This window comes from Marmota monax, unplaced genomic scaffold (genome assembly GCF_021218885.2).
Source record: "Marmota monax isolate L192 unplaced genomic scaffold, Marmota_monax_Labrador192_F-V1.1 WCK01_AAM20220418_F8-fsc00087, whole genome shotgun sequence".
Classification (NCBI taxonomy): Eukaryota; Metazoa; Chordata; class Mammalia; order Rodentia; family Sciuridae; genus Marmota; species Marmota monax.
The window spans coordinates 2,406,840-2,551,018 of NW_026693476.1; the positions used below are offsets into that span (position 1 = coordinate 2,406,840).

A 144,179-nucleotide genomic window follows, 5' to 3' on the forward strand; every position below is an offset into this window, starting at 1 on the left:
AAGAGAAAGCACTCATAACCAACAGAAGAAAGTCAAAGCCTCAGATAAAATGATAGCTCCATATGTTGACTAGAGGTCACCACCCCTTTCTCCTAGCTCTTTTGAAGTTTGCTGAACTACAAGTTCTGCTCTTCTCAAATCTTCTAAGTATGATAAGATTTCTTCTCTAAATGTGTTTGTGTGGTTAATAACAATTAATTGAAGTTTTCAAACTATCTAATAGAAAAAAAGATATCTAGTAGAGGACTGGGGATGTGGCTCAGTGATAGAAAATGTGCCCGGCATGCATGAGACCCTGGGTTTGATCCAGCACTACAGAAAAACAACAAAACAAAACAAACAAGCGAACAACTCAAAATATCTAGTAAAGAAGATTTTGAATATTCCCAACACAGTGGAATGAAAAAATGTCTAAGGTGATAGATTCAACAGTTACCCCAATATGATCATGACATACTGCATATATGTGTTAAAATATTATACCACAACCTATAAATACAGACAACTACTATGTGTCAATTAAAAATAAAAATATATTTTTTAAAAACCTTTCTTCTTTAGTAGAGTATTGTAAGATTGCAAAACCTTGCTAACCATAGGTAATATTCAGAGAGGGTCTCATATTATACTCATGTATTAAAGAGAGCCTGAAATATTGATGAAAAAGTACAGAGTATGATATCTTTCTTTTAATAGATGAGGACCCCTTTTTATTACTTTTCTATAGGCAGATTTAGTAACAAACTTTTGTTTTAGTTCTGCGGCATTGATGAGTGTGCCTGCTTGTGTGCATAGGTGTGTGACATGCATTAGCATACTGGGTGCTATATGGAACACCATTATCAGTTTGGAAGCAAGATAGCACTATGGTGTAGATATTAGTTGGAATTCGCAGGCCAGGCAATAGATATTAAGATGACATCAGAAGTGACTCAGAAGACGTGACCATGCAAGAGAAACAGAACAGAAGAAGGTGGAAGAAGAGTGTATCAGTCATCTATTGCTTATGTAACAAGTCAACCCAAAATGTAGTGGCTTGAAACAACCACCATGATTATTTGAGTCAGTAATAATGGCCAGGCTTGAGTGGGGGATTCTCCTGACCTAAGGTCATTCATGTGGTTGCAGTCAGCCGACAGATCAGTTGGGGGCTGATATTTATAGGGATCTCAGTGGCACGGGCTCATCTTTGTTCCACTCTTTTACATGGTAGCAGTAAAGTCCTCAGTGGCTGGAGAGGGCCAGCCTCTGCTTTTCCTGGCATACCCTTTGATAAAGTTCCAGTGGCCAAGCCCCAGGTCCCTGTGGGAAGCGGCTATACAACGGCACCGGTACAGGAAGGAGGGATTCCTGGGGTGCTCTTAGTGGAAGAATGCTCCATAGTTTACTCTTCTGAGAACTTTTGTGTCATATCTTGAGAATGCCAGAGATACAGCTTGTAGATGAGCCAGAGATTTTACCTAAGAAAGTAGGTTCAAGAGCTAGTGAAATCTCTGTTGTTTTCATTAATATGACCCCATTTATACCCACAGGCAAGTAAGTCTTGAGAAAAATTGAATAAATTTGACCTTGAATAAATCCCTTAATCTGTGAGACTTAGATTACCACTTGTAAAACCCTCCACAGGGCGATGGTGAGGATCCCAAGAGCTCGGGGTCTTTTGCAAAAAGCATAATAAGCCACACTTGTGGCTGCTGTTCCTATCACAGCCAGAATATGCTGTCATTCTGGGGAATTTTAAACCTGGTGCACAGGAAAATGTCCAGATTTACAAGGAGAAAATGAAGAGCTCCAAATGACTGGGCTATTGAAATTTAAAAACAAACAAACAAAAATTCATGAGAGGACATTTTGATTCCAGATACATTAAATATGTGTGTGTGTATGTGTGTGTGTGTATGTGTGTGTGTGTGTGTGTGTGTGTGTGAGAGAGAGAGACCCTCTTTTCCTGAGATCAAAAGGGATTTATATTTGTTTCAGACATCTTCTTTACCTTTCATCCTAATCCTAAATCGCTCCTCTATTTTAAATGCAGCTTGTTCTCTCCTGCCTCTAATAGTGTCACTCCAGCTCGCAGGACATCTCCTCCAGAAGTGTTTGATTGATCACACCCTAAGTTGATCCCTGCTCACACATCCATCAAGTGTTCCTGAGTCCTTTTTATGTATGGATTGGTGCTAGGACTTGGTGACAAAAAAAGATGAACGAGACGGAGTTTCTATCCTCCAGGAACTCACAGACTAGCAATGAGATAGATGCTTGAGCAGGAAATTGTACTATTATTATGTGCTCTGAAAGAAGATTTGCATTTATTCCACAAACGTTTAATGATGGCTTCCTCTGGACCTGCCTTATCATGGTGGAAGAAGACACATTTTCTAATTTTAAGGTGTACCTTGGGAAGGAGACAGACCCACAGCCACAGGTCAGGAACACAGAGGCCATTACCAGGTTAACATGGGAACCCAGAGTGGGGCACCTGCCAGATAGAACTGGTTGGGAAAGTCCCCCATAGATCTTACACAAAACAAGAAAAAGACCAGGATGGATTCCGGATGGAGAGAGGAACCTGTATAAAAGGTAGAGTGGCCTAAGAGAGCACGACATTTTGGAGACACCCAAAGCAGCTCAGCCCAGCTGATCACAGAATGAGAAAGGGGGACACTAGAGAAATCCAGAGAGGCAGGCAGAGGCCAGATCACCTATGGGGAAGCAGTCATCGGATCTGCATTTTAGGAAGACCACTTTAGCCGAAGTGGGTAGACTGGCACTAAACAGGGGCAGGCCAGGGGTGGGACAATGAGGTCGATAAATTAAATAATTTTAATAAATTAAGTTTAATAACTGAATTCAATTTGGAAATGGTAAGTGTTGAGTTTAGGCATTGCTTTGGAGAAGAGAGAGAAAGGATGGATTTAGAGGCACAAGAAAGTGTTATGGGCTGAAGTATCTCTCAAAAACTCACGTTCAAGTCCTAACCCTGAGAACCTCAGAATGTGAGTGTATGTGTAGGGGGGCCTTCAGAGAGGTGATGACGTTAACATGAGGCCATTAGGTGGGTCCTCGCCCAATTCGGCTGGTCCAATATGTTTTTCTAGGAAGGGGATATCAGGACCTACACAAGCACAGAGAGAAGAGCCTGCGAGCAAAGACAGCCCCTCTACACGCCAAGGAGAGGCCCCGAGGAGAAACCAAGCCTGCCAACGCCTTTCTGTCACCTAATCGTCATCCTTTGTCACGGTGGCAGAACAAACAAGACAAGGAGCAAGAACCAGGAGATGTGGTGATCACAGAGATGTGGGGGCAAGGAGAGAGGGAATAAAGGGCAACCTTGAGGCTTCTGACTTGTACAATGTAGTGCTGGGGCCCAAAGAGTGACACCCCAAAATATCATGTTTGGCTGTGCTAAGGACTTGACCTAAGGGGGAAGCTCGCCCTGCTTCTGCCTATCCAGGCCTAAGAAGAGACTCTGGAATTCCCTTATCTTCATTAGGAACAGAGTTATCTAAAAGAAGACAGAGGAATGTAACCGCACCAGGACAGGCTTCCCCCCGTGAGATAAAGTCTTTCCCTCAGGCACATTCAAATTCCTTAGAGACTGTCTTGGGGACCATTAATTTCTCTAATCATCACTCACCAGCATTCAAAATTGTCTACACTTCCCTCCATAGAGAAAGGGGTAAACGAGTTTTTGAATGATGTTAAGTGGATAGTTGATCACACTCCCAAGATTTTTCCCTGATGCTATAGTTTTCCCCTTTTGCACATTAATGAATGTGTATTCCTTTTCTCCTATTTAATTCTTGTCAGTTTATTCCAGTGACCCTTCAGTGGAGAAGTGTCCCTTTACCTCTATGTAACAGAGGTTCGCTTGATGCTTTGACTATGTCCCTTGTTGCTTTGAAACTTACACACGTTTTCTCTTTTTTCCCAATCTTCTCCTCCCTGATCTTCTTTTCCCTGAGCTTCTCCTTCCTGATCTCTCCTCCCTAATCTCATTTTCTCTGAATCACCTCTTTAAAAGCCCCCTGCTCCTGCTGATGGGGAGAATAACAGCCTTTGGGACAGGAGTCCCCTGTGTTTCTCCTTTGCTAGCAAAGCAATAAACTATCGTTTTTCCTTTTTCTTAAAACCGTGTCCTCGTTATTGGATTGGCATGGGGATAAGGACTGAGGTTTGGCAACATCTACACTAGCATGTGATGCTTCTGTGTTCCAAGAGGTATGACCAGGAGGAATAGCAGGATTGGAGATGGTGATGCTTTCCCAGAAGGACAGCCAAGTGGAGATGTCCACTATACAGGCCCAGTCAGGAGGCATGAGCTGGGGATACGGACATTGGCACCTCCAGATACAGGGGTGGCTTCAGCAGATCAGCTTTTGAGGTTACCCAAGGGATATATATGCTAAGACAAGACAGGGCAGGAGATAGAACTGTGGAGAAGCCCATCACTTATGGGAGAGAAGGCAGGTAATCTGAGCACAAGAAAAAAAGGGGAGGCTTTGATGGAGGTTCTCAGAGAGGAATAATGTCAAGAGTATCCATAGAATCTCACCAGTGCTGGAAAAATGATGCTTTTGAGTTCTCCACGCCCGCTTGCTCTCTCTCTCTCTACACACACACACACACACACACACACACACACACAGGTTTGCTTTGCAACCACTTTACCCATTATTTTATGTGCACTACTGTTCAAGTTTTGGAGATGGGTCCAGAGTAATATCTGTTTCTCCAGAGGTGGCAGAATGCTTTTCTCTGCCAAGTTATGCCTACCCTCATGATTGGTGGGCTCCTTCAGTCATCTTTCTAACAGAAGCTGCCCCTTGGCTCTGTCCTCTCCCACTTGGGGGGCTCTGTGCTGGTTCATCTTGGCTTTTCCTCCAGGCATTCCTTGGCCCTTCCTCTAGTGATGGCTGGAGGAGTTGTTTGTGGTGGGTCTGCAGAGGAGAGTTCCTATGCCTTTGGCCAGAATGAATAGTAACTACAGAAACCATTGCTCCCACGGGCCCCAGCTTGCCCAAACCTGGAAGGATCCAGTCTGCTTCACAGTTTTCAGGGTACGGTTCTTTACTTACTCTGTGGGAAATGAAAGACAAATGGATCCCCTCTCAAACCAACCAGCCTGGGAAGAAATGTGCCAAGAGAGGTACAGTGATTTTCCTGAAGCCACATGAGATTCGGGCCTGACTCTGTTTGACTGTAAAGATCTTTCCACTATGAAACCACTCTCTTCTCTGAGGTCTTCCTACTGCTCAGTCCTCCTCCCCTCCCCAGCTTTACTCTATGGCTGGAATGATTATATGGAAGGCCTGGAGCACCTTCACTTGATACAAATTCTTTTTCTTTTTTTGTTGAGTGCTGGGGATTGAATCCAGGGTCTCATACATACTAGGCAAGGGCTCTACTACTGAGCCATCTTCCCACCCCTGGAGGACCTTTACTCTAAACAGTTACAAACAGTCATGAGCATTTCCCTTTCAAATATGGAGGAAAAATATGAAGAGAGCAAGCTTTATGCCTACATCCTGTGTAGGTGGAAACCTGAATGCTGGGTGAAATGTCAGAGATCATTTTTGCAAACTCATCTTTAACAGCAATAGTCCCACGTAATGTATATTTGGTGTCCTTTGGAATTTTAAAAAGAAAAAGAAAGAAAGTATTTTTTTTTTTTTTAAAGAGGCCCTTCTACCTTCTCACTGAAATAAAACCGGAAGAGATTTGTCCACCCTGAGCAGTCTCTGGGGCCCAAGGTGAGCTCAGTCTTGAGTGACAAATTCAGTACCCTTGTCACTTGAACTCATGATATTTCTGAGGTCCTGCAGTATGAATCACTTCCATGAGAGACCCTTTCAGCAGTGACCCAGTCTCCGTCTCAGTGCCAGCTACCCGCCAGGGATGGGGACTTCCAGCTTCCTGGTACAGCCTGACAACGAGCTGTTTCAGGTCTAATTTTGAGATTAAGTCTCCTTCTCTAGAGCTCCCTTTTACAGTGAAGAGGAGAAGACCTGTGTTAAATACAAGCCCTGAAGCAGGGGCCTGGGAAACTTTTTCTCTCATCCTCTCACCAGGTCAGGGCTTGGAAAGGCAGCTCTGGCCCTTGGCTTCCCTGGCTGGCTGCGAGCAGGCGGCCACAGGCAATTCTGCACAGCAGAGCTGTTTCCTCATACCTGAGTGCAACCCTCCCAGCTTGCACTATTTAAGGCCAGCACACTGGAACTTATTGTGAGTCACGGCACCCAGGAGGGCAGCAGCAGCTCCATTCATCCCAGCACCTGGCCCCACTCGGGGAGGAATCTTCCCTTGGCCATGGCTTCCCTGGGGCAGATCATCTTCTGGAGGTAGGGTACTCGGCTCTCTATCCTTACAGGTTAATAATAGGAGTGAGGTCTTTTGGGGGTGCTGAGAACTGTGGGTTTGTTCCATAGGGTCCCATCTTATCTTTTTCTGATCCAGTATTAGGTTTGTGGGAGCCTTGCTGGACAAGAGCCTAATTGGACTAAAAAGCTACTGAGGGCATCCGTTCAAGGTTAGGGAGGTTTCTCTAGACCGAGGAGAGTGTGCATCTGGCTGGGGGCTCCACTGAGACATTAGGGTCTGAGCACTTTGGAGGCACTGAGCAGGGTTGCATGGAGCTGCTTGGTGGGCTGGAAGGGAATCAATGACTGGTGATGGGTGGAACACAGGAGACCCTCTAAACAGCCCTAAGGATGAAGGTGAGCATGATTTGACTCTTTCCTATGGATGTAATTTCTCTGAGCAATTCACACCAACATCCCTACATCACCGCAGGTTAAGGATGAGGTTCCAAGTTTTCCTGGGAGAAAGTTTCCTTGGAGAGGAGACACAGGCAGCAATAGCAGCTGCTAACTCCTCAGAAGTGAAGAAAGAAGCAAGTTTCTCCCCTCCCCTTGATTCCAGAAGTTGTTTGAAGAAGCCTCCAATTTCTGTTTTATTTTTTCTAATGAAAAAATAATTTTTTTTCTATTTTTTATTAGAAAAATAAAACAGACTGAAGTTGGGCCCCCTCCCCCTAAAATGGAGAGTGAATTCCTCATGCTGAGAGTCAGTGCAAGGAAGAAAAAGAAGGAAGAAAAGAAGGAAGGGATGGAGGGAAGGAAGAATAAAAGGGAATCCAGATCAACTGTGGAGAGTTTGTGAAGGGACTGAGAGGACAGCATGGCTTCCCAGAGGAGCCTAGAAAAAAGTCTTTTCTTTGAAGCAGGATGCCTGCTCCATCACCCCTGTTCACCTGAAACCACCAGCCCTGCTGCAGGGGTGGCAGAGACTCGGTAGCATCCTCCGAACCTGGCAGCACTCTGCTCCAGCAGACCCTAGAGAAGCAGCAGGTAGTGATGGTGGGCTTCCATCCAGAATGTCCACAAGACTCACCTGCATCAGAAGAGCTAGTGTTGCGGGAGCTTATAGTAGGTGCCTCACAGAAGTGTCTACTTTGAGCCTCACTACCCCATTGTGAAAAGTTAAGTCCTTTGCTCAAGCCCTAGTGGCTATGTGTAAGGGCTTTTAACCCTATGGCACCCTAAAACCCTGTCCTAGGCTCGCCTCTGCTCCCACTGCCCCTGCTGCTCTGCCTCTCCCCTCCTCCATTCCTCCAGTTTTGGTCCCATGGATGGGAAACATGCAAGTGGCTTTGTTGTTTCAGGGACCTTCGTGTGGGCTTTCTAATAATACACTGCAACCAGTCCGACTGGTTTTGCTGGAGGATTAGCAAGAGGTGGGTGTTCAAAATGCAGATCCCCCACCCTTTAGAGACCCATTGGAATCCACAGAGGCTCCTCTTGTTGTCCCCAGTTGTCTCCTTAGCTATTTGTGCTCGGTGGTTGCAAAAGCAGGGACAAGCCACAAGGGTGGCAAATTCTTTGTGCAAAGGAGTCACTGGGAAAGGAACAAAGAACAACTTCAGTGGGAAGCAGGATCTAGGAAGCTTGTCCTAGGGATGCAGATGGAGTGTGTGTGTGTGGGGGGGAGAACCCAGTGTTCTCTCTCAGCCATAACAAGCCCTCTCTCTTTGCCATAATTTCATGAATGAATAACAGTATCTCTCATGGAGGGATCCTGGAACCTTCAAATGGAAACGTTCCGTGGGCAGCAGAAGGCATGAGGCTGAAACTAGAAGAATTCAGGGCCGGGGATAGAGATCTGAGCTCACAGGCAGGGAATGGTCATATGGAGTGCCTTCTAAGGAGAGCACAGAGAGGAAGAGAAGCCGGAGTGGGGAAGTGAAGAACACCAACATTTAAGGGTGAGTGAGATCAGAATAGAGAAGTCATGGGTGTCAATAGAGCAGCGTTGCATGGAGCACCTAGGACTGATTCTTCATGAAACTTCCTGGTTTCATTGGAGATCATCTGTGACAAGGGGATTGATAAATCAAAAGAAGGAAGCTACTAGGTCGGAAAAAAGAAGATATCTCTGTGCCAGACCAAAATGGGTAAAATAGAGTGGGAGGGAGACTTGAACAAAGGAGGCTCACAGAGCTGTGTTCTGGGATCTTGTTCTCTCATTTTTTCCACATTTTCAAGCTGGCACCTGGCTCAGACATCTCAGATCTCGATGGCCAGAGAAAGTAGTGGCAACACCGTGCAAATTGTCTGGAGAGCTCAACACATGTCATGTAAATTGGGCCCAACTTTCAACCTCTCTGAGCCTACAAAACCTGAGCCTTCGGGGCCTTCAGAGCCCATTTCTTAAACATGACGGCAACTTGGAAAATGGAATAAATTGTGCATTGGAATGAATTCCTAAATCGGTGGCACCTTGTTTCTGCCCCTTGGAGGGTATGTTATCTTCTGAGCGTGACGCTCTTCCCTGTCCCTACCTGTCGCCGGCCTCTCATCTCAACATTCAGCTCAAATGCCACTTCTGCTTTGCAGTCTACCTGGATATTTCTAGTTGACATTAATTGCCCCTTTTATGTTCACAGTCATGAATATCTGTTCCTGGTGCCCATAGGTGTCTCTCACTAGGGTTAGCTTCTTCAGGGTCTATACTCTGTCTTGCTCATCGTTGAAGGGAGGTGGTGTTGCCTTAGGGCTACACATCTGGGCTCTGGGATTAGGCTATCTGGTTTCATATCTCAACGAGATTCAATTTCCTATCTATAAAATTGGACAGATTATAGTACCTAACTGCTAGGGTTGTGGGAATGACCTGCGGAAATTAGGTGCCTGGTACATCCTGAAAGCTCTGTTAACTATTGCTCTCCTCATTATTTGAAAATCTCTCTACAAGTCTCAGTACTCTCCATAAAAATTTAACAATTCCATGACCCCACTGGCTTTTCTGCCCTGAAATAGATGTTCTAGTGAGGGTACACCGTAAATTAACTGCCACTGGAGTCTCTCAGAACAATTAGTACCTGCAAAATGCTGGAGAATATTCATAGAATTCTCCAGATTCTAATTTTGAAAAAAATAAAATAAAATAAAATCCATGCCCCCTCTCAGTCTATGAATCTGAGGCTCAATAATTCTCTAAATCTGAGGATGCCAGGGCTGAGACTCTATTAAATGCCTGGCTCTGCCCACATCGAGCATTAAAAAGTGGTGGTGAAGACTGTCAAGATAGGTAAGGTAGCCTGGGAGGTCCTTTTATGCATATCTTATCATCTAGATCCTCTGATGAGGTGCTGTCTGTCAAGACCTAGAGCAACAGCCTTTGGGGTACAGTTGGAGCTATGGAACTATGACCAAGCACTCAGTCGTGGTTAATTAGCTAAACTGCTTCACACTCTTAATTATCTCCATTTTGTAGATGCAAATGTTGAGGCAAGATCATTTTCTCAGTGTTTTCCCAGCAAGACAATGGCAGGAACAAACACGTTCCTACCTCTTCCTCTATACTGACTTTTATCAGAAAACGATCTTTCTGATCAGTTAGCTCTGCTTCATCTTCTGCCACTTAAAGCAGAACCCAATTCATCACGGGCAAATTCTCACTTCCTCGGAGACGAGTGACTGCCACAGCAGAAAGGTTTTTAGCTGGCTGATGAGAGAGTCATCCCCAGAATAGGCCAGAGGCTGTGGACTGTTGGTCTGTGTTGTTTCTGTGGCTAATCTAGATCAGAGAACGCAGCAGCAAGAAAAGATTAAATGCACTAAGAATTATACACTTTTAGAGTTTGAAAATTCAGAAAATCAGTACATGCCCTCATGTTGTCAATGAGACAATCAAACTAAAGTATGCAGTTTGCCCAAGGGTCATGCAGTTAAAGAATGATAGAAAAGGGGTTTTTCAATGATCCCATAAACTGTGCTGGACTCCTGCAGACCATATTTTACCCAAGCATCAAGTAACCTCAAATCTGAGATATCAAAGCTTTCATCCGTATTTACCTTTGACCCATGAAAAAGTAGAAATATGTTGATTCTAGAATTAGTTAGATATGTGCATATAGTCTATCTCCCCATTAACTGGCTGTGGGACCTCAAGTAAGTTACTTTTCTGTCTTTCTTCATCAATAAATTGCATGTTATTAATAGTACCTAGTCCTTAGGGTTGTTATGAAGACTAACTGCATTAATACATGGAAAGAGCTCAGAGCAGCCTCTGACACATAGGTAGTCCTTTCTGTGTTAATCACTCTTATGAATTATTCCCTTCAGATGTTTTTAGAGTATAACAAAGTAACTTGGAGGGAGGGAGAGGAATGACAAGTCCAACAAGAACCTTTGTGTCTGGAATGTTCTGGGGTTTCAGTAGATTTGAGATACCTTCTTTCCAGCCCTTGTCCTATGAGATATGGGCAAATCCTCTGCCCCCTGAGGTCGTGACCTAGATAAACTCAAAGGTCACCACCTGTCCCAACACTCACCTCAACATTCAATGTGGTCTTGGGACCATTGGGTCAACTGTTCGAAGTGCAAATACTCCAGGTGCAAATCCTCAGGCCTCCTCCCTCCAGACCTACGGAAACACTGGAAATAGGCCCAGTAATCTGTGGTTAGGACCCTCCAGGTGACTGATGCCCATTCAAGTTCAAGAAGCATTAAATTAGCAGTTTTTCTGGGCCCGCTTGATACCCAAGCAAAAAGTGCAAAGGTTGCATCCAGAGAGAGATAAATTTCACTTAGGATCATTTATCACTCCACATTCTTCTTTAAGAAATGTTTAAAGAGTCAATGGGTGGGTCTTGAGGAAGACAAAGGGGGGGATGGGGGACGAGAAGTTTCTACAGATAAGAAACCCAGGTTATATTTCTCTTTACATTAACTTTCCGCAATCCCAAACCATCTGCCTGGAATACTTCAGATTTACTATCACGTCACTCACAAATGTATTCCTACTACTCCCCGCACAGCAGTAATGGGAGAAAGGGCAGACCATTTTCCTTCTTTCTTTTTCTGCAGATTTAAAATGAAAAATTTCATGGAATAAAAACCATGAAAGATTTGAGAGTCAGAGAGAGCATCCATAATATTTAGGGGTATTGAATTGTCTCTTTTAACTACCTATCTTGCTTCTTTATTGTGTTTTCTTCACACTCCCCACACCCAGAATAGCCATTTCACATCTCTCTTCTCTCTTCCATCCTCTTACTAACCCCCATCCTTTCTCCCTCTCCCAGTCCCAGATAATGATCTTGCTTCATCCTTCACTGAGAAAAATAGAAGCCAGCAGACAGATACTCCTTCATCTTTTCATTTTGTACCTGCTACACTTATTGGTGCCCTTTTTCTCTGACTCCCATTCTGGGTCCAAAGGATTTACCCAGCTCCTATTAAAGGTCAGCGTCTCTGCACCTTGGGCCCGGGGAGAGCCCTGTTCATGAACACTTTCCCAATCTTGTATCATCAATCTCTCCTCCTCACTACTATTATCTCAGGCAACATGCAATCCATGTGTCCGTATTTTCTATTTTAAAAAGAAAAACCACCTCTCAGTCCTGCAATTGCTCCAGCTACCCTCCCTATCTCTTTTTACCCCTTTCTCTGAAAACTTGTTGCAAAGCTGGTCTGGAATGATGGATCTTACTGGTTTTCGGGCTTCGCAGAGCAAGTGTTGATTTGGTGATTCCTGACACAGTGTGGAGCCAGGCTCCCTGGGTCCATTCTTTTCCAGCTCTGCCACTTTCTGGCTGTGTGACCTTTCTGTGCTAAGGTTCTTCATATGTGAAATAGGGAAACTATTAGAATCTATATCTTAGGATCTACATCTTACTTAGAATCTTAGTGTCTACATCTTACTCTAGTAAGATTTTGTATTTTGTCCCCACTATACCAAAATATTACGCCTGTCAATGCCTCTGCAATGTTTACTTCTCTGTTTGTGTCTTGTCTTTACAACAGCATTCAGCACAGATGTTTCCAGGACCTATTTCTTGAAACACCTTCTTAATTTGCATTTCACTACATTCTCCTGATTTCCTGTCCTTTGCCTCACTCAGGACAAGGTCCCAGCTCTTGGAGTTGGCTGCTGCTTTTCTGCACCTGGTCTGGTGGTAGCAACTTTCCTCCTGGGTCCCACACAATTCCAAAATATCACACTCTGCAGCCAGAAAACCTGCCTCTGGTACCAGGACATATCCTTTCATTTTTTTCCTGTATTCGATAATGGCGCTTTCCGTGGCCAAAAGGCCTCAGGGTTCAGGAACAGACTGTAAGGGCACAGAGATAATCATCCTGTAAAGCGGCTGGCATAAGCTTCCTAAAGTCCTACCAGGCATGACACTCGTGAAAATAGCAAATGCTGTGTGGGAGGTAGCTTTTTCTAGACCCCAGGGAGCCCTAGACACATGCCCTTAAAGCGGGGGTGAGTTTTCAGACAGGCCCTGATGGAAAGCCCGATGGCAGGATGGAGCTAGAAAAGGATTACTCCAGCCCAGAAGGTGATCCTTGATTTCGTCTTCTACCCATCCAGGAAAACTGCTTCCTATCCTTCTCTCTCTTCTTTGAAGAGAGGTCAGATCTTGGTGATTTCCTTTGGAGTTCAGGTAGAAGAAGCCAGAGTTGATAGGAAAGTCATGGTGTCCTTGTAGTGACCTTAGCTCAGGGGATCTTTCTCTAATAACTTGAATGTAGGGGACTGGCATTTTAGCAAAAGCCAGCCAAGTTTTCTAGCCTCCTGCTGCAGTCACCTTTGTCTTGGGGTCAGCTCTGTGGCACTTTGCTGTAGAGGAGCTCTGCCTTTTGGGTCCTTATTCATGCCAGCTCCTGCAGAAGGACCGTAAACAAGGAACATTGGTCATGGATTGCAAATCGCTGCTGGTCCAGTGTCTGCCAACAAGGCTGCGTTTGGGAGTGGGACAGGGGTGGGAGAGGCAGGAGATAGGACTCTAGCATATTCCTCACACAAGGGAATTCTCCACTGAGGCTTGGGAGGAACAGGTGCTCCCAGCTACCACACCTTTGCAAGAAGGTTTGGCCAGAGGAATTCCCTTGAGTGATGACAACCTCACCCTCTACTGACAGGCTGCTGAGGGGCTTCTGGGGTGGTATCCTAAAGCAAAACCAGGAAGACATTTCCCAGGGACACAGCTTAATAAATGGGAGCTAGATCCCCCAAGGAGCTCACGAGTCTATGTACTCCACGTAGTTGTGCATTTCTGTTAGTAATGTTGGTCATGTTTCCTACTATTTCCCTTATAAGTGTACAGTATTTCTGAGACATTGAGATTTAATAGCTTTTTGAGGCCCTGCTGAGGAAGCTGGTCATCATTAATACTGTTGTCATAGGATCCAGTACAAAAAACTTCAAATAACAAACCTACTGCAAACTTCAGAAGGCAGCCATTGGGTGCTGGGGATCCCTGTAGGTTTTGGAATCTATTAAGATGGGCTTCTTCTGGTTGAGGAGAGACAGGGACTGTTCAAGAGGTCACATTTTATCCTGAGAGGAGGCCAGTGGGACATAATTTATCGGTCTTGGCAGGAGGTCGTCTTCTCCTTGACACTACTCTCCCATCTAGAAGGAACGGGAGTAGGGGCATTGGTATTTTCTCAGAAGACATTCTGGTATGGAGCTCAAACACTGAGTAATTAGTATGATTTTTATACAGCAGAATGGGATAATAACAACATTTAAAGAATTTTGAAGAGAAAACCTAAAGTCATCCATGGTTTTATCATTGTAAATTACTGTTTTCTTTTTTTCTCTTTCTCTTTTTCAAACCCAAGTGAAAATTTATTTTTACATAATTCTTATTAATAGAGAGTTCCTTGTCTTTTTTTCCCATTAAAACTTTGTGTGCTAAAACTAAGATTTAAAGCACTTTATCAGTTAAAAATCCATGCACAGTGCTGCAACAATTATAATTTTACTTGGTAATGTGTATTTCTGTACGTCTATTGGATTGGGAAATGCCATATTGGGCCACCTTTCCTGGAAACTCAGTCCAAAGACCTGGTGGGATCGCCCCATCTGCCTTTTAGAAGTGCTCCCATTCTGCTCAACCCAGTATCCAGTTGAAGAGGAGAGCATCATTGGGGTCCAAGCAACATGCAAGACTCAATCAATTAATAGTCTTTTATGTAACTACCTAAGACAGTGTTTCCTCAAGAGAGTTCCGAGGACAATGATATCACACCAAATCTTTCCCAGAAGAGGTCTATAGTGCAAGTTTGGAAGTTCTGAACAGTATTAGGTCTGACCGTATGAAATTATCAATGTTCAATTGTTTTTGACCTGTAAAAAAAGGTCATTTTGAATGGTTCAATCTAATGTGCATGCCTCTGCAACATTCACTATGCATACTAGCTTTGAAAATTTCTAGATAGTTGAAGAAATCTGATTGTGATTGACCCAATACAATTTGTTTCTAAAATTAATACTTATTGATATATACCAGGACTCCTTCGTTAACTAGATCCTGGGATAATTAGAAAATAATAGAAGCCTTGAGGGGAGGAAGCACATTAATGCAGTACTGTCAAGAGCCTGTCCCCACTGTCCAAATGACACAGGTTCTGACTGAGGAGGTGCCCAGCTGGTAAAGGTCAGCCTGGTATTTAACTTCTCGGGAATGCCTGCTTATCTTTCATATTCAAAGTCATCATATTTTTTAGATCGTCCCCTTCTACAGTAATTCTTTCTTGATTACCCTTGCCCTGAACTGACTTCTTGGTAACTAACCTATGTCTTTTCCTCTCTCATAAAACTGGAAGGAGAATTCATTAGGTGACATTAATGGTTCATCTGTTTTTTCCTTAACTGACAGCTACTAAAGAAACACGGGTGTTATTTTGTTATTTCATTATTATAATTAGCAATTAGTTCCTCTTTTCAGGATATTGTTGTTATCCCAGTTTATAATGGTTCATCTCATTTGCCTATAACCACAAAGTGAGTTAAGTTGTTCTGGATGCAAGGAGGAGACACAGCACTGGTTACTTGAGCCTCTACAAAGAATGAAGACACACAGCCAAAAATCAAGTTGTTTTTCTGTAGCCAAGTGTCCAAGACATGCAATGGAAATGTTGGATGGGGGGTAGATTCACAATACAGTGACACAGTGGCTTGTTTAGGACTAAATCAGTGCTTCCATTCTCTCTCTCTTCCCCTGACATTTCTTTATCCCACTGTCTGGAATTCTTTGCCTGTTCAGACATGGTCATCTGTCATTTACACAGTACCAAATGGTCACCAGTATGACCTACTCCTGCAGAATGACAATGGATTTGGATATCATTTGGCACATCTGGTATCCTAGCAGTTGTTAGAGGTAGGTAAGAATTATCATCTATTATTCCAGGTAAGTGAGAGAAGAGAGTTTAAAGATAAGATGTTACTTCCTTACGAGAGCACAGAGTTAATTTAATTAAAGTGGTTAATTACACCTGGGTGAGGTGTAAATGACGTTAAATGGGGCCCTGACAGTTTGGGGCCCTGTAGTGGAAGGCACTGCCCAGAGTGAGCCAGCCTGTGAAAGACATTCACTGACCCTCAGGGGCATTGCTAGGAACACTCAATTACCAGGAAGAATAAGAATAAGCCATTTTGATTTCTCATGAGGTAAGTGGAAATAAAGCCCTTGACTTAGACTCACTGAGAGAGCAAACCCTGGTAAACCTTGAACAAGCCCTGTCATGTGCAGATCCTCGCATCTCATTTGTTCTCTAGGTGTGGAAGTCAAATAATAAAGTACAGGGAGTACTCTGGGAGTGATGGGAAGGGGAGAGGTACAGGCCTGCTGCATGGTAGATGGAAAAACATGGGACTTTGAATCAGAGAGGCCTAATTTGGTGTCCCTTTCCAAGTTTATTGTGTGTGATCCCATGCTAGTCCATTTCTCCAAGCTTCAGTTTTTCATTTGTTAGGTAAGTACAATAAATGGACCTCCCAAAACTGCCCTGAAGATCGCAGGTATCAGGTGCAAAAGATGATTATGGCAATGACATTGATGGTAGCACACAGCTCTCTCACATTATCAGTACATCTACGTCTTTCAATAAGAAGCTGCTTTGCCCACTGGAAAAACAGAATTACCATTATTATTTATGGTACTGGGAATTGAAAGCAGGGCCTCTCATATGCTGGGCAAGCACTAGCCTATCATTGAGTTATATCCCTAGCCCTTTTTTGAGACAGGGTCTTGCTAAGTTGTTAAGGCTGGCCTTGAACTTGTGATTCTCATGCCTCAGCCTCCCCAGTGGCGGGGATTACAGATGTGCATCACTGCATCTGGCTAAAATAAGCAGAAGTCTTGAAAGCAATGATCACTCATGCCCCACTTTCATTTCATTTTGAGTTCAGCTTCCCGAGAGTCCATTTATGACAGGGATATTGCCTGACCTTTCAGATCTCTTGGTCGATAGTTTATGTCACTTCTGGAGATGGCCTTCTTATGGGACTGCCTCACCGTCCCACCTCATGATCACAACCTCTAACATTAAGCTCCTCCTATGTACCAGAACTCTCCTAGGAGTGCTGCTGCATTGTCAATTTGTTTAACAGATATTTACTGAATATCTTTCAGGAGTTGTGCATATATTATATATTTCTTTAACAAATATTCAGTGACCATGTATTTGTACTAGCACCACAGGTCCTAAGGGGGCCAATCATGAATGAGGTATGAGGCCCACCACATTTAGAGGACATACTAGACAGGGAGACACATGGATACACAATTACAATGCAGTACACTAAGTGTCACCACAGGCCAATTTTAGAATGTCTTAGAATCATTTCTTACCCCATCTTGGTGGTGTTGATCGTGTTGGGTGGATACAGAGAATTTCTGGAGGAGGTAGCTTCTAATCTGAAGGAATTAGCCAGGAAAGGAGAGGTGGGAAGAACATCCAGACCTCGGGAAAGGAATGGGAGGAGGAAGAGGAAGGCAGTGCAGGGATCAGAGGTGGTAGTTGGAGAGATCAGCATGAGACACATTCAGTCTTCTCAACAAAAGTAAGGTGGGATACTCTCCCCCCTGTCGCACAGCTGAATAAGACTTGAAATGATATGAGAAAGTGTTGGGGGACTTGGGGAGAAGAAGACGTGCAAAACCAGCCAAAGTCAAATCTTTTTTTGAGTGATTTTCAAATGAGCAAAGAGTTGATGAGGTCACGAGGCCAATGGTCATGGCAGGACTCTGCTGGGCCCATGAGGCCCTTTATTGACCATCTTCTCCCAGGAATCAGCAATTTCATTGCTCTACGTTATCAAAACTATTTAATGCACTATAAGCAGAGGGAACAGGAAATAGAGTCTACAGCTTTCTGTCTCCAAAGTCTACGTTCTTTTGTTGTTTAGAAAAAAATATTATTTTATTTTTTAAATAATAAGATTGCTTGGAGCAGCTGGGAAGCCCGTGCTTGGGCTGAAGCAAGATGGATCGTATGAGGCGAACTGTCTTCCGCCCATGGGCGTGGTAGCCACACTTTGTCGAGAGCTCAGAAGCTTCCGTGGCAAAATCCAAGATGCCAGGTTCCACTGCCTTTCTCTAAAGTACTTGAAAAGCAAAAGTCTGAAGTGTTAACAAGAGTGATGTCAGTATGAGAAAGAAGATGTTTTGATATTCAGAGTTGTCAAGATCTTGGCTCTTTAGAGGAGCCAGAAGGCCATCTTCCTTAGAGTTCTCCTAAAATGCCTGCTTAACTTATAGGATAAGACTGAGATTTTGAACAAAATATAAATCTGGCTATGTTTTCTCATGTTTCTAGGTTAATATTTCCTAATTGACTACTTAATAGACCAAGGTAATGCTTGCTTTTAAAAGACTTTAGCAAACAGACTATACCCAACTCTAATATACTTTTTTTTCCTTCTAGTTCTAGGGATCAAACCCATGACTCTGTACATGACAGGCAAACATTCTACCACCAAGTGACATCCCCCAGCCCTCTACTTGTCTTAATCAATTTTATCTGAATGATGCTGATTTTCTGAGGCAGAAATACGGCACCTACATTTAATATGGGTAGCATATCCTGTTAGCTTCACAGTTTTCTACCCTTAAGGCAAATCCACCATTGCAAGATGGTGGCTTTCAATAGCAAGCCCAAAAGGTGTCAAACTGTGAAGGAAGTGTTCAGTTCATGAAAAATTCCAGGGCTTCTAATGCTGCCCACCTGGGCTCTGGAACTGAGGCTGTTCTTTCATCATTGCCTGGGGCTGCTTGTGAACAACATATGGAGTTACGAAGACCATGTTTACTCGTTCAAATGAAGGAAAACATGTTATGTATAATTTCTAGCATACACTCACCTGGGTACTGGCTCTTATTCTGAGAGCTCTATTGAAGGTACAAACCATTGACCCAGGAAACTGTTTAACATCTTCAAGGGAGCATCCGATCGAGAGATGCCTGTTTGTCTACCGTCCAGGGAAAAGGCAAACCTAAAGAAAAGACCCACTGGGATGTAGCTCAGTAGTAGAGGGCCTTCCTAGCATGTGTGAGGCCCTGGGATCATCCCCAGTACTGCAAAAAGAAACAAACAAAAAACAACAAAGCAGTGTTTGCTCTTTAAATTTTATTTTCCTTTGTTTTACCAGAGTAATACTTGATTAGTTTGGAAAATAAGAAAAGCAAAAAGGAAAAAAAAAAACCAGAAAAACTTTTTATCAAACCTAGCTAGCCCAGAGGTAATCACCATCAGTAGATCTTTCCAGTCTTTTTTTCTCTGTATGTAATAAATAGTATCATAACATATATTAGAAACTACTTTCTACTTGCTGGTTTTATGAACATTTCTTATGTAAGAAATATTCTGTGATATGATATTTTACAAGTGCATGGTATTGTCACTAAGGATGAACCTTAATTGAATCACTCGATTTCCTATTATTAGAACTAAATATTGGCTACAATCCATTACATTAATTTAAACTAACACAACAGCTAACAACCTGGAAGATGCATCCTGTTGGTTCTTTCGTGGATTCATAGAAGTGGAATTACAGGATCAAAGTTGGCTGTGTATTGTAAACCTTCTGACAGGTGTGAACAAAGTGTCCCCTCCCTCTACCCTGAATTTTGTACCAAATCACACTCCTACCAGTATTTTAGACTCCCCAAAGTAATAATTTATACTTAAGCCTCTTCTAAGACCAACAGTTCTCCCTACCAACATTTTGAAAAAAAGAAAACAGTAAAAATTTTCATCTAATTTTCCCAACTTTTCCAATATTTGAGATTTTTCTTCTTTTTTCTTAGCCTTCTTCTACTTCCATCCCTGGCTTTATCGAGTAATGGTTTTCTAGATTCCTGTTGGTGTAGAAGAGGTCAGAGAAGCCAGTGTTGTTTAGGTGCTGGGTATTCTGCCCAGCACCTTCTGAGTTCACTAATCACCATTTAATTACAGCATCCCTCTGGGATAGATATTAATTTGTTCTCTTGCTTTTTCATGTTGTTTGTGTGTTTACCCATCTAACAGTATGGATCTGAGGCAGTGGAGTTTCTACCCTGTGGACTTAGAGTGTCCCTGAGGTTTCTACTACTTCACTGTTTAGGGGGAAACAAATAATAAGAAGATAGAAATAAAAAAATAAAGGAAGAGTGAAAGAGAGAACATAGCAATTGGTTGTTAGCGGAAGAAAAGAGAGAATTAGAGAATCAAGGGAAACAGGCAAGTGAAAAATATACATAAAGGAAAAATTTTAAAAATAAAAATAAAATAATTCAAAACAAAATGAAAATATACTAATCAAACATCCCAGTCCTCAAAAAAACTGATCCATTAAAAATAACTGGCTTCAAAAATGCTATAAATGAGAAAAAAAATATGAGTATCTATAACTGTCCATGTACCATTAAGGTCACAAACAGAGAAAAGGGGTGGGGGAAGGAAAAAAGAAAAAAGTAAAAACAAACAAACAAACAAAAACAAAAAAACAAGAGAGAGAGAAATCTCAATAAGCCAAAGAACTGTTTCCATTGGAGTTCAAAAGATTCTCAGTTTCTCTTCTGAGCAGTTTTAGGTGGGGTCATCTGGAGTGTGATACTCCACCTTCTGGATTACTGGAGTGAGAGAGGTAATCCTGTAGGTGGAATTCCTGGAGGTGGGGTTTAGCCTTAGGTGGGCTCCAGGGTCTTCACTGAATGCCAGTTGGTCTGCAGATTTTAAATTAGCACACCTCCAGGGCCCAGTTATTATTGGTCCATGCTGGAAGACTGGGTTCCATTTATGTGGTGGAGGAGCCAATTCTTAGTCCCCTATGTTACCTGTGCCTCCCCAACCCCACCCATGTTTCCTGGTCTTAGGTTTAGTCTCCAAACTCAATCTCTCTCACCCCAATCCTTCTGAATTAAATTCCCAGCAGATGTATCTCTCCCAGCCAGTCCTGCAGCCAGCAGGTTGGAGAGGGAGGTGTAGAGACCTGTGGGTTTCCATGACAAGCTGACCCTGTGTAAACCTCTCTCCATGTTTGATTTTCTCCTGGTCACTGAAGCACACTCCATGTCATGTAGTATGTGTTTACTGGGCCTGTGTTTTGGGGTAAACTCAGTTTTCCCAGGGATTGACTTCCTCAGTTACCTGCTCTGTGGCTGCAAAATGGTTCCTTCTTTTGTCTTCTGCACTCCACCTGGAAAGATGGCGGCTTCTTTCTGGCACAAGGATATTGTGCAATGTGCCTTCCCAGTTTGTTGGGCAATGTCCTTGATCTCTAAATTGTCTGGACCCAGACATGCCTCAGGCCACCTAAAAATGTGGGTTCCTTTAATTTCTTTATCCTTCCATTTTGCTCCCAGAGGGACCACTTTGGCTGGTGCTTCTGGCCTGACTTCGGCAGCAACTGCTGTGCTGGGGATTTCTCTCTTATTATATCTAACCTCCTGTGTCCTAATCTGCTTCGAATGTCCAGTTTTAAATTCCAGTAAAGTCCTCCCCCACTTTTTTTTTTCTTTTGTTCACCCACCTTCTGAGAAACTGCCTAGTCTGCTTTCTTGGTTTTAGCCCATGGAACAGTCGGGAAAGCCTGCAGTTTTTGTTACTACAGCTCTGTGGTATAATTTGAAATCAGGTATTGTGATATCTTCAGCATTGCTCTTTTAGCTTAGAATTGCTATTCTGTTTTGTTTTTGATTTTTAATTCTTCCAAATGCATTTTTAAGACTTTTTTTTCCTAGTTCTGTGAAGAATGTCTTTGGTATTTTAATGGGAATTGCATTGAATCTTTATATTGCTTTTGATAGTATGGCCATTTTAACAATACTGCCTATCCATGAACATGGGAGGTCTTTCCATCTCCCTTGTATTCTTCAATTTCTTTCTTCAAAGTTCTATAGATTTCATTTTAGAGGTGTTTTACCTCCTTGGTTAGATTTATTTCTAGGTTTTTTTTTTCCCCCATAGGGGAGACTATTGTGAATGGGGTTGTTTTCCTGGTTTATTTCTCTGCAGATTCATTATTGGTGTGTAGGAAAGCTTTAATTTTTTATGTTGATTTTGTAGCCTGCTACTTTGTTGAATTTTTTTTATTAGCTCTAGCAGTCACCTGGTGGAGTTTCTTGGGTCTTCAAAGTATAGGATCATATTATCTGCAAACAGTGATAATTTGACTTCTTCCCATCCGATTTTTATGGCTTTTATTTCCTTCTCTTGCCTAATTGCTCTGCTAAAAATTTGAGTATTATATTAAATAGGAGTGATGAGAGTGAACATTTTCATCCTGTTTGTACCTGATTTTAAAGGAAAATCTTTCAGCTTTCCCCATTCACTATGATGCTGGCTTTGGGATTTGGGTATATAGCCTTTATGATGTTGAGGTAGGTTTATTCTATTCCTGTTTTCTCCCGTGTTTTTTTAAAAATCATGAATGGGTGATTAATTTTGTCAAGGGCTAATAACTCTGCATCTATTCAAATGACTTTGTGATTTTTGTCCTTAAGTCTATTTATGTGGTAAATTACATTTATTGATTTGCATATGTTTAACTGTCCTTGCATCCCTAGGATAAAGCCTACTTGGTCATGATGTAAAATCTTCTTAATATGTTGTTGAATACAATTTGCTAGCATTTTGTTAAAAATTTTTGCATCTACATTCATCAGGGATATTGGTCTTTCCTTGATATCTGGTTTTGGTATGATGGTGTTACTGACTTCATAGAATGCATCTGGGAGTGTTCAATCCCTTTTTATTTCATGGAATAATTCAACGAGCACTGACATTAGTTCCTCTTTAAATGCCTGATAGAAGTCAGGTGAGAATCCATCTGGTCCTGGGCTTTCCTTTGTTGAAAAGCTTTTTATTACTACTTATATTTTCATTGCTAGTTATTAGTCTATTTAGGTTTTCTATGTCTTCTTGATTCAATTTTGGCCGACATATGTGTCTAAAAACAAAGCCATTTATTCTAGATTTTCCAATTTACTAGAGTATGAGTTTTCAAATTAGTCCCTAATTATCCTATGGATTTCTTTGATGTCTGGTTATTTCTCCATTTTTCACCTCTAATTTTATTAATTTGTATTTGGCTGAGAGTTTATCAATCTTGTTTATCTTTTCAAAGAAGCAACTCTTCATTCCATTTATCCTATATATTTTTTTATTTTAAATTCCATTGACTTTGGCTTTGATCTTAATTATTTCCTTTCTTCTACTGGTTTTGGAATTGGTTTGTTCTTGCTTTTCAGGTACCTAGAGATATATTCTTGGTTGTTTTTTGGAGGTCTGATTTTCTTATGCAGGCACTTGTAACTACAAACTTTCCTCTTAGATCTACCTTCTAGTGTTTCCCAGAGGTTCTGGTATGACATGTCACTATTCTCATTTGGTTCTAAGATTTTTAAAAATTTCTCCATGTTTTTCTTCTATCATCCATTCATCATTCAAAATTTATTATTTAATCTCCATGGGTTTATATAGTTTCTTTAGGTTTATTAGTGTCAATATGTAAGTTTATTTTATTATGATTAGATAAGGTGGAAAGGATTATGTTAAATTTTTGTATTTTCTAAGATTCCCATTGTGACCCAAAATATGGTCTATTTTTGATAAGGTTTCATGAGTAAATTGATCAGCTGTTGTTGGATCAAATTCTATAGATGTCTGTTAAGTCCATCTGATTTCTAATAATTTTTAGGTCCAAAGAGTATTTCCTGAGTTTAATGTCTGGGTGGCCTATCTATTGGTGAAGGGAATATGTTGAAATCACCCAATATTATTGTACTGGAGTTTATCTGAGACTTTAATTCAAGCATTGTCTCTTTTATGTAACTATGTTCAACAACATTTGGGGCCTACATATTTACTTACGTTATGTCTTCTTCTTGGACTGTTCCCTTTACCAGTATGAAGTGAACTTATTTGTCTCTTATTAATTTTGGCTTTCAGACTTTGTTGAATATGAGAGTACTCCTGCTTGTTTTAGGGCTCCATTTGCAGGGTATATCCATTTCCATTCTTTCACTGTCAGCCTGTGGCTCTTTCCCTGTAAGGTGAGTCTCTTTCAAACAACATATAGTTGGATCTTGTGTTTTAACCCATTCTGTCAGTCTGTGTCTTTTAATTGGAGAGTTGAGACCACTTATATTCAATGTTATTACAAACAGATTTTTATTAATTCCTGCCATTTATATTTATTTCTAATGTTTAATATGGTCCTGTTCCTCATTTGTTTAGCTACTCTTTAAATAATATTTGTCCATTTGTGTGCTTTGGGGTTCATTTTTGATGTCTTCTTTGCCAAGTACTTATTTTCTGTGGTGTCAGCTTAGTAGTCATGAATTAATTTGTTTTCTGCTTATCACAGAAGACTTTTATTTCTTATTTGATTCTGAAGGACAGCTTTGCTGGATATAGCAATCTTGGTTGACAGTTATTTTCTTTCACAGCTTGGAACATATCATTCTAAGCCCTCCTGAATTTTAGATTTTGTGCTGAGAAATCAGAAGTAACTGACTGGTTTGCCTCTAAATGTGACCCAAGGTTTTTCTCTTGAGCTTTCAATATTCTATCGTTGTTCTGTATGTTGGGCATTTTAATTATAATGTGTCATTTTAATTATAATGTGTTCTTTTTTTGAGGTTCCTGTCTTTTGGAGTTCTGAATGAACCCTGTATCTGGATGTCCATTTGATTTTCAAGGTTTAGAAAAATTGTGTATTATTATTGCCCTAAAAAGGGTCATGCTATTAGGACATATTACATAGTCTTCTTCAATACCAGTGGTTCTTAACCATGGTCTCTTAATGTTGTCCCAGAGTTCTTATATTCTCTGGCCATAGTTACTTCTTTTCTTTTCTTCATATTGTCTGAATGTTCAAGGCCAACCACTTTGTCTTCCAGTTCTGAGATGTTGTCTTCAGTATGCCTACTCTATTAAATAAAGACTCTCAACTATTTATTTATTTATATCTCTATCTTCTTATTGAATTTCTTATTCATATCCTGAACTGGCCTCCTTAATTTATTTAGCTATTTTTCGGTGTTCTCTTGGAACTTATTGATCATTTTTATAATCATTCTTCTGAATTCTTTATCTGATATTTCATCCACTTTAATATCTTCAGAGTTGTTGCTGGTGAATTACAAATTTTAGGAGGCATCATGTTACCTTTTTTCCCCCATATTTTTTGTATTCCTGTGATTTCCCCTCCAAAAAAAAAAAAACTATCAGCAAAATTCAGCTTTTTATTGTACATGTTATAAGAGTTTAGTCAAAAAGACCAAATCCCATGTAATCATTGGGCTCCTCAGATTCTTCCTTCTTTGCTTGCATTTTCTTCTCCTCAGCTGAGGAAGCTGTGGTGATGGGGACAGGACCTCCTGCTGTTGCCACACCAGCTGTTGGAGCAGGCCCACCAGCACCTGTGTTGCAAATGAGGCTCCCAGTGTTAACATTGGCCAAGGCCTTTGCAAAAAAATCAAGCCAAAAAGTTCATCATTTACACCAGGTTTTAAAATGAGGGCATTGATTTTATCCTCCATGATGGTCACCTTGTTGTCATGCTGGATGAGGACAGAGTATAAACAGGACAGGCCAGATACAGAGGCCATGTCATGGACTGCTTTACTGGATGAAGTGAGGGCCTCACCCCAACATGGCCTTAGCTTCCTCAGAAGGACCATGTACTTTGGTGGCAGCAGAGGAAGGAAGACTCTGTTGGGCTTTATGATCTGTTGGGATGGATTTCTCATCCACTCTTATATGTAGGACTTTTTAGGGGACTGACTTCTCTTGCAAAAGTGACCTGGAATGACCTAGATTGAGACTCCTCAGAGGTATGATGTTCATAGACTTTGTGCTAATTCTCTGTTGAATTTTGCTGTTGAAGTGAATGTCCATGAATGGGATCTGAGAGACCCCCTAATCATTCCTACTTGGGCCTGGTCTTTTTCTTTTTCTTTTTCTTTTCTTTTCTTTTTTTTTTTTTTTTGAGGTGGGGTATTAGGGATTTAACAGAGGGGTGCTTCACCACTGAGCTATATCCCCAGCCCGTTTTAAAATTTTTAATTCTGAGGCACGATGTCACTAAATTGCTTAGGACCTCACCAATTTGCTGAGACTGGCTCATACTTGCAATCCTCCTGCCACAGCTTCCCAAGTCATGGGATTACAGGCATGCACCACTGTACCTGGCTTAATTTGAGGGATTTCATCTCTTCTGTTCTTTGTATTAAAGAATCACTGAGGTTTGAGTGTGATTAATCTGTGTGAATCAAGATAAGTATTCTCTTGGCTGGATTTAGGTCAGCAGCAGAGTCTCTACCCTGTGAACTTGTGTTCCTGTAGACTCTGAGCACTGCTCAGTAAAGGGGAAACACAATAATAACAACTGGAGCAAACAATACGCAGCATTAAAATAAATATCCAGTGCCTCCTACGATATCTACAACACTAGTTACCACAAAAACAGGAAAAGCGAGGTCAACCATTGCCAATAGAAACGAAAACCATGAGTTAAAGTAAACAGTAGGTGTCAACTGTGCCATCCACAGTACTAATAAGTACTAGTAAGTGCAACAACATGAATGATGGGGGCAGGAGCTATGAAAAGCAAATCTAAAAGATGGTGAAAATACAGTTCATTAAGAGAAAGGAAAATGTGATAAGAAAGTTTAGAATGTTTACAATGTGAACCAGAAAAAATGCAGAACAGATATAGCAAGTGATGATTATAAAGAAGGAGGAGGAGAAAAAATAGAAAAGACAAAGTAAATGGGGGGAGAGAGCGAGAGCAAGAGAGTTTGACTGTCAACAGGAGAAGAAAGGATAAATTGAGAGAAACAAGAGAAAATAAACTAAAATCCCAACCCTCAAAAGACAAGGAAAAATAATCATTGTAAAAATTGCCAAAAATGAAAAAAGAGACAAATATGTATATATGTATATATGTGTGTGTGTATATTTATATATCAACAACACAATATGAACAAAAAAAGGTAAAAAAGATTCTTCATGAAATAATTTTATCTAGTGAGATGGTCAAAACCAGGGTTAAGGATGAATGGTCACTGCCTTCTTTCCATTTCTTCTTGGGTTAGAGAGAGAGAGAGAGAGAGAGAGAGAGAGAGAGAGAGAGAGAGAGAAACGCAAGAGAGCATGCTGGAGCTTGTTAACCTCTTCCTCTTCAAGGTACCAGTTGGAGTGGCCAAAACAAACTGGTTGAAATAGCTCAGATTTTCTTCTTACCTGTATAAGGTAGGATGAAATGGAAAACACTATCAATTGGAGTTTTGTCCCCAAAGACCAGACTGAGGTACTCCCAGGGTGGGGCTACTACAGAGTTCCAAAAGGGAAGTTCCAGTGTAGCTGTGGCTTAGACCTTATCAGCCTCTAGGGAATTTGTTGGGTGGTATCTGCTCTGAATAGATTAGATCAACACACCCCGTAGGGTCCAGATAGATGTTGACCTGTGCTAGGAGTCTCTATCTCAGGAGGCTCCCAAGAATTCTACTCATGGGGGAAGGGAACCACCCCTCCATAGGTCTCATACACTCTGCTGTCCAAGAATGTGGCCTTCTCAAGAATAGTCCCCAAGTGCATTCACACCTGCCTATTCAGTTTCCTGATCCTCTTCAGCTGGCCAGGTGGACGGCCAGACTCAAAGAAGTTGCACACCCCTCCATAGTTCTGACTTTAACCCCCACTGGGTACAATCTTCTCTGTGCCTGTTTCACTCACATTCTGCTAGGCACATCCTAGGCCACACAACAGGCACTTTCAGGGACAGGATGGCTATGTTTGCTATAATCTTCCGGCTCCCACAGCAGCAAGCTCCTCAAGATGGCCTATGCCCCCGCTCTCTGCCTGCCAATTGAGAAATAGCATTTTTCAAACACTAGCTTACTGTGCAGTTTCTGGATCAACTAAGTTCAGGTTGCTTTTCTAATCTATAGGTTTTTCTGTGCCAGATTTATCCATTGTGTTTCTCTCTGTTGATATTATCCCTCCCCTCTGCCATGAACCAGTGCCACTCCCACTGCCACAATCCACTTAGCTCCAATGTGTTCTTTGTTGTTCTTTGTTCAATGAACCCAACTTTCTGAATCTCTAAGAGATTCTGAGTATCTGATATTGAATATAAGTGAATTCCCTCTTTTACCAACCTCACTGAGAAGCAGTACTCTGGCAGCTTGGATCCAATTCATGGAGCAACTAGAAACACAGGCTTCCTGTATTCTACCATCTTCCCAAATCATCCATTTCAAGTCAATTTTTGCACATGGTGCAAGAAAAGTATCCAATTTCATTCTTTTACATAGCTTTCCCACCATGGTTTATTGAAGATATCCTTTTGCTATTGATATTCCCGGTGGGTGCACTTGTCAAAGTTTAGTTGGTTGTGTATGAATGGGTTTATTTCTGGGCTCCTAACTGATTCTGTTCCATTGGTCTATATGTCTTTCAATTACTATAATTTGAAATTTTAGAAAAGTAAGAGTGTATAATGCTTTCAGTTTTGTTCTTGCTCAAGATGGGCTTGGCAAGAATCACTGTGGGAACTATAGAAATATTAGCAACATAATTCTCCCAATCCATGGACACAGAATATCTTTCAATTACTTGTGTCTCCTTCCATCTCATTAATCAAAACTTTGCAAAATATATAGTGTTTAGTGTATAACTCTTTCACCTCCTTGGTTAAATTCATTCTAAGTCTTTTATTATTTTTTGATGCTATTGTAAACTGGATTGTTTTCTTAATTTCTTGTTCAGAAATTAATTCATTAATAATTATTGATCTGTTCAAATTTTCTATTTCTTTATGATTTAATCTTGTTTATTACAACTTGTTTCTTATAATTTCTCCATTTTGTCTAGGTTATTCAACTTGGTGTTTAATCATACATAGGAGTCTTTTATGATCCTTTGTATTTCTATGGTATCAGTTATAACAACTTCTTGTTCATTTATAATTTATTTAAGTCCTCTCCCTCTCTCTTATTATTGTGTAGTCTAACTAAAGTGTTGTTAATTTCATTCAAAAAAACCAACTCAGTTTCACTGATGTTTTCTAGTTTCTTTGTAGACTTTATTATTCTTACTCTAAGATTTGTTATTTCCTTTCTTTTGCTAACTTCTGACTTACTTTGTTCTTCTTTTCCAGTTCCTTAAGGTTTAAACTTAGGTTTGTTTAAGATATTTTTTTTATTCATGTAGGTGTTTACTGCTATAAACTTTGTCTATAAGAACTGCTTTTGCCAAATCCTGAGAGTAAGGTCTGGTATGCTATATTTTGTGAGAAACATGCTCACCTGTCCAAACCCAAAGAATGGACTTAGAGACATGAAGTATAGCAAAAGTGGAGCTCTTTATTGATGGTCTTGCAAGACTGGGTGTTTGGGTGAACGGACACCCAGAGCTGTTATAATCAGCATTTTATTCCCTAGTATGCACAGCCCTTCCCTTGGTTCCTCATTGACTGAGTACCATGGGGGTATATTGCCTAGGTTTTACTATGTCCTATTGGCTTATTTAAAGAAATATACCTTCAGTTGCTCCCACCTCCCTTGTGCTGGGAAGGCCTTCTTGGGTTGAGTGCATTTGGGCATACACTGCATTTTATCCTTATTGATTAAGTTGGTTCCTTCCCTCTTCCCTTCTATTCTCAAGGGGCTGTGAATTTTTCACATTCTGGTGTTACCTGCTTGTAACTTTCCACTCTGTTCTCCCCTTCTGCTGCTTTTCTTGAGTGTCAAGTAATTTTACATTTAAGGCAACATACTATACATTGAAAATGGACCAACAGACTTTCTGTTTTTCACATGTTTCTATTTTTGATTTATCTCAAAATACATTTTTTGGGGGGGGGCAGAGTACTAGGGATTGAACTAAGCTGCAATCCCAGCCCTCAAGATACATTTTATTTTGCCTTTCTACGTCTTCTTCTTTGGCCCATTTGTTGTTCAGAATTGTGTTCCTTAACTTCCACGTATTTGTGAATTTTCTAATTTTCCTCCTGTTTTCAATTCCTAGTTTCATACCATTGTGTTTGGAAAAGATACTTGATAGATTTCAATCTCTTTAAGTTTGTGAAGACTTCTTTTGTGGCCCAGTATATGATCTAGCCTGGAAAATATTCTGTGTGCACTTGGAAAGAGTGTCTATTCTACTACGATTGGATGGAATGTTCTGTATATGTCTAAAAGGTTCATTTGGTCTATAGTGTTATTCAAGTTCACTATTTCTTTGATGAGTTTCTGTCTGGATGACTTAGCCATTGTTGAAAGTGGGGCATGAAAGTATTCTACCATTATTGTATTCTCATCTCTACTCCCTTCAGTTTTGTTAACCTTTGCTCATGTGCTTAGGTGATCTGATGTTGGTGCATCATATTTACAACTGTTATATCCTCTGGATGAATTAACCCCTTTGTCATTATAGACTAACCTTCTTTGTCTATCATGATAAATTTTGAACAAAGGACAATTTTGTCTGAACTAAGTATCGCCATTCATGCTCTCTTTCAGTTAACATTTGCATGGAATATTTTCTTCTCTTTAGTCTTTGTCCTTAAGACTGTAATAAGTCTCATATGGGCAGCATATTATTGGATCTTGTTTTTAAATACATTCATCCACTCTATGTCTTTTGTTTGGAAAATATAGCCCATTTTCATTTAAAGTAAGTATTAATTAATACATAGTTAACTTCTTTTTTATGTTGAAATTGTTTTCTGACTGGTTTATAGTTGCTTTGTTACTTTATTCCTGTCTTTCTGGCTTCTTTTGTATCTTGATTTTTGTTTGTTCATTTTTTAATGCCATATTTTAATTCCTTTTGCTTTATATTTTGTGGATCTACTAGTTTGTTTTTTCCCATTGGGTTAGCATGAGTCTATATGACAACACATTTTTTCTTTCAATGCTAGGGATTGAACATAGGACCTCATACATGCTGGGAAAATGCACTACCATGGAGTTACATCCCCACCCCCTTAAAACATCTTTATAGCTATAAGAATTTATTTTAAATTAATACAACATAACTTCAATTGCATACAAAAACTGCATTTTATCACTCCTGAACTTTTTACTATTGATGTCACACTTTAGATCTTTTTACATTGTGCGACCATCAACAAATTATAATAGCTATAGTCATTATTAATACTTAGTTCTCTCAACTTTACTCTAGAGTCAGATGTGATTTATACACACTATTATAGTATTAGAATATTGTCAACTTCACGGTACAATAATTTTTACCAGTGAGTTTTGTATCTTCATTTCACATTACTACTCTGTATCCTTGCATTTCAACTTGAAGAACTCTCTTTAGCATGTCTTGTAAGGCAGGTCTAGTGGTGATGGTTCCCTTACCTTTTGTTTCTCTGAAAATGTTTTCATATATCATTCATTTCTGAATGATAGCTTTACTGCATACATTATTTTCAGTCAGCAATTTTTTTCTTTCATCATTGAATGTATCATTCCATTCTCTCCTGACCCACAATATTTCTGCTGAGAAATCTGCTGATAACCTTGTGAAGTTTCCCTTGTATGTGCCAAGTCTCTCTTTCCTGCTTTCAAGATTCTCATTGTCTCACGTTTACAATTTGATTATAATATGTCTTCTGGTAATATTCTTTGTGTCAGCCTTACTTGGGGGCTTTTGGGTTTCACTAATCTAGATATCCCTCCCAAGGTTTGGAGAGTTTGAGGCTATTACTTCTAGCTTTCTTCCCCTTTCCTTCTCTATTCTTCTAAGACTCAACTAAGGCATGCTTGTTTACTTGATAGTATTCCATAGACACCATAGACTTTCTTCACTTTTCCTCATTCTTTTTTTCTTTTTGTCTTTCAAATTTCAAATAACCTGTTTTCAAGTTCACTGCTTCTTTCTTCTGCTTGATCTTACTTGCTGTTGAAGGTATCCATTAAATGTTCACTTCTGTCGTTGTCTTCTTCAGTGAAAGGATTTGTTTGGTTCTTTTCTATTTCTTTATTAAACCTCTCATTTTTTTTTTTTTTGGTACTAGGGATTGAACTCAGGGGCACTTAACCACTGAGCCACATCTCCAGCTCTATTTTGTATTTTATTTAGAGACAGGGCCTCACTGAATAGCTTAATGCCTTGCCATTGCTGAGGCTGGCTTTGAACTCACAATCCTCCTGTTTCAGCCTCCCGAGTTGCTGGGATACAAGGCGTACACTATCACACCTGGCAAAACTCTCATTTTATTCCTGATTTTTCCATGATAGTTTTTTAATCTGTTTCTTGCATCTCATTGAGCTTCTTTGCCGCAGTCTGGCTGGGCACAAATCACGAGCCACTGAAGCAGGAATAAACTTTATTTCTGAACTCCACCAGCACTCTCCACACACGCTCCCGGGAACTCCTCCCGGACGCCACGCGGCTCCTCCAGGAACCAGCATCCGGAAATATCCTCCAGAAATCCCTCCTCCTGCACTTCCCCAACCAATGGGAACTCTCCGGGAATCCCCACGAGAACTCCAAAGTAGCGTGAGAACTGCAAAGTAGCGGCTGAGGCGGATAGTAATGCCTCGCCTGTCAATCAATACTATTGGCAAAATGCCAGGGGCCATTCCTACTCAGCCGTGGCTCTCAGCACTTCTTTAAGATTATTATTTTGAATATGTAGTCAAGCAATTAAGAGAATTTCATTTCTCTGAATTTGGTTGCTGAAGCCTTATCAGTTTCTTTCAGTGGGGTTATGTTTGCTGATTCGTCATCATGCATAGAGCCTTTGCATTGGTATCTGTACATTTGAAGAAAGACACACCTGCTTCAAGTCTTTACAGATTGGGTTTAGCAGGTATCCTTTTCCTGTCAGGTCCTTGGGTTGATGAATTGCTTTTAGTATCACATTCCAGTCGGGTTCGAGCCAGTAGTTGCTTCTAGGTCTGCTGCAGGGTCCAGTGGTTTGGGTATGTATGGGTCCTGTCTGATCCCTGAGTGAACTGGACTTTTAGCAGACCTTGGTCAGTAGGTGTGGGACTTGGACAAATGTCTGCATCAGTGTCTACAATTGGGCCAAAAGGTGGTAGAACTATTACCATGTATGCATATAGCTGTGGCTCATGCCAGGTCCCTTGGAGGGTTCCTTCCAGGTCATTAAGCAGGCAAACCTGGCTCCTTGGGATGAAAGGAGCTGGAACCAAGTCACAAGTCTTCTTCTGGATCCACAATAGAGATTAAAGTTTGCGGGCCTACCTTACAGGGTACAGATGGATGTGTCTCTCTTCGGGTTCCTTAATGGGCAGGAACCTGAAGGAATGGGCAGGTCACAGGCTGATTTAAGATACACAGCAGGGACCCAGGTCAGTGAGCCTGAGGCACCAGTGCATGACTCCTCCTAGACTTCTCTAATACATACTACCACTGATTTTCCTCAAAAATTCACCAAAGGGCATGTTGTACACTAAAAAATAAGAGACTGTGTAGCTTACAAGTGAGCTGAAACATATAGTATATTACTAGGGACATCACAGCACCAGATGATGCTGGTGGTAAGACCAAGTTCATGCAGGGTGAACCCACAGAGATGGAACTGTTTCTAGATCTGAAACTGGGACCATGGTTAGTGAGCCTGCCTCCTGGGAGTGAGCCTGTCTTTTCAAAATGACCTTCTTCAGTCTTGTCCTTTACTATGGTTTTGCAACATCCTACTTGGATCCCAAAACTTCCACAAAGTCACTTTTATCCATCAGTGGTTGCCAAATGGAGAATATGAGTGCAGGAGCTTCCTATTCCGCCATCTTGGTGATGTTATTCCCTTCAGTCTCCTCTTCCTAATTTATCATCCAACCCTACTCTCAGAGAGATAATTCTCATTCATTCAGGTATCCATGGTTAATGGGATTAAATATTATACTAAGTACTTTAAGAACAAGATCAAAGGAATAAATTTCTTCTGATAGAGTTTTGCTTTATTATCAATTTAAGGATGAAAGTTATTGCAAGGTGGAGAAAGTGAAATAGAGGCCATCGGCTTCTCTTACTCCTAATGCGGCCCTTTGCCAAGTCTCCCTTTTGTGGAGTGACAGTGGAAAACAATTAAATATTCATAGCCTCTTCTGACTTCTCAGGAAACTCCTGGCATTTTCGGCTATCCAACACACAGTTATGACAAAACCCTGAAATTGAAATATGGACCTTCACGGAGTTGGGCTAGCTCATGAGCATAGTTTGGTACAGTGGTAGAAGAATATGTACCCAAATCAGGTCATCTCAATTCAGCATTATCAAATCCCTAGGATGAGTCAGGCCCCATGTCTGACACTTAGAGAAATAAATATGACGGATACATTGAATACAGAGTGACAAGTAGTCATAATCAAAGAAAAAATTATTTTTTTCTCCTGACCTTTTAAAGTGCATTCAGTAGGGAAATACATGAAGAAAATTCTGAAGCCTCTCATGAAAATTTGGTTCTCCTTCAGCAACCTTATGTCACCTCAGACTCTGGTTTACTGAAGAGTCCACTTCACACAAGATTCTCCGTTCAAATCCCCTCTCTCAGGTGTTTCCACTGGTAAGGACTCAACATGGGAAATACATACTCGTGGCCTCTTGAAAGAGCAGTGACCACTCAAATGCAGCTTTCTCTCTCTCTCTCTCTCCCTCTCTCTCTCTCTCATCTGTTCTGTTCTAGACCATGTTGAATTTCTCAAGTATGATGTAGATTCCAATTATCCGTATCCCCCCAGCTCATTTCAGGAGGGAGCATATAATAAGATCTTCAAGTTAAGCTTTGTATTTGTGTGTTGGAGAGGGAAAGGAGGAGGTTCTCACAGCACAGAAAAGTTTTTGTCTCCAAAGAAATATCTTCACAAATCTCCCTTCCCTACTCTAAGCTCTTTTTATACCCTTCGTCTGAGTGAGGTGGCTAAGAATTATGGAAATGATTGTCAAGATTCCCTTTATAAATTCTGCATAATGATGCAGTACCTCACTTTGGCATCTATTGTATCTTGGAACCTCAGCTGAAACTTTAGATTTAACATCTTATTACACAAAAATAAAAGACAGTCCTTGCTCTTGAGAAACTCAGAGGCGACTAAAGGAGACACAAATTTGTAAACAGATCATTTCAATATAATGTGACAAGTGTCATAACAACAAACTAGGCGCAGCGTACTGAGTATAATGAGGACACAGAGATAGTTTCTGATACACATTGCCGCTGGTCTCCTCTCAAAAAATTAGCTGGGGGAAAGATCACATGCTAGAGAATGAGGAGTCTGTAGCTTACAAGTAAGCAGAAAGGATGCAGTACATTATTAAGAATCTCATGCTCCAGAATAAGCGCTACTGATGTGTCTCCTGGTTGTTTAAGTACCTTGAAAGAACAACTGAATTATAGGTTTTGGTAATACTGTTTAATTGGTTAAAGTGAATAGGAAAAAAACTCCTTTCTTAAGAGTTTGAAAAGAGGCCCAGAAATCTTAGCAGCCAAATGTAAAAATAGTAATCCTCTCTGAATCTGCCTAAGGAATTCTAGAACAGGCATAGTTCTGAAACCTGGATAATTAAGATATGCCTAGCTAAAGTGCCCTTGGCTTCAAGGGTACCAGTTGAATGGACAGAGGACATCTGGACGTGAGGTAGAGACCCCATCCACTGCACTGACCAATTTATTTCCGTATTTTATCACCTATTTAATTCTCTCTCTCTCTCTCTCTCTTTGAATAAATAGTTAATTTACTTTCCCAAACCCCAATCCCAACATGAAGCAGAGCATTATAAAACTGCAAAGAAAATGTTAAAAGTTCAACAATGAGCTCACTTCTCTAATACTAGGGAAGAAAGAAGCTTGTGACCAGTTAGAGCCTTGATTGAAGTTCATGCTTCTGAAGATCCTCAGACTCCTAGAGATGTTTCATTCCTATATTCAAAGAGGTACAATCTACTTTATGTGCTCAGAGAAAAATGCTTCCTTGAGGTTCCAACCATACCGTGGCTATATACCTCACATTTAATAAGCCTGTTCTAATTTTAGTTGTTTTACCCATTGTCCCCTTTGAGTCATTGAAATTCTTAGAAATTCAAATAGGTATGAACTCTAGCCATGCCCTGCAGACCTCTCACACCTGGAAGAAACAAAAATGTTTCTGTTCCTGAAGAATGGGAACTAACATTTTTAGAACATTTTCTTCATGCTAGGCACTGACACTACATACATCCTGAGGACAGGCACCAATGAAGAAGATGGTTCCCTTCCAGGGTCTTAAGTATTTCTCCTTCAAGCTCAGAAATAATGCCCTAGGCATTAAAAAGATGGTAGTGGTACCCACCCATGCCCAATGTGCAATTCATAAAGGATTCTGAACTATAAAATAAATAATGTATACCTAGCCTAAAATTTTAAAACTTCTGGTTTTCCTGACTTTAAATTCCTAAATAACACTGCTGTCATTTATAAATTTTTTTTAAAAAATCAATAATTTTTTAATTTCAAAAATTATTTCTACATAAGTTTACGGAACCTTTGTTTTTGTCTCTGGCCTTGATCTGTGAGTGTGTTGCTCAAGGGTGAAGGGAAGATGCCACCACCCCTGCTTGGCTGCTGGTGGAAGGACAAGCTTTGGTGTCCTAGTGGCAGCTCAGAGCTGCCTAGGCGTCAGGTTCTGTGCTAGTCAAGAAATGCTTTTTTGGTTGGTCTCTGGAAGTTTTTTGGTAACACGGATTTCCGGACAATAAAAGCTTTGTAACTTGTATCTCCCACTTATTCCATATGCCTGAAGAAGATTCTTGGGTGACCATTAAGGCTGTTTCTATCCTTTGGTGAAGGAATCAATCTTACCTCTAAGCTTTTATAGCAGCATCCAGGAGTCTTTCTAATGGACATAAAGCCTTAATGGTGGGTAGTATATTCTGTCTTTATCATATTAGTGTCCATAATACCTGCTAGATATTATAGATACACTCTCAGCACTTTAAAGATATAGAATACCATCGTGTTTCTTGTCTTCCTTTGTTCCCTTGTCAAGTAATGTTTCTTTCTAGATTATTTGTCTGCTCTCTTAATATTTTCGATGTTCTTTTGGTCTTCATTTTTTTCGATTTCACTGTCAAATGTCGTCTTCTGTTCTCTCTCTCTCTCTCTCTCTCTCTCTCTCTCTCTCTCTCTCTCTCTCTTTTCCCTACCTCAGATTCATTGAGCTTCTTGAAAATGAAGATTTGATTCTTTCGTAGATACTAGAAACAATTTGGTATTTCTCTCTCTGAAAGTTGCTTCTCTTTCCTTGTCTAGTCTCTTTTTCTGGACCTCTGATTAGATACGAATTCAAACTCATTTGGTCTTCATGTATCTCCCTTTGTATTTTTAATCGCCTGTTTCTCTGTACTGCATCCTGTGTGATTTCTTCAATATTTACTTCTGCTTAACTAATTCTTTTTTTTTCCGGATGTATCCAATCTACTTAACCTGTCCAGTGAGTTTCAAATTTCAATTATTTATTTTAATGTCCTGATTCTTTTTCAAATTCAGCTGTTCTTTTTTTCCTTTTGTTCATTATTTGGGCTCTCCATTTCCTTATTTATTTTAACACATTAAAAACACTTATTTCATATTTTGTATCTGATAGTTTCAAGAGCTGACGTCTTCTCATTTCTATATCTGCCCTTGCTTACATCCATTCCCGCTCTTGGTAACTTCTTCCTTGTGTATTTTAAGTGACTTTTTATTATGACCTCTTATTTGGGGGGATTTTATCTGACATTTGTTGAGATTTGGGCTAAAAAAAAAAAAGATACATTTCTTCAGAGAATATTTGCTTTTACTTCTAGTAGGCCGTGGAACTTCACCAATGAGAGGTCTTTAAAACTAGTTCCTGATTCAAAGTCTTTTGGGACTGGAGGCATTGTGGATACACAACTCAAACTTGCATGATGACTATCTTGTATAGACATAATTTCTGAGAATATTTTTTTCCTTTCACCCAGAACGAAGACCAAATAGGGTTGTTGTCTTTTGTGGGAAAGAGTTCTAGCTTATGTGGGTCTCCAATTAGTCCCTCCCTTGCGTGAACCCTTATTTTTGACGCTAGTATTTTGCCTGGCTCTTAAGACAGAAGATTTGGTTTGTGGGGCATGTAGATAGCCACTGTGTTCAGCAACTCCCACCAGTCTAGATTCATGTTTTTGCTTCATTTTTAGCCACTGCAAGACTTTGTTATTTTTCTTGCCAGCAAAACCAAGTATTCAGAAATGTGTTTGTGTGGTTTGCTTTGGTTTTACTCAGCATTTAAAATATTTTTAGTAAGGTCTTTATTTTTTTTAAGGATATTTAGTATGCATTATTGCTGGAAACTTAACTCTTCATTCCCTACAAAGTACCTATTTTATTTAGAGAGAGAACTCTATTTTGTTCCTTATGCATGGAGAGAAATGACCAACAGGACTCAAGTTTAACTTATCATCAAACACAACTGTTATCAATGAAGTTTAACTGTTATCAATTAATTTCTTTTCTTAACCACAGCCATCCAGGTTTCCCCTAATTTCTAACCCTCCAAATCATTTTGTTATAATCCATAGCATCAGCAAGATTTCACATGCCATAATTTTTTAAAGTCTGTTTTCCTTTAGAGAGGAAGAGAAATGGTAATTTTTCCCATAAGTGGCTTTTTAAACTTAAGAATGGGTTAGTTCCCCTTAGGAGCACAGTATGGATATTTGTTATTTCCATGTACTTCAGATGCTACGTGCAGGTACTGAGAGGAGCAGTCTGTAAGGTGGAGCATTTCTTTGACAAACATTATTAAGTCCCTGTCCTGTTCCAAGAACCTGAAAAAACTCAAGAACAAAGGCATAGAGGCAAGAAACAGCCTGGCATATTTAGAGATCCACAGTAAAAGTCTAGAATGGATGGGGCATAGAGGTAGGGAGCCAGAAGTGGAGAAAGAAATGGAACAAAATATTCACAAATTTATGTAAACTCTTCTTGAGCTTCTATGGATTCAACTTTTATAAAAATGTAAGATTAATGTGTATTTTTCACTTTCTATGTTCAAATCAATATTTTATTTTTATACTTAAACCATCCTTTTTCTAAAAACGTATCTGGATGTGCAGAGATCTTCATCAGAAAATAAAAGAGACATTTTGAATTTCGTCATAGCTCTGTAGCCTATCCCTGGATCAATGCCAGGTTCCAGGCTGGAAGGCCAAGGAAACTTTCTTTGTGTCTGTTACAGATAGACATGTCCACAGAAGACTTCAGTCAGGGATGACTATTGATTTTTAGGACAGGGACTATCTCCCCTGCTTTGGGTTTTAGTAGCATCCTAGGTATGGCCAGGCAAGGGTTGTCATAGGTGCATGTAGCCCCAGGATGTGGTCTGCTTCCGACGACTGTGGTACCAGGAGGCCAAGCCTTGAAGGGGTAGGTGTGACAGCCTGATTTCACACTGCAGTTCTCAGACCTTACACAGCCACACCTACAGCACTGTGCCTGAGTCCAACATGTGAGAACATGGTCCCTATAGGTAAGGTTGTGCAATGGACCCCCTGGCAGGACTGTTGAAAGACTGAACAGTATGCTCCCTCTCGATTTCCAGTATGCAGTTGTCTATTTTCAATGGGAAGACTTTCTAGCATTACTGAAATAAAAAGAGTGAATGATAGACGCCTTAGAGCATACAATATGACACCAGGCCCCATTTCATAACATAGAGGAATGAGACCACCTAAGATAGGTGTCAGAGAAGAGCTCTGAGGGTGACAGATGAGCTTGTTTCTAGCTTTATTGATGAATAAACAGCAAATGGATCCCAGGGCTAGGCTTTCTGAGATGCAGCCGGCCCAAGTACTTCTCTAAGTCTCCTCAGTGACAGGGTTGGGTTTCCTGAGGGCAAGAAAAAGAATGAAAAGTCAAAAGAGTCATTGTGGCTTTAGGGTGTTGCAAAGGTAATCTAGATTATAGATCACTGGCTCTGTTAGGCCATCCATCTTCCTGAGACCCAGATCACAGGGACTTACAGCCACAGGGACTGACGAGGAGGATGGGCTAAGTGGAGCCACATTCTTCCCAGAGGGAGCTTGTCCTGTCCACCTCCTCCCTCCCATTTCCAGCCCCAAATCCGTAGTGTTGGCCCTTGCCCTCCTCCCTTCTCACAGGCTCAGCCTTCTGAGGCCCACCTTCTGCCCTGCTCCCTTAAATACCTGAAGCAAAGAGATGGGAGAGAAGCTCTGGGCTGGCCTTCAGGGGGAGGCATCTGAGGCTGGTGATAAGCGAGGCCAGGATTTGAGTGGTCCCACTTTTGATAACCCAAGAGGAGGCAGAAGGGTGTTCTAGGCAGAGAGCAGTCAGAGACAATGAACAAATCAGTTTGGTGAGAACACAGGTTTCCAGAAGAGGACAAGGGTTGGCGTTTTAAGATGGTCTGAAACTCTAGTTCAGTTTGAACTTTTTTAAACTATCGGGAGTCATTTAAATTGGAAGGCAGGGAGAAGGGATAAAAATAAGAATTAACTCTATGATTTAAAAATAACAACTAATATTTAATGGCCAGGCCACCTCTGAGCAGTGGTCTTGCTCTCGTCTATGGCTGACTAGAGGAATGAGAGGTGAGGAGAACAAGGTGATGCCAGATGAGACAGAGGGAGGTTGTGAGCCCACAGAACAGCAACCAGCACAACTAGAGTCAACCATGAAAGGGAAATGTTCGTTAGCAGCCAAACCTCACCCAGTTGCAGTGGCCTCACTTGGACATCTTTCCTAAGCTCCAGTTTGGAAAACCTACAAGTAGGAGGCTGTTTCAGTTTAAACCACACAGACAGGAATTCCTGCCTTCTCTAACAGTACAAGCACTTCATGGGAGGGTCATGAAAGGTCTGAAGTGTGCTTGTTATTAAACACAATGGGACCGGTTATATTGCTGAGGGAATCTTCTGGAGATGTTTTCTTTTCTTTCTTTTTTCTTTCTCGGCAGTGAGAATAAGGAGGAACAGGGAATACAGGTCTGATTAGGAAAAGGACTAGTAATCAACCTTGTATTGACTTTTGTCTGGCTCTGCTAGTGCCGGTGGAAAACGTTGTGCACAGGATGATGAAATGCTAATGCCTGCATCATGACAATCAGGGGACAGTTATAAATAGAGCAGGCTGACTAATAAAAAAGAATGACATTGCTCCCAACTCAAATATTGTTTTTGGGAAAGGTATCTGTTTATGCATATTCTGGAATCTTCCACCTGACACTCCCAGTTTTCCTTTCAGAGTCTCAGATAAAAGACACCTCTTAGGGGATATGAATTTTTTCAATCTGTGTTAAACTGTGCATGCTGTCCTTCCATTGGTTACAATTGTTTAAAACACAAGCCTCACAACAGATTTGAACCCTTAGATTTATAAAATGTGGGATATGTAAATACGGTAAGATAACCAAGACCGATGATGATGGCAACTCAGACCTTAAATTAATCCTGCTCTGATTTCCCCAGGATGAGCCCTCAGGGAGTTACTAGCCATTAGGCCTCAGCCTCCTCATCTAGAAAACAAAGATAATAGAATCTATTTCATGGAATTATGGGGATTAAATAAGATCAATGAGGCAACACACTCGGTAAATATCAGCTATCATTGTTTTATTATTCACAAAATTTTCAGGAAGCGTATTTAGAATATGCAATGATAGCAATGGCAAGGCCAGAGAAAATACCAGGAAATGTCAGATTACAGTCATCATTTGAAAGGAGGCTTCAAAATTGTCCCAATCTTTTATCTGGTGGCAGACACTCCTTGCTACCCTAAGCAAGAGAGGGCTAAGAGGTTTCCAGCCCTTGTTTGTACATGTATATTCAATGATGGGGAACTCTGCAATCTCAGGCCAGTACCAAGAGTTGTGTTGGAAAATTCCTCTGTATATTGAATCTAAATCTAACCTCCTAGAACTTTCCACTCAGTGGCTTTGTTTCTTCCAGAGCGATGGAGAACAGGCCCATATGGCACCTTTCAAATATTGAAATGAGCATTGCTATATTTAGTCTCCTTTAAATTAAATCGCCCCAGTTCCTTCAACTGTTCTTCAAAAGACATGTCTTCTAATCACATCACCACCTTGTTCTTACTACTTTTCTAGATCAGTGGTTTTCAACCAGGGCCACATGTCTAGAAAAACTTTTTGGCTGTCACAGCAGGGGCAGGGGTGAGACCGGCATCTAGAAGGTAGAGGCCAGGGAAGTTGTAAAAACCCTACAATGCACAGGATAGCCCCCAACAACAAAGAATTATTCAGCCTGAATAGTCCACAGTGCCATAGTTAGGAAGCCCTGTCCTAACTATGCATCAGTGTTCTTAATGTGTGGGATAAAAATGTGCGCAGAGAAGCATCAGCTAGTACTGCCATTATACGGTCATTACATTTCTGCTAAATTAGCCTAAGATTCAGGCAGATTTTTAGTTTAGAATCAGTTGAAACCCCCTTTCATGTGCTGTTGCTGACCCAGAGATGATATACATGGGGCCCATATGCCCATTTAGAAAACATTAATCAGTGCTGGCACTCTTCCCTGCTTGCCCAGATATGGGGAGCCATTCTCACGCGTGACTGGGTGACTCCCGGTTTGGGTCTGAGGCTTCTGGCTGTGTCGGAATTTTCCTGGCCCTCTCCTGATGAGAGAACCCGTCCGTGTGGGGGTGTGACTGACCACTGATCCCGGGGGCTCAATCACTGACCCTGACTTTGGAGTGCAGCCCCCCTCAACCTTCATTGGATGGAATTCTCCCCTGAATTTCTTGTTCCCCAATAAAAGGCTACTCCCAGGCGTGTTCACTCTCTCTCTCTCCTGCTAGCCCTGAGTAATCCTTGCTGCCCTGCTGGGCGGTTAGAGGTTGGAGCCAGAGAGGGGAGCCGTCTCGGACCTGGCAATAGAAATAAGGTAACTGAGTCTGTGTGTTTTATTTCGATCTCTTCTAGCTAACTTTTATGCCAAGAACCTCATTAATGAAACCATTGAGCAGGCCGCATGGTGGACCCAGAGGCCACGTTGCAATCTCTTCCGGAACAATATTCTAGGCCACCACTACTAATCATTCAAATGGCAGTGAGCATGCCAGATGAAATCTATTCACCATTTCTCCCGGGTTTTGTGATACTGGGACTCAGGTCATGATGTGATCCTGGGACCTGTGCTTTGGAGGACTCTACAAGACTGTGTCACAATTCTTGGAGCAGCTGGAAAGAATAGAGGATGCTTTGATTTGGTATTCAACAACAGGCAATTCTTTTAAAATAAGCTATTCCCCCAAATCCTTTTCCCAAACCTAACTAAACAAGCTCTATACCCTGCATTATTTGGGAGAATTAAAAAAAAATTAAAACTTGAGTAAACAGCAATCTAAGCTTCTCAGAAGTCTGAAACCAATATTAATCAATATCTAGAAAATGGTTAATTTTACTTTGAAGCCTGATGCTTTATTCCATGTAGTGTTTTAAAATATATTGTTCCTCAGTATCCGAGGACAGCTTCCAAAAAAACCCTCCCACACCTCAAATATCAAAATCTGCAGAAGCTCGTCTCTTCTATAAAATGTGCAGTGTTTGCATATAACCTGCACACATCCTCCTACATACTTTATAGCATCTCTAGATCACGTATCTACCTAACACAATATAAACACTACGTAAATAGTTGTCATACTGTGTGGAGAGGGAATGATGACAAGCAAATAAGTCAGTATAGATGCAATTTTTTTTTCTGAGTATTTTCTATCATCTTCAGTTGTTTGAATTCAAGGATGTAGAATCCATGGAGATGGAGGGCTGTCTATAATTCCTTTTTCCCCTCGGTGGGGGAAGGAGAAAAAAGACACTTTTGGATACCCTGAAATAGCTGTCTTCAACTTTAGCATTCTTTATAACCCTAGTCACTTCATTAGTTATGAGCAAAGTAATATGTTTGCTATAGCCTGATTTACTCAAATACTTGATATAGTAATTTAAAAGTGGATTTATTCAGATTAATTATGTTTGCTAACTTAATCTGGTTTTCAGAGTTTTAAACACTTATCAATTGTACAAGTAGAGTTAAACCAATGACCTATAAAGGACATAGTATCTGTCAGTACTTGAGAAGGAAACAGAAACTCGAGAGCATAGAAACTGTTAATATTTGAATAAAACAAAAAACATTTTGTGTTTTCCAGATTGAGGGCTCTATATGTTATGTAGCAGATCCCCAAAGCCCTTGTTTTCAGGAATGCAGGTAAAGGAGATATGCAGGGGTGGGGATAAAGGGAGCCTTCCAAACATGTGGCTGCTTGCCACCTGGGACTTTTTCTAGACTTATGGCACATAGCTAAAGTGCAAGCTCTTATGCCAGACTCTCTGGGCTTGAAATCTAACTCAACCATAGCTGTGAGAGCTTCATCTATTACTTATCATAAGCCTCAGTTTTCTCGCACATAAAACCCAAATTATATTGTTATATTGTATGCATACACAAACAGGTAATAACATATTCCAGTATTATGTTTATTTAAAATGCACCAATAAAGAAGGAACAACAGAAATAAATAAATAATAAAGGTAATGGTAGTAGTACTTACCTACTAGGTTTTTTGAAAAGATTAAACAAGACACCATACACAGAGCATTGGTATGCAGCACATACCCAGGAAGAGTTGGCTTTTGTCTGGACCTCTGAAATTCAATCCTTACAGAGATAGGATTCTAAGTTTATTCCTTGATGTCTGCTGTAATATGTGTTCATAAAGCACCAATTAGCTCATTTGTAATTGCAAGATAGGGGAACAATGACAGTGTAACAGGGAAATTGTGCTGGTTCACATGTGGTTTTTTTCCAAGGCAAGGAGAGCTAAAATAGCAGAGATGAGTAACAACTTCAGTGGGAAAGGCTCAGCATGGCTTCCAGTTTGATTTTTTTTTCCCTTTAATTTTAAATGAATGTCTGCACTTGGGGCTCCCTCCTCAGAGAACCACATCCCAGCCTTGCATGTCCCAGGTTGCACTTACCTATGCCCATCTTCACAGCAACCCCACTGGCTCCCAGCAGCCAAAGTCTGAGTGTCCATCTTACTATTTTTTGTGCATTTTTAATATTCTCTGAAGCAGCTTCTGGTCCTACTGAGCTGCCTGCCTTGATTTCCAAGACACCAATTACTGTTTGTGTTGGTAGGCCAATTATAAAGTCACATAGGTGTTGAGTGGTCATCCTTAACCCTATTCTTTTATCCATAAATCCTCACACCTTAATTATGTGATTTTCCAGACTGGGAGCTTCCAAGAATGTATATGATGTGCATTTAACAAATGACCAATGGCTTTCAAAGTGCTGCAGAGGCAGCACCAGGTGAAACAAAAACATGTAAAGGCGCTGAACAAGGCCACATTTGGGTAGCATGGATGTGTTGGGCAGAATTCCAGGCTGCAAAGATGGCCCTTCACCTGGGAGGCTCTGAATTCTGCAGCCTCTGAAAGAACTTTCCAGCCCAGGGCACCAAAGTGTGCCTGTTAGGTCCTGACCCTGCTGCTGAGGTAGAAACACCACCTTTTCTTTGTGTTTCTGCCTCTGACAGAGAGTGTAGAGTAGCATGCATTAGCAGAATGTATTTCTGAATAAACTCTTTCTCTTCACCTTTTGTTTGTTCAAAATGCATTTTTTTTCAGGGAAATACATTTGATTCTCCCTGTTTCCCCCAGGTTTGAGTAGTTCCTACCTCGCTCTAAATCCTGTGGCAATTTGATCCTCTCTAAACTGAAGCCCTGCTTACATTTTCCTCTTATCATTAAAAAGGTGTGTGTGTGCGTGTGTGTGTGACCTCGACTTAATCAGAAGTTCCTTGAAGGCAGGGACTTTGTTTACTCCATCTCTATAGTTCCTCCACATTGCCCAGCACCCTGTCTTTCACACTGTAAGTACTTAATAAATGTTTACCAAATGAGCAAGTCCTCCCAAGAAACCATTGGTTTTTATTTGTGCCCTTCTCTAACTATCTGACCAAAGTGCACTGTGGATTCCAGGGCAGTGGTTAGAAGACAGAGTTCTGCCTTAAAAATATCCTGTATAAGGAAACTATTCTGGGAAGGTAAGGACCAAACACCAACGTCAGAACACCTCATGTGAAATATTTTATTCATATTTTTAAAAAATTAATAAGCAACAGACAGGAATTATTTCATTTGGCTGCTCTGATAGTTCCTGCTGCTCTTTCCAAGTCTCTGGAGGTTAAACTGTTTCCCAAGGGAATACAAGTTCAGAACGAACCTCAAGGTTATTCTTGCTCGGATAGAAAGCTGACTGACTGATGGCAGGGTTCTGGGTTGACAGCAGGGACACGTGGGCCTGAGGGCGATGGGGGGTGGGACAGCTGCTTGGACTGAGACTCTTGAGCTCCATTGTCCTCCTCTTCTTGGTGAGCATCTAGATAGGATCTGTCCAGTGTCCACTGTCTAGCCCCTTCCTTCAAATTTTAATAATGAATAAAACAGAATTTTAATACTAAACTTAATTGAAGTAGCTACAGGTAAAAATATTTATAGTATAAAGTAATACATGAAGAGCTCCTTATGGATTATATATTATTCAATGTTTCATCTGCTCTCAAAGCAACCCTTTTAGTGTTAGTTTGTTAGGGAAGTTATAAAGAAGCACCACAAACTGTGTGGCTTACACAGAAGGAATGTATTGTCTCTCAGCTCTGGTGGCTGGATGTCCAAAATTAACATGTCTGCAGGGTTAGCTCCCTCTGGGATCAATAAAAAACAATCTGGTCCGTCTCTGGCTTCTGGTGGTTTGCTGGTAATCTTTGGTGTTCCTTGGCTTATACATCTCTGCTTTCAACTTCACATGTTTTTCTTCCTTGGTGCATATGTATCTGTGTTCGAATTTCTCCTTTTTAATTTTAAAGTTTATTTATTTTTGAGATGGGGTCTGACTATGTGGCCCAGGTTGGCCTTGAACCCCTGAGAAAAAGGGATCCTCCTGCTTCAGACTCCTCAGTAGCTGGGACTATAGGCCCGCACCATGATGCCCAGCTAAATTTTCCCATTTTATAAGGACACCAGTCATATTGTATTAGGGGCCTACTCTACTCCTGGTTTACTTCATCTTAATTGTATCTGCAATGACCACTTTTATTTATATATATAAAAGTGGTTTTATATATATATATATATATATATATATATATATAAAACTGTAGTCATATTCTGTGGCTCTAGAGGTTAGGACTTCAACATATGAATTTGGAGGGGATCCGTGTAAACCATAACACTTTTATAGGACGTAAAGCAGGAATTTCTTCCATCTTCATTTTACAGATGAAACAGTCTCAGGGAGATGAAGTAATTCACCAAAATAAGTGAAAACCCTGTGTCACAAATGCAAAGCTGCTGTCGGCTCAGGTGTCAGGGAGAACCATACGTATTGCCTCTTGCTATGAGTTTGTCCAGCTGTTCTCACACCTGGAGCCGTGTGAGACTGAGGCTGCACTGAGGCAGAGGGAGGGGAAGCGGTCCCATGTGGTCTCCTTTTGGAAGCAGTTTAGCAGCTGTCCTATTAGTAAGAGCTCTACTTGCTGCCCGTATGGGTGCACCTCATGAGGGCTTGGCCTCCAGGGAAACTGTTTACTCAAGTTGTTTCTTGTAAGTCTCTTGTTTCTTCCTGGTGGGCCCACTCTGGAGCCAAGGGGAGCTGGGTACAATGAGCTTATTCAGGGAAGAAAGTAAAATGCCCCGTGCTTCCTTTCTCTATGGCATCATTCTTTGCCACCCTGTGTCTTCCTTTTGTCCTGCCTGTTGAGTAAGCCCAGTGTGGGTGTGGGGAGTATGCGAATCGCCAGCAGTGTGACTGGGGACAGACGCTTGAGGAAGCACACATCAGGGCAGGCAGCAATGGGCCGACTTCTCAGAAATGGCTCTGCCAACACACCCACTTTGACCTTCTGCTCTGCCTGAGTCACTCTCACCAGCTAAAGCTAGACCCTCCTGGAACATGGGTTCCCTTAGGCAGAAAGGAGGGGCACCCCTCATCTGTGAGCCCCACCTTTCGGGAACTGTGTAGGAAGCAGCTGAGTGCAGATTGGGGAGACACTCTAATCTGAGCTCTGCCCGTTGCTAAGTGTGTGGCTTTAGGGAAGATGCTTAATCTCCCCATGTCACTTCCTCATCTATAAAATGGAGATGATGAATTTGTTTACCTCGTAAGGTTATTGAATGGATGAATGATAGAAGCTAAAAATGGTGCCTGGAACGACACATCTACCATGTGATTCTAGCACACTGTGGATGTAAGCAGTACTTCCTCACTGGTCTATTTTATTTCCCAAGTGTCATTTGCTAACCTGTAAATTAAAAACTTTTAGGTATATATCAAAAAGTTAACATGGGTTGGTTGTGTCTGGATGTTGGAATTTTGGGTGATTTCATTGTCCTATTTTTGATTATTTATAAGCTTTTGATTATATAAAGCGTTCTAAGCTTTCTGTTGTAAATATGTATTACTTTTTTTTAACAAGAGAGGGCAAATACCACTGAGGACCTAAAGGGTGCAGTGAACTAGATGTGAGTGGGTACAAAGTGGAGAAGACATGACCATTGTCCTTAGTAGAGTTTAAAGTCTGCAGAAAGAAACAAGACACACAACAGACAGGAAGAAGTGGACAGTGAGATTAAGGAAGATTAATGGCTTATTTTTTAAATTATTTACATATTCTGATGGCAAATTGACTATATGCAACCAGTATGAGACCAACTCCTACCAGGTGGCACTAGACATCATAGGGAGGTTACTGTCAGTCGTACCCCAACAGTCTTAGAAGTCTGAAATAGGAAAGTAAGATGACCCTGACAAATACAAATAGAACTTCTTTAATTTATCCCATGGAGTCAGGGGGATGGGGATGGAATTGCTAAGATTCCTTTCTAAGGTATCTATCTCTGGGAAGGGGCTTGCGAGGACTAAAACCTTGGGATACCTTACGTAGCACATCTTGCACATGACAGATGTGTATCAGATCACGAAGCAGCTTGTCAAATGGAATGAAGAAGTAATTTCCTGCTTCTCTTTCTTTCCACAGCATTATTAGCATCATCATTATTCTGGCTGGAGCAATTGCACTCATCATTGGCTTTGGTATTTCAGGTACGTGATTTCTTGCATTACTATGGTCCATTCACGCTCACTATTAAACTAATTGCTCAGTGTGATAGTGTGGAAAGAACACAGGGCTTAGACACTGAAACTTGGGAGCAGAGCACTTGTTCTTCTCTTATTGTGGTTCTCTTCACCTTACTTAATTAACTCCTTGTGCCTTAGTTTCCTCATTGTTAGAAAGGAGAAATAATGCCCAGTCAGTGTTTAGATGAGAGAAATCAAACAATAAGTTTATCAGTAGTCCTCCTATCAGTCAGTGCTGAAGATGTCATTCTGGGATCATGGGAAAAGTGCTGCATCTGAGCCAGTCTATCAATGGTGGACCTGGGTAGATGATTTCCTTGCAATGCAGCTTTGGCTGCAGTGGTATAGAATACCAAGTCTTTGTATACAGGAGTCTTAGATAAAAAGAAAACTGGTCACAAGTACTATACCATGTAGGAAGTAGATGTCGCAGTGGCACGGATGGTTAGTTCCCAAAAGGAGTTAAAGGGTGTCCATTGCAGGAAGATTCCTCTTTCCTCCTCTGTGTAGGCCATCTCACTGAAATGCTGAGGGGATTAGGCCAGCAGCTGTCTTCTCTGAGGCAACTTGTTTGCTTTATTTCCCATAAACCACTTGACCTTAGCCAACACATTTATTGTAACTTTATGACCAAAGCTGTCCCTTCACAACTAGTTTGTATAGTTCCAGTGCATTTCCCCTCTGTTACTCTCCTTCAGAGATGTGTGGCCTCTAAATAGTGGTGAAAAGGCCTAAACTAAGAAAACTTGCTGTATGCGTGTTTTCCCAGAAAAGATATTAGGACCCTTCTCCAATTTCTTTATCATCAAAAAAATTTATTTTGTCTTTTTTTCACTTCAATTGAATATCACCCTTTGTTGATTTGTAGACATTCTTTACATATTCTGATTGCAAATCGACTACATATATTACCAAATCTTTTCTAATCTGACTTGCTCTCTCACTCTCTGAATAATCTTTCAACAAGTTATAAATTTTAACCCAATTTGATTTATCAGTCTTTTCCTTTATCAAACTTAAGAGTTTTTGGTCATCTGTTTAAGATATTTTTTGCTTATCCCAGGGTCATGAAAATTTTCTTCTGGGTTAAATAGTGAAAGATTTGCTGTTTTGCCTTTTACATTTATAACTAGGGACCATTTAGAATTAATTTTATGGTACAAGATTCAATTTCTCTTTCTGTCTATCTAGTGAGAAAGTATTATAAGTTGGAAAAAGGATTTAGTACACCTAACCTATTAAACGGTATAGCTTAGCAACATAGCACACTGTAGACTACCAGCTGTGGCCCTCATGTGGCCAACTGGAAGCTGTTCTCATTGCTGGTGCCCAGAATCATGACGGAATAGCATACTATTTATCACTAGCCCAGGAAAAGAGGAAAAACTCAAAATTTGGAGTACAATTTCTACTGAATGTTTATTTGAATAAAGTCTAAAAATCAAAAGTTGAATCATTCTAAGTCAGACTGTCTGTATTCCTTAGCAATTCATTTTTCTTTAATTTATGTTATTTTATCTTTTTATCTATTCCTAATTCCTAATCTTGGTCTCTTTCCCAGCTCCTCCTTAAACTAAGTTGTTGAGATTACAGGTTTAATTAGCTTATAGTGGTAAAGAACTAGTTTTGTGTTTATTCATAATTTTTTAAATTTGTTTTCCTGATTTACTAATCCTGACTTTTTATCTTTATTAATATTCTCCTTACTTTATTTTGGCTGTCTTAATTTTTTCTAATATATTGAAATAAGCACTTCATAAAAAGGCATGTTCAAAAAGCCAGTAAATAGCTCTTAGTAGATACTGCCATTCAGTTTTCCAAAGTGATTTACCAATTTACTTTTAGCCAGAAGCTTATGAGACATCCTGAGCTCATGTCCTCCCCAACACTGTGTATTGTGGAATCTTGCCGTCTTCATTTCTGTTTCCTGGTGACTAGAGAGACTGAGTACATTCTCATATAAGAAACATAATGTTGAGTGACAGAGAGCACAAAAAGACTAACTCTGCATGATTCCATGCATGTAAAATTCAAAAACAAGCAAACGAATCTCTGCTTTTAAAAGGTAGCATAATGGTCATTACCTCTGGGGAAGAGTGAATGAGTAGGGCATGGGGGGCCATGAGGGAACTGCTAATAGGGTAGCAAAATTCTGTTTCTTGGTGTTGATAGTAGTTACGTGGGATAAAGTCGTAATTCTTTAGGGTGCACAGTTATAATGTGTGGAGTTTTATATGTATGTATGATACCTATATTACATATAAACAAATTTGTATGAACATGTATATACACATAAAGATATATGTTCTTTACAAGGAAATAAAATGTTGACTCATAAAGCAAATATTTGAGAGTAACTTTTAAACATATTAATGCTAAGATACATTTTGGCACCTCCCTTGCTAAAGTTTTACTCTTCCCAAATATAATTCACCCTATCCCTGATCTTATTCATCAACTTGAATTAAAACTCTAATGTTTGTCCTTTATTCCTTACCTTGGTGACTAAACCTTCTCGAGTTAGGGCTAACTAGTTTGGCATCAGAACCCTCATAGAATTGTTTATCTTTGTTGTTGGTAGCTATGACTACCCTAGCAAGAATTTTCACAGTGTAATGGCTTTCTTGAATCAGTCAATACCTATGCTACTTATACCTTTTCCTGCTGCATAGATATATCATGCTCAAGTACTGATAACAACCTCAAATACTGAGCTCAGTTGCTTGAATGCAGAGTTGAATCCTTAAGGGTTTTTTTGAATGGATGGATGGATGGATGGATGGATGGATGTGGTAGAGTAATGAATATATAGAAATTATAGGGTATCTGGTAGTGCATTGCCAACAATATTAAAATTCTACTACCACCAATTTCACAAGGTGAAAGCTGATTATTTTGGATAATATGAGCCATTATTAGTTTAATACTACTTAGTTGGATTTTTTTTCAGTTGCCTGTATTAAAAGGGCCATAACCTTTACCAGTGATCATCATACTTTCACACTTTAAATGAATTCAATAAAATGTTAATTGGTTTAATATAAAACACATTGAAATTAAGCAAATAACATTAAGTCGATGATAATGATAATATCCTTTGAACCCTTCCTTTGTGCATCTTCCTTTGTGTACTGAGTAACTTACATGTATTATTTGATTTACTATTATTTTGTATGCACAAAAATAGGAGGTAGATGTTATTAATATGTCCAGATAATAAACCTGTGTAAAGTCATATGCAGCTAGAAAGTAGGCTGTGTTTCAGGTTTGGGTCGTTTGCTTCCAGAACTCACACTTTTACCTGCTACTGCATACCAATGATAATCTCCACACTGAGGATGGGCCCCACCCCATAAACGTAAAATGCATTCAAGGTCAATTGTTTGGAAGGGAGGTTGAGGAGCTCCCTGATTATAGGACAGTCATTGTGGATCACCCCTGGAGAAGGAAGGAGATAATAGTGGAAAGGCTCCTGGCCACATTTAGCCTAGTCCCTGTGCTATCACTCACTCACTGGTGACTTTGAGCAGCTTTGTGGAGTGGAAAAGTTTGAGAGTCAGTGATGTACCAATCTCTGGTCTGACAACTATGAGTCCTTTTGGATGTAACTTTCTAGAACCAGTTTCCTTACTGGTAAAGTAGATAAGGTTATTGGGAGAACTAAATGAGAGTGCCTATAAAGAACCTGACATGTGTATGATAAATGGTTGCCATTGTCATTTATATTGACACCATTAATGCTATTCATAAAAGTTTGCTATTATTAATACATTTATATAACAACTTCTAGGAACTGTACAATTTCCTCATCACACCAGGGCAGGCCTCCTTTGAAGCTGGGGAGGTTAAGGCAGGAAGCTACAGTGCACTTTCTCCTAAGCCAGTGTGTGCATAACACAAATTATTTGGAAACTATTTGGCCTTCCTTACATTTACTTTATGTTTTTTAATTATTATTTTTTGATTGATTGATTGTAGTTTTGGGGACTGAACCCAGAACTCGTGTAGGCTAGGCTATTATTCTACCACTGAGCTACATTCCCAGCCCTATTGATTTTATTTTTAAGTGAAATAGAAATATCTTTTTTTTTCTTTTTCATTTTATTGTAATTTGTTATATATGGCAGCAGAATGAATCATAATTTATATTACACCTACAGAGCACAAATTTTCATATCTCTGGTTGTACACAAAGTAGTACATTCGTGTCTTCATACATGTACTTAAGGTAATGAAGTCCATCTCATTCCGCAGTCTTTCCTACCCCCATGCCTTCTCCCTTCCCCTCCCTCCTGGTTGCTCTATCTAGAGTTCCTCCCCCACAACCCCATTATGAATCAGTGAAATAGGAATATATTTTGATGGGTTGGCCCTCTACATATTTCATCTTGCTCTTGTTTTCAATAATATGTGGTAGAAAGAACACAGTCTTAGTGCCACGCAAGACTGGTTTGACCTTGGCTCTACTACCTACTGCTAGATACAGGAAATTAGTCAAATCATTTAACCTCACAAAGCCTTATCCTTATTCATAAAACAGGTATAATAATCATTCTTACCCCCAATGGCTTAAAATGAGTCACAGCAAATAAAGAATTTGCTAAAACTTTCCTTTCTTAACTTTCTGGGGCTCTGATCTGTTATATTTTCAAGTGATTATAGTTAATGGCTATTGATAGCAATATATAAGGTTTAACATGGCAAATTGAGGTTCTATATTAAGTACTTTACTTGCATTTCTGTATCATTTAGTCCTCAGAGAGCATCCTTAATTTACAGATGAAAAAATTATGGAAGAAAGAGGTTAGAAAACTTGTCCAAGGTCATATATCTAATAAGTGGCAGATCTGGGACTTGAACCCAGACAGCCTGATGCCCATGTCATGCTCTCAGATACCACACTCGACTGCTTCCCTAAGATTTGAGTCAGCTTTGAGTCAGCTTTTTTTGCTGCTGTGACCAAAAGACCTGACAAGAACAATTAGAGGAGGAAAAGTTTATTTAGGGGCTCATAGTTTCAGAGGTACATAGCCAGCTCCCTTCCTCAGAACTCAAGAGGAGGCAGGCACCATGTTGGAAGAGTGTGGTGAAGGAAAGCAGGTTAGTACATGACCACCAAGAAGCAGAGAGAGAAAGAAAAGAAGAGAGGGAGTGGAGGGAAGGAGACTCAACAAGGACAAAATATAAGCCCCAAAACATGCTCCCAATGACCCACTTCCTCCAGCCACACCCTACCTGCCTTCAGTTACCACCCAGTTAAAAATCCATATCAAGGGATTGATGCACTTATTAGGTTAAACCTTTTATAACTCAATGATTTCATCTCTAAACTTTCTTGCATTGTCTCACACATGAGCTTTGGGGGGAATACCGCCTATCTAAACCATAATACCAACATTTTTCCTTTGTTGGGTCTGGTCCAGTATCCTTTCTAGTTTCTTCTAACATGAGCAACTGCTATTTCCAGTCTCAACTCTTCTTTGGCAGGAGTGGGTGCTACACCTGGAAGCACTGGTGCAGGCTTGAACCTTGTGTTTCCACCTGTAAGCCATGTACTGTGGTGCCCATCTGGATGCCTGAGTTTCAGCAGAGGCGGAGTGACCATCTGCTGGGGGCTTCTTGCGTATTCTCTATGTTATTGGAACATTGTTTGTCTTACTGAGCCTTGTTAAAGGACAGTTTATTTCCCAGGTTTTATCCTGTGTTGCAGGGTACCCCAGAATCATTGCTTCTTTACAGGAATTCTGGGTTACCTGTACTCCTGCTTTCCAAGATATTCCTGTTACCAGTGAAGGATCAATTGAATAGTACTGAACTCCTGTGAAAACCAAAATGCTCAGATTTCAGCTTGCTCCACTTTAATGGCTCCCACCCTTTCTTCACACAGACTAGAGCAGAATAATTACCCTTCATGAGCGGGATAATTCATTTTTAACAGTTAGCTGCCTTCCACTTCTTAAAGAGGTTTGATGCAATTTTAGAGGGAAATGACACACTTTAAATCTATGCTCATTTAACGGAATTTTATATCAATACTTAGCAACCTATAGCTCATCTCCATAGTACCCTTTTGTCCTTTGGCGAACCAAATCACATAAAAGCCTCTGGTGGCCCATGGGCCTGCAGAAACTTATCAGGCCAAACTGCATAAAGCTCCTTGAGCTAATTTTTGTTTTCAAGTCTGAATACAGACTTCTTTTTTGTAAGAATGTACACATGTTGCTTGCACATTGAATTTCATTTTTTTTCATTTTTAACCATCATTTATTTGTTTAACAAGAAAGTTTTTATTGATTGCTTTCTGAATCCAAAGCAGTGGCTAGGTCCTCGAGGTTTTTTAAAGTTCTTACTGGCTTTTATTCCAACTCTTTATTTGATATGGGGGAGAGATTTAATCGACATTACACTCATTCCATCTGCCACATCATTAATGCAACCTTAAATGATAGAACTTGCAGCAGGTCCCTGGGGGCACTCCACAGCTGCCTACTTTTAATCATTAATTTCTCTAGGAGATATTTCAATGGATTCCCTACCTGTGGGCTCAAGGCCAACACATTAAAATTAATTCAGCAACACAATTACCAAACTAAGATATGTCATTATCATTTCATTTTCTTCATAAACTGTGCTAATCATGTATTTTTTTTGAAAAGTAATTTTTCAATTCCACTTTAATGGCACTTTATAAACTATAATCAAATTTACTCCTGCTCTAACATAGTTACACGTGCTCCATGATTTTGAGAATTTCTATGTATTTTTATTGCCTTCTTTTACACTGATTCACATTTCCCCAGAATTTAAATGTGATAATTCTGCCAAATGTTCTTTACTCTTGCAGTGGATACATTTTCTCAAATAGTGCTTTGATTTCAACTTATTCCCATTCATTTATTCATGTATTCATACCCTCAGCAAATATTGTTTTTCTCTATAGAAACATAGCACCAGGCACTATAGGACCTATAGATAAGACTGAGATAGCTTTTGCCCTTAAGAAAACTTATAAATTAATACAAGAGATAGGCCAGAGACATGGTAAAGAAGACAGCTGTCATGATAAAGATAAACATGAGTGTTAAGAAAGAGTAATGAGAAGTAGTTACAAATTTTATCTTCACGGACTAAAAGAAGGTATTACGAAAGGACTGCCATCTGAACAGGTCTGACTATAAGCAGAATATGGATAACCAGTGATAAGGGAGAAGAAGGAACTTTGAGTTGTAGGTGCCAGATGTGCAGGGTGTGAAGGTGCATAGGGATAGTATGACCCATGGCAACCTGGGATGCCTTATCAGTCTGTTAAATAGGAATAATTAAAAAGCAAACTGAAGCTTTTAAAAGCAGTGTTCAAGCAAATGCTAAGGCAAGAGACGGATGTGTGTTGCATTCATACTACTCAGCAAAGTCTTCATATTGTTTGCTTTCATGATTCTTTCCCAAATCTGTCACATGAATGGTCACGCATGGCAGCTGTTCCCAAAATCTCTTTCTCCCATGCTCAAGCCTCCAGAACATTCTTCCAGCCTTGCCTATGCACATTTTGCTAGCTATAATTTTTCTTCTCCCTTTTACTAACTATAATTTTTCTTCTATCAGTAGCTCTGTTCTTCTTATGCAAGTCTATCTAGTTTAGCTTTTCCAGTTCTCACACCCATTATTGCCGTCTATTTTACAAAGGCCTAGAGTCAGACAATTCCAAGTCCAAGCTTCACATCCAAACCACAGAAGGAGCCTCTAAGAAGATTCAGTTAAATTAAATCACATCTGTAGGTGCCCTTACTCAACAGCCTCCAGTCCACAAAGGAGGGCTGATTGCTCTTTCCCCGACTGGGTAGGTTATAGGCTGGGCAACTGGTGAAGAGGCAATGACACTTAGCTGGCACTATAATTAGTATTTCTACTGCTGGTGTATTCCTAGAGGAGCAGGTAGCTTCTATCTTTACCAAAAATCAACTGACTTAAGTTGACTCATTATGCCATCCATAGCTAACACTATAATCTCAACCTAGTTGGGTATCTTCTCTATGCTTTAGTTTCTTCACCATTCAAATGGATATAAGTACCAGCACTTCAGAATGTAGTCTTACTAGACACATTTAGCTAATATGAGATTTCACTTTGTGCCACTTCTGGTTGACTAAAAATAATAATATCTTATATGTACAGTTATGGTTTGCAAATCAAGTTCACATCCATTTTATTTGATCCTCATAAGAACTCCTTAGGGTAGGTGAGAAAGATATAATTACCTCCATTTTTCTGAGAATCAGAGGGCCTACATGACTTATTAAGTATCAAAGCCAGACTTGATGTTCAAATGGTAGTGAGACTTGAATGAGAATCTTCAAACCCCAAATCCAATTTCCTCTTACCGCCTCTCAATGGGTTGATTGGTATTACAAAAGCTATTGGGTATGGCAGATCTGGTGTAGATATTAAAATTATTGTCTTCCTGTTCTTTATGTTCTCATCTCCCTTTTTTTAAAAAAAATGCCTTTCCCGTCCTATATTTTTCATTTATCACAGAAATCTCTGCTTGGCTTTTAGTAATAAAGGGTTTGGCTGTAGAAGTTCCCAGGCTTCCCTTGGTATTGATCCTTGCCTCCTGGATTGCAGGGAAACACTCCATCACAGTCACTACCTTCACCTCAGCTGGGAACATTGGAGAAGATGGAATCCTGAGCTGCACTTTTGAACCTGATATCAAATTGAATGGTATTGTGATACAGTGGCAGAAGGAAGGTGTCGTGGGTTTGGTCCATGAGTTCAAAGAAGGCAAAGATAATCCTTCAGACCAGGATAAAATGTTCAGAGGCCGGACAGCAGTGTTTGCTGATCAAGTGATCGTTGGCAATGCTTCCTTGAGGCTGAAAAAAGTGCAACTCACAGATGCTGGCACCTATAAGTGTCACATCACCACTTCCAAAGGCAAAGGGAATGCTAACCTGGAGTATAAAACTGGAGGTGAGTGACTTTGGTAGAGAGGGAAAGAAAGTACCAAAAAGTATTTGAGCTGAAGAGCATGAATTGCTGATGAAATACCATGTTGTCCTCACGAATGACCAATATCAGACAAATCCCTCTGAGCTCTCTTAGTAGCCATCTTGTCAAGATCCACATCAGCTCCAAAAGTAGCCCACTATCATATTAGGACTTGAAATCTTTTGTTCTTGGCTTTTTCCATTTCTGAATTTCCAGATGTATTTCCTAAGATGTTTTACCAGAATAAATACCGTCTCTTTATAGTGACCTTCACTATTCCTAATAAGACAAGTCTACAATCTTGTTGGGAATGTTACTATGCTGATTATGCCCAAGCCCACATCTGAAATGAGTCCTTCTAGAGATAGTGGAACTTTTGCAGAAGTTCAAGGGAAATAAGCAAAACAAATTTTCCTATATACTCAATAGTACTTTCCCAATGAAATCACCCTTCTTTGCCTACCCAATTTAATAAATGTTTTCTGAATTTATATACAAGGGGCTTAGATAGATAGACTAAAGTCTAGTTTTAGTTAATACCAATGTATCGGTGATGGCTTCTCACTTTTGACAAATGTGCAATGTTTACTTAAGATGATTAAATAAACATGGAGGAAACTGGGAGAGGAATATACAGGATCTCTCTTTGGACTATCTTTGCTCCTCTTGTGTAAATCTAAAATTATTTCAAAATTAAAAGTTTATTTTCACATATGGGTAATAGTAGATAGCCACAGGATTCTTCTGACAATCAAATTAAATAAGAGCTGAGATAAAGCACTAGCAGAAAGTACACTCTCAGTAAATGGTGGCTCACTGTTGTGTACACTTCAAATCCCATGTCATCCCCCAGGACCTGTTCCCTACCTGCTCCAAGAACATGAGTCTTGTTTCCCCTGCTAGATAACAAGCTCAGTGAGGACAAAATAAAGACTTTTCTTTTCATGCTTACTCAGCACTAGTCCATTCCTGGTCAAAAGAAAATGCTAAATAAAATAGTAAATTGTGTCTTGCTATTTGGGCCTAATTAAAAAGTCCAGGACCTAACACTTTTTTTCTACAAGTGTCTTTCTGCCTACATAAAAAGGAACTAGTCTTAATTTCAAAATGCAATGACTTCTTAAGTGAGGAAAAGTATTTTAGAAAAAAAAAATGCCCATTTCTATTCCCGGATACCAGGGCTATACAATCTCTAACCCAAGCAGACTCCAAGTCCTCATGATGACAAAGGTCATGAATGGAACGTCTGTGGGTGACAGGTGAATACTGTTTGTTTCTTTTCTTTCTCTCTTTCCACCCCCCCCCCACTGACCTAACTTTATCCTCTAGGAAGAACAATATATAAAATCCAGAAGGCTGGATTCCAAAGATTCCTGAAAAAATGTCCAATTGTCCTAAGAAATAAGCTTTTCTGTAATCATTGGAGCTCATCTTACTAGAGGACATCATCTGATGTAACAATAATATATTGAAAACTTAGGTCCTGGGGGTTTGTGATATTAGCCAAATGGATATCATGTATAGCATCACTATGAGCAAACCATCATTTACATCTACAGTAAAATGGGCCATGAACAGACATTGCCCTGGGGAAGTACTGAGTCACTTCAATGATAGTGATAACTTTTTGTGCTTTTGGAGACCTAGCAATTCAAGTCTGTCTTATCTGTCTGACTTTGACATTTGTCCTTTTTAACCTCTGACTCTGCAGCCTTCAGCATGCCAGAGATGAACGTGGAATATAATGCCAGTTCAGAGAACTTGCGTTGTGAGGCTCCCCGATGGTTTCCCCAGCCCACAGTGGTCTGGACATCCCAAGTTAATCAGGGAGCCAACTTCTCAGAAGTCTCCAACACTAGCTTTGAGCTGAACTCGGAGAATGTGACCATGAAGGTTGTTTCGGTGCTCTACAACGTCAACATCAACAACACATACTCCTGTATGATTGAAAACAACATTGCCAAAGCCACAGGGGATATCAAAGTGACAGGTGGGTTGATTCCATGCTTCTTCCCTCTGTGATGCTGGGGCTCAAACGTAGGGCCTCACACAATCTAGACAAGTGTGCTACACTGAGCGCCATCCCCAGCCCTCTTCATGCTTTATGTATGAGTTTATTGTGGGGAAAATAATGTCTACATTAAAATTCCATTTATTTAACAGATGTTATATGATAGGGTCCGAAAAATCTCTAGAGTCTTTCTCACTGAGACCTTGGTCACGAGATTCCAGGTTGGACTGCCTTATGTTATAGAAAGCCTAGCACAGCACGATATTTGTAGCCTATAGTTAAAGATGACAATTGGGTTTCATCTTGTATGCATTCTCATGGACTGGTTTTCTGGAGACCAGTGTTTAGAATTCTGAGGCTCTGTCTAACTTAGTAGAACTACTTTGATATGGTTGTGGGGAAGTGATGATTATTTGACATCTTTGATATATCTAGTTGATAACTACACTCTAAGTTCCCCCAAACTGGTTTGGTTCCAATCTGCCTTTGAGAATCTAAAGACTTAAGGTCTAGACTCTGACTCCATTTTATTCAGCCCCCATGGGACTGACTCATGATTTCACTAATATTAGTCCAGAATTAATCTGAAATCCCTGGACTGAGCTGGGCTCCCAGGACCCTAGACCCACATCCTCAGTACTTCCTGCAGTACTTTAATGCACACAAAACCTAGGGTTGAGCTAGTGTCAAGAAAATGCACAGACTAAATTATGATGTTTCAGAAATCCCTCCTGGAGCTAAATTGAATTCAAACTGTAGAGGAAGGAGTTTGTCAGGAGAATTGCTATCTATATCAAGCCTGGAACTAGGCAGAAAATATCTTGCTCATTTTAAGTGCTCTGTAAATGTTTGCTGAATTTAACTGACTAAATCACATTCATAACAGCTTATATTTTTATTTAAAATTATATATATGAAAAAGAAATCTATGGGATGGGTGAAAATATTTGCAAATCATATATCTAATAAGGTGTTAATATCCAAAATATGTAAAGAACTCCTACTACTCAACAACAAAAAATCAAATAGCCAGATTTTAAAATGAGCAAGGGATTTGAATAGACTTTTTTTCAAAATTTGATACTCAAATGCCCCCAAAGCACATGAAGAAGATATTTAAAATCACTAATCATCAGAGAAATGCAAACTAAAGCCACAATAAGATCACCTCATACCCATTAGGGTAGCTACTATCATACACATAAGAGTCCCAGAAAATGACAAGGGTTGGTGAGGATATTGAGAAATTGAAACTCTCATGCACTGTTGGCAAGATTGTAAAATTGTGCAACCATTATAAAAAACCATATGGAATCTATGATATAGTAATCCAACTTCTGGGTATACATCCCAAAGAATTCAAAGTCTCTCATAGAGATATTTGCTTACACGTGTTCATAATAGCATCATTCACAATAATCAAGAGGTAGAAGCAACACAAAATGTCCATCAATGACATTTAATTTTAATTAAAAATTAAATTAATTTCTTTAATTTTTCTGGATTAAAGAAAAATTCTGGTGTATACATACAATGGAATAGTATGCAGCCTTGAAAAAAAGAAAATCAGCTGGGCATGGTGGCACACACCTGTCATCCCAGCAACTTGGGAGGATCACAAAAGGCCAAGCTGGGCAACTTAATGAGATCCTGTATTAAAACAAAAATGAAAAGGGCTGGGACTGTAGCTCAGTGGTAGAATGAGGCATTTGGTTCAATCCCCAATATAAAAAAAAAAAAAGAAATCCTATCACATGGTATAACATGGATGAGCTTTCAGGAAATTATGCTAAGATAAAGAAGTTTAGCTACCAAAAAAAAAAAAGGCAAATATTATATGATTCTATTTATATGAGTCTTCTAAACTAGCTAAACTCACAAAAACCACCACAGGTGGGATGGAGGAGGTGGGGAACAAGCTGATGTCTAATGATATAGAGTTTCAGATCTGCAAGATTAAAAAGCTAGATAGATCTGTTTTACAACAATGTGCATATACTCAAAAGAACTGAACTATACATTTGAAAATAGTTAATATGGTAAATGTGATTTTTTTAACTACATTTTAAAATTATCTAATGAAAATATATGGGAGGGAGAGAGCTATTTTGAAAAAAACTGGGGATGATCTGGTTAGATCTCTTAGCTACCTTTAACAGAGAATGACTCAAATAAATAAGTCTAAGCTAAAAAGAAGGATTCATTCAGAGTCCTGGGTTGTCTCATGGAACCCAAGTTAAAAAGGGCAGTTTGCTTCAGAAACAGCTGAAACCAGGAACTGAATTGTATTGGGATTCCTCGTCTCTCTTTTCTATGTGATTCTCTCTTTGCTCCACCTTCTTTTAGTTTCCATGTGGGAAAATGTGGTTACCAAAAGCTCTAAAATTAAAAAGTCTCGGTCAACCAGGTGAGTAAACAGACCGAACCTCAGTCTATCAGTGCCATTCTACATTCCCCAAAAGGACTGACCGGGTTGATGTGGGCAAGCTGACCATCTCTAGACCAGTGTGCAGGATCTGATGGAAGGCCTGGCCAGAAAAGAAGGGGAAATGAACACTGGCTATTTACAAAATTCAGTTCAAATCTTAAAAAAAACAAAACAACTCCACAGTGTATAATTAACGCCTTTTGGCAGAAAAGGCAATGACTACACACAACCTAGACATTGAGAATACCTTGTATTCAGTGAACAGTTCCTCTTTTCCTTATATGCTTATCAGATACATCGGAACTTCCAAAATGGTTTGGGTAGAAAAATAGCCTTCAAGTCAGAAGCCTATGGCAATGATTAACTGGAGCAATAGAAATGGGAAAGAAAGAAGAATCAAAAGATACTTGAAGAAACAAAACTTGTATTTGTACTTTTTTTTTTTGTACTAGAGGTTGAACCCAGGGACACTTTTCCACTGAACTATGCCCCTAGCCCTTTTATTTCTTATTTTGAAACAGGGACTCACTAAGTTGCTTAGGGCCTCTTTAAGTTGCTGAGGCTGGCCTCAAACTTGCAATCCTCCTGCCTCAGCCTCCTGCACTACCATGCCTGGCAAGAAATACAACTTTTGATAGCTCAAGATTAAAAAAATAAACAGAATTCCTTCTTGTTATTCACAATGTAGGAACTCCATACATGCTTTGAAGCCACTGAGGGGGGTCATAGGATGTAAATCTCTTATTCTCTAACTATACTGGTAATTTAAGTCATTCATCCAAGAAGTATATATTATGTGCCAGGTGTTATGTTCACAGCATTTTTTTAAGCACCATGAGACACTGAGATTAATAGCACAAATATAATAAGAAAAGTTTATCACAGTGTAGATATGGTACCTGCAGGAAAGAATTGTTAATTATTACTGGAGTGGGTCAGTAAATAAGGCAAAGTTCAAGTTGGGTTCCGGAAGGAGAAGAAAAATAGTGTGGGTAAAATAATAAGTCTTGAAGTTAGGAGCCTATGGCAATGGTCCAAGGGAGGAAATTATGAGCATATTAACTGGAGCAGTTATATATATAATAACTGGGAAAGAAAAGAAAGGAGAATCAAGATACTTGAAGAAAGCCTTCTACCGGGCTTAGTGATGCAAATGTGAAGGTCAAGAGAAATAAATCAAAATGGATTTGATATTTGTACCCAGGCTGTTTAGGAGGTTGGTAAGGTTACCAGCAAAAAAAAAAAAAAAAAAAAAGAAGAAGAAGAATGTCCATGGTGTATACAGGAAGAGATGTTCCATGTTTGGCACATCACCCAGCATGTGATGGGTTTGGGGAGAAACTACATCCCTACTCCCTGTATTTCCTTCTATCAAAAGAGATCCTATGTATGTAAGAGATGATATTTAACGTATGTAATCTTTTTAGCCTCTTTCTTCCTCCCTCTTTCATTCCTTCCCAGAGAAGGGGGAAACAGTTTATTTGAGTGATGAGTACAGAAGGAGACACTGGACATTTGTAGCTTAGCGCCTTCTTTTCTCCTTTCTCTGTGGCTAACTCTCAGGAAGTATATATTCTGTTCTGTTCCTCCAAGCCATTGGTTTTTCAGGGGTAGAATCTACCCTAGCAGAAGGAAGCTGGCCCTGGTCTGATTTTGCCTACAAAACACCCTTTTTTATTTTCAGAATTTGGGCAATAAAGGCGATATTTTGGTCTTTCAGTTGCCTTAATCTTTTTGTCCTTCTCTGTAATTGCTTTTGAGCAAGGCTGGCAAGAGGGTGTAATTTATTGGACTGTTTGGATTCCCAACAGTAGGCGCTCAAAAATATTTACTGAACAATTATATTTTAACTGACATATTTAGTAGCAACTGTAAATCCAGATGTGGAACTCAGGACAGAATTAAGCTAAGAAAATAAATTCATACTTGATGAACATGGAAGGAAAGATTATTAGGTTTCAGTGGGGCTACTATTATTGTTGTGTCTGTAGCTAATACTTATGGAGTGGTTACTATGTGCAGGCACTATTCTAAGTACTTAATATGTACTTAACCACTCGTTAGTCCTCAACAGAACCCTGTAAAGTCGGTTACTATTATTTTAACCCTATTTTATAGAGGAAGAAATTGGAGCAAATGTATGTTGAGTAACTTGTCTAAAGCACACAGCTAGTAAGCGACAGAACTGAAACGAACTAAACGAGACTGGAGAGCAAAAGAAGAGTGATTTTATTTCTTCACTTCCACCTTTTTCTCCTTCAAAATGAAAACAATAATTCCTTGTCCCTTCATAGAGGTGTGATGAAAGCCGATGACACAGGACCTGTAAAGGTCAACGCCTGGGCAAAGAATGTGTCCAAAACCAAAGACTGGCTGTGGCTGTTCAGTTAGCCTATTCTTTATGTGGAAACCAATAACGGTTTCTTTATTGGTATAGTTTTTCATTTGGCTGAGTGTTCCCTGGAGTGAGTCTGGAATGGGACTTCTTTTGAAGAAAGGGAACACTCTGCTTCTAAGCCAGTTGCAAGAAGGTGGGGGAAGAGGTACAAGATTGCTTGTGCTAGGAACAGGTCTACAGGTACTTTTCTTTGCTAACAATCATGCGAAGAACACATTCAACTTCTCTTAGATGACCCTGAACTTTTTTCTCTCCCTTTCCAGACTCTGAGATCAAAAGGCGGAGCCACCTACAGCTGCTGAACTCAAAGGCTTCCTCTTGTGTCTCCTCTTTCTTTGCCGTCATCTGGGTACTCCTGCCACTCTCCCCTTACCTGATGCTAAAATAATATGCCTTGGCCACACAAAAGCATGCAAAGTTATTGGTACAACAGGTGAGATAAACCCCCAGTGGTGTGGGAGTTTGGTCGTGTGTGTGCCTGTGTTCCTAACAAGGGTCAAGCAGCCTGCAGCATCAGCCACAGAGAGCAACATTCAATGGTGCCAGCCCATGATGCTATTTCTTTCTACTACTTCTGTGAAAGGCAATCATTTGCTGGGTTTCAAGAGAGCAGAGATATCATTGACAGACTTGTAGAAAAACCAACTCTGCACAATTCAAATATTTGTGTAAATTCAAGCACCGTTTCATTTATGGAGTCATCCGTGAAGACAAAAATATCTTATTGAGGAAGAAGAGATGTTCAGCCCTGATTAATTCCTCTGGATGTTATTGTCATTTACAAAGCATGATGACATGCACCTACCTTAGTGACCTCTTTACCACCCCTCCACCTCAGGCCCTGAGGACGGTTGGCAGATGATTCACCAGCAAGCCCTTCTGCCAAGATTTCTCATTCTCAATTCAGATCTCTGGCTCTGATTATTGTTAGGACATTTCCTTCTGAATGTTCTACTGCATATGAAATTTGTATAAAACCAAACTCATGAGGGTTTAGTTAATACTCCCCCTTCCTGAGTGACTTCCCTACCAAGCCTCCAGACTCAGTACTAGAGCTCTTTGTCTCCCCTCTGTCCTGCATGTCCAAGTGTCGCCACCCACTAGGCCATTTCCCCCTGTGTTATCTCTCAGATGGTCCCTAATCCAGCCTTCATCATCTCACACCCAGACTAGTTCTGAAACTTTGTACTTGTTCTGTCTTCTCTCTGTAGGAAGCAAGGAAGCAGAACAAAAGTATTTGAACATTATTTGAATCACAAAGTTTCTTTGCTCTGGAGCCCAGAATGACTCTCTGGGCACTGCTGTATCAAAGTTCAAGTCCTCAGCTTACACTCATGACCCTCTCAGTTTCTCTCCCTGGACTTCCTCCTCTCAACTCTTCTCTGGTCTTGCTCTCTCATTCTGCCCTTTTCTGGAAATCTACTCTGCAGGAATCCATATCCATGAATTCCTTTATCCATTTCAGGAAAGTGCTTTCTAGTTTAAACCCCCTTTCCTGAGGGCCCTTGGCATGTATGTATAATTTATATCTCACTCTTTTTACAGCACATGTATTCCTTGCCTAGATGGTTAAGACCTTAAGACAGACAAAGATCTGTTATTCTGCTTCTTTTCATCTTGTTCTCCAAACTCTTACTACAGTACAGTGCACAAAGTAGATTCTTTATAAGAAAACCTGTCAGTTCCCAATCCTACATGGTTGTCAAGCAGAGGGAGATTCCCCCGAGGAAGCTATCCCCGGGGGTTCTCACTACTAGAAGAAGGATTCCAATCTTCTTTCCTTCAACCCCTACAACACTGTAAATGAATTTCTAATAACCTACAACTAGATAATATGACCTATAAAGTACAGCTTATTCGTCTTTACCTTGTATTCCCTTTGAGCAATAATTTGCAGCCTTTTTAGTTGAAAGTATGTAAAAGATCATGTTCACACACAGTGTAAGGGCTATATACTGTTACCCAGCAAGCTATGGCGACACAGCTCTTTCTCCCAAGAACTATAGAGGAATAACCTTGAATCAAATAGATTTTTAAAAGTGGATAGATCGTTATTTAAGACACATGGTATAACTGTTCAATTCGTGTAGTTATACACACTCTCAGACTGGGAATGAGGCAGAAGCTATTTTCCCAGGATCCTCCACCATGGAACCTACCCACACTTCAGCTCTCAGTTTCTGTTTGCTCTGAGGACCTGGCTCTTCTCTGAGACTGTCACTAAAATGAATCCCCTTTAAGACGAGATTTTAAACCATCCACCTTCCCTCAGCAACTCATGAGATCATATGGCCATGACAGAACCACATTAAAACACAGAAAAATAAGCCCATTTCTAAACAAGAGATACATTCACCCAGTGGCAGGGAGACTTTCAGTTCTCAATAAATGTTTGCTGAGAGGCTGTAATGGTATCTTATTGCTGTTATTTTCAGAATCCCAGGAATCTACAGAACTATTTTTTTATAAGATATGACCTAGTTTTATATTTCTAGGGGGAAATGAATTCATGGCTAGAAGTCTGGAGTGAACAAACAAGAACAAGAAATAAAAAGAAGACAAAAGCAACCCACAGAAGACTCCAGTATGAACAAGACACATGTTAAAAGTTGGGGAAATCATTCATCCAGACTGGAGAAGCATGTTAAGACTGCTCAATAGAATGCATGTGGAGACAAGTATATTCCCATGACTCAGGGACCTCCCCTTCTCCGTTAACTCCTGGGGAGTGAGAGGATGGGATAATTGCATCTCACTGAATCCTTAGTTATATGTGCTGAAATGTTGCTTTGAAGAAGTTCCTGGAAAGTTTCAACCACCATATATTCATATCTTATATTCTGCACACTGAGCTGTGGTATATGCTCTAAGAAATTGCAAATCAGCTTCACAACTCAGAGGTGACTGCATTTTCGTGAAGGGTCAAATGATTCACTTCTCATTACAATGCTTTCAAAAGTGCCTTGGCTGCTTCTCCCACTTGACAAATGCCAAAGATGTGGAAAATTATAATTTTGGTGTAAACAAAGAAGTTGGGTGACACTGGTTTTCTAAATAATCTTAGCACCTTCTTTTTTGAACAAATGGCATTTTATTTCTCAGATTGGCATTGACCTGTGAATGGCCCAGGGAAGGATCTCTCACCTTATTGTGTGACATTATGTCATTACAAGGTTTGAGGGTTCTACTTTCTTTCTATACCTCAGCTTTCAACAGCATCCAAAGCACTGGGACTCAATTGGAGTGATTTTACTCCCTCTTTTCTCTCAGGGACATTTGGCAATGTCTGGAGTCAACTGTGGTTGTCACCACTTGAGTAAGGCAGTGCAAGGTGCCACTGTCACCTAGTGAATGGATCCCAGGGATGCTGCCTGATATCCTACAATGTACAGGACATTTCCCCACAACAGGGATTCTCTGTCCCAAATGTCAATTGTGCCAAAGTCATGAAACCCTGATTTAGAGTAGAAAGAAAACTAGGAGAGAGGAGAGCAAACAAACCTATTTGCTTCTTAAAAACAAGCATTGGCTTCTGTCCCTTTGGCTACTGCCCCTTTGGCTACTGCTTCAGCTCAGAGAGCCAGATCTCTGTGTTGGGCAACCAGAATAACATCTTTCAGTGAACAGAGATGACAAGGCATGAGGGAAATTCCTAATGGGATTATCTTTAGCTCATTGAGCTTCTAAATTCCTTTCCCTTTATTCTACCCTATGAACTAAGCTCTGTAAGAAACCTAAATTCCATCTCAAGTTCTTTCACTCTGGATTTTAGGTCTCAGGACTCTGCCTAGCCAAAACACAAATTAAGGCAACAAATATGTACCTTTCTTGAACACATAGAGACTTTGGAAGTTTTTTTTTTTTTTTTTTTTTCATCTTTTTTCTTCCTTTAAGGTCCTGATGGGGCCTGGAGTGTGCTAGGTAAGTGTTCTACCACTGAGCTATATGCTAGCCCACACAGAGACTTCTAAAAGAAAGCAGGGAAATGACCTTTTGAGGCTTTGAGGAACAAAATCTTGATGAAAAAGAATGTTTTGTTTCCAGCCCCCTCCCCACACTTTTCGTAGGTGGACCATTGCCTCCCTGGCCCTTTGAACTCTGTGTTATATTTTGTTATAGAAAAACCTCATTTTAGAGCGCTGACCATTCAAGAGAAAGATTATTAAATATACATTTCCTATGCTGTTGTCTGCCTGATCTGTCAAAGAAAGAGAAGATGGATTTAAAAGCCATGAAACAGATTCTCAAGACTAGTACCTCGCACATAACAGGCCTTCTCTCAATGTTGGTGGAGTGAGTGGGGTGGGGTAATGACAGGGTCCTGTGAGAAGGGGCTAGTGTCAGGCCTAGTTTTTGAAGGATATTTGACTGGGTTTATACTAGCCTAGCATGTTTTCTGGAAAAATGCTGGTGACACTGAGCTTGAGGCAGATAAATGTAGGAAAATAGGTATAATTGGACAAACTAACTGCTCTCAACTTTAAAAAAAGAAAAAGAAAATCTGACTCTTACTACTGAGGAATTATCAAATTCTCAAATTTTAGAGCTAGAAAAATCTCAAAATTATCTTTTCTAATCTTCTCACTTTTCAGATAAAGACCCAGAGATCCAATACAAAGTGTGAGTCACTGGCTCATACACGGGCTCCTCAGGTTAATATAATTTTCCAAGAGCCACACTGGTAACTGGTAGAAAGATAAAACCTGTAGAAAATTTAATTTCTGACAGGCAAATACCCATGGAACTTTCAGAATAACTCTGTACCAGTGCATTCTCAGCTTGATCCCAATAAACCTGTTACAGAAAAAAAAAAAAAAAAACTGTTAGTCAAGTTTTTGCCACTGTGACTAAATACCTGAGAGAATCAACTTAAAAGAGGGAAGATTTATTTTGGCTCACAATTTCAGAGATTTTAGTCCATCGTTGCTTTGGAGCCTGTGGAGAGGCAGTACATCATGACTAATTGCACATGGTAGAATAAAGTTGCTTACTTGATGGTGGCCAGGAAGCAAAGAGAGAGGAAGGCATTGCGGTCCCAATATCCATTTCAAGAATACTCCCCCAATTACCCAGCTTCCTTCCTCCAGGCCCAACCTCCTAAAGGAGGCCTCACTTCCTTCTACTAGGCCTCTACCACCTCTCGATAGTGCTATAGGCTGACCACCAAGCCTTTAATACACGGGCCTTTGGAAAAGATTTCAGATTCAAACGGTAAGAGAGAAAGGTTAATGAAAGTACGAAAGCATAAACACGCCTAACCCCTATTACTTCTGTGGCCTGTCCATGATGCATTAGACACAGCAGATGCATTAGACAAGAGATACATACAAACAAAGCAAAATATGATATATACCACAAGCATCTGTAACTGTTCAAAACTAAATGCCCAAAGCCAAAACATTTCAGAAGTATTAACACAGCGAGAAGCAAACAAGTCAGACTTCAAGGTGAAGTCTACCTGGGTTGTAGGAAGACTTCCTTTAAGTGCACAATGACTTCAATATGTACACTTTTAATTGGAGGAGAAGGTGTGCAAGGAATTATTATTACATAATAAGGCCTCTGCCCTATGAAATATGTAGCGTGTTTTGGTTCTACTGAAGATATGTGAAATTCCCACTCTCCCTTCAGCTGGATGAATTTCCACACATCCACCTGGACATGGGATCTAACTCAAACTCTTACCATGTGCTCAATTAGTTCCAGGAATTTTCATTTGGGAGTCCTCAGTTAAAAATAAAGTCTGGAAACATAAGTATGCTCTCTCCCATCTTTCTTCAAATTTTACCCACTGTCAAGATCTAGCAAGAATCCTTTCCTGGTGACACTACCTCTGAGTGGGCCAACCCACCATGATCTCACTCTCTTTAGCCTATACGTGCAATTTAACACAAAGTCACATTTTATTTGTTTTTTACTGTTGTGCACTTAGACTCCCTCAATGATGATAATTTGATAAGTATGGGGACCCAGGCAGTCTTTGGAAGTTTGCTCTGTGAAAGAGGATGAGTAAATATTTCCCAGGAAGGCTTGTTTACTGATGGTGTCTGCTGGGTCAGAACCGTTATGTCACAGCCTGGAAAGGGAGGCCTGTAGTTATCTCTCCGGGAGGCCCAGTCCATGGGAAGACATGGCTGCTCCCGATATGTCAGTGCCCGACTCCTCTAAGTCATAACTTTCACCTTTATCTTTTCAATTCAAGTCTAATCACCTGGCCTGAAAGGTCTCTTAAGTATTTTCAATTATAAGATTCTTTACCCAAAACTCACTTCAGATGAGACTTTATGAACACTTTAGTCCTGTATGTTTTCCTTAAAACAAGTGAAGAGTGGTGCTCTGTTAATCTAGCCAGGGTTAATCTAGCTAGCTAATCATAGAAGACTAAAACCATTTCCTTTCTTTCTGGTTTCCATATTTACAGTTACCAGATTTAATTTGTAACCATCCATGTATCATAGGGAGAATTAAGTTTTGACAGATAAAATTCTAGGACTTGTGGTACTTGATTTGACTTTGATTTTGATAAGATGGCTCAGGTAGCCATATATGACTCAAGGGGTAGATCCAGTTCATAGCGTAGGTGATGCTGGATGTGCAACAAGTTGGAGCATAAAGAGAGTTTATAGTAAAAGAGAGAAGGAAAGATTCACCTGTATGGGAGAGTGAGTAATGCATTAAGCTCATGAAAAAAAGGTAGCTGGTAAACTACCTTCTCATGTGTGGCCTGGGGTCAGGGTGGAGCTTTTACAGAAAGAACAGTGGAAAGATGGAGAGTCAATCATGCTAAATAAGGCTCTATTAAAGAAATGATAATTGTGTTTAGTTCCTCTCATTTTCCTCTTTAAAAACATGTTCCCAGTAAATTCTCCTCTAAATCCTGCATACTCTCCATCTTTCCACTGTTCTTTCTGTAAAAGCTCCACCCTGACCCCAGGCCACACATGAGAAGGTAGTTTATCAACTGTTTATAACACGAGATGTATTTGAAGAGAACGTTACTAATACAAACTTTTAACTATTACTGAGTCTGAGTTCCACTGATGCAAATAACCACTGAATGCCTGCTACGTGTCAGACATCATAGTAGGTATTTCTCACATTCAATCCTAATTCTCAGCCCAACTACCATCACCATTACCATTTTACCATTTTACCTCTTCCCTGAGAGGTTAATTAAAACCGATGATGACATAACCAACAGTTAACCATAATTCAAACCCAACTCTACCATCAAACCCATATTATTTCTGAGAGAGTACATACATGTGTAAAAGTGCTGTATAAGGTTATTATTGATATGAAAGCATGAGCATTTATTGGGGGCTTTCAGTTTTGTTGCCCATGAAGATCTTCAGCTGTCACAAGGACAAAGGTTCCTCTCTGCAGTAGATGATTCCTCCATAATGCTCCGGCCTTCTCTGACTCACAAAGGGGCTGGCAGTGAAATTGCAAACCTCATTCTAACTTGTTCTAAGGACACCGCCTTGTGCTCCTCTAATATAATGAGTAAGGAGTGCACACGTAAACATCATCTGGATAAAGATACATGTGTCAGAAAAATGCCTGACTCTATTCAATTCCTCTCCCCACCTCACCCATTTATGAACCAGAATATCGTATTGACCTACTCAGGGTAAGGCATGAGCAGAGTTCCTGCCATGGGCAAAATTGATATTAGAATTCCTGACTAAATAGTACCTGCCTTGTTTAGTACCTGTGACAATTAAATGAGATAATTCATAAAGAGCAGTTATGACATTATCTAGCTGCATTCATTGGCTAAGATTTCCATAATAAAATACCCAGATTGGGTGGTTTAAATAACAGAAATTTATCTTTTTCAGTTCTGGAGACTGGAAGTTCAAGATCAAGGTGTCAACAAGTTCTCTACTTGTCTTGCAGATAGCTATCTTCTTGTTGTGTCCTTATGTAGTCTTTTTTTCTGTGTGACTGCATCCCCAACATCTCTTCTTCTTCTTGAGAACACGGGACATCCCGGATTACAGCCTACCCATATGACCTCATTTAATCTAATTATCTCTATAAAGGCCCTATTTCCAAATACAATCCCATTCTGAGGTGTACTAGGGGTTATAAATTCAACAAATAAACTCAAGGGAACAATTTAGTCCATAACACTTGCATACATAGAGCAACCAATAAAATAGCTATTATTGGGCAAGGCCCAATGTATTGGGCAAGGCCAATGAATATCAAGGAATTACAACAAGAAAGATATGAACAACTTTGCTTTTTCCTCCATTTGACCAAGAATAGATGTTTAATGTTTGAACAGTTGGGATACAACAGAAAACCTTGTCCAAATAGCTACCAATTGAAACCAGGTCAGAGGACACTCGAAGACTAGAGCACAATGGCTCAGCAGGTAGACACTGTTAAGGGAACTGAATTGGCTAATGGCCTCCCCAAACCACAGGTTACTATTTTAAATGTTACAAAAGACCATCGAGCATGAAAAGATGAAAAATAAAACCAGTGTGTGTCCAATCTTCAAAGGAGGAGAATTGAGTCATAGGGTGGCAGTTTGGCTTCATGGGACTAAACTAAATTGCCAAGTAATAGTGCTGTCTTTGAGCCAGGGGTAGATTACAATCTGTTCTGTCCTGGGGCCTTCAGGAAAGAAACTGGGTTTTTTTTGTTTGTTTGTTTTGGGTTTTTTTTTTTTTCTCTTTCCTTCTCACTAAAGCCCTTATTTTTTTTTTTCAGTCCTTAAACAGAAAATACCTCTATGCTGATCAAAGTTATACAAACGAGACATAGACACACCCATGGTGCTACATGTGATCACATAAAATAAGATTATTTGGTGAAAAGTGAATGGATTTGAGGGAGCAGAACAACCTTCTGGGCTCTTGATATATTGCTTACGCTGGGAAGAGCTGCCTTGAACTCATCAGGGCCAAGTGTTCCAACAGAACCCCAGCCTCATCACAATAGTTAGAGACCCCTCCTCACAGGAACTTCCTATATTATATTTATAAGAAAGGAGAGTAGGCAACCGTGATGCTGTGGAAGCCCTTTTAGAAACGGGGAGCTCCATCACATAAACAACAATATAAGGACTTATTTGTAGCAGCTCAATTCACAATAGCAAGACTTTGGAACCAACCCAGATGCCCTTCAATAGACGAATGGATTAAAAAAATGTGGCATTTATACACAATGGAGTATTACTCTGCATTAAAAAATGACAAAATCATAGAATTTGCAGGGAAATGGATGGCACTAGAGCAGATTATGCTAAGTGAAGCTAGCCAATCCCTAAAAAACAAATGCCAAATGTCTTCTTTGATATAAGGAGAGTAACTAAGAACAGAGTAGGGACGAAGAGCATGAGAAGAAGATTAACATTAAACAGAGATGAGAGGTGGGAGGGAAAGGGAGAGAAAAGGGAAATTGCATGGAAATGGAAGGAGACCCTCAGGGTTATACAAAAGAACATACAAGAGGAAATGAGGGGAAGGGAAAAATAATACAAGGGGGAGAAATGAAGGTCAGTAGAGGGGGTAGAGAGAGAAGAAGGGTGGGGAGGGGAGGGGAGGGGGGATAGTAGAGGATAGGAAAGGTAGCAGAACATGACAGTCACTAGTATGGCAATATGTAAATCAATGGATGTGTAACTGATGTGATTCTGCAATCTGTGTATGGGCTAAAAATGGGAGTTCATAACCCACTTGAAGCAAAGTGTGAAAGATGATATATCAAGAACTATGTAATGTTTTGAACAACCAACAATAAAAAAAAAAAAAAAGGACTTATTTGCCAGCATAATCCACAAATTTTTCAGATAGTACCCTAAAAACAATTGTATATGCCTCACTGATATTTGTTCTTAGGTTTTCCCATAATTTGATTTTATCATTGTTTACTAGTAAAAAGCAACATTGCCAAATAATCCCTAGTTTTTCACTTAAAAAATAGTGAAATGATGTTATAGCTTTTAGAAAAGTTTTAGGTTAAGCCTGTTGTTGATAGATTAATATATTTCTTGCTTCCCTTTATCTGGAATGTGGCAATAGCTTTTTTACTTTTAACCCTTTCAATCCTTATTCAATTCAATGACTTAAAGTTTGAGAGTTAAACACTGGGATTTGGGGGTAACCGACTGGCAGTTTTATTGTTTGCATAATTATATTTGGCGTGGTCCTTAGAAAGGATATGGCTACCTTTTGTTAAATCTGCACTTTCTAACTACCAAAAAAGGGAAATGAATGTAAATCGATTTTTGTATAACCTACTTGAAACATGAATTTTATTTGCTCATATTAGGATTTGGCCCCTTTTCTATAAGTCTCTTGGGATCTTATATAGAAGCTGTTCTCGTTAAACGCTAGTCAAGTCTATTCTCTGGTATTAGCTATAAATTTGGTTTCACATTCTACTTAACAAGATAAATAAACTGAAATATTAAAAAAATAATAAAAAAGGAAGAGAGAGAGACAGGGGCGGGAGTGGGGGGAGCCCCAAAGCTCATGAGCAGGAGAAGGTACGAGGTTGTTGTTCTGCCAAGGGATTCCAGGGCCTTACAGATGTGTATCTGCACAGTTAAGGGAAAGGAATAATCAGACCTCCCTACCAGCCATTGTGGAGAGGGTTAAAGGAGAAATGATTGGGTTATGAGAGCCTTACCCCAATTGGTGAATTAGCCCTGATGGGATTAACTGTGTGGTACTGGAAGGCAGGTAGGGTTTGGCTGGAGGAGGTGGGTTATTGAGAGTCTGGGTTATATATTTAGTATCTGGCGAGTGGAGTCTCTCTCTCTCTCTCTCTCTCTCTCTCTCTCTCTCTCTCTCTCTCTCTCTCCTTTCTGATCATTATGTGGGCCACTTCCCTCCGCCACACCCTTCCACCATGATGTTCTGCCTTACCTCAGGCCCTGAGGAATGGAGCTGGCTGTCTGTGGACTGTGACCCCTGAAACCATGAGCCTTTTAGTCACAGGAGCGGGAGAGCTGACAAAATACTGCATATAAATGTCCTTAGACTATTGGTCACTTGTAAAGGCAGCACAAAAGATGACCAATGTCACATGACATTGGGGTGAGGCCACACTTTCTGGGTGAGCCAGCTTCCTACCAGGACTTGGAAGAAGAGACCTGTAAGGATTCTGCTCAGATTTGCATTAGCACTCGAGTGAACATTTTCCTCAGCCTCTCAAGTTATCTTCCTGCTTGTAGTCTCATTTCGACTTTTGATTTACGAACCAAGAACCACCATTTTGAGGCATGGTGGGAATACAAGTAATTTGCCTCAGGAGGAGGAAAGCAAGAATCCATTAGGCCTAGTTCAAAATAGAGGGGTTATAAAGTTGAGAAATAGGTCAATGTAGTGTGGTGGTTGGTCTGATCCAATAATTCTGGCAAGTTTTATGCACATTTCTGAGAGGAGATGAGAAGGAGATGTTTTGACAAGTGCTGGGAAAACCGAGGGAAAATGGCTATTCAACTAGTAGACTAAATAAGCCAAGAATCTATTAGGACTCAAGACAGATGATTCTCAACTTTCCTTAGTTAATGTGCATAGGAACTTGAGTATGTACATACATTAAAAATTGTCGACAATTTTTAATTTTATAGAGAAAAAAACCCACCTCCCTAATAATTATTACCATGTCTATATATGCTCTAGTTTCATTCATTCGCACACAAATATTATATAGATGCACTCAGCCTTTGTTCTTGAATAAATATATAGAATTATGTACCTAAGGACTTACTGAGTTAGAAAAGAAATGGACTATACCACATGTTTCATTTAAGAAATTCTCAATCTGGAGTACATGATTTATTACACAATAGTTCTGCTAATTAAAGGTAAGTTGCAGTCTAGATTATACCTATATAAATTATAAAAGCAATGTGCAGAATTTGGTAAGGAACTATAGATTTAACGTTGATGGGCCCTAGATATGGGAAAAATGCCCAGCATCTAGAAAACAAAAAAGAATCTCTTACTTTCACAGCACATTCTGGCTTATAATCATCCCTAAAATGGGTATTATAATTGGGCTCTCAAGGGCTTACACGATAAGGACTTGGTTTCTAGCCTATGGTCCTTTGTGAAGTGATGAAAAGTTTACAAGGTGGGGCCTTCTGGAAGGAAGCTAGGTCATTGAGGACATGGCCTTGGCCTCTCTCTCTCTCTGCTTTCCAGCTGTCACAAAGTAAATGAACAGATGTCCTTGCCATGTGCTTTTACCATGATGTACTGTGCTCTACAGTCTCAAAGCAATGGGGACAAGTGGCCATGGCCTGAAATTTCCATAACTATGAGCCAAAATAAATATTTCCTCCTTGATAATCTCAGGTACTTTTTTTTTTTTTTTTTTTTTACAGCAATGGAAACACTAACACATGGAGCTAACAATATCTACTTCACAGGGCTTTGGTGAAGAATAAAGAATGTGAAGTTGCATTGTAAACTACAAAAAGGAAATAAATGTAAGGAAAAAATATCATTAGTATCACACATGAGTCTGAATTCTCCACTAAACTCCCAAGTCCTGAAGAACAATTCCCTTACTTTTTTTTAATCTATTTTCCACTCTTCCCTACCTCCCATCTCTCCCTATACTTAAGCCACACTTGCAGGGTGCTATAATATAAAGGCACAAACAGAGCTCTAAAAAATTACCCTAGGATTGTCGGAAACATTTCACCAAGAATTTTACAAGGATAATAATGGGGATCTGGGAGCTATTTTAAATATTTTATAGAAGTCTAATCTGAAATACTGTTATCAACAGTAAAGCTTAAAAGCCAAATATAACATCAAGGTTTTCTTTCATTTTTCTTTCTTTTTCTTGTTTTTTTTTCTTTTGAGTGGAATTATATAAAACAACTGTACATCTGATAGAAAGATATTAATTAATGCTTGATTTAATAAACATTGTGAGCTACTTCATAGTCTCTGCAGAAGACAGAGAAGAATAAATCATAATCCTTCCCTTTAAAGAACTTACAGTCCAGTGAAGACAGACAAGTGTAATGCTTAAATGTAATGCTGTGTGACAAGGGCAATAATGAGGACAATTATAGTAAAGGGAGATATTTGGGACTCTTAACCTAGACGCAAGTGGGGTTGGGTGGTCATGGAAAGCTTCCTGGAGGAAGTGGAAGTGAAAAACTTCTGGTATTTTTCCAGGCAAATGCTGTGTGTGAAAGGATGAAGGGGCGAGGGGCAGACAACATGTTCCATGCAGAGAGGCAATAAAGTCAAAAGGCGAAAAGTGAGAGAAAATGTGGCTCTATAGATCCCCAGAGTAGAACTGGAGGACAAGGGTGTGCCGAGGGATGGTGGATGGCATTTTACCCCGACTTCTATTTTGAAAAGTTCACACTTGAAAAAATATTGCAATGAATATATACTGTTCACCAAAATAATACAGAGGAGGCGGGGATTTGGCAAACTGTTAACAATTGGTGGTTAATTGGTGGTATTTTTAATACATCTCAGCTGCTCCTCTCTCCCAACCTGTAAATTTATATCTTTCTATATTTTTTCTTTATCCTATATTTCTCTACCTCCTTGAGAAACTTTGGACATGAATTGGTCTAAATTTAAAAATTCAGTTATGTGCTCACTCCACAAGGGCTAGTGTTCCTAAACCAGCATTTGTCAACTTTTCATGACCAACCCCCTAAGGAACATTTCTAGAATATTTTCACTAATCATCCCCCCTCTCCCAGGAAACTTTAATCCACAAATATACTACATATTTGAGTTTGTTTTATACATACAGATATGTATGTATACACACAGGTGTATGTCTATATACATGGCATATATGTTATAAGGCATATGTGTATACACGCATACTTTATACATTGAAAGAGTAAGATTTATTTCACATGTTAAGAACCAATTTTTGCCTATTTAAGGAGCAATTTTGCTCCCACTGAGAATGTCTGAGACAAACCAATGTAATACAAAAGAAGAATAAAGCAGATTATACTTGAATGAACCCTCCTGTTCTAATTAGTTTCTAGAAAAAGTATTAATACATTCATCACTTCTATAAATGTAAAGTAAGACAAATTCTAAGGGTTCTAACAAAAAAATTAATTTCTAATGCTGTGTTTTATCTCTTCTTAGAAAAATTTTGTGGTTCTAAGCAAGTCAGCTCAGCATATTTTATATGCTCCAGAGAACCCAGTCGAGTGAATCAGTCAATTGTCATCTAGTTCTGACAGAATGACTCCAATGACTTAAGTCTCAGCTACAGACTAGGAAATGGGAACAGGAAGAAGCATGCAATCCTAAGTAATTTTGGAGCAGCAGCAAGAGCAAACCAAGTTAGGCAAACCCCAGAGAAGAATGTCCTTTGAAGGAGGCAACAAAATCCAGGCAGATGTTGGAATGGGAAGGTCATTTTGAAGATAAAATCTACTGATAACACCATTTTACCAAGGTTTAGAACAAAGCTGCCCAGTAGAAATTCATTGAGAGCATTTCTTTAATTTTATTCTAGTAATCCCATTAAAAATATAAAAAAGAACAAGTGAAAATAATTTTAATAATGGATCTATTTAATAGAATTTTATTAAAATATCATTACTATTGGATAAACTTTAGCACATTCATACAATGAAATATCATTTAGAGCCAAAAAGAAATGAGCTATCAAGCAGTAAAATGACATGAAGGAAACATGAATGCAGACTACAACGTGAATGAAGGAAATCTGAAAAGTCAACATACTATATGATTCCAACTATACGGCATTCTGGAAGAAGGCAAATCTTCAGAGACAGTTAAAAAAAATCAGTGGTTGCCAGAGTTTGAAAGAAGGAAAATAAATAGGTGGGGCACAAGAAATTTTTAGGGCCGTGAATCTATTTTGTTTAATACTAATTTATCAAAATTCATAGAATACACTACATCAAGCATAAAACCTAATGCAACCAATGGAGTCATAATATGTCCATTTTGGTTCACTGATTATAACAAATGGTCCACCCAGGTGCAGTATGCTGATGATGGAGGAGGCTATACCTATGCAAGGAGAAGAGGTATAGAACTCTGTACTTTCTGCTTAATTTTTCTATGAATCCCAAACTGCTCTAACAAATAAAATGTATATTTAAAAATAATGACAATAGCTGGGCGTGGTGGCACATGCCTGTAATTCCAGGAGGCTGATGCAGGAGGATCATGAGTTCAAAGCCAGCCTCAGCAACTTAGCGAGACCAGTGCAACCCTAAGCAACCCAGTGAGACCTGCCTCTAATAAATTATAAAAAAAGCTGCAATGTGGGTCAGTGCTTAAGCGCCCCTGGGTTCAATCTCTGGTACCAAAAAAAAAAAAAAAAAAGACAAAAATAAATATATCATCATTTCAACATGAAATCAAAAAACATTAGTAAGATATTTTATATCCTTTTTTTCTATAGTAAATCTTTGAAAACCAGCATATTTTTCCATTTGCAGCTTTATATCAATTTGGACTGACCACATTTTAAGTGCTCAAAAGCCTCCTGTGGCTAATAGCTCCCACATTGTACAGCACAGGTCCAGAGCAGTGGCAGTGCTCACAGTGCCTTGGGGGGGGGACCTTACCTACCTTCCACACTTCCTACCTCACAATAGTAATGCTGTTAGGACAGCATCACTTTAGGTCACCCTGGAGATTTTGTTTATATAAAATTATACTTATATAAAATTTCATTTATATATGGCAATATATAGTACTATATACATACACACGCACATATATATATATATATATATATGTGTGTGTATGTATATATTACTATCTTTTGCTCCTCAATGGCAGTTTCCAATCAAGTCTCTAAACCTTATTTCCACCCAGATTGCACCCCTTGGCTCTCAAATACAGACATTCAGGAGCATCACCCCTGCACACTACCCTTCCAATTCAGTGCTCCAGACGGGTACCACTGCAAACATTTTCTTGACAAGACTCTGTCTAAATGAGGGGCATGGGATGCTGAAGAATACAAGGGCTTTATTACACCAGAATTTCCTCAAATCGCCACATGCTACTCATTAATATCAGGAGAGAACTTTCAGATTTCATGCACTGTGCAAATAAATGAAAAATTTATTAAAATGCAGTGTGGGCTTAGATGCTACTTAGAAAACAGGTACTTAAGAAAAATATAGTTGCTGTCAATATAGAAATAAATAACTAAGCTTTGTATCAGTGGTTGGGGATTATTTCTATTTCCTGGAAACTAGGAATATTATTTCTGTTTCCTACCACCAGTCCCTGAACCAATGTGTAGTCTTCCATATATGTCACGATAGGTTATAATCTACTCATGCTCTAAATAAGGCTACCAAGATGTGGATGCACTTTTGCTCAGAAAAGTTAGCCGTTATTCGAATCACAAAAGGAAGTACACTAAATCTTAGTCTACCATGTTATATTCATCATTTTCAAGTTTTAACACTCAGAGAAGCAAGAACAAGGGTATCAATTTGCTTACCATGTTCAATAGCTCTTCCAAAAGAAGGGAAATGAAAAATAGAAAGTGGTCTGACTGTAAAATAAAGAGATGAAATTTCACACATCCTGCAAAGAAAACAACATGACCTGAATAGCATTTCCTGACACTTCCATGTACATATGTACATTGTTGTAGTCAGCTTTTCTGCTGCCATGACCAAAAAGACCCCTCAGGAACAATGAAAAGGAGGAAAAGGTCATTAGGGGGGCTTACAGTTTCAGAGTTCTCAGACTATAGAGTGCAGACTCCATTCCTCAGGACCTCAGATGAGCAGAACATTGTGGCCAAAGTGTGTGGCCAAGAAGAGCAGCAAGGAACATGGCACCAGGAAGCAGAGAGAGAGCTCTACTCACAGGGACATAATACATACCCCAGAGACATGCCCCCAGTGACCAATCTCCTCCAGCCACACCCTACCTGCCTACAATTACTCTGAGTTAATCCCTACGAAGGCATTAATGCACTGATTAGGTTAAGACTCTCCTAACCCCAAATTTCACCTTTCAACTTGCAACCTATCACTTGTATCGCCTCACACATGAGCCTTTGGGGGAGAACTTAGATCTAAATCCTAACATGCATATTTATAAATTTTATTTATAGTCATAAAACTCATTTTAAATTGCCTAATTCTCATCTGAGTCCTCTTTGAAAGTAAGAAGAAAAATTTTTAAATTAAATCAAATTGGAACGTGATTTCGTAAAGTGAAGACGTTTTCGCAGAAAATAACTTTTCACAGAAAAATATTTCACAAAAATATTTTTCATCTTATTGTATTTCCAAGTAAGTATCTTAATATAATCTTAACATAATTAAATAAAATGTCATGAGAAATTTTAAAATTAAATCAAATTGGTATGTGCATTCTTAAAGTGAAGACGTTTTCACAGAAAATAATTTTTCACAGAAAAATATTTCACAAAAATATTTTTCATCTTATTTGTATTTCCAAGTAACTATCTTAATACAATCCTAACATAATTAAATAAAATTTCATGATATCTGGGATTTGCTTTAAAACTTTTTAGCAAAGAAAAAACAGTAAAAGTTGGGGAACTATATTAAATAAGAATGACAGAATACTGTTAAGTGGTAAGCTGAGGGAATAATACTTGGGAAGTCATTATGCTAGTCCCCATATAGATCAATTATCTCAAGTTTCCCAAATAAAAATGTTCAAAAGTGACTCATGATCATTTAAAATACTTGGGGTTTTTCATGTTGCTAGTAATCAAACCCAGGGCCTCACACATACTAGGCAAGTGCTCTATCACTGAATCACATCTCCAGTCCTAAATGGCCTGGTTGTCTCTGATTTAGGACCTGGCATGAGAGACTTACGATTTACTTACACTCCTTAAGTTTTTACATGTTTTTATCACTTTTTCAATAAAAAACGTGTAAACATGTGTATATGTGTGCACGTGTGTGTGTGTGTGTGTGTGTGTGTGTCCAGCTGTGTCCTTTTGTATCATGGGAGATTGGTTCCAGGACTCCCTGCAAAGACCAAAATCTGCAGATGCTCAAGTCCCTTGTATGCTGTGCCACAGGATTTGCACATAACCTATATACTTCATCCAGATATTTTAAATAATCTCTAGATTATTTATAATATTTAACACAATGTAAATGCTTCATAAATAGTTGTTATACTACATTGTTTGGAGAATAATAACAAGAAAAAAGTCTGTACATGTTTAGTACAGATGCAACTTTTTCTTTTCTTTTTAGCAGTCATGGGAATTGAGCCCAAGGATGCTTTACCACTGCACTACATTCCCAGCCCTTTCTATTTTGTTTTTTAAAAATTTTCAGGCAGGGTCTCACTAGGTTGTGCAGGCTGGCCTCAGACTTTCGATTGTCCTGACTCAGTCTCCTCAGTAGCTGGGATTACAGTCATGTATCACCATGCCTGATTCGGTACAATTTCTTAATGAAGATTTTCAATCCACAGTTGACTGAAGATTGAGCTATACATGCTGAACCCAGAGATACAGATGGCTAACCATATATCCACATATATCTACACACACAAGCACTTACTTTCTGAGGATACTGATATACATTTGGTTTATCAGTTGTGTGCTCTTCTGAACCTTTTAATGCAAGGATAACATTTAAATTAGATAATACAGTTGAAAATATCCAGCACAATATAGGTGCTCACTTTAGTGTTGGTTTAAATGACATTAAATATGTGGAGAAATTTTAGGAGAAAGGCTGCCCCTAATATTTAACAGAAGGAGCAAGAGGAGAGGAAGCGCCCATCCTACGACTTGGTCTCTTTCTTACCACCCTGCCAGGAAGCCTCATGTGTGTGGATATCTTGAAAGGTTTGATCAAGTTCCACCATCCCCAACAGCTGTCCTTTTACCACTCCTGAAGACTAGATGTGCACACACTCATCCTGCCGTCTACACCTGGGAAAGAGTCCTGCATAGGCCCTGAAAGGGGGTTTCGGGCTTTATATGAGGAAATTTGAGGTTCCCTGGTTGTTATAAACTAGTCTGAAATGTGTGGAGAAGGGAGGTCACTCTTGGAATTCCCTGGCCTAAGGGAGAGGGTGTGGCTAGAGAAGGGCCAAGATGGTTTTCATCAAAGCAAAGGGCCCAGAGCAGGGGCCATAGATAACTGGACCTAAAAGCAGTATTTATTAAAGGCAAAGTGTTATATTGAACCACTCAATGGAGTAAGGTCAAAAGGGTAGATTCTTGCCCCAATTCTGCCAGTAATTTCACATGTGATGTTGATCTGGTCTACATTACTGTGTCTTGGTTTTTTTATACATTCACTTAATAGTTACTTATTGAGCTTCAGTTATGTTCCAAAAATGCATCTAGATACTTGGAATACACAAAGAATTCAACTGACAACAGTCCTTGCCCTCAGTGACATACCATTCCAGCAGGGAGCAAGCCACGAAGACATCTGGGGCAAATGTATTCCAGACAAAAAGTCCCTTCTAAACCAAAATTTTCATGATTAATCTTGAAAGTTGGCATGTTTATTAAATACAAGTAATGAAGGAATCTTAAGAGGGAAAAAATAGTGTGTGTTAAATTATAATGCAGCATTATCAACAGCACAGAACACGTCTTTTATGACCAATTCTCTAACCTAACAGCATGAGCACTCCACAACTGCTTCTCTAATTTTAATCACAAGCATTATCGCCATATGCAGTATGAAATCCAATCTCTAAATGTGCTATTTTCTCTATATTATTGCCCATTTTAATTATGCATGTTTTCAATGGAAGATAAATTTATGTAAAAATAATATAATCCCAAAGTATTACCCATACTGCTAAAATAAAATATATCACTATAAGGCAGCAGGTGCTTTTCAAAAACATCTATTTCAAAAAAGGTTAATAATGATCTCTATTATGTGACAAGCAGAAAAGGGAGGTCACAGAAAGAGATGAATCAATTGTGCAATAAAATATAAATAGTTAACAGCAGATGGGGGAGAGAGGGAAGATGAGAGGGAAGGGGAGGGGGGATAGTAGGGGATAGGAAAGGTAGCAGAATACAACAGTCACTAATATGGCATTATGTAAAAATGTGGATATGTAACCGATGTGATTCTGCAACTTGTATTTGGGGTAAAAATGGGAGTTCATAACCCACTTGAATCAAATGCATGAAAGATGATATGTCATGAGCTTTGTAATGTTTTGAACAACCAATAAAAAAAATATAAATAGTTTAAGAACTACTTAACATTTATAAACAAACCAACAACTCTGCAGCTTCCTGACAATACCAATGATAGAATGTTTGGGGGTAATGATAGACTACTTGTCATACAACTAGGAGTCAAATAAGAAAAGTGAAAAAGTCTTAGATACGACAGTGGAGATTTTTTTCCTAAAAGGGTAAGTAATAATGAAACTGATGTCTTGTGTAGTTCCAGTCTAACCTAAAAACAGTTATCCACAGAGAGCTCTCAAGCTCACATTATTAATAAGCTATTTCATCTCCACCTTCTTGGAGGTGAAGAGTTTCCCATTTATCACAAAACATCAGTTATGAAGGACAAGAATGTAATGATAATAGTAATAGTCAGATAATAATCAGATCTCACAATTAGAATGATCTCAGGGTAAAGAGTTTCTAAAAACACAATAAAACATCCATAATGCACAGGGTCCTGGAGTCTATGCAAGCCCTTTCTTTTCTTCTCTCAGTCTCAGTTCAAAACCTAAAAAATGAAACAAGCAAACTCTGTTCAAGCTTTATTAGTATAGGGTTTTGTTTATTTTTTTAATTGCAGCTACCTCCACTAGATGGCACTAAAGATTCTGTGTTTTAGAAATGTGGTCCTTTTTTTTAAAAAGGAAGGCAAAAGTTATTTGAAATAAGCAATAATTTTTCCTGTTCATTTGTCCTGTCATTATAATCAGTTTCTTAGAAATGAAACATGAATCTTACCCATTCATTCCCTCATCAAACACTTATTAAACCGTATTGTGTTTCAGACACTGTGCCCTGTATTAAAGGATGCAGAAGTAAGACAGGATTCCATGTCATTAAAAGTTCCCAGTGTGGAAGGGAAGGGGTGTAGTGAGGGCAGAGAGAAGAATTTGGACAAACAAACAGAAGTTGAAGTGAAGAATGTCAAAGGTCGATAGAGATCATTACTGAACACCATAGGTAGCACATAAAATGGTGCCTAGTGAAGACTTGGTGAATGAAGGAGTGCTAGAGAAGTTGATGTCTGAACTAAGCTTTGAAGAAAGGGTAGGAATGAATTAGGCAAAAAAAAGAGTGGGCAGGGTGTCCTAGGCAGAGCAAGTAGCTTGCACAACGACAGCAGGCCTGAGCTCAGAGTACGTGCTGGAACTGGAATGGTGCAGTGCATGAATGAGGTTGGTGGCCTGCAGATTTAGGGTCCTGTCACTCTAAGACAGGTGGAATTTTATCCCAAAGGCAACTCTGCCCTTGCTCATGCTGCTCCTCTTCCATTCATTGGCCTAGCTGTTGCTCAAACATGCTAGGCATGCTCTTCTCTGAGTCATCACAGACTCTTATCTGCAATACTTTTTCCCCTATCATCTGCATGGGTCACTCCCTCACCTTCAAGTCTTTGCTCAAATATCACCTCATTGAAACTTAGCTTGATCACTCCATTTAAATTGCAACACCCCACTGTTGCCTACAGGATGCTCTTCACTGAGCTTCATTTTGCTCACAGCACTTCCCACCTTCTACCACACTATATAGTTTATGTAGTTGTGATATTTATTGTTTAATGGGGGCTTTACCCTAAGAGAAGATAAGTTCCCCAAGAGCGGGGATTTTTGCTTGTTCTAACAATGATGTATCTCTAGTGTCTGGCACATATCAAAAGTCCTTGCCTTCGTGGAACTTGCTATTCTAGCAGGGAGCAAACCATGAAAACATTTGGGGAAAATACATTCCAGGTGTCCACAGGATATTTGGCAAGTAAATGAAGGTACTAAAGAGCTACCAAGAAGCACGTCAAATTGAAACTTCAGAAAGATGGCTAATAGGATTGTAGAGAATGGATTAGAAATGGGGACACCAGGTAGAATTCAAAGAATAAAAACGAACCAAAGGAAGAGTAAGGATGGAAAGGAAGGGGTGAATTCAGATACTATGAAGGTAATAATGATAGTAGTAAAATGAGACTCCATGTAACAAGGAGACTAATACATCACCTCCAAACCCCACAATGATCAAGGGGAAGATAAAGAAGTTTAAAAAAGGACTAAGGACCCTGGCAAACGGTAACATTCAAGATCCAAGTGGAAGAAGTAGTATACTGCAGGAAAAAAAAAAAAAAGGAGTGGTCAGAGGGACAAGAAGGAGAAAGAAAATCGGGAATCTGTCAACCATGGAAGGAGAAAGTTTCAAGGAGAAGAAAGTTGTGTTGAAAGCTATAACAAATTCATAAGAACTGAAAAGTATCCATTGGATTTAGCAAACAGGAATCTATTGGTGACTTTGGCAAAAGCAATTTCAGAAGAATGGCACCAGCAAATGCGAGAGTGTTCTATATGCAGGAGTTAAATGCAAGGAAAAGAACTGGAGAAGCAAGTGAGGACTTTTCTTTCCAGGAGTCTTGGCGATTAAAAGGACGGAGATTAGAAACTGAAGAGCTATCCAGGGTTGAAGACTTAAGCATAGCTATGAGCTAACATAGAGCTTTACCAGAAAAGACAGGATAAACACAGAAGAGAGGAGACTGGATCCAGAGCACAGGCCTCAGAAAAAAGGATTCGACTTCCTTTGAAATAAAGGAAGAGGGATGATGACTGATAGACAGGTGTAAGGGTCAAAAATAGAATGTTTCCATTTCCAAATGTATGGTGGTTCTAATCAAGAGAAGCGTCCAATTCAGACCTGCCTGCTTTCCTGAGGAGTTGCCTTCCCTTCCTGATTTTCTTGATTTCAGTATCTTCCCTGTGTTGAGCAACAGGAGCAGGGTGAAATGCAACAGAACTTTGATGAATCTGGTCACTTTCATCAGTCCTGTTCCTCCGATAACATAACTTTTGCTTTCCTCTATTTACCATCTGGAGTCCCCAGATAGATGAAGCAACGTCTCCGCAAGGAGTAAGACACTGAACTCATTCTGGGAAGGGAATGTCTTTAATAAATTCTCTCTCATCCCATGATCTCAATCCATACCACTTACGGTCTGTACTATCTGCAAAACTATGAGTCAAATGTGATCCTGTTGGTTCCCTCATTATTTGAGATCACTATTTTCTGCCTCATAACAAGATGTCTTTATCTAATACCTACTGTGTAGACACTAGGTTACTAAGGACTTTTCTTCTTAATAGAGAGACAAGAAATACATATCTGTGTGCATAAATTATGTACATAATCTATACATACGTATGTGTATATATGCATAGACACACACACATACATATATATATATATTTATTTATATATATACTTACATAACAAACAAAAACAATTCTACAAGGAAGCACAAACTGCAAAGTGAACAATATAGGAAAAAGAACTATTAGAGCTCAAATTTGGAGCCTCAGAGTAACAGGGAAAGCTTCAGGTATTTAGTGCAAAGCAGGCCTGATATAGAAGGAAGGGTAGGCTTAAAATGCTAAAAGTGGAAAAAAAGTTAAAGATGAACTGGCAAAGATCAAGAAATGGGCTTGGCAATATTTAGAGAATACCTCAAAGCTGGTTTTGTGAATCTATAAAGAAATTCAGATGTTATCTTAAGGATACGAAGAGCTACCAAAGATTTTAAAACGAAGACTGACTTGTCCCATGTTCTAACATGATTTTACAATTAATCTGGAAAACCAAACTAGAGCAATTTTAAAAAGGAAGTCAAAGATAATTCAGAGACTACTGTGATACTTGAGATGAGGGTGAGAAAGTCCTATGCCATCTTAAAATTTTTATGCAGTAAAGTGTTGGCAATGAAGATGGAAAGAAACTGGTGTCTGCCTGGATATAGAAAAAGATAAAGGAGGCTAAGAGTACTATTAGGTTTCAAGCTGGAGGGAAGGGAGAATGATGATACTCCAAAGGGAATGAAATAGGGACATTCAAACAGCGCAGTTTAACAAGCAAAGAAGTTCAATAAAGTTTAAGATACGTGGGGGTTAAGGCAATGGAGGACACGTTTGGGAGATTTATAATAGATGGTTGTGACAAAAGTTTAGGGGAAAAATCAGTACTGGAAGTGTGGATCTGAGAGTCCACTGCATAGGAGGAAATGTTGAGAGAAAAGGTAGAGGATAAAATGGAGTAAGAGGAACTAATGAGGAAGAAGAAATGTGAGAGCAGCCCAAGAGATTAGACCAGAACAAAGCATTGCACAGGTCTTAGGAAGCAAGTTTTAAAGAGGAAGTACATAACAATGATGAGGAGAGGAGAGAAATATAGTCACTTGTTATCTGTAAGAGGAATGTTTTAACAGGAAAGAAGCAGGGAAATAAATGGGTGGTGATGGTGATAATGACAAGATGGTGATAAAAGCAGAGAGACTACTCTTGAGAAATATAGTGGCGAAGACTACCAAAGTTAATTAAGTTGAAGGAGATCTGGGTTAAGGGGGGATTTGTTTCCCCCTTCACAATTTGATCATAATTCTTGGCAGAAAAGAACGTGTTACAAAAGGACTGATTAAAAACACAGGAGAAGCAAGGTTTTGTAGAGGCAGAAGAGATTGGGATAAAGAACAAAAGTCTTGAGGGCTAATCTTGTAATAGAAGAAAGGCAATCAGGAGAGGTATGAGAGAATATTTTAAAAGGTGAAGGAGTCCTCCAGGTAATTTCATTTTCTCACTTAACCGAAGGTAGTTAGCAAGTGAGTGTCTGAGGGATTTGATGCTTAAGAGCTGAGAAAGGAAAAGAGTAGAGATGGCTGGGGTAGAATCACAGACATGACATCATATGACTGGGTTTAAGTCCCATATATGTTACCTTGGGCTGGCCACCAGCCCTCCTTGAGACTCACAAAGTTATGAGAAGATTAAATGAGATAATGCACATGTAAATGATAAAACGCTTCTTAAACAAGAGAAGCTTGGAACACCTGCCATGGGAAATGTGATACAGCATGAATAAGATATGAAACAAAGTATAACCAAGCATCAGAGCATTTAGAGCCAGAAGTTCGGAGCAACAATATATAGCAACACAAGTCCACACAGTTTTTGTGACTTAACTCCAGCAAACCCGTAGTGAAGAAAGCAGATTCTGATTTAGGGTAGGTCAAAAGACAAGAGGCTGAAGTGACCCAGGTAAGAACTATTTTAAGACCCTTGTAGGCATGAATGTCTTGGAAAGGGCATGTAAATTTTATATCAAATGGCATTTAACTCATTGACATTATTTTTTACTTATGCTGCAGTTAGATCCTCCCAGTGGATGCCAACCCATACAAGATCCGTGTCCCCCTCCCCCCGCCCTTTTCTTTAGCGCTATGGATGGAAGCCAGGCCCTCACACAAAGGAAGCAAGCACTCTTCCCCTGAGCTACACTCCCAGACTGACATTATATTTTAGAAATAACCAGACGTTTCATTTTTTTTCAATTTTATAGCTTTCTTTTCATATTTTGGAGGCTTTTCAGTTAAAGCTTAGGCTCCAGGAACCATACCTAGAGCATACAATCTATAGCATAATGAAGATATCAATAAAACAGCTGTCCATAGGTCCAATTCAAGTAGGTAAGGTCATCAATAAGTGTGACAGACTGGCACATTCGACAAGCTAAAGTGACTGGAGATAATGAAGACAGGCAGAGGGTAAGGTGTCAGCATGTTATTATTCTTTGGAATTAGGGAGATAAGGGTTCCAGATTCTAGGTGTAGCAAAGGCCCCCATATGACCAAATCAGAGATTCTTAGTAAGAACACTTAAAAAGCGGTAAGTATAAAGCCAAGGTGCTACGTATGTCCATCTTCCTAGTTAGTTGGTGAACCCACAAAGGACTTGACCCTCACTGACATCTTCCACTGTCCCACTGTGACCAGTCAGGACTGATAAAGAAAAACAAAAACAAAAAAGCAGCAGGGTCTGGTCATGTAGCTCAGTGGCAAAGCACTCACCCAGCATGTGAGAGACCAGGGGTTTGAGTGCCAGCAAAAGATCAAGCCAAACTTTCTTTGCACCTAGCTTTTCAGGTGATAAACATTTAACACCTTTTGTCATCTAAACGCTTCCCCCGAACAGGGTGAAACAAATACTTCTAACGCAACAGGAATCCAGAGTGGGGTTCCCCCAAATCGAGACCTCCACTCTAACTGGTTAGTGGCCCCACCCTCCCCAAGTGGTTCCTAGAACCAGTTTTAGGTGCCCTCACCCCCGAAAAATGCCACAAGTTAGCGAACCGCTGGAGTTCTTATAATCCTCCCGCTGGGCCTTAGGGACTTCGGGGCTAAAATTTAGGAACCTCGCAGGCTCACACCCTAAGAGAAGAAGGTCCACCACCGCTCTCCACGCCTCCGGAGCCAGAAAACAACGCCTACAACTCCCAGCATGCTCCGGGCTGAACCCGGTGTCAACTGACAGCGCCGCCCACCAATGGGAGAGCTCAGTCTGCGTTCCTGGGATCCACCCGAAAGCAAAAAGGAGGCCGACCCTGCTGCACATCAGCACTCTCTGGCTGCGACTGGGATAAAGGGATAGTGTTCGTAAAATGGTGACGCTGGCTATACTGTGCCGCTTACTCCTAGCCTTGATCTTTCCCTCGCCCTGCCTCCGACTGGGTCCCCGCCAGTGAACTTCAGGGGATGTGGAGTTGCCCAAGCTTATTGGATGACGTTGGTGTCGATCTGGAGGGAGGCTGGGCCCAGAACGGCAAGGTCCGCCTCTCTCAGACGGTGATTGGAGTTCCCGGAGTCGACAAGGACTGGGATTGGTGCGAGGACCGGCGCCAGCTTTCGGGCCTGCTGGGCCAAAGCGCTGGGAGGAGGTGCCCACAGAGGAGCTAGCGGAGACTCGCAGCTCCCTTGCCCGCTGCACGCCCTCCGCAGAGGGAAGGAGCCAGAGGACCCTCTACCTCATCGCTTGTAGCGTGTTGGACGGGACCATTGGGGCGGGCTGCAGGAGGCGGGTGGGCATGGGGGGAGTGAGAGGCAGGGGTCTTGGAGTTAGCGGTAGGGCTAGCTTGGAGACTTAGACCTGGAAGTGCAAAGGGGGAGGAATTGGGAAACAGGAGGCTGTGGGTGTGTTTGGTATGGGATGCCATGGAAAGGAGGGGGCCCTACCACAGATCTTGAGTAGATTTGTGGATGGTTTCTTGGAGGTATCCTCTACCTCCCGTTTGCCCTTTTATTTGCCAACAAGCGATTCCCCATGGTCTCTGTTCAAGTTCTGGAAACTCTCTCTGGGTGGGTTTAATCAGCTGCACCATTATAGAACTGCCCAGGGTCTTTTCTGATACTGGGCACAAACCTTGGGAATATGTCAGAAAACAAGAAGCCACTTTTGGGCTTTGTGCACAAACTCCCCAGTGGGACTGCACCTGGGAACTCAGGCAAGACTCGCTGCCCTTTGTGCATGGGGCTTTTCAAAGCCCCCAGGCTCTTGCCTTGTTTGCACACGGTTTGCACCACATGTCTGGAGCAGCTGGAACCCTTCTCAGTAGTGGACATGCGAGGGGGAGACTCTGACACAAGCTCTGAGGGGTCCATATTCCAGGAACTCAAGCCACGAAATCAGCAGTCGCAGATTGGCATCCTCTGCCCTGTATGTGATGCCCAGGTGGACCTGCCCATAGGTGGAGTGAAGGCTTTAACCTTAGACCACCTGGCCATGAATGATGTCATGCTGGAGAATCTGCATGGGGAAGGCCAGGGCCTGGTGTGTGACCTGTGCAATGACAGGGAAGTGGAGAAGAGGTGTCAGACCTGCAAATCCAATCTCTGCCAATTCTGCTGCCAAGCTCATAGGTAAAGATGGGATACGCAACCTGTGTGACTTAAGAGTGGAGTACAAAGTGGTGTTAAGACAGAAATCTTGGCTGGGTGCATCGGCACACACCCGTAATCCCAGTGGCTCAGGAAGCTGAGGCCAGAAGATTGTGAGTTCAAAGCTAGCCTCAGCAGCTTAGTGAGGCCCCGTCTCTAAATAAAATACAAAAAAAGGGCTGGGGATGTGGCTCAATGATTAAGTGCCCCTAGGTTCAATCCCTGGTTACCCTCCTCTCCCCAAAAAGAGAAAAGAAATCTTTGGTGTGTAATTTAAAAGGAAAACTTTCTCTAATACCATCAAAGATCAAAGACTAATTCACAATGCAATAGCAAACACTCTAGCACAGTAGTTAACCCCATCAGCTTAGAATAATACTTGTAGTAATAACAGTGAAGGTTTGCATAGTCCTTTTCAAAGCGCATTCAGTTTCCTTTCATCATCAGTCATTTGTGTAGTGCATAAGTGTAGTAGGTGCTGGAGAAATGGTAGGATAGTATAATAGCATAGATTCTGCCCTTGATCTCATATGATCATTGCAACTCTTATAGAAAGGCAGCACTATTTTCATCATCATTTATTAATTGAAGGAATTTGCCAAGGTCCCACATCTGGTAAGTAAATGGGTAATAGAATCAAATCTTAAATCCAGATCTTTTGACTATTCTGTGTGTGTGTGTGTGTGTGTGTGTGTGTGTGTGTTTTAACAAATGCCATCTTAGGATAGGAGCTGATCATCTAGACCTCAGTTCAGCCTTATGCCATCGAGTTACTCTGTAGCTTGGAGAAGTAGATATTATTTGGGGTGCCAATTATGTCTTCTATCACACTTTGTGAACAGTTTGTCAGATAGATCATTCATTTTTCCCTTGATACCCTACCCTACTCCATTCTAGGATGTCCAAATATAAAATGACCAAGCTTTTAGGATTAGCCTAAAATAGTTCTTAAGTTCTGACTTCCATTTGTTTTCTGGCCTCACCAACAGAGCAAATTAGTAGTCTTCACTCTTTCTATTTTTATCTGGTAATTATAAGACAATCCCTGTGACTGTATTGCTGCCAGCCAAACAGCTGACCCTATTTCTATGCAACTACTCTTCTGGTGCCAGGATAGGCACTTAAGCTTCAAGTTAACATAATGCTAATAGGGAAACTCTGAGCAGTACCGAGGTTTCCTAGGGATTTCCCTGAATCTCTGGAGGGCTACAAAAAAAGGGGAATTAAAAGAAAGCTTTGATTTTGTTTTCTAACCATTGATTTCACTTTTTAATAATGTTGATGACTCTTAAAGGACATTCTAGACTGCTGATGGTGGGTGATGTAGGTATTGGTCAAAGAAAATGCTTTAGGTGAAAGCCAGATAAAAGTTTTTGTCAGGGCCAGCTACTGCTTTTAACTTTTTCTTTGTTTTTACCACTGACCTTTTTATTTTTAATTTTGAGGCAAGGTCTTGCTAAGTTGCCCAGACTCACATTGAACTTGGAATCCTCCTGTGTCCGCCTCCCAAGTTGCCTAAATTATAGGTGTGCACCACCTTGTCCAGCTAGCTAGCTTTTTAATTGCTATGCCATTGGGCAGTTTATGTAGCTTGGTGCTGGTTTTCATAGTATTCATCTCTAGCTTGCTGTAGAAGCAGGCCGTGACTTTTTGTCCAAATTCATCAAATTACTGGGGAAAGTTTTAGGATGTCATCTTGGCCTTACAACCATTTGCAAAAAAATGTCCCAAGCCAAAGCCCAAGAGCACTCCTATTTTGTTCTGGAATAACAGCCATTTTAGGTAGGTATTGGTCCTACTGTACCGACAAGTAATGAATCAGAGAGGATCATGCAGTTAGGGGTTAGAACAAGGAATGGAACTCAGATTTATTTTTCAGAGCCTGTTCTCCTAAAACTTCTGCCAAACTGTGTTCCACCTTGGAATCATTTCCTAATATCCTGTTCCTACCGGCTTGTTCCCAGGCGACAGAAGAAAACCAGTTATCACACCATGGTGGACCTCAAAGATCTGAAAGGCTACAGTCGGGTTGGAAAGCCTATCCTGTGTCCTATTCACCCTGCAGAGGAGCTGAGACTGTTCTGCGAATTCTGTGACCGGCCTGTGTGCCGTGATTGTGTGGTGGGGGAGCACCGGGAGCACCCCTACGACTTCACCAGCAATGTCATCCACAAGCATGGGGACTCAGTGCGGGAGCTCCTCAGGGGCACCCAGCCCCGTGTGGAGGCCCTGGAGGAAGCCCTGGCTCAGATCAAAAGGGTGAACAGTGCTCTCCAGAAGCGAGTGGAGGCAGTGGCTGCCGATGTGCGAAAGTTCTCTGAGGGCTATATCAAGGCCATTGAGGAGCACCGGAACAAGATGCTGAAGCAACTGGAAGACATACGGGTCCAGAAGGAAAACTCCCTGCAGCTGCAGAAAGCACAGCTGGAACAGCTGCTGGCCGACATGCGGACTGGAGTGGAGTTCACGGAGCACTTGCTGGCCAGCGGCTCGGATTTGGAAATCCTCATCACCAAGGGGGTGGTGGTGGAACGGCTCAGGAAGCTGAACAAGGTGGAATATAACACCCACCCTGGAGTAAACGATCACATAAGCTTCTCTCCTCAGGAGAAGGCGGGCCAGTGCCATGGCTATGAAGTGTATGGGGCCATTAACACCAAAGAGGTGGATCCAGCCAAATGTGTCCTTCAAGGAGAAGGTAGGAAGGCATTTGTCATGGGCATTGAGAGGGCAGTGGACAGGGACATGGTGTTTCAAGAACTGGGGCTTGTTCAACTGGAAAAGAGATAAATTGGTTAAAGACAGTGATCTGCTGTCTTGCCCCTTTCTTTCTGATTTGTTCTGGTCAGAGTGCTGTTGACATTTAATACAGGTGTGAGACTTCACCCTGTTCCACTTCAGACAAGTAGTAACTTCCAGAAACCCAGGGATCATGCTTTGTTTCCATCAGAGGCTAGAATCGGGACAGTGCCTGCAGAGATAAATAAGGGCAATGACAAGGGCAGGATGAGGTCTGCCAGCTCAGTGTGGCAAGCCTCAGCTGCCTGCATCATGCTCTGTAGGAGGTTAGAGAGAAATGAGGAAGACGACATTATGTTTTCCTTTCTTCCATGCCCATTCTTGGGATATGTAAACCTTATATCATTGATATGTAAAAGAATATGATAGGTACTGGGCGTGGTGGTGCACACCTGTTATCCCAGCAGCTTTTGGAGGCTGAGGCAGGAGGATCACAAGTTCAGAGGCAGCCTGAGCATAAGAGAAAGGTGCTAAGCAACTCAGTGAGACCCTGTCTCGAAATAAAACACAAAATAGGGCTGGGAATGTGGCTTAGTGGTCAAGTGCTCCTGAGTTCAATCCCTGGTCACCACCCCCTACCAAAAAGTATAGGTGTTTCATTCATCAGGGAAAGAAATGGTTTCTTTTGCCCTGTGTTGTATTTCTAAAATAAGTAGATTAGTCAAATATATATTTCATAGATCAGTCCTGATGGGAAAATTGAGTTCAAGAATCATCCTGACTCTGGCAAGGAATTCATAACTTTGGAAGTCACAGATACCTTTAAGAATGATCTATTCCCCCAGAAACACCAATGAAACTAGGGCATATACTTTGAGGAGATTTTTAGACCCTTCGTGAGTCTCTCCATAGACCTCCTATTAGTTATGGAGCCTGGGCTAGGAGACCTGGTTCATCTGGATGCTGGGCTGTAGGCTGTAGCATTTGATACCGCCCCCCCCCCCCCACCGCCAGCTTGACACAAGCTGTTGTGTTGCAGACGATCTCACAACACAGAGGGTCCAAATTGGTCAGCTGTATCCCCTGCCTATTCCAGCAGGATCCAGAGCTCAGAGAGTGTGGTTTTGCAGTGACTGACCTCTCACAGATCTAGAGATTTCCTTCTCCCAGTACCTAGATCCATCCTGAGTCTTTTCAAAGCTTCCTTAAGAAGTGAAGATAAAGTTCAGGAACCTCTACAACTCAAGAGCCAACCTCCCAGGAGGAATTCCCAAGAGAAATACTCAGAAGGCAGAAGGGAAAGAGAAAAGAAAGAGAACCAGGGTGGTTACAATAGGCAGGAAGCACAACCTTTGTTCTGAAAAGAAAAAGCTAGATGGTATCTTACCTGGGGATGTGGTCACTATGGTTTGCCTTTGAGGTGAGCACTGAGTGTTTATTTTTTGCAGATCTCCACAGAGCTCGGGAAAAACAAACAGCCTCTTTCACCGTACTTTGTAAAGATGCAACAGGAGAGAGCATGGGCAGGGGAGGAGACAATGTCCATGTTGCAGTTCTCCCTAAAGATAAGAAAGACAGGTTTGTGTTGTGCAGTTAGGTGTCGTGGGTAATAAGCAGTGAGGAAACTGGAAACATGAGGTCCTTTGAGTTATTGGAGATGTAAGTGTAGTAGTCCATGTTATCTTTATGAAAAAAACATGTTATAATCAGTTCTAATCTGTTTTCTTTTGTAGATTGTTTTCCTATATCCAATACTCTCTCAAAGATTTAGTCTGCCCCTTAGATTATCTTCTTCTCAGCTTTGGAATAGACTGAACTTTTTACAGATTGGACTGAATTTTACCCTTTCTAAAATTTAACCTACCTTTGCTACTAAGTTATGCCATAAGCATATTTATATCTTTCTGGAATTGGAGAATAGAGAAAGGACTGAAAGTTAACCTCTGAGACAAGTGGAAGAAACACCCCCTTTGGGGGATATTTAAAATTATTATCAAGTGAAATGATGTAAGAGTTCACATCCTAAAATGGTAGGCAGCTGAAGCAGGTTTGTGAGAGGGAGTAGGATTTTTTAATTCTTGTCTCCATTTAGTCCAGTCAGGACAATGGTCCAAGATAACAAGGATGGAACATACTGCGTTTCCTATACCCCCAAGGAACCTGGACTCTACACCGTGTGGGTCTGCATCAAAAAGCAGCATGTGCAGGTAAGTAAGACCCCCCCCCAGCACATGCTGGCCCTGGCTCCTTTTATCCTGCTCCCCTGGTTCTGTTATTTTGGGATCTGGTGACATATCATAAGATCAACTGCATAAAGATTGAGTAAGATTCTCTTCTTATTTCCCCCCATCTCCTCACTGTAGAAAAAGCCTAGATTTTGCCACTCTTATTCTTACTAGAGGATTCTAGTGATCATAAGAACTCTTTATCCCTATTTCCCCTCCTGGCAGTTCTGCTTATATTTTATCATTCTTTTAGTCAGTTTGTTGGAATTCTTAATTTGGGGAAGATGCCCCAAACACGGGCAATCTATCAGCAGACAGAATGTAGTCTAGCTCAGTATTTTCCAGAGTTGTGCAAACTGACCAGATGCAGACTGACTGGGACATAATTGGTAGGGTTATACCCCCTCCTCTCAACTGACCATCATCCATCTGCCTAACCATCTGCCCATGTAATTCTCTACTCTGTTTTACATATATGCTTATCTGTTACCATGGTTACTATGCCACCTCCACAAATAACTATGATACTTTCTGGTTTGTGAAGTGTTTTAAAACTGGGTAATCCTTGTCCCGCAGATCTTCTCTTGTTTACATCTGCTAACACTGGAGTAGTCAGAAATTCCCATCAACCAGAAAACAACATTACTGGGAATACTAGAATACTATGCAGTATTACGATCTCTTAGGCTAGTAGTTTGTATACTAGGTAGACTCATTCAACAGCCATTTATTGCTTACCTACTCACAGTATGTCACAAAAGTTTCAGTGTTTTTATGCATTACTTCTGTTTTCTTCAAAATCACTCAAGTATGGAGATCATTGTCCAATTAGAGTAAGACCAAACTTGCCACACTATGCAGTAGCTCTGAAGCAAAAATCAGATTTTGAACCTATTTCTTCAATGCCTGGTTTGTGTTTTTTAAATGAATGTGTGTTAGCTTTCTGTAACAAAATACCTGAGATAATCAACTTAAAAGAAGGAAAGATATTTTGGCTCACAGTTTGAGAGGTTTCAGTCCATGGCCCTCCTTTAAAATGAGGGGTGGGGGGGATATAATATTGGAAAGGCTTCTAAGATTCCAGGCATTTTACTTGGTGCTTTCTCAGACTATGTGGTTCTCACATATGAATAGACAAAGTGCAACACTCATTAAACATTTTTGTTTTTGTTTAACGTAGATAGAAATTAGAAAATGAAAGTTTTCCTTAAAGAGAGTGGGAGAGTTACTGGAGAATTATTAACTGCAGAGGTTTAACCTTTCTCCCTTCCATGCATTCACAGTCCCATGATAGGTGGATGGGCAAACAGATGTGTTGTGTCCAGGATGGAGGAACAGGAGGAAAGAGGGTAGCCCACTATGTAAGGGGAGAAGGCATGTGGGTGAGAAACTGGAGATAGAGCCACAGGAGGTCCCAGCCTTGTGGTTGCAAAATTCTACAAATTACCCCTGAGATTACTTAAGAATTAAGACTAAGCATCCTAAAGACCAAAGGCAGTCCCATAAAAGCACAAATCAAGATGATTGACATATCAGGTGGTCTACGCACTTTCATTTCACACATGGGAGGCAGAACTCCTTGTGAAAAAGCTTAGCCTGATTAGGATATGGGCTTCTGCGTTTCTGCCATCTTACCAGAACAAGCCCTATCGAATTCAGATGTCACTGAGAACAGAACTGACTCTGTGGGATCCCACTCAGTGTCCAAGGGGGGCTGTCAAGCAGTTTCTATGGTGAGAAGTATGACCGAAGGCTGCAAGGCTCCTTGATTCCAATTTTACTGCATTTGTGTCTACCCCCCCCACCCAGCTGAGCAGAGTTCTTGTCTTCTCTTCTGTTTCTCTACTACTGTCCTCGTCCCTCCAAAGGCGAGCTCCTTGGCTAGACTGTTTAGCACATAGCAATGCTCAGCACACCCTGTTGACTCATAAGGTGCTGTTCTTTGCTCTTGGCCTGAACACGGAAGGGCTCACCATTCACTGTGACTGTGAGAAGAAAGCGGCGCCCACACCTGGGTGTGTTTCACTGCTGCACCTTCTGCTCTAGTGGAGGCCAGAAGAACACGCGCTGTGCCTGTGGAGGCACCATGCCTGGTAAGGAGGAGCACCATTCATTACCCTTGGGACTATCTTCCAGAAGTAGGGATCAAGTGACATCCCCCACCCCACCGCACTGCCACATAGCCACTAGGTCGGGATGCTGGGACTGAGGCTTTGTTTCTAGGAAGCATAATCTGTTTTGTGTGCAGACACAGTAGAAGTTCCACTTAATCTGGCTTCTATATTCTGAGCTGATATTGCAGATTGAAAGTTCTGAGTTCTGTTTGGTTTTGATACAGTTCACCAATCCTGCAATCCCATGCTTCTCTGGGATTTTCAATTTCAATCTATACCCTTTCCAAGAGGCTGAGCAATTTGAGAAAGATAGACCCATCTTACCCCTTTTAAAACCTTAAAGAAATTCCAAATGAGGCAATGATTGGGGAGTGGATGATTAGATCAGTTAAACCAGGTCTGGCTCTTTTGTTGGTGGTAGGGAGATCGCAGGCAATAGATGGAATTATTTTTTTAAATTGCTCTATCATGTCCTTATTCTAATGGTGGGCCATAAAATGGGCTTTTGTACCCTTTCTTTATAACCACTCCAGTACCTGCCTCCCTTTTCATTTCCTTTAATCTACCCTTCTTTTTCATTTCATTTTACAATTGAAATTCAAATCCTTTCACTTTGCAGTTAAAGGCCAAACTAGTTCATCTCCTTCAGTTGGTGCATTTAAACACTGTTGGGAGAGCTTTGTTGACTTTCATGGATTTGCTGTGATGAGTCTTGAGAACCCTCCTACCATGGAGGGTCAGATAGCTTGTTCCTCTCATCAGGGTTTTCTTAGGGAATGTCCACGGTTGCCAGGAGGTTCAATTTCCATGGTACCTGGACTCCACTCTCAGGGTTTGTTTTTCCTCTCCTCTTTGTACTATGCAGGTGGGTACCTAGGCTGTGGCCATGGGCACAAAGGCCATCCTGGTCGTCCACACTGGTCTTGCTGTGGGAAGTTGACTGAGAAGTCTGAGTGCACATACATAGGTGGGCAGAGCACCTCGACGAGTCTACTCAGGACTGTGGCACTCTAATGCTTCCTGGACGAGTTTGGCCTGGTAAAACCCCAGACAGCTGGATCTCAGATTTCCAGAGGATTCCAAAGCTCGATTAATTCTGAAGAGACTGATAAAATTAAAAACAAAGTGCCTTATCTTATTTTATAGTTCAAGTGCTTATTTGTGAGTTACTCACTGATTGTACTTGTGGATGGTTGACTGTGTTTCTCTTTAAGGTAGGTTGGTGTGTGTTCTTTCTCTTTTGTACAGGTATGGAAGAATCTATGCCCTTGGAACTTAGAAATCACGGGGTGGGGGATAATTTAGCTCCTTACTTTCTGATATATTATAACCTTTTTAATTTTTCCCTGAGCTGTGTTATTTAGATATTTCCCTTGGAATATAACTGCCCCCTCCCCCATCTTATCCACTGGGTTCTTTAGCACACTTTCAGTGGATTTACTGGTACATATTTTGTAACCATTATAATGTGACCTTGCTATTTGGGCAGGTGTCTCCCTCCTCCCTCTCTGAACCATGTCACTCCCTGCCTCCCCAAAGCCTGAAGGATAGCTCTTTGGTGTAGGGTATACAAGTAGAACATTAATAAAAGGGTATTGAGATACATCTCACATGTCTATTGCAGTTCTGTTGATGCCAGGTGACCTGGACGCTGTCACCCCCCCCTTCACATCATTTTGATTTTTAGAGAATAATCTTTGATTGTGTATATATGCCTGGAAACTTAACTGAAAGCTTTGATTCTTATAAGGTGCCTTATTAGCTGCTAGAGAATTCTAGGAAGAGGAAATAGCACTGGTGCCTCAGCCCTGCCAAGGACTTTTCTGTATATATTTTGTGTGCTCTGCGGGGACTCTCGATTTCTTCTATAGCAACAAACTCAGCATATATTAAATAAAATTATTGAAATCTGCATTGTAAGTTTCCTTAAGTAGTGGGTGACTCATTTGACCGGTGAATTGGGTCAGGCAAAGCAAGCGAAGTCATTAGATGGTGGTGACTGTCAGATCTTCTGGGGTGTATTTCCTTCTTGAGGCTGACATAAACACTAACATGTTCTCTCTAGTCTCATCTTCTTCTGGAAACATTCCCATCAGCCTCTTTAACCCAAATCTGGTCTTCCCAGAAGATGCTGTTGCCCATCACCCTCTCAGATTGTTAGCAATGGTTTCTCCCTTACTCCTGATAACCGTGGGCCAAGGGTCAGGTAAGGGTCTTTTTTAGTTTGTCATTGCTGCTTTTAAGATCAGTGATTCTCAACCAGGAGTGACTCTGCGCCCCAGAAGATATCTGGCAAAGTCTCAGAGAAAGTTTGGTTGCCACTACTGGGGCAGGTACCTGCAACATCGAGTGGGTACAGGTCAGGGATGCTGCTGAGTGAGCATTTTACAGTGTTCAGGACAGCTTCCCCAGACAAGGAGTTATCCAGTCCAAAATGTCAGTAGTGCTTGAAAAACCTCTTCTAGACCATTATCCCACTTGTTTTCTAAAAATGATCATTCGCCCTCATTTCTTGATTATAGTGTCAAGCTAAGCTCGCTGTCACCCCAGTACAGTTCCTCATCAATCTCAGGGTAATTCAGTAGCCACATAGACCTTGGGGTTGTGAGGCCATTTCCACTTAGCCTACCTGAGCCTTATAATCATTCCTTGATTCCACCCGCACCCTCTGCGTAGTCTCAATTTCAGACGTTCTCCCACGACCTCCCCTCTTCTTACTTGCCCACTGTGATAACCTGACTACTTATTCTTCTTTCATTGGAACCCACGATTCAGTGATTCTACCACTTTCTTGCTATTCCTCTCATGTCCTCATGTCCTCCCCTGCATCCTTCTCAGCTTAGACCATCATTACAATTGCTCTTGCACAGACTGTCCCTTGTTATCTTGCCTGGCAGAACTGCAACCCACATTGGATCCAGCTTTTCACTTAACCCTCTGAATGATTCTGCAGAAAACCACTAAAACATGATGACTAGTCCCACTTTAAACTTATGACCACTCATTTTAATGGGCTCTTAGCATTGTCTGGTGTGTTGACAACATCTCCTTAGTTCCTGCACTTGTCCCACTCTCCTAGATGATTGTTTCATACTTTCTTTCTCTTCAAACTCCAATTTCTACTCCATCTCTCTCCTCTCCACTTAAGACCTTGCTTCCTGTTTCACCAAGAAAATAAAAGGGTTCAGAAGAGGATTTCCTGACTCTCCCACCACACCTATGAATCTACCTGTATTCCTATCAAAAGCCAACTTCTGCACTGTGTCCTAGATCCCATGCCATCACTACTACCCAGGAACGTCCCTCCAGTGGCTTTCTCCTCGATGGCATTTCTCATTTTAGGAAACATGCTAAAAGATTTCCTCATGTTAACACAGATTTCTCTTGATTTTTGTATTAGTCCACCATGGATGTAACAGTGCCTTGGCTTAAGCAATAGTTCTGGAGTCTCCAAGTCCGAGATCAAGGCATTAGCAGGGTTGGTTTCTGGTGAGTCCTCTATCCGTGGTTTGTAGTTGGCAGCCTTCTTGCTGATCCTCTCGTGGCCTTTCCCCTGTGTGCTTATGCTCCTGGTATTTCTTCCTCTTCTCATAAGGACACCGACCAGCCCTCCTGGATTAAGGCCCCATTTAACCTTGATTACCTTTGTAAAAACCCTATTTCCAAATCCTGTTCTGTTAGGGATTAGGGCTTCACCTTGCAATTTTGAAGGAACCACGATTCGGTCTATAATAACTTGCCCGTTTAGCAATCTATTTCTCAACTCCCCAGACCTCAGTAGCATTGAGATTTGTTATCTCTACCTCCCTTCCATTCTCTCTTAGAGTGAATCCAGTCAGTTTTTAACCCTCAGAACACTCCACTGAACTAGCTCTTTTCAATGTCAAGAATAATATCCATGTGACAGAATCCGAGGGAATTGTCAATCTTTCTCCTTTTTGATCTATCAGTAGCAATTATCATAGCCGGTCACTTTCCCCTCCATGAAACATTGTCTTCCCTTGTTTTATGTGGCATGACTCTTCTTAATTCTCCTATCTCATTGTCTATTCCTGCTCAGTGTCGTTTGCTAGATCCTTCTAATCTTGCTGTTCTCTACATATAGGAGAGAACCAAGGAACAGTGCTTGCATTTCTGTCTTTCCTCTGCTCCCTAGATGATCTCATCCTATCAGGATTTTAAATACTATTTATATACTGACTTCCAAATTTATCTCCTGGTCCAATCTCTGTATAGGACGGTGTCCAATAGCTTTGCTCACCACCACCAAATCACTTCTCCCACAATCTTCTACATCCCTTTAAAAGCACAAGTCCACTCTTAGAGGTGTAGAGCCAATAGCCTTGGAGATGTGCTTTGTGTCTCTGTCATATACCACATCCAATTCCTGTCAGCCCTTCCTTCAAAATATATCTACTGACTGTGCTTTTCACCTCCATTGCTACCATCCTGGGCTGAGATACCAAGATGTCTTACCTGAATTCTTACCATTTTCTTCTTTTTTTTTTTTTTTTTTTTTTTAAAGATAGAGTGAGAGAGGGAGGGAGAGAGAGAGAGAGAATTTTTAATATTTATTTTTTAGTTTTAGGCGGACACAACATCTTTGTATGTGGTGCTGAGGATCGAACCCGGGCCGCACGCATGCCAGGCGAGCGCGCTACCACTTGAGCCACATCCCCAGCCCACCATTTTCTTCTAACTGGTCTGTTTCCACCCATTACTCCCTTACATTATACTCTCGACCCAATATTCAGACTGATCCTTTCAAAACATGTCAGAGCATGTCATTCTGTGCTCCACATCCTCCAGTGGTCTCCCATCTTACTTGGAACAATAGCCAGCATATGTGCTTCACGTCAGCAGTGAGATCTGGATCCTGCTCTTCTTTCATCTCCTGCCCATTCCCCTCCATCACTCTAGTCTAACCAAACTGGCCTGCCTGCTGCTCCTGAAACTCCAAGCACTCTCTGCCTTGGGGCCTAAAAATCACTGCCCCTCCATGTGAAATTCTCTTCTCACAGTTACCTTTATGATTCATTCCCTTATTTCTTCAGGTTTCTGTTTTAATGTCAACTATCATCCTATTAGTGAGGTCCCTCACTACCCCATGTAAAATAGCAACATCATACCCCAGGATTCCATATTACCCTGAAGAGGCTCCATCACTTCTGACATATATATTCTGCTTATGCTCTGTCCTTTCATACCAGACTGTAAACTCAGTGGGAGCAGGGACTTGGTAACTACTCTATTGTCCCCTTGTAGGACAGTTCTTGGCATATAGTAGAGACTAAATGTTCTGTTGAATGAATTTAGATTTATTTGGTAGACTTTTTAGTTTGGATCTACTTAGTCTGTTTTCATAAGACGTCCCTTCTTTCAAACTCCAACATTTCTTATTTAACCAAATACCACTTGGGGAAAAAAGTCTCAGACTTCTCTCAAACTTGGTGGATGAATTATATGCACCCAAGGGACCAGCCTTGAATTTTCCAGTTACCTCAGACAGCTAGGGAATAGCTTGCCATAAAGAAGCCTGTTGCATTACATCATCTTTCCCCATGTGTCTTCTTATGAATCAGATTGCAGAATCGTGGATAAAAATAATTTAATTCAGGTAGAAACTTCTATACATGAAGTTATGTTGCAAATCAAAATTTCTATAAGATGCCTGGTTTTGGGTTAATGACGTGGGCTTTAAGCACTACTAATGGTAACAATTCTTCTAGAATTATTTAAAGTTTGTGTGGGTGGCAGTTGGGGAGGCTGTTCTTGGCCTGCACAATAAGGAGCCTTAACCCAATTTAATTCAACTACCCTGCCAGCCAAAAGACCTGGAAAAGTAGGAGTGACCTACAGAGCTCAAGACTTCAAGGAGAGGAAAAAGGAATTAAAGGATTTAGAATTGGTCTCCATGTAATGAAGTGCTTCAGAAATCGTCTGTAAGTTGTGAGCATTGGAGCATCAACAAGAAGCCGCATTATGATGTAGGTTATGCTGCTGGTGTTAAGGTTAAAAAAAAAATGCATCACAAATTAGAGCCTCAGTCCTCTGGGATGTTGCACCAGGATAAACACCTTGGCCGTCTTGGAGAATAAACACATTTACCTGTTGGCCCACCCATTCTCTGATCTCAATAATCACCCGTCACCCATTCCCATTCCCTCTTGCTCAATTTTACCCCAGAGGATGGATACCTGTGTATCGGGTTTAGCTCAATTAAGAGGTTGTTTGATCAAGTGAATGCTAATTAGAAGGATTATACAGGAAGAGGCATTTCACTCTGTCCTGTTAGCCCCTACATACAGGTGTAGGAATTCCATCATTACTTTCAGAAAGATCTCCCATGACTAGGTTAAATCCCTGTGATAAACCTTCATACACACACACACACACACACACTCATGCCTCTCCATCCACACGATCATCACCATGCTGCTACACAGCCATTTGTAATTAATTTGATTAATGCCTGTTTCTCCCCTACTGCACTCAGGAAGGCAGGATTGTTTGGTTCTTGGTTGGTTCTGTTTATCTTTGTATTTGCAGTGCCTAGCAGTGTCTGGCACAGCAGATATATGTGTGGTGTGTGTGTGTGTGTGTGTATGTACACATATACATATACACATAAACACACACACATTCACTCACACCTGATCAATAGAAGTATTCTTTTCATCCATAATCTCCACCTGCGCTCAGACTGAGCTGGAAGGTAGTAAGCACATTGTGGACCTACACGAGTCGCCCCGTCTACTCTCTAGAGTAGGCTCCTTTTTCATTTCTGTCTCCCTCCCTCAGCTTCTGATCCCTGCAGTATGTGGTGCCATAACTGACTCTAATTTCATTCTAATTTTCCTTAAGGTTATACGCCCAGGAATTCTGAATTTCTGCACTAATTCTTCCTGTCTGCAGGTATGCTTTTCAGCTCCTCCTGGGCTTTCTAGGGCTAAATGCTGTATGACAAATAGCAGAAGGACATCCTACTTTGTAAACCCAATTGTCTCAAGGTATTAGGGTAGACACCAAAGTTTCAGGAATCAGAGAGACTACCAGTACTGGTGGCCCCATGAGTATTCCATTAATGAAGGAGAATCTAACTTCACCTTGGATCCCTATTAGGAGCCACTTCATTGAACAAGGGATAATCAGAGGAAACCAACCAGTGTTCATAAATAATCCTACTAAACCACCACATGATTGCCAGAGAAAGGGGTCGTGTCCCATAAGAGTACAATTCTACCTACGGCTATTCGTAATGATTGTGTGGCAACCAGCATTCTGGATGGGGTTTTTGGAGGGTCCAGGATTCCACCAGGCCACGGTATGCACCATGCTCTTGTCTAATCAACAGAGCTAAAGAAAAGTCAAACTGTAGACCTTCCATAATGGGAATTCTGCCACATAAGAAATACCTTATTATAAATGTCGTGCTCAGGAGCACTATGCATTTTGGTGACAGACATTCACTACCACCTGCACCTAGGCTCTTCATTACCATATTCCCAGACCTTGTCCCACAGCAATATCACTAGCCTTTGCATGGCACGTCATGGTTTGTAAAGCATTTATTATCTCAGATTGGCCATGCCCAAGTCTCCTGGGGTAGGCAGGCAGACATAAAAAGAAAACCCAGAAGTGGTTGTGTCACATAAAGGAAAGTCGGTTGACATCAGCAGGACTCACAGTGGCAATCCTCACTACACTGTGAGATGTGGTCCAGTTGGAGAGTGCAAAGATCCATCTTGTCACACCTAGACCTTACGAAATTAACTCATACTGAAGAAAATGAGCATGAGCCTAAGATAGATTCTGGAATGCCACTTATGTCAGTTCATAATGAGACATTTCCATCCAAGGATTAGGATTTAAAAATGAGTGTTCGGTATACTCTATCCCATTAGGGTGTCCACATCAATAGCTTCTTACTGTTGTAGGAACACCTTTCTGAGGCATATTTTCATGGTTCTGCTAGCTTATGCTCAAGACAGGGAAATATTTAAAAAGTGTGTAAGATGCCAGGAAGAATCTTATAGTAGATTACATTTGGCAATAGGCTTTGAATACTTGAAGGTCTCTGCATCTCTCTCTAAACTAAAAGCCAGAATCCTGGAAACTAAACGTTAAGTCTTCCTTCTCTCCATAGTGCTTAGACTGGGACACTAACAATGTTTATTTAATATTCTTCTGATTGACATTATTGATCTATTTATCTGATAAACAAGTTATGGTCTGTCTATTTGTTATTCAATTCCCGGTAGAGCACAAGATCTATGCTAATCCACACAACTTAAAAATGAAACTCTGAGATGACCAAGGGATCGCTAATTAGCCCAATATCAGACAATCAGCTAATGGCAGAGCCAGGGTTTTTCCCCCCATAGTATAGTATTGATGCATTATAGTTGTAAGGGGATTTCTTATTACGTATATACACATGCACAAAATATAGCAATATAATTTGGCCGATGTCATTCCCTAGTAGTTCCCTTTTCTTTTCCTCTTCTCTTCCGCTGGTCCCTTTCCTCTATTCTACTGATTTCCCTTCAAATTTCATGTGATCCTTCTCACCTGTTTTTCCTTTTTTTCTCTCCAGTTTCCACATTTAAAAGAAAACATACAACCCCTGAACTTCTGAATTTGGATTATTTCACTTAACATAATGTTCTCTAATTTCCTGCAAATAACATAATTTCATTCTTCTTTATGGCTGAATGAAACTCAATTTTGCATATATACCACATTTTCTTTATCCATTCATCTGTTGATGGACACTTAGGCTGGTTCCATAGTTTAGCAGAGCCTGAGTTTGTACATTATTGCTGACCCGAGAGCCATTAAATCTCAGGTGACTCTATCTTTTCTTTGTTGTATTGATCTTATAAATTTCAAGAGGGTAATTTTACTGCTTTCTTGATTTTATTAGGGACCTCACTGTAGTTGCAATTAAAAAAAAAAAGATAAGAGTTTTAACTTCTACTTAACCTGAATAGGAATTTCTAGAATTTATTTTAAGAAGTAAATGTTGAATGATACATTTTAGGATCTTTCCTAAAGATTTCTCCTTTTATGAATTGCACATTAACTTAATTCTTTAAGTAAAACTAATGTCTATCCTTATTTTTCTCCTCCAGTACTATCATCCACATTATAATGGACTGTGATATAATAACATGAGCAAATTTCCAGACAGCTTCTCGAAGGCCAAGTTTACTTACTCCTTTCTGATTTCATCACCTCCATCAGACTGGGGGACAGAAAGCACTGAAGGCCAATTTACTGAAGAAAATTGAACACTTTGTTTGCTATTACCCAAGGACTTGGGGAAAAAGTATTTGTTGATTTTCAGTGTCCAGATGAACTGAGTCACATAGATTTTTCTCAGTCAGTAGCCAAACAGTTATTCAGATGACAACTTCCAAAGTATGGAGTGCTCCAACCAGGGAGACTATTTTTCATTGCTTTTTGAGCTTAGGAAGAATGTAGACATCCATTGTAAACCTTATGTTTCCAAAATCCCAAATGTAGGAAAAATATGCAGACATACAGATATATAGGCTAATTCTAAGTAACAATATGAATATATTTAAAGTTTTTAAAACTTTGTATTTTTTGTAAAAATATTTTTCTTTTACAATTATTTTCCTTTTTTAAAATCATTTTACCAATATAATATATGGAGCCAAAGAAAACAATAATAGTATTAATAAAACCCCCTAAGATTCCTTGTCAGATTTAATTCTACCCAATGGCAAATAGTTGTTTCAGTTGTGGTTTGAAATAAATATAAACATATGTGTGTATTTAATTTTATTTTCTTAGAAAAATAAATCATTTGAAGTGTCTATAAATGTCCTGCAAATACACTGACTGATATAAATCAACGCTAAACACATACATGGCTCAGTCAAGGAGGCTGTGCCTTGAGCCCATCACCTGTCACTACCTTTGATGTGTGCCTGGCTCCGCCTAGAGAAAGTGGACAAACCCGGATGTGCTTAGTCTTCAAACTGGTGGAGCAGGGGTGGTGGAGAGGGGCAGAGAACCCCATCTGGCAGCCTAGGTAGCCCTGTTTTAAGACTGAAGTGTGAATAGACTTGGTATCGAGCCCACACCAGAGCTGATATTTTTGGGAGAGTATGGTGTCCCATTAGCAAAAGGCAAGGATGCTGGAAAAGATGGAACCAGCTATGTGCTACCTGGAATGTTTGTTTTTCTGAAGTCGAGTTTCGAAAACACAACTCCAAGGCACAAACAAGATGAAATGCAAAATTAAACTTCTAGCTACTGTATTGAACTTTTGCAAAGAACCTTTCCTCCAAGCACATCTTCCTTCCCCTCCTTGACTTGTGCCTTTGAAAAACCTAATACAAAAAGTGCTGAAATGAGTCACTGAATATAGCTGGTGCTCAGAGGAAAGATTCCATCCAACAGATTCCTTCTCCCCCATCCTGAGTCCTCCTAGCAGTGTTCTACTTAACCCAAATAAAATGGTAAAAGAATAAAGACAGAGTTTGACTTTACCACCTGTAGCCTAGTGAACTCTGTGCTTTGCCTGTGATCACTATTCATGCCATTTTCACAGCCAGGAAAGACCGTCCCCTCTGCATTTCTTCATCCTGAAGTTTTGCCCAAGTGTCCTGGTCAGGCTGACCGGACCTATTGTCTCAGGAGCTTAAATTGTAGGCACCCGTGACATGAGACTAAACTCAGGCCTCTTTTTTTGTGTTCTTCCTGATTTTCAAGTGTCGATTAAGGTCTGTTTTCAGAAGAAGGTTGAGTGCACTGTTCAGTGGTAGAGCACTTGCCAAGAATCATGTGTGAGGTGCTGTGGGCTTGATCTCTAGCACCAGCAAAAGAGAGAGAGAGAGAGAAAAGTTGGAATTAAAAATATCAACTAACTCTCTGATATCATTTCCAAAACAGTCTCACAGCTGCAATTGGTCTTCTCCCAGCCTAAGTGACTTGCTGAATGGTTAGTATTTATCAGGGACTGTATCACATGCCTCATCAGACCATCTCCCCTAACCTCCCAACAGCCCTGTGAGTATGTGCCTATAACACTTTGATTTCCCAGGCACTGGGACTCAGGGTGGTGACATGGTTTCCTGGGTCACACTATCACTAAGGAGTGAAGACAAGATTCAGACCCAAGCTTTGAGAATGTTCTTTCTTTAGGAACCAGGATCCTTCTTTATAACACACTGAATAAAATCAAATGAATACCACACATCATGAGGTGCCTTGTGCATACACCAGGTTTCTATGCATTTGTTGATAACTATGCTCTTTTGGAAAAGAGAATTTTAGTGAAATATGATGTGGTTTTCAGGCATCTGACTTGCCATGCATTATAAGATGAAAAAAGAATTTCTCTCTAAATGGATCTTGAAAGAATGCAAACATAATATGGCCACCCAAAAATAAAATAAAATAAACAACATCTTTCCTTCTCGTCCTTGGTTATCAACATTCATCAGCTCTTCTCCTCCTGCTCCTAGCCCTCCAGTGTGTGGTAGTCAGGGCTTAAGCTGAAGCAGACAACAAATAGTAATAGCTGCTCCCATTAGAAACAAGGGCTGTTGAGGGAAGGTGGACAGCCGTGGGAATCAGGGGACACTGAGCTCATGTATTTTGCCTCAGATGATTGATCTTGAAAACATAAGCTTGTGAATTCATTTATAACTCAAGGTCATATAACAATAATACTCTGAGTATGTACACCATTTGTGCAGACATTAGTGCTTCTAAGCTTCCTGAAAACCTAGTGTCCCTGCTTTGGAAGTGAGAAAACGAGGGCTCAGGTTGAGGACTTGCCCATTGCCCACATTTCTATCATAGTCACTTTCAAAAAAGTAAATCTGATCTTAGGTTCTCCTTTATCCTTTTTGAAGATTTTTTAAAAAATAATTAATTTTTACTGGTTATTTTTAGTTATACGTGACAGTAGAATTTATTCTGATAGAATCACACAAGCATGGAATATATCTTATTCTAACTAGGACCTCATTCTTATGGATCTACATGATGGTGGGATGCACTATGGTGTGTTCATAGACGTACAAAGGGAAATATTTTTTATTTATTCCACTGCCTTTCCTTATCTTTCCTCCCTTCCCTTTGTTCCCCTTTATCTAATCTACTAAATATCTATTCTTCCCCTCTCTCCCTTATTGTAGGCTCGTTTCCACATATCAGTGAAAACATTTGATCTTTGGTTTTGGGGGACTGGCTTAATTCACTTAGCATGATAGTCTCCAGGTCCATCCATTTACTGGTAAATGCCATAATTTCACTCTTCTTTATGGCTGAGTAATAGTCTATTGTGTATATAGACGACATTTTCTTTATCCATTTATCTGTTGAAGGGCACCTTAGCTATTGTGAATTCAGCTGCTATAAACATTGATGTGGCTGAGTCACTGTAGTATGCTGATTTTAAGTACTTTGGGTGTAGACTGAGGAGTGGAACAGCTGGGTCAAATGGTGATTCCACTCCTAGTTTTTGAGAAATCTCCGTACTGCTTTCCAGAGTGGTAATTTCACCAATTTTCCACCAATTTCCACCAATTTTCAGTGCCACTAGCAATGTATGAGTCTATCTTTTCCCTACATCCTCACCAATATTTATTTTTACTTATATTCTTGATAATTGCCATTCTGACTGGAGTGAGATGAAATCTTAGCGTAGTTTATTCTTGAGAAGAGATCTTTTTGTTGCTAGGCTGATCTTGAACCTCTGGCTTCAAGTGATCCTCCTGCCTTAACCTCCCAAGTAGCTGGCTCTGCAGGTGTGCACAATTGTGCCAGGCTTAATTCTGCATTCTTATGTCTCCGGATAGAAGTCCACCCGACTCCTTGCCCCCCACTTAAAATCTTTGGAAAGATCCCAATTGCCTGTAAACACACATTAGGGGCAATGGGACCATCGATCCCTGGTTCCCAAGTCCATCTGCACCTTCCTTCCATCCACAATCCACCCTCTCTTGCCCACCTACTGAATTGTCAAACTACACTACCTGTGTTGTCTACCATACTCTGTATTACCTCCATGATCCACCTGCACTCTCTTTCCCTATCTCTTTTTACCTGAAAAGTGAAAAAGACTCAGTTCAAGGATCACTTCCATGTCAAAGGCTTACACCAACTGCGCTGGGTAACACAGAGGTCAACTCCTTCACTGGATTAAATGGTCTACAGACTAGTTGAAAGACTTAAAAATTAACTGAATTAAGAAAAACATTAGCTGGGCATGGTGGTGCATGCGGGAGATGGGAGGATTGTGAGTTCAGAGGCAGCCTCAGCAACAGCAAGGTGCTAAGCAGCTCTAAATGAAATACAAATAAAGCTGAGGATGTGGTTCAGTGGTTGAGTGCCCCTGAGTTTCAAACCTCGGTAACAACAAAAACAAAAAAAAAGGAGGAGGAGGAGGAGGGGGAGGGGGAGGGGGAGGGGGAGGGGAGGAGGAGGAGGAGGGGGAGGGTGAGGGGGAGGAGGAGGGAAAGAAAGAAAGAAAGAAAGAAAGAAAGAAAGAAAGAAAGAAAGAAAGAAAGAAAGAAAGAAAGAAAGAAAGAAAGAAAGAAAGAAAGAAAGAACAGTGAATGAGCTGGTCAGTTGTGAGATTTTAAAGGCTAAAGAGTGAGAGAAACCAAGTAAGAGAAATGAAGAAATTCATATTGCAAACAATTGGTTTTGTATACGTAAAGTATATACAGTCCTTCCTCAGTATCCACAGAGGATTTGTTCCCAGACCCCCTGCAGATCCTGAACTCCAAAGATGCTTAAGTCCTTTATATGGTACAGGATTTGCACATAACTTGTGCACATGTTCCGGAATACTTTAAATCATCTCTGCCCTACTTATAAAACTTAATATAATATAAATGCTACATAAATAGTTATGATGTATTGTTTAGAGCACAATGACAAGAAAAAACATCTGTACTTATTTAAAATAGACACAATTTCTTTCTCTTGAATATTTGTAAAAATTGTATATGTATTTTTAGTTGTTGATGGGCTTTATTTTATTCATTTATTTATATGCAGTGCTGAGAATCGAACCCAGTGCCTCACACATGCTGGGCAAGCGCTTTACCACTGAGCCACAAGCCCAGCTCTTTCTTTTGAATATTTTGACCCATAGTTGATCAATCAATCCATGGTCTGAGGACAGACTGTATGTATCAAAGTGAATGCAAGATTGATTAAAAAGAATCAGATGGTAAACCTGATGATGATGATGATGATGATGATGATGATGATGATTAACTAAAATGCAGCCTGGAGTCAGAGAGAAGCTTTAGAACCCTCTCTAAGTGGTAGTGTGGTGGGGTGTCTTGTTTCTTTCTGTCATACTCAACAGTGTTTAGAAGAACAGGCAAACTTTTCATTCTTTCTGATGAGCTGTTTCTCCATACAATTATTCCATTTTCTGGGGAAGAATCCCTTAATGGCATGGCATTGTGATTTGTTTTCTAAATCACAAAGCAGATGTTGACATTTGTTCCACTGGCTGGCTCACCTTTCTTCCTCTCTTCCTACATAGCCTTGTTCAAATTTATATGCAGCCCATCCAGGTACATCAGGTAGGCAAAGGTCCAGAGAAAAGCAGGCTTAAAGAACCAACGGAGTCCTCTGGACTTTGCATTTGTTAGTCAATGAGTCTATGAATGAACTCTTCCAGGCCAGCCCTACAGTCACAGCTGGGGTTATATTCCTGGCTCCACCTCCTCCAACTGCTTGTTAGTATTGACTTTGCAAAGCAGGGATCATTGTGCAATTTGGGGAGGAGTCAGCAGCCAGGGCTGGGCTTCTTCTAACAATTCAAACACACAGGTCATTAAAAGGGCTTAACCAGAGGGTCTTGATTAAGTCTTCTGGGCCAGATATGGAGAATTGTCCTTTAGCCAGGCTTCCAATATTCGCTGCCCAAACTTGCAGTATTCTTGAGCTATCATTCATAGTGCCCCACTAAATCACTGCTGGAAGATGTAGGGAGTTATAAGATTCTTAAAAATCAGTTGCTTTACCATGGAGCTGGGCCAGGCATGGCATAAACAAGGACAAAATGCCAGCTCTGTAGTAGTTCTACCAGCACCCACTGTGGATTGGAATTTGACCGTGTTATCTCCAACACCTACTTGAGGAAACTGAGGATCAGATGGGTTAAGTAACTATCCCAAGGACTGGGGTCTGAACCCAGAGCCACCTCACTTCTGTTCTGCATGCTTTCTCCCAGGCTTGGACCATGACCTGACTGGTGGCCTGAACTTTTTGCATTGAATTTTGGTCCTCTTGGCCTTGAGAAATCAGCTAAGGCCCCAAGAGTATCCTCTCTTTTTCATAGAACCAGGGAGATGATGTAGGAATCCTGATTTGCAGACTGTCGATGAGAGCACTTGACAAATCCCTCTACTATCAAGGAGCAAAGAGACAAGGTCAATTTGTCTTCCACTGCCATGGGATGCCAGAGAGGTCTCGTTGGAGAAATCACCCTAGACTCTTGAGTAACTGAGCCTCTCAGCGTCCTCTTGACTAATTAGAGTTGAATGAATGGAGCAAAGCTTTTGGAGCTTAACAGGCCCAAGTCTGAATGCTTTTATCTTCTTTCTTGAAAGAGCAAGCTCTAGCATAACTTGCCTGCTGTCATAGGGAGACTTTGCTTTGACAATGATATCACTGAGAATTTTCCCCTTCGAAATATTGGAGGAAGGTGACATGGCACACACACACAAAAAACAAAAACAAAACAAAACAAAAAAAACTAAAACTGTAGTATCTCTGCTCCCTCAGACCAGTAAATACTGAAAAAAAAATGAAGTCGTACCTTTTTCTGCGTTATTCCTTCCTTTAAGTATCAGAGTGAAGGTTCCCATCAATTTATATTAATTACCTGTTTGACTGCTGAAATAAAGACCCCAAATAACAGGCTTCTTTCCCTTGTACCTAACTATACATACATAGCAGCCCAGGGGAGCCACACTCTGTCATCTTGTTGCTCTGCCATCCCTTGACTATGACCTTCATTGAGGTCCAGCAAGGATCAGTACCACATCCACAGTCTGTGGCGGCAGGTTCAAGGAAGAGTCAGGAAATGAAACTTCCCCCTTTAAGAGCAGAAATCACATGTATCATTTCTACTCACATCTCTTTAGGCAGAATCTAGTCAAATACTTCACTTAGTTGCTAGGGAGGCTGGGAAATATCGTGTTTAGTTGGGAAATACAGCCAAATGCTAAGCTAAAAACTGTATCACTATAAAGGAGGGAAGAATGGATAATGGAGAGAAGTAGAAATAATAGTTGCTCCATCCAAAGTTGCCCATGGGAAATCTCCCTCTTTTGGGGGAGGGGGCTATAGGGGATTGAATACAGGGGCCCTTGACCACTGAGCCACATCCCTATTTTGCATTTTATTTAGAGACAGGGTCTCACTGAGTTGCTTAGTGCCTTGCTGTTGCTGAGACTGGCTTTGAACTCACAATCCTCCTGCCTCAGCCTCCTGAACCGCTAATTGTAGGCACGTGCCACTGCACCTGGCAGGAAGTCTCCCTCTTATCCAGCATATTCTCCCCTTCACCCTCCTGTGAAGCCTTTGGCAGATCAGATTACTGGTTCATTACACATCCCCATACCCCCTTTGCCTTGTAGTTTAGCTTCTCTACGGGAGGAATGTACTTTCCTGCCCCTTGACTTGGGCTCAGTCATGCAATCTGCTTTGGCCAATTATTAGCAAATGTGATAAAACCAAAGCTTTGAAATGTGCTGGGGGAAATTGGGTTTGTTCTCTCGACCATCTGCCTTCACCATGAGAAGAGCTTCCCCTGGGGAGCTGCTGTCCCTGCAGCCTGGTCCCTAGAACAAACACACATGGGCAAAGCTGTCCCAGCCAGAACAGACCTGCAGTGAGAAGCAGAGCTGGCCCAAGCTCCAGACCTGCAGCAGAGGCACCCAGCCAGGCTCAGCTGAGACCCGCCAACCCAAAGGCCTGTGAGAGTAAATGTTTAATGTTTATGTATGTCGCGACCCCTCGCCGGCAAGGGAAAACACGACACAGGATTCTTCTTTCAGCAGTTTATTCAGGCCTTGTTTCATGTATCATCTTTTAGTGACCCCCCGCCGAGCGCCCAAGCACAGCCTAATAAAGCCTCCCGCATACCAATCCCAAGCTGCCACGTGGACCTTTCTCATAGGGTGGGAAGGGATTGCGTGCCAACTCTCCATATTAGGAGTTGTTTATCACAGGCCACAGTGGAAGCCCATGCCATCTTTTAATGGCGGCCACGGTCTAATTAGAACGGCTCACCACAGTTCCCCCTTCTGTTTTATAAAACAATGCAGGCGAAAGTAGAGGTCCTATCCCACTGTGCAGAAGTGGCTGCAATGTATGGTTCAGTCCTAAGGAGGCGCCTTCCCCAGACTTGACCCCATATCAGCCGACGCCTTTTTTCGTAGGGCGGGGCGTGGACGTCAAACCCGCATGCAATAGGACATGCTTTCCTTGAGGTCCCTTGAGGGATCACTCAAGTGTAGTGCCTTGCCTCGCATCCTGCATCGTGACGACGGTGAGAAGTAGGATAACACAAGTAGCCTGGTAGTAATGACAAAATTTAAGTTGGCAACACAATCCCTAAGCCCCAGAGGAAGGTAAAGAGTCTGTAGCCGAGAAGAAAGACCAGTCCTGAAACCCATCTGCGTGTAATGGTAACAAGACCTGCAGAGTGCAAGGGCTATTCAGCACTGGGAGAGAATAAAGGAAGAGGACAGGCCAATCCCAGTGCAATGTGAAACTAACTTGGGGTGCAATGGCCCTGCCCAGAAATCATTGTTTAAGCTGTGCAAGCCAGATTTGTGGGGAAATGCCATTTTTTAAGGCCGCAAGAGCCTGTACGATCATAGCCTTCTCTTGCGCATGGCGAGTTTTAAGGCGACAGAGAAGCCACAAACAAAGTACAACACCGAAGCAACACATAGCATCAAAAATGCCCACTCCCACCCATTCCTTTAAAAAGGAAAAGGCAGAGGATAGCCAACTGGTGAATTAACCCAAAGTCACTGGTTCGACACGGGTACTATTCAAAACAGCAATCTGAGTTAGTTGAGACTGGATCAAGTTTTCTGCTTCCATGGACCAGGTTCCGGATAGATACTCTCCGATGATGCGGGAGGCATTTCTGGAATCATTAAATCTGACAGAGGTTATACATAAATGTGCACGTTGATCAATACAACCCAAATGTACTAGGTCAGACAATTCCTCAACTTGAGCTTGAAGCAGATCTATCCTTTGATTAGCAGCCAAAATCCCAGATAGAATGTGTTGATTAATTTTACTTTGAGATTTAAGTATGGTGGATGTTTGTTGAATAACCTGATTAATAGTGGCAGCAGTTTGTACCTGGCTGGCCATGGCTACTCCAGCTGTAACTGCTGCAGTAGCAGATACCGCCACAGCTGTCACTATAGCTGCCGTAATTCCAAAATCTCTACGGGCTCTAATCAGTTCAACAATAGGAAAAGACTCTGGATCTGCAGTCATAACCATTGCCGTAGTCCAGGAGCCATTCCAACACTCAGACAAATAACAGGTAATATTAGAACAATTAAGCATCCCCTGTGATGTAGCATTAGCCAAAAGAAACAGGAACGGAGATTGGAGACAGACTGCTGCGGAGGGTAATGTAGCATTAGATAATTGTGAATTATTTGCAGAAATTTTAAGCCTCCTACCTCGCTCCGAGTCTTGGGTACTGTCAGAAACATTAAACAGCCAACTTTGGACTCCTAATATTTCCCTGGGGAAACACAAGCGCGGACTAGACTAGCCCAATCTGAGGGAGTCATGCAAAATCTAGTAAGTCCCTCCACCTGAGTGAGAGTGAAAGCGGCATCTATGCCATAAGTGCGGACGGATTCTGCCAAGGTTTTAATTATCTTAAAGTCTAAAGGCTCATGATATCTTCCCCTGTTATTGTCCTGAAATACAGGGTATGCAAGTCCCATATCTGTATTAACTGTCCTCCAAACTTGTGCATGAAAAGATCTCCCGGAACCTTGGCTCCCCCCCACATACGGAGGTGGGGCAATCGGCACCATATCTTTTTCTAGATATTCTACCTCCTCCTCCTCAGAGTTTTGTTGACCGATGTTAACTCCCTTCCCCTTCTTACAGTAGGTGTGTGTGCCCTGTGTCTCCTTTTTCTTCTTTTTCATTTTTATCTTATGTAGTTGTTGTAACAATATATCAAGGTCCTCAGAACTCTCTGAGTCGCTTGTGTTCTCAGGCGTTTTTAATTCGGTCAAGTCTGGGTAGAGCCTTCTCCTATTTTTATCTTCAGGCTCTTTTGCCTTCTCACTACTGTTACTTTTAATACTCTCTGTCACTTCACTACATGATCCTTCAGATTTTTTCTCATGCAGTTGCTCAAGAATAGCTTGACCCTCACTCACAGCTTCCTGGCATTTACCATCTGTTATACATCCTCTAACTAACTTCCAAAGTGGTATAACGCCACCCTCTAAGGTGCCTTGTTCACGAGCAAAATCTAGATCTTTCCCTAATTTGTCCCAGCTAGGAATCGTAAGACTCCCTGAAAAAGCAAACCAAGGAGCCACTATATCAGCTTTTCTTAAAAACATCTGCAAAGTACTCTGCTTTATCTTAAGTCCTTTTGAATGTAACAACCCATCTAGGGCCAACAAAATTGGGCTTGAAGAGGTAGCGCCCATAATGTTTTTAGAGCTATAAAGAAAGTGAAAGTACAAAAGTCCCCGCTCTCTTCCTTTTACAGGGGAGCGTCCCTTTTTCCCGCTCTCTCTCTATTTACAGAGAGAGCGCCCCACTATTTGCTTGTGGATTCCCACTTTACCTGGGAACTTACCGGTGCACCACCCTGACTGCTGAAAGTTCTGGATCCTGGGTTCGAGGAATATAATTCCCCGTACGGGCCACCAATTGTCGCAACCCCTCGCCGGCAAGGGAAAACACGACACAGGATTCTTCTTTCAGCAGTTTATTCAGGCCTTGTTTCATGTATCATCTTCTAGTGACCCCCCGCCGAGCGCCCAAGCACAGCCTAATAAAGCCTCCCGCATACCAATCCCAAGCTGCCACGTGGACCTTTCTCATAGGGTGGGAAGGGATTGCGTGCCAACTCTCCATATTAGGAGTTGTTTATCACAGGCCACAGTGGAAGCCGGCACCATCTTCTAATGGCGGCCACGGTCTAATTAGAACGGCTCACCATATATGTATACCTTCCCCTGGGATTTGGGCGTTGTTCATTACATGACATTATTAGGGCAATAACTAAATGATACAGCCTGGCCCTATCTCAGAAGCTGTCTATCTGGTTATTCACTCTTTGTGCCTACAGATCCTTTCCCCATACTGTTTCACCATTCTCTGGGCTTGGCAGGTGGATCTTTATGGGTTCCCTTGGTGTCTGGCTTCAAGATGGGTTTAGACAATGAGAGGTACTGGCAGGAGAGAGAATGACGTTTGGGGTATTTAGTTCCCCGGATTCTTCCCTGAAGCTCACCAGAGAGAGCAAAGCACACAACTTGTGTCAGTTTCCTCTCTGGGTCTACAGTTGTCACCAGCCCAAGATTCTGCAGTAGCTTTCATCTTCCTAAACCCTACCCACATGTTTGTCAATTGCCCCTTCTCAAAAGTCTCCTGGATTTCTCAGCTTGAACAAACCATTTATTTTTTTGTTGGACCCTGACACACGCTTGCACCCACCCCCATGGCCTCAGGACCTTTGCTCACCTTATCTCTGACCTCTACCCTGCCCAAAAGTATGTCCTCCTCCTCTTCATGGGGTCAAATATGACTCTCCTTTCAAGGCCTATCTCATACCCCCCTCTTCTAAGACACTTTCTCCTAAGTCTCTAGCTCCCACGGGCCTCCCCACCCGCACCACATCATGGAGGCCTTGTTTCACACTAAAGCACAGCAGTCTATAAGCTGTGCTCAAGGGTGACCCAGGGACTCTGTGAAAGGTCCCCGTGGTGGGCAGGACAGTATTTTCAGGGCAGGTGGAATTTCACTTTCTACAAAGACTAAACATTTCGTTTGAGATCCAGTGTTTTTGAAACATTTGAACATTTTGATACAGTACACTGGTCTTTAGCTTTTTATTTACATAAATTTTATCTATGCAAGCTAAATGAATAAGATTAAATATCTCCCACGTCAAGGAATTTATGTTCTCCCTTGTGGGGGCGGGCAGATGGATGATGGACAGAAGGATGGCTTGACGCACGGATGGCTGCATGCAAGGAGGGCAGGTTTGGGTTCTCATCATAAGCAGTTTCTTCATGGGTTCTACTCTCTCCTCATGGTCTGGAGGAACACATCTTTTTGCTCCTACACAAATCCTGCTGGAAACATCTCTCCTGGCACTTCAACCAATCTCTAAAGGGCCGACTAAAGGGGACAGAAGGTCAGAAAGGATGGAGGACCGACTGTTGGGCTGGCTGCACTAAGCAGCTGCAGATCCTGCTCTGCAGAGACCTGAAAGGAAGGTGCAGCAAGAACAGCACAGAAGTCTGGCGCCATGGGGAACCTACTCAGCACCCCCAGAGGACCGGCAAACAGGTTTCTAAAGACCCATTATTTCCACCCCATCCCAAATTTTCCTGTCTCCAACCTCTCACTATGATGTTTCTCATTAGTAAAAGGAATAAAATAATGTTTTCCTCTTATTTAGTCTGCATATTCAATGACCACATTATATATGCTATAGTGTTCACACTACCTGGTATCTGACGGTGACAATAATTTCTCCTAAATAACCATTTGCTGTGTCCGCTTTGAACAATGTCACGTGAAAAGACACTGGTTTGCTTGTTTCATTTTTTTTCCTCTCTCCAAATGTGTATCTTGGGGTCCATTTATAAAATAGTCTGGATTTTGGGTCCTGTAAGATGCCACTTAATTGAAACTCTGCAAAGGAAGAACCATTTGCATTTTATACTATACCAGAACTTCACCTTGTTCAACCCTCTACCTACGAGGGCACTGGGTGAAGGGCATTGAGAGTCCTGGGTCAACAGGCACAGGAATAATGACCAGCACCTTCACTTGGACCCTGGTGTTTCTTCATGAAAGAAAGAAAAATCCTTGAAAAAGGTGGATGGACAGACAGATGGATGGAATGAATGAGAGACAGAGGGAGTCCCAGGAGAACAACTGTAACTTTTCCACCCAGAGTTCATTTGGACAAATCTTTCTTTCAGTGGAGAAAAAATAAAAAATAAAAACACTGTACTCCTGCTCCACTCCAGCCCCCTCATTCCCATGCCTGAGTCGTGGGCGATGATAGATTAGGGGGTGCTGTCTGCACTGTACACTGTCTGCTTAGGGTATGAAAAAAATCACCTGCTTAAGGTCATTCGTGCTCACTTTGTAGCCATAGTGTCTGGAAATAATAGAGCTAGAAATTACTTTTCCTGTTTTCAGTGTCCATCGTGGGTCACAAGATCCCATGCATTTTATTTTCCAGAGTTGGGAGTAAGAAAATGCACCTGGCATTGACTGACTGCTGCTTTCCTCCTCCTGTGGGGACAACTGTCCTCCCTCTGTAGTTCAGCTCACTGATGGGCCCCCTGGAACAGTGGGTACCTAGTGAGACCAGGGGAAGCCAGGAAACCCACACGCTGTCCAAACACAGGTGGAAAAGGAACCCCAGCAGGGCAATCTGACCATCAGCACCTGGAACCCCTGGGTGAAGGCACCCAGAGCCAATGACACACAGGCAAGGTGGGCCAGCTGCTGCCACCTCCTCTGTGGGAACATGTGGACGAGCTCTGGAGTCTCATCCCGGTAAGTCCAACTTCCCTTGATGTGTCTATGAAATGACCTCATTGTCAGGGCTTCTGACTATTACCCCTCCGTAAGATGCTACTTCTCAGAAGGAAAGAGAAACAATCCCCAGAGCTGGTTTTTGAAGGATCAGGTCCCAGACCGCACTGCTGATGTATCTTCTAAGCCTGAGCTTCACATTCTCTTAGGACCCTGACTGATGGAGCCCTAGCACCACCACAGGTGTGAAGGGGGGTCCTGTTCCTTCAACTCTCACACCCACGTGCAGATCAAGTAAACCCCTTCCTTTTGTCCTCTGAAGCACAACTGAGCTAAGGATAGGTCTGAAGGCTTTCTGTTCAAGGTCAGAGCATGACAAAAGGTGACTGGCCACAGAGCATCCAATTCCTAGACAGCTGGCACTTGCCATCCTTGGAGGACCCCAGGAAAAATAGGTCTTACCTACATTCCTCCCTCCTAGCACCCGGTAGTCTCCAGATGCCATCTTTAAAGACCCCCATCCTATCCTTCTGCATCTGGTCCTGAAAGTGGCCTCCTCTACCTGTCTAGGCCCATGTTTCCACTCTAAGTACTCACCTGTGAAAACAGGCCTCAGCCTTCAGGCAAGATCCCAGCCTCTCCCTGCAGGGACCTGATCCCATACCTGTCCCCAGAACCGAATCATGCCCCCCTCTGAGACCACCATTGTACTGCATTTAAAAAGAAAGAAAAGAAAAGGAAAGAAAAGAAAAAATATGACAAAGAGTTTCCTTCTTCCTCCTTGACCTGCCCCCTTTCTTCCAACTTCCGGTCATGAACACACTTCTTGAAAGAATGGGTCAGACCTACAACTGCCAACTCCCCTCCACCTTCTTGCTGCTTTACCTCTTACAGACCTGGCTCTCACTGTCCTCTTGAAAAAGTGCTCTCCATAGTCATTAGTGACCAACCTGAGTTTTTGTGGAAATTAAATTAGAAAATACGGGTGTCGCACTTAGAGCCCAGGATGTGGCCTGCGTAAGTGCTGCCAGGTGTCATTACTATGCCGTGACTCTCCCTTGGGCTTACTTCCTTCTCGTCACACCAACAATAACTTTGTGCCTTGATGCATGGTGATGGTCCCGGAACAGGGTCATGTCACTCGAAGAAAGAGGCCAAATGTTTAGGAATGTCTCCTAATTCAAGGCATAAGCCAAAAGGGCCCATCTCATGTGAATTCACTGGTAGGTCAGGTAGGGGCCAGCCCATGGAAACAGAAACAAACAGCAACGGACGTGGCCCTGCCATTTGTCTTTGCAATCCACGCTCTTGACACCCATCCACAGCACACATCCCTTCTTTCTTCTAAGTCTGGCTGTCCCTTCTTTGTGGTATACTGCAACATTAAGGGTTCTCAGTCACACATTGACTTGTTGCTTTTTTCTATATGTGTCTTAGTTTGTTTTCTGTTGCTATAACGGATTACTGAGACTGGGTGGTATAGTTTGTATATAATTTATATATGTGTCCCCCATAGGCTTATATGTTAAAGGCTTAGTCTTCAGCTTGATGTTATTGGGAGATGGTAGAACCTTAAGAGGTGGGGCCTAGTAGAATATCTTCCACTTGTTGGGGGTGTCCCCTTGAAGAATTGTAGGACCCCAGTAATTCTCCTCTTCTTCTCTTGCACTTCTTGGCCATGAAGTGAGGGATTTTGTGTAAAATTCCTCTTTCTATAAGAATTCCATGATGTGATGCAAATGATCTCCCTTCAGTTTTCAAAAATCCCCCCACCCATCATTCTTATCCTATTTTCTCGTTAGCTCCCATATATAAGAGAAAACATATGACCCTGACTTTCTGCATTTGGCTTAGTTTGCCTAACATAGTGTTCTCAAGTTCTATCGGTTTTCCTGCAAGTCACATAATTACATTCTACTTTATGACTGAGTAAAATTCCATTGTGTATATATACCACATGTTCTTTATCCATTCATCCACTGATAGATACCTAGGCCAGTTCCATAGTTTGGCTATTGTGAATTGTGCATCTATAAACATGGGCATGTATGCATATATCACTACAATGATGACTTTAATTCTTTAGCATAAATACTGAGGAGAGGTATGGCTGGGCCATATGGTGCTTCCATTCCTAATATTTTGAGAAAACTCCATACTGATTTCCATAGCTGTTTTACTAATTTCCAGTCCCACCAACAGCATTAAAGTGTTCCTTTTTCTCTACATTCTCTCTAGTTTTTATTGTTTTTTGTATTCTTGATGGCTGACATTCTAATGGGAGTGAGATGAAATCTCAGTATAGTGTTGGTTTGCATTTTCCTAACTGCCAATAATATTGAACATTTTCTTACTATATTTGTTGGCCATTTTTATTTCTTCTTTTGAGAAGTATCTGCTTAGTTTATTAGCCCCTTATTAATGGGTTTGTTTATTTGTTTGTTTTGGTGTTAAGATTTTTGAGTTCTTTATATAATCTGGATATTTTTAATCCTGTCAAAAGAGTAGCTAATAAAGATTTTCTCCCATTCTTTAGGTTCTGTCTTCACATTCTTAATTTTTGCTGTGATTTTCTTAATCCTTTGCTGTGAAGAAGCTTTTTAATTTGATGCTATCTTATTTATTAATTTTTGGCTTTATTTCCTGAGCTTAATGGGTCCTATTGAGAAAGTTATTACTGCACCTACATTTTGCAAGGTTGACTCTACATTTTCTTCTAGGAGTTGCAGGTTCTGGTCTGATTCCTAGGTCTTTGATCTATTTTGAGTTGATTTTTATGAAGGGTGAGAGATAGGGTCTAGTCTCATTCCTCTACATATGGATACCCGCTTTCCCAGCACTATTTTTTAAAAAGGAAGTCTTTTCTCCAATGTATGCTTTGGGCACCTTTGTCAAGGATCAGATGATTGCACCCATGTGGGTTTATCTCTGTCCCCTATTCTATACCATTGGTCTATGTGTCTGTTTTTATGTCAGTACCATGCAGTTTTTGTTACTACAGCTCTGTAGTATAGTTTGAAATCAGGTATTGAGATGCCTTCAGCATTGCTTTTTGGACTTAGAATTGCTTTTGCTATTTGGAGTCTTTTATTCTTCCAAATGAATTTTAGGACTGTTTTTTCATTGTTTTGTGAAGATTTTTTGGTATTTTAATGGGGGTTGCATTGAATCTATATATTGCTTTTGGTAGTACAACCATTTTAACAACATTAATTCTGCCTATCCATGAACACAAGAAATCTTTTTAAAAAATATTTATATTTTAGTTGCAGTTGGACACAATACCTTTATTCCATTCATTTATTTTTATGTGGTGCTGAGGATCAAACCCAGGGCCCCTTGAGTGCTAGGCGAGTGCTCTACGGCTGAGCCAAAACCCCAGCCCCAAGAAATCTTTCTATCTTAAGTCTCCTTCAATTTCTTTCTTCAATGTTCTACAGTTTTCATTGTGGAAGTCTTTCATCTCCTTGATTAGATTTATTCCTAAGTGGGTTTTTTTTTTTTTTGGTGGTGTTGTTTTGTTTTTTTGAGACTATTATGAATAGGATTACTTTCTCAGCAGATTCATTATTTGTGTATAGGAATAATATCCCCAGCGATTTCGTAACCTTTGACTTTGTTGTATTTATTATCTCTAACAGTCTTTTGCTGGAGGTTTTTGATCTTCTAAGTATAGGATCATAACACATGGGATGATTTTTAAATGAAATCATTAAGTCACTTACAAAAATATTCCAACTAGCTTATGTGTGGAGCAATAAAATGTGAAAGTGATACCGCACCCTAATTATAGCCACCTGTGACTTGACTTTTTATTCAGGAGGAAAAAAAAATAGTTAAGGCTTGAGGATTGTATTTCTTTGTTGCTCCAACTTTAAGGAATAATGATTTCCTGTTGTTGACATTGTGGCTTGTAGAGGTAAGCAAGGAGGTAGTATGGTGCATTTCCAGAACTGAGTAGAAGTCTTCACCACAAGATCCCTGGTTCTGTGGGAGGGACATGTGGAAAACATTGCTGCAACAGGGAATGAGAGTGCCACATGTCAACACAGACTTCCCTGGAATCCCTAAGCACTTCTCAAACTTGCATTAACTTGATCACCTTGACTACAGAGCACAATGCACAATATTTCATTCACAGATTCATCAACAATTTATGTAAAGCTGGGAATGGTGACATACACCTGTAATTCCAGCTACTCAGGGGACTGAGGCAGGAGGGGAGTAAGTTTCAGGCCAGCCTGAGCAACTTAAAATACAAAATAAAAGGGCTGGGGGGCTGGGGTTGTAGCTCAGTGGTAAAGCATTTGCCTCGCATATGTGAGGCCCTGGGTTCCATCCTCAGCACTGCATAAAAAGAAAGAAAGAAAGAGAATGAGTGAGAAAGAAAGAAAGAAAGAAAGAAAGAAAGAAAGAAAGAAAGAAAGAAAGAAAAAATAAATATAGATATTATGTCCATCTACAACTAAAAAAATATTTAAAAAAAATAAATAAAAGGGCTGGGGTAGAGCACTTGGCTAGCATGCATGAGCCCCTGGGTTCAGGTCCTAGTACAAATAAAATAAAATAAAATAAAGATTTATATAGTAAAAAATAGGTCCCCCTGTTGGGTTCCTGATGCTGGCAGTCATTCTGGTTTCCCTGAAAAGCATGTCCCCAGACAAAGGCTGCATGTACTACCACAAATTCTTGATTTCATTATGTTGTCTGCCTAAGGGGAAGACCCAGGTTCTCAGCTGCCTTGGCCTCACCGAGCCCTACTTGTCACAGTTGCCCATTTACTGCAATCCCTGCAGCAACACAGACACCCCATTGGATCTACTGAGTCCCAGCTACACCCCATTACGTAGGAGCCATCCTAGCTCCTCTTGTTACTTAGGTTAATGTAGCCCATCAATAGACTCATTCTTTTCTACGGCAGTTCATCTACTGACCTAAATAACCTGTAATTAACACAGGGGAAACCAGGACCACTCATATGGCGGAACCCCAAATTGCAAACTTGAGAAGCAGTGAATGTAAGAGGGTCCAAATTTATTTCTCCCCCTTGGTTCTTGAACCTGTATCTTTTAGCAGCAGCACCATAGCCACCAACTCACTGCATATATTGCACCCTGGAGGGCAGCACCCTAACCTTATGGAATACTGCCCCAAAGCTAGTGCTCTAGCTCAGCCTTCTGTCCTATATTGCCTTCTCACTCTCCCAGTAGACTAGCTACTCATCAGTAGTTGACCAGATGATTGATAAGATCAGTGGAGCACATGGCCATGTGTTTGTTGCTATAACGTTGTGCAGGGTCCCATGGCGACAGATCAGATAGTCTGTGGGCCCTTGGTTGGTGAGGCTAACAGAGATACCTGGCAGAGTAGGTATCAGTTCTGGTAAGGACAAATTGAAACCCACATGCTATCAAGCAGCTGGCCTGTTTCTTCACACAGCGGTATCTTATTAAATGCTAAGCATTAGTTGTCCACACCCACAAAATGAGACAGTCTGTTGACTTCATTGCTGAGAGCTTCCTCTGTGTGGACATTCCCTGGTGGATATTAATGTAATATAAGACTCAAAGATATACACGCCTTTTGCCCTCAACTGTAAGTTCCTCCACATTCCTCTCTCCTCTAATTCCTTGTCACAGACCTTCCAATCTGGTTCCTTCCAGGCCTGACCAACCAGACAAGCCATTCGCCCTTGACCCGGAGTCCGTGCCATCTGGACTTCAGGCTGCTTCTCCCTCCTTATAAAGCAAACGGCCAAGTGTGCTGCTTGCATTTTGGTCTACTGGCCAAATTATCCCTCACTAATTTCCTACAGGGGCATCCTGACTGGACCTGTAAGGTGGCATTCCATTCTCAGCTGGTACCAAAGCTGATAAACCACGCTTCCGTGGTGCTGACAAATGGCAAGTAGCTGATAAACTTTTCTGCCATGGTGGGTTCAGGGAAGATTTCTGATGAGTGAAGCTCTTTGGCACTTAAGTCTGCCTTCCCTTGGCAACCCACCCTGAGAGTAAATGCAGAGTTCCTCTTCAGTGGGTGGTCATGGCAGAGCCACCCAAACCTGACACCCGCTCCAGCACAGAGAAAGGTCTGTAGAGTGGGACCCCATTCTGCACAGTGTTTGGGGATACACTTTAGATTATAGATATTTTTGCTAGTATGAAAATCATTGCTATAGAAAAATGAAAAATCAGGGTTTTTTTCATATTTTAAAAAATATTTTCATTGGTGCATTATAGCGACACATGATGTTAGGATTTTTGTTACATATTCATACATGTGCGCAACATAACGATATTATTTAATCAATATCATTTTCCAGTACTAAAAATCACAATTTGACTTGAGCCAATCCTTGCTTACAAACTGTGTTCCATTCAGTTGGGAGACTGGCATTCCTAGGAGACCAGAAAAACGTTAAGAACTCTACAGAGATCTACCCCATGTTGATTTTTCCAGGGATTTAGAAGTTATTGGATGCCTCATTGTACTGAGTGCCTAATTTCTCTTCCTATTTTTTTTTTCTAAAATTTCACATGGTATGTATTTATTTCCTGGAAAATTGCCTAAAGAGTATTTTTTTCAGAGTTGGAATATTATTTTTAAATGTAAAATGAAGACACTTAAATCTGCATATACCAACTTAAGAAGAATTAGAAGTTTGGGAGTTGAGGGGGGGAGAGAGGGAGGGAGAGGAGAGAGAGAGAGGGAGGGAGGAGGGAGAGAGAGAGAGAGAGAAGGGAGAATACAAATTTCAAATGTTTCTAAAGTGCACATTTTTCTCAAGTATCAGCTTACTTGTTGGATGAGAGCTGGTCAATCCGGGACAGTTAGCAACTCTAAAAAAAAATGTGCCTATTATTTGTTTTCAGTTGTGTTACTACACCTTTCAAGCCCAGGTTGCAGACTGGCAGTGCCCCTGGTGAAAGGAGAAGAATAGACACCCCAAAACCTCCCTCCAAGGCACCTTCCAGTAGCCTGGAACAGGGCCATGCTGCAACTGACCCATGCTAGGCCTCTCTGCACTATCCAAACCAGAGCAGCACCCTCAAAATCAGCCTTCACAGGAGCTCACTCTGCACAGATCTGTCTAAGTGCACATGCAGATTTGTTAAATTGGTGCTGTGCACGTTGTAAGAAACGTCTCGGTCAAATTCACACTGGACACTGGAGGATGGTGATAAAATAATAAGGGAACCACTACCGGTTCTTGCCATTTAGTGGAAGCATGGGCCTTGCATTCCAGAAAAGTGCTGATTCAAAGCAAGGAGTTTTGTCTCAAGAACTGGATATGCATTTAACATGGAATTTCATAACATTTTCTAAAAGTAACAACTAATCTTATTTTAAAAGACATAGTTTATATGCCTTGGGTATTATGAAATTCCTTTAAGAAATTACATTATTTATGGGCTATTAGAAGACTAAGCTTTCATTGTACAAACTACCAATTGATCATTTAGGAAAGGAACCAAAGGGTAGAAAGAGCTCTGCATCACACTAATGCACAAAGACACACAAAGCATGACCCAGATATTAAAAAGGGGCCAACGCTGTTAGCAGATGCCATTCATTGCTGAGCTAAGGGGGCTACTTCCTTGGAGCCTTAAAAACAAAGAAAATGATAGAGGAGAGAGTGGGAAAATACTGGCTAGAGTGAGACTGGTTAGCAAGAACCGAAATATCCGAAAGGGTCTGGCTTCTGTGAAGGGTTCTAGCTTCTTCCCTAGGCTCATCCTCCTGAAAATTTGACTCCAACCTCAAAGGCTATTTGAATGCAAGGTATTCACCCTTCCCCTGTATTCTATCATGGTTGTAGTTAAAAGAAGAATGTATGAATTAGGATAACACTGGCTGCTACAAACAGACCCCCCAGAAAGTATACAACCGGGGCTCTTACGAAAATCAGAGGGCGATCTATGGAGTGGAGAAAAGGGAGTAGGGGGAGGAAAAAGAGGAAGAAAAGGGGAAATACTAGAGAATGATATTGGTCAAACTATATTGTGTGCATGTGCAAATATATAACAACACATCCTGCCGATATGTACAATTATAATGTAGCAATAAAATACGGAAAAAATAAAATGCTGTCTTTAAAAAAAGGGGGTTAAGGGCTCAAAAGCAAAGAACATTTACTTCTTGCCCATACTTTGGCATTAAGGAGACATTCTTAGTTTGGAACAGCAATTCAGGATACCAGGCTCTACCTGTTTTGTGACAATACGGTTTCCTAGGGCCTTGTCATCTTCTGCATCAAGACACTAGAATGGGAACATCCTAGTGTCTCTTTAAAGCCCTGGCCCCCAAGTGACAAGCAAACCATTATACTAACACTCCATCAGCTAGAACTTGGTTACATGCTAGGTGTGTCTGCAAGGGTGCTAGAAATGGAGTCAAGTTCAGCTTGGGTCTTCAGGACCCAAGAAAAAGGAGAAGGAGAAGTGGATTCTTTAGTGAACAGCTGTCACCTCCTTGGAAGCAGACAGATGCTTTATGCATCTTTGGGTGAGTTGTTCCAGCTGTACGTCACCAGCTCAGTGATAAACATTAATGTAGTTAGTGCATGTTAGAATGACTGCTGAGATCACAGTAACAATAATAGCAACATACACTATTGGGAGCTGATTCTATGTCCCTTTTGAAGTTATTCACACATATTATCTTATTTAATCCTAAAATTTTGTGCTGTTTTACAGATGAGGAAGTTGAGGCACAGCCAGCCATACAGCTAGTTAGTGGCAAAGCTGGATTCCGAGTGCACAGATTGCTCATTCTTGCTCACTGTGTTGCCTGCTTCTCAGAGTCCTGCTTACTTACCTGCATGCTTTAGATACAGGACCTCACTATGCTGTCCCGGCTGGTCTTGAACTCCTGGGCTCAAGAGATTCTCCTGCATCAGTCTCCAAAACAACTTGGGACTACAGGTATGGGCCACCAGGCCCAACTAGAGTGTATAACTTTTGTTTTAGTCAGGGTATTTGTTTTGTTTTGTTTTGTTTTGTTTTGTTTTATTGCTGTGACCAAAAGGCCTGAAAAGAACAATTTTAGAGGAGGAAAAAAAAGTTTATTTGGGGGCTCATAGTTTCAGCAGTTTCAGTCAATAGACTGCTGATTCCATTGCTCTCGGCCTGAGGTGAGGCAAGATATCAAGGCTGAAGGATGTGGCAGCGAAAAGCAGCTCAGGACATGGCAATAAGGAAGCAGGCACAGAGCTCCACTCACCGGGGACAAAATATAACCCCAGAGACATACTCCTAGGGTCCTATTTCCTCCATCCACACCCTACCTACCTACCTACCTACCAACCTATATATTTACATGGATTAATGCTCTGATTAGGTAAAGGCAATCATAATCCAATCATTTCACCTCTAAACTGTCTTGCATTGTCTCACACATGAGTTTTTGGAAGACAACTCATATCTTAACCCCAACAACTTTTAGTCATGTACATAAGCTAACCAGATTTTAGAATTTTATAACCCCAAACTTTACCATGATTTAGAATAGTGTTGTCTCATATTGGCTTCCTAGTGGGATGCACTGAACTCACTATGATGATTTTTAAGTTTTGAATTTCTATTGCAATGCAATGATAGCCTTTAAAAAAATACCATGCCAGGTGTGAATCTGAGTCTGCAAACTTATGTATGTAAAATATAAAAGCTAATTTTCTATAATTAAACTTAATTGCTAATTCTGAGACTGCCTACCCATCAGGTGGACAGACAACTTAACCTCAGATCTCCTTGTTGCCCTCATCCCATACCTCCACTGTTTTGTTACAAATTCTATAACCTTTTACAGAGCTCAAACACCAATGCATTGAGGTGCATGCAGGAAAGTGATTTCTGAGATGTGGCTCTCCAGGTTCATGTCATTGCCTCCCAAGGACAAATCTAAACAGAAACCAAAAGTCAAGAGGGCCCAGTAATGCAGTTCGTAAAGATCATTCTCCCAAGGCACAAGTCAGGGTAGAGAAAAATGAAGAGTAGCTGTGGAGGTAGGAATAGATGATAATCAACACACTGAGGAAGAGTGTACTCTGAAATTTTCTCTGTCATCTGAAGACTTAGGTAACACAAACCAACATCAAGTATGCAAGCAACTTTGCTTTTCAGACCCACTACATTTCTCTCATGAGGTCACGGGCACTGAATCCAAGCACCTGCTTTAATGGTGGAGGTAGAAAGGGCAGAACTGGAGAGGATAAACAGAGAAATCAATTAATAAACAAATATCTCAAAACATTGTCTCAGCAATGTAGTACATTTTGAACCATCTAGATGACCATAATTCAAGACTTGCATTTGCATTTAACAATGTACTAGCTTCAAATATCTCTTAAATCATTAACTCCTACTGTGGTAGTCAGTTTTCTGTTACTGTAACAAAATACTTGAGATAATCAGTTGTTCCCTTTGCTTTGGGAGCACATGGTGGAGCAAGTTGTTCACCTCATGGAAGCAAGGAAGCAAGGCAGTGCATACCTCCGGTGACCATGAGGTCTCCTCCCTGGCCCCACTTCTTAAAGGTTCCACAAATTCCCAAAAGCACAATGAAGGCTGGAGCTGGAGCTCAGTGGTAGAGCACATGTCTCACAGGTACAATGTTTCCATGCCCTGCACCTCCCAAGCCCTCAAATTACCACAGGGTGGGTACTAAGCCCTTAACGCATGGGCTTTGGGGAGACAACTGAACTATAGCACCTGCATTCAGTAAATGTTTATCAAGCATATATTACATGCCAATCCTTGTTCTAGGCACTAGGAAAATAGCAAACAAAAGACTCACCCACAGGGGCAAACATTCCAGTAACATAATTCCATTTTTATTGTTATGGGCTAACAAAACAAGGCCAGAGGTGGCTTTCATCATGAAATAATCATATAGGCAAGCTGACACTAAACTATATCACAGTGTGCTGTAAAGATCTTGAATTTTCACTATCATTCCAAAAGAAAAACATAATTTGAAAGTAGAATCATTACACAGCAGATAGAAATACAAAAAGAACCTGTATCTTAAGAGTCAACATTGTATTTTGATTGCGAGCCCCCATTTTATTTCAACAAAATGGTATTAATTACACATTAGTAAAGTCAGATTGATTTTTATAATTTTAAAATTTGTTTCCATTTAATTTGTATTTTAGTTTGTAGTGTCACAAGTGCCATAGGCATGGGACGCTGACCTCTAGTTTCATATTTGTTCACTTCAGTAGCATAACATTGTAGTCAACATGAGACGTCTGTGGAAATGTTTTCCTTTAAAAAAAAATGGTTGGACCTCATTCTAATTTAGAAATGGGGCAATGGAAGTGAAGTGGATGTTATTCAAATCTCTGCTTCCCTGTTTACCACCAAGGTAGCCAATCTCTCTCTATCCGCCTCTACTTTCTTCTCTGTAAAATGGATAAAATGCTAACACATCACAGGGCTTGTTCTGGGAATGGAATCAGACGTGCCTATGAAAGAACTGTCAGCACTTATCATGTTATCAGCCAATGGTGATTGCCATTCTCTTCCTGACCACACTTTAAAATTGAGTAATAAAATACTCGAATCAGGGAAACTAGTAAGGCCATATCTTCAAGGACTCATTCTTCGCAGGAAAACCATACCTGGAAATTTCTAGAGCTCCCGCAACTGGAAAACTAACCAACACACAAATAAAAGAAGAAACAGGAAGAAGACATAGCTAATAAGAATTGCAGCGCTTATGCCACAAATCTAAGAGAAAGTTTAGCTCTGATTTGTTGGAGATATCATCTATCAAAATTTCTCTTTATTTTTTTTCACATTTTTATTGGTGCATTATAGTTGTCCATATCAATGGGATTTGTTGTTACGTATTGGTACATTCACACAATATAACACTATGATTTGACCAATATCATACCTCAGAACCTCCCTATCCCTCCTCACCTCCCACTCCTGGTTCCTTTCCTCTACTTATTTCCCTTTGATTTTTAGGAGATCCATCCCCACCTTTCTTTTTCTTTTTCTGCTCTATCTTCTGCATAGGAGAGAAAACACAAGACCCTTGACCTTCTGAGTTTGACTTATTTCATGTAACATTATGGTCTCTAGTTTCATCTATTTTCCTGCAAATGACATAATTTCATTCTTCTTTATGACTGAACGAAACTCTGTTGTGTATACATACTCCATTTTCTTGATCCATTCATCCAATGAAAATCTCTCTTTTTAAATAGGATAAATTACCTTTAAAAGAGAATTTTTATTTATTTATTTATTATTTTTTTAACATGCCACAATTTTTATTGCAACATGGCCATTTTTGTGAGGGTGGGGAGTTTGATCTCAAAACAATTTTCCATTTAAGGCTCTTTTATACATAAATTGCCATCATGACTGATATTCAAAATATCTTTAGTGTTACAAGACTCACAAGGTAAACATAAAACTCCTACACTTATTCAGTAGTGTACACTCAATGGAAAACAAAAAAGGCATTAATAACAGCTATTTCTTTTAAGAAGATATACAGGTAATAGGGATGAACACTGAGGTATTAGGATAAATTGATGACACAGTTAATGAAACTTAATTGGCATTCCTTTGGGGGGAATAAACTCATTTTTTAAAAAAGTGCTTTTAATGCCTAGTGTTATATCCGTGCTGCCATGTCATAAAAAAAAGGCTTGCCAAGGCAGGTGAAGTGTATGAATGCTCCAGAGCCTCACAGAACTAAAATCAAGTGCAACTATAAATAATACTGAAAAAAGTTCACCATCTGACCCGTGGATAATACTTTCAAGGCATTCAATCTGCTTACCCTTTGCAGTATTCTAGACTGTTCACATTGATAATCACATTCATTGTAGTGCTTGCTGCAAAGGAGGCATATAACCAGTTGTTTGGGCTTAAATAAAGACAGGAAGGTATTCCTTCTACATAAAAGTAACCGTATTGAAGAGTCTAATGGTAATCACTGACAGGCTGCTTAAATGAACGATATCTCCTTCATTCACTGTGTTGGAAGGGCCCAGAGGAAAGGGAAAAACAAAAACAAAAAAATGAAAAAAACACCTAATGCTATTCCAATGGACTGAGCTGGAGAAATGAAACCCCTTAAGACCCAGATGGCACTTGATGGTCATTTTATAATGGTTTTCCTCCAAGTGAAACTACTACATTGCCTCTCAATTTCTCTCCGAGTGTTGATGGGTCCTTAATATCATCCAAGCCATGTACTTGCCACTCGTATTTAATACCTGTAAATTTCTTTTTAATGGCATCTTTAGAGCTAGCATAAATCATCTTGCTTTTTAAGGGTGCACTTTCAGGAGCCCAGAATATAAATACTAGGTCTTCTTTCTTAGACTCTTTTGTTTCGTAGATGGCATCGTACAAAGCATATTGGCAACCATGCAGAGGTAGAAACTTCACAAAAGATGTGTAGGGGGTCCTCTACAGTATCACCAATGTCACCCACCAAGATCTGCTTTGCTTCCTCTACGATTATTTGTCTTTTGTCGTCGCTTAAACAGAAGAGAACTGCTTTCTTTCTTTGATCTCCTCTTGTGTAGAAGATTTCCTTACTTTCATATCATTAAAAACTTTGATGACTTCATCATTCACTGTAACTCCAGAAGCCATAATGCCTGTGGCTGTGACTGTGTCAGCAGCTCTGCTCTGTGGATCTGGGAGGAGGAGAAGGAGGGGCAGGCGGGCAGGTGGGGTGTAGATGGACACAACACAATGCCTCTATTCTTATGTGGTGCTGAGGATCGAACCCGGTCCCGCCAGTGCTAGGCGAGTGCTCTACCGCTGAGCCACAATCCCAGCCCCAACACAGCCTCAATCTTGCTAGTCCAGGGCTGTACTACAGCTGCATCTCCTGCCCCTGCCCCTCCAGGCCCTTTAGGTATTTATGTTTGCAAAGGCTTCAAGTTCACTTCAGGTCTAGCTTTTTCCACAGCTCCTATTCTATTTGTCAACCCAGATGATGTCCATTGGCCCTGCAACTCTCTTTAACTTGGAAACTGTCTTGAATCTTACTACTTCAGTCAATACTCTCCTGGTGACTATCCCTGGATCAATGGGCTTATTTTGCTCCTCTTGGAAGGAAAAACCAATTCCTTACTGAGGTTCAAGCTAAAAATGGATTTCCAAATTCTACAAAGCAAGGATTCTTCCAGTGTAACATCAGCAATTAACCTCCCCAAACTTCGGCCCCACTTCCATACACACATTGCAAAGAAATACTTCTCAGGACCCTAACTCAGAGCAGGGTCAATGCACAAAACTGAACGGATCAGGGAAGGACAGACACCACAGGTGATGACGAAGCTGAGTCACAAATATGAGAGATTCTACTAGATAGAGCAGAGACGAAAGGACTTCCAGGAAGAAGCAAACTGCTGGGAAAGTTATCAGGTATAAAAGGAACAGAGTGGCTCACACTGGCAAGTAATGGTTGGAAGGGAAGGCCAGATGAGAGATGTGCACCATGCAGTTAGGACTTTGGAGCCACACACTCCCAAGTTCAAATCCCAACCATCAAACAATGGATCTTTCCAATGGAACTGAAGATAATTTTTTACTGCATATAGAAAGACAATGTAAGTTAAAGGCTCATATCTTAATAAGAAAAAGAAATCTTTATCTACAAAATGCTTTTTGCTTGGCAATACCTAGAGCTTTCTATTTTTTCCTGCTTTAAAAAAAAATTAAAATCAGGTCTATTCCTTACATTCCAGTTGAAAATGATAAAGCATCATTACAACCATGAAAACACATTTATTCTGAGATAGACTATCCAGTTCTTTCATAGTCACTGCCTGACATACTCATCAAATGCGTATTTTTAAAATTTATTCATCAATTCATTGACCAACACTGCATTTCCAATTTGGTGGCATTATTGGTGGTATTGCAATAAACATTCTTGTACATGTCTCTGTAATATATACATGCATGAGAAATCCTTCTGTATTCATACCTAGATTCTGAGTTGAATGGTATGACATCCTCAACCTTATTAGAATGCCAAATTCTTCTCCAAAGTGGTAGTACCAAATTACACTTTCACCAGCTGAGAACTTGGCCCCTGCCCCTCACCAATGTGTATCAAGTGCTATAGCTTTTGCCAATTCAATAGGTGACAAACAGTATCACAGTATTATTTTATGCATTTCCCTTATTACTTGTGAGGTGAGGCAGCTTTTTATACGCTCTCTTCTCTATCAATTTCCTGTTTGGGCCCTTTGTCATTTTTAATTGGGTAGTTTGCCATTTTCTTATGATTTGTAAGTTTTTAGTATGTTCTTAGACACCGATCACAAGATGTGAGTTGCAAATAGCCTCTACCACTCTAAGTCCTATCTTTTCACTTTTATTCTGGTGTCTTTTGATGAGCTAAAGTCAATTTTAGTGTAGCCAAAATTATGGATCTTTTTCTCTATGGTTGATTTTTTTTTCTGAATTTAGTTTGAGAATACCTCCATGCTCCAAGGTAGTTAAGATATACTCTTTTTGTGTTGCACTTCATACTATCTTTAATCAACAGGATTTTTTTGTACAAAGCATCCAATTTTATTTCTCCTGGATTAGCAAGTATTCCAGAGTGATTTATCAAACATTTTTATATTTCTCTTCTGACTGTCAGTCAGTATGTTATAATATGATACAAATAAACATAAAGTCAAGTCTATGTGTGTGGGTCTCTTTGGGGAGGGGGTCACTGTTCTCTTTCATTAGTCCATTATACCTTGACTATTACTATGGCATTTAAAAAAAATTTTTTTAGTTGTAGATGAACATAGTATCTTTATTTTTATTTATTTATTTTTATTTGGTGCTGAGGATAGAACCGAGGGCCTCACGTGTGCAAGGCAAGCGCTCTGCCACTGAGCCACAATCCCAGCCCACTCCTATGGCATCTTAATTGTTGTGGTTACAAGTTTATATCAGGCAGGGCAGTTTAATTTTGGTGAAGTCCAATTTACCAGTTCTTGAGCAGGGGATGTAGATCAGTGATAGAATGCTTATCTAGCATGCACAAGGGTTTGATCTCCAGCATTGCAAAAGAAAAAATATTTATACCAATTTTTTTTCTTTTTTGTGCCTTTCATGTTGGTGTAAGAAAGCTTTACCTAGTAGACAGTCATGAAGATGGTGCTTCTTTCTGTGCCTGAAAACTTTCCACTGACTGGCAGACACTTGACCTTGATCAGTATTTTTGTATTCCTCTAAGTCCTCTGGAGCTTTGTCTGATTTCGATCACATGGAAACAGTCTGATCCTCCAGGGTCGTGCTTTTAAAATTGGTACGTGGGATCCAAGCATGCTCAGTTTAGGGTGAATCATTTTCTATTACTGGAGCCAAGACTTTCAGAATACTTTACCAATATCCTACAATACACATCATGAGGTTTTCCAGGTTGGCTGGTGAAAATAGGCACTTTTCCTGTCTATTGGTGCTTTTCAGGCATGGTGTGATCTCTAATTGCTTTTGGGTGTTTGATCCAAAAGATTCCCTGGCCTCTGACAGCTTACACACACACGTGCTGGTCAGGACTCAGCTGAACCATCACGAGGGATCTCGCACAGGTTCCTGAATCATCTCTCTGCAGTGTTGTTGGCTCTGGTACCTGTTTCAAGGTCCCTCAGTCTTTCAGACTCTGAGCCTCAGTTCCTCGACTCAGCATGTTCTCAGGGCTCAGCCTGACTTCCTCCTCCCCAGGCCGCAGCCTGCACGCTCCCTGAAGTCAGATGCTGGGAGACGGTAGAAATCACCGTGCTCATTGCCCAATGAGCAATGAGCTTCCAGGAATCCCTGACTTTCACTGCCTGATGCCCAGTGTCAGGCATCTGATCCTTGTCCCTTGAGTTCTTTTTTTATTTTCCTCCTATGTTTCAGGTGTCCCACTCCCTTTGAAGCCTAGCTTTAAACACTAGATGTTTCCCCCCCCCCCCAGGATGTTTTAGGGAACCCTGGGGATGCTGAACTTGATCCCATGTTATAAGCAGGGCCTCTCTCCACCTGCACCTCCTCCCTATCCCCAGAATGCACCACTCACCTTCCTGCTGTATGTCTACAGGAAGTGAGGAGGGGGTTGGAGCTTTGAAGATAAGAAACTGTGGCATGTTTTTCTTGCAATAGTTTATTAAAATCTAACGCCAATATTGGCATGGCCCAGGTGAACTTGAAGTGCAGGGGCAACACTGTTTGTGTAGCCAGTTGACCCTATTCCCACCTGTCTGACCAGAGGGACAGTAGCGTGGAGAAAACGCTAGCGAGCCAGACAGGCTAGTTAGAGGAGTCCTGCCACTGCCCCTCGGTGATCCAGGCTGTCTCCAATACCTGGATTCAGATAGTGTCGCTAGTAGAGAGAGCTGGAGGGAGCAGGAAGCTGACTTCCTGCTGGTATGGAATGTCCAAGGCAGTGATGAGCTTCCCAGGTTGTGAGATTTATGAACTGAAACTTATCTGCAGAGAGGCACTCCCAGCTCTTATCTATTGGCCTTCATGCTGGCCATTACCAGGATTCTTTCCTGCAGGTTGGATTCCAGGCCTCAGGCCACACAGTTGCCACCAAGGTAAAGGCCCCCTGACAGAATCCGTGCCAGAGTCCTCTGAGCTCTTCCCTTCCTCCCTGGTCCTACTCAAAGCCCTCTAGTAGTTCCCTGACACTTGGGTGAAATCCAAATTCACCTGGAGTGCACACAAATTCCAGTGCTCCTTCTCTCTTAGCTTCATTGTCTCCCACTGTCACTGCACACCAGCTGCCAACCCATGAAGCACAACCCTGCCTCAGGGCCTTTGCACATGTACCTCTCTTAGCTTAGAATGTTCTCTTCTGGTAGCTACACACCTCTCTCCCTCTTTTCTTTCATGCCTGTGCTCTAATCTTGCCTCATCAAGTGGCCAGAGCAGGTTACCCCTTATCAAATGGTTCCATTCATGCTCCACACCATCCTCCCCTTTCTTTCTTTTAGAGAACTTAGCATAGCTGACACAGCACTCAGCACAAGCTGTCGGAAGATCTTGGTGAGGTCCGTCTGGCCCCGAGGAATCCCCAGCACACACATCTACTACCATACACAGGAGGAGCTGGGAGAGATTTGCTGAATGAGTGCTCTTGACCCTCCCCATCTTGGGCCCTCGGAGACTGTCAGTCTGAGGAGGCCAGCTGTTAGAGTCTGTAAACAAGTCAAGATGGCACCTGGCATTTTGCAGAGGGAGTGGTTTGTGAAGTAACGCCAGTGAGCCATTAAGTGTGGAGATTCCTGATTGGTTGACTGATGTATCTAGTTTATGCTAATTAGATAAGCTGTGTGGAATGTATATATACTGCTCCTGTCCTGCAATAAAGGGCTCCCACTCCTGCTGTATCAATGTACACAAGTTGCTTGTCACCCTCCGGTTATTCTGCTGCAGCCAGACTGCGGCAGATGGTGGCCCGTACGGGGAGCCCCGGGACACTCGGGGATAAGTGACAAAAAAAAAAAGCTGCCCGTCCCTAGATAGGACGGGAGCAAATCTGCTCGTCCCTAGGCAGATAGGGCGAGAGGAAAAATGGCCATTTTGAGAAAATGGAGAAGATTGATACAGTATGTTTGTGTCTTGTTTTGTCTCAGTGTATTGTATTGTCTTTGTGATGAAAATATGGAAGGGGTGTTAAGTAAATTACTAAGGGAAGAAGGCACCCCAGTGGAACCAAGAATAGTTAGGGCATGTGTCGATAAGAGCCCAGGAACTCTAGTCAGAAAGAAAAAGAAAGTTCAGAAGAAGAAGGATTATCAGGAAAAAAGTTGCAGCAAAAGGCTATTACTAAATACTTTTCGTTACCGGAGGGTGCGTCAATCTGAATCGGCTTGGAGGCTGCCACGTGCGAAAGCCGGTCATGGCGCAGCAAGGACTTTCCAAGCAGCGGCAGCCGGCTCTTCCCCGCGCCGCCCCCCCCCCCCCCCCCCCCCCCCCCCCCGCCTGGGAGCAGGTCACCACTGCGAGAGCCCAAATCCAAACCTAACCCGGAAGCACAGTCTCGCAGGCTCTTGCTCCCTGTGCCCAGTGGCAGTTTGAGTCCGGAACACTCCCCGGACTCTCCCCGGGGCCATCTGGGGCTGCCTGGGACGCTGCAGGCGGAAGACTGCCCGCGACCCTGAAGTTTGATCATTTCCAAGGCCAGTAACTGCAATGGTTCTCCCACACCTGGAAGCTAATGAGTAATGAGCACTATTAGGGCTTATTTCAAATGTAAAAAACCTTGAGATAATGTACTAAATTGTTCAGAAGGTTGTTTTCTTAGTGGAATACTACAGGATTTTCTTTAGCATCATTGCTGGAGTTCCTGCCTTCATCCCAGTGCCGGTGAGGACAAGGGTGAAAGAATTTCCAGTGTTGCTGAGAACCGGACGAGACTTCGGATCAAGCTAGCTGCCTGCAGAACTTACCTGGACTGTGATTTAAGCTAGCTGCCTGCAGAATTTACCTGGACTGTGAGTTAATCTATTGAGACACTGCTTTACCTGGACTGAGACAACAAACTGTAATCTACAACAAATTGTAACTCGGTATCTTTGCTATTGGTGTCATTGCTGGTATAACTTTTCCAAAGGCTTCTTACTTGGAGCCATCAATTGGCTTGGTATCATGGCATTTTGTATCCTCCCCTTCTGCTTGGAGCAGATTGTTTGTGGTGTTTGTGTAAAAACCACTATGGTCGTTATTTAAATTAAACAAAAGGGGGAAATGTTAGAGTCTGTAAACAAGTCAAGATGGCGCCTGGCATTTTGCAGAGGGAGTGATTTGTGAAGTGCCAGCGAGCCATTAAGTGTGGAGATTCCTTATTGGTTGACTGCTGTATCTAGTTTATGTTAATTAAGATAAGCTGTGTGGAATGTATATATACCCCTCCGGTCCTACAATAAAGGGCTCCCACTCCTGCTGTATCAATCTACACAAGTTGCTCGTTACCCCCCGGTTATTTTGCTGCAGCCGGACTGCAGCAGCCAGCTCTTCTGACAACAGCCTCTGACAGATGTCCTGGGAGTAGATAAAAGGCTGTTTTCAAATGTAGAAGTATAAAGGTGGAGAGAAGAAAGGCAAGGAGACAGCTCACCTCTACTTGCTGGGGAAACTCATTTCTCTCCTGGCCACCAGCTAGTAGGGGATTGTCAGGGAGGGAGGGTGTCCCCAGGCCTGAAGAACTCTAGGGTTCTTCTGGGATTCCCTCATATGAGCTGCAGCCACATGAACCAGGGCTCAGTGACAAAACTCTTCTTCAATTTGAGAGGGATCAGCCCCATAAGAACTGTCTCACACACCAGTCACAGAAGGCAGAGCCGGAGCTGACGGGAGTCAGAAGGGGCCATATTGTGTCATGGGAGGACCATGGAGCCTGCAGCCACAGAGCCTGGCTCCAAGCTTCTCTGAGCCTCAGCTTTCTCACCTGTAACTTGGGCATAAGGATGAGGTCTGCCTTACAGGGACCCTAGGGAGTGCCGAGAGCCATGACAGGCACATCATGCATACACAGTAAGGAGATTGATTGTCCTCAATGTTATTATCACAGGTTAAGAGCATGAGTCACAGTAATGGTCTAAGGTGTTTGTCAGCCTTTTCCTGAGAAAAACTGTCCTATAACCTGGGGCCTCACTGAGCCTGTGGGTGGGGGTCAGTGATGCACACTGGCACCCGACCTGGCTGGATAAGGACGGGGGCAGACATCCCAGACGGCTGGGGCGAGTGCCTGCTGATCGACTCTTGATCAGAGAGGTGAGGTTCAGTCACCCCTTTTCTGTGAAAGATCTGAGTCAAGGGCTGGGGAGACCAGAAGAGTAATATGATCAGAGGCCACAGCTCCACACCCCCATGTGAGGGGCTGGAAGTTTCCTTGTAAGGACAGTGCTCTCTCTGCTATAGATCCCGGTGACGGGGCACTATCCCCAGAGTCCACATCTCATGACCAGGCCATGAGCTGTGGGGAGGAAGAGAGGTGTACATTACATGCAGAAGGAAGAGGGCAGGAGGCAAGAAGTAGTCCTAGCAAGTGCCTCTCAGGTCTTTGGGAGAAACAGGCCAGAAAGACCTCCCTGTCCGCCCAGCAGGGCCACAGAGAAAGATGGAAAGCAACTAGAGGATGCCAGCCCCAGGGAGCCAGGTCCCAACCCACCAGCCCTCCTGTGCACAGTCCCTGCACCAAACACATGGACACCAGGGAAACGCCCAGCCCTGTCATCAGGGACTCCCAGGGTCCTCCACTTCCAGGACTGAGCTCTGCACAGTGAGGTCTCCTCAGCTGGTCCACACAGACTCAGATTCTCCTTGCACTCACATTTTCTCATCTCCACCGGAACATTCAGGGAGTGCCACTGAGGTCTCCTGCAGGATTTGCACCAGAAACTGCAATGGCAAGAGAGGGGGAAGGGGAGGATACAGAGCAAGGAGGGCAGACGGAAGATGACTTCACAAATGATCAGAGATCTGAGGTTCGCAGGCTTGGAATTTTTAAAAAGGCATCTCAGCATGTGCCTGAAGAAAGGAGACCCATGTTGAAAATGGCATGGGGACACCAGGGTATCCACATTGGAAAATGTAGGCAGATTCGGATCTCA

General features: G+C 41.0%; 3 protein-coding genes, 1 long non-coding RNA gene and 1 pseudogene across 5 annotated transcripts; 3 read left to right on the forward strand and 2 right to left on the reverse strand.

Moving 5' to 3' along the window:
* Positions 1-6,238: 6,238 nt before the first annotated feature.
* Vtcn1 (V-set domain containing T cell activation inhibitor 1) lies at positions 6,239-68,967 on the forward strand. The gene is made up of 6 exons (XM_046458264.2): positions 6,239-6,341; positions 48,856-48,920; positions 57,579-57,926; positions 59,656-59,934; positions 65,045-65,214; positions 67,277-68,967. The coding sequence occupies exons 1-5, from the start codon at positions 6,310-6,312 to the stop codon at positions 65,167-65,169; spliced, it is 849 nt and encodes a 282-aa protein (XP_046314220.1). The 5' UTR covers positions 6,239-6,309; the 3' UTR covers positions 65,170-65,214; positions 67,277-68,967.
* On the reverse strand, positions 25,056-25,399 carry LOC124102007 (large ribosomal subunit protein P1-like). The gene is made up of 2 exons (XM_046458266.1): positions 25,313-25,399; positions 25,056-25,253 (listed from the first exon to the last, which is right to left on the reverse strand). The coding sequence occupies exons 1-2, from the start codon at positions 25,397-25,399 to the stop codon at positions 25,056-25,058; spliced, it is 285 nt and encodes a 94-aa protein (XP_046314222.1).
* A 22,685-nt stretch (positions 68,968-91,652) lies between the features above and the next one.
* Trim45 (tripartite motif containing 45) lies at positions 91,653-101,693 on the forward strand. Of its 2 annotated transcripts, none has more exons than XM_046458313.2 (6): positions 91,653-92,685; positions 94,668-95,401; positions 96,891-97,020; positions 97,535-97,649; positions 99,600-99,760; positions 100,647-100,784. In XM_046458313.2, exons 1-5 carry the CDS (start codon positions 92,198-92,200, stop codon positions 99,711-99,713), a joined length of 1,581 nt encoding a protein of 526 aa, XP_046314269.1. In that variant the 5' UTR covers positions 91,653-92,197; the 3' UTR covers positions 99,714-99,760; positions 100,647-100,784. The 2 variants fall into 2 exon arrangements, with proteins under 2 accessions (XP_046314269.1, XP_046314268.1); XM_046458312.2 differs by having other exon boundaries at positions 91,658-92,685; positions 99,634-99,760; positions 100,647-101,693.
* A 2,861-nt stretch (positions 101,694-104,554) lies between these two features.
* On the forward strand, positions 104,555-109,567 carry LOC124102040 (uncharacterized). The gene is made up of 3 exons (XR_006854783.2): positions 104,555-105,768; positions 106,646-106,696; positions 108,916-109,567. It is a non-coding gene; the product is annotated as an uncharacterized LOC124102040 (long non-coding RNA).
* A 25,715-nt stretch (positions 109,568-135,282) lies between these two features.
* Positions 135,283-136,215, reverse strand: LOC124102053 (cofilin-2-like; annotated as a pseudogene).
* Between the last annotated feature and the right edge of the window lie 7,964 nt (positions 136,216-144,179).

What these genes read in the sequence shown, in the direction of transcription:
- Vtcn1 (XM_046458264.2), top strand. Translation starts at nt 6,310, where the DNA reads ATGGCTTCCCTGGGGCAGATCATCTTCTGGAG. An exon ending in CATTGGCTTTGGTATTTCAG is followed by an intron (nt 48,921 to 57,578) that starts GTACGTGATTTC and finishes CCTGGATTGCAG; the next exon opens with GGAAACACTCCATCACAGTC. An exon ending in CCTGGAGTATAAAACTGGAG is followed by an intron (nt 57,927 to 59,655) that starts GTGAGTGACTTT and finishes CTGACTCTGCAG; the next exon opens with CCTTCAGCATGCCAGAGATG.
- LOC124102007 (XM_046458266.1), bottom strand. Translation starts at nt 25,399, where the DNA reads ATGGCCTCTGTATCTGGCCTGTCCTGTTTATACTCTGTCCTCATCCAG. An exon ending in TCATGGAGGATAAAATCAAT is followed by an intron (nt 25,254 to 25,312) that starts GCCCTCATTTTA and finishes TTTTTTGCAAAG; the next exon opens with GCCTTGGCCAATGTTAACAC.
- Trim45 (XM_046458312.2), top strand. Translation starts at nt 92,198, where the DNA reads ATGTCAGAAAACAAGAAGCCACTTTTGGGCTTTGTGCACAAACTCCCC. An exon ending in TTCTGCTGCCAAGCTCATAG is followed by an intron (nt 92,686 to 94,667) that starts GTAAAGATGGGA and finishes GCTTGTTCCCAG; the next exon opens with GCGACAGAAGAAAACCAGTT. An exon ending in ATGTGTCCTTCAAGGAGAAG is followed by an intron (nt 95,402 to 96,890) that starts GTAGGAAGGCAT and finishes TATTTTTTGCAG; the next exon opens with ATCTCCACAGAGCTCGGGAA.